At 47.5% G+C, this 130,252-nt stretch overlaps 1 protein-coding gene across 2 annotated transcripts; it reads right to left on the bottom strand.

Moving 5' to 3' along the window:
• Positions 1 to 20,350: 20,350 nt before the first annotated feature.
• Positions 20,351 to 61,937, bottom strand: DAG1 (dystroglycan 1). Of its 2 annotated transcripts, none has more exons than XM_066596830.1 (3): positions 61,915 to 61,937; positions 29,676 to 30,003; positions 20,351 to 24,711 (listed from the first exon to the last, which is right to left on the bottom strand). In XM_066596830.1, exons 2-3 carry the CDS (start codon positions 29,940 to 29,942, stop codon positions 22,318 to 22,320), a joined length of 2,661 nt encoding a protein of 886 aa, XP_066452927.1. In that variant the 5' UTR covers positions 29,943 to 30,003; positions 61,915 to 61,937; the 3' UTR covers positions 20,351 to 22,317. The 2 variants fall into 2 exon arrangements, with proteins under 2 accessions (XP_066452927.1, XP_066452926.1); XM_066596829.1 differs by lacking the exon at positions 61,915 to 61,937 and adding an exon at positions 39,742 to 39,879.
• Positions 61,938 to 130,252: the final 68,315 nt, after the last annotated feature.

The raw sequence follows: 130,252 nt of genomic DNA, 5'->3' as shown, positions 1-130,252 counted from the left end.
AGGTGGCAGCAGAGCAGTAGTCCTTCCTGTAGTCACTGAATGTCTCAGTCTGACCTTGAGCAGAAGGTCTGGAAATCCTGCAGCGATAACAATGGCGACAAGTGATTCTGCAGACGGTTTTCATTGGTAATAATGGCACAATTGTTACACGAACCAATGTGGCATTCTAATAACCCCGCCCTTTAACAAACGCGTCTACTCAGGAGAACCGTGGCAGACTGACCAACAAGGTGCAGAAGTGGTCACACACACTATCTGGTACCGTTTCAGATGACAGTCGCGCACATTTACTAATAGTGGTGACCGTGAAAAGAGTACTTCTGCCATTATAGTGCCTCCTGCAACGTATTCTGCAAGATGGTGCCCGTCGCTTGAGGATTCTGGCACAGCTGCCAAATTAATGTTCGTGAAAGTGGTGAATACATTTTTTTGAATGTCGTACAGAAAATAGCTGACAAATATGACTTATACTTTAGTCACACCTAGAGCTGCGTTCACTATTCTTCTGTTCTCCTGTTTGCTCTCAGCAACTTTTCCTACTGGATCAGTATTTGTACAGAGTATTAGATAAAAAATGGCGCTGCAGCTTTGGATGTAACTAGAGTATAAATTATGATGTAGTACATGAACTATGACTGCAGCTCTGGATGTAAGAAATGATTTCATAGTAGGATTGTGAATTCTACTAGTAGAAGCATTATATAGGGTAAGCTGCTGGAAGGAGCCAAAAAATGGCCGACAGAGCAGAACAGCTCCGAAGTTGAGACAACAGTGAGTGCAGCTCTAGATGTGACTGGAGTATAAGTAGTGGCGGATTATCCTGTGGCAGCCCACCCAAAATGCCTATATGATAATACAATAAGGCTACATTCACACGGTCGAGTATCCCCAGCCTAATATCACCCTTGTCCACGTGCGGTTTACCCACAGATGTGGGGTGTTTTCCATGCAAAAACACCTAGCATCACTGCAGTGAAATCGCGATCCTCCGGTGCTTGTTTCACGCGCGTCAGAGGATCGGCAAGTGTTTCCCATTGATTTCAATGGGAAACCTCACATTTCACTCGCCTGCTCCTCGCATGGCTTGCAGTGTGTTTGACTGTTCCATTTAAAACAATGGGCGATGCGTTCCGATGGACGCGAAAAAATGGGCCAAGCAGCGATATTTTACTTCACGCCATTGCAGTGAATGGAGTTCCTATTCGCACGAGTTTTGTGCATCTCACAACGCATAATATTTGCGCTAGGTTCACGCTCATCTGAATGTACCAAAGGCTGACGACCATCAAGGCAGTGCAGACATCGCCGTTGCCAGAACCCACAGCACCTGCCCGCTCTTCTCCTTCAGCGTGATGTACACCGCACTGTCTGTGGCGATCCAGAAGACAGACCCCCAGAATCGGTAAGAAGGTGCGGTCAGAGTCTGGAGTGTGCCTTCTCTGTGGGTGGGAGGTCAAAGAGCTCCTGAAGCTGCTGCCTGCAATGTAATCTGTACAGGAAACAGCTTCAGTGGGAGGTTTTATTATGGCTTTCATGATCTCTGTCCCTGTTACAGATTTTGCATTGGGGCCCCAAATCATCAAGTTACACCTCTGCCTGCATCTAATCTATCTGTATCACCCCACAGACCCCCTGCACCTATATACTGTATCCCCCCTAGACCCCCTGACCTATCTACTGTATCACCCCATAGACCCCCTGCACATATATACTGTATTACCCCCTAGACACCCTGCACCTATATACTGTATCCCCCCTAGACCCCCTGCACCTATCTACTGTATCACCCCATAGACCCCCTGCACATATATACTGTATTACCCCCTAGACACCCTGCACCTATATACTGTATCCCCCCTAGACCCCCTGCACCTATCTACTGTATCACCCCATAGACCCCTGCACATATATACTGTATTACCCCCTAGACACCCTGCACCTATATACTGTATCACCCCCTAGACCCCCCGCACCTATCTACTGTGTCACCCCATAGACCCCCTGCACATATATACTGTATTACCCCCTAGACCCCCTGCACCTATATACTGTATTACCCCCTAGACCCCCTGCACCTATCTACTGTGTCACCCAATAGACCCCCCCATCCCCTGGCCCCCTGCCACTTTGTTCACCCCTCCACCCCTCTTTCCTGTAAAGCTCCGGTCAGCTATCTCCTCTGCCCACTCTCACCATATAGGGCTCCTTCCATGTTGTGACCCCTGCCCACTCTTCTCCCACAGTGCCCCTAAGACCTCCTGTCAACCTCTGCCTCCTCCTGCCACTTTGTGCCCACCTCTCTGGTAACTGACTGTATGGACCCAGAAGTCCCTGATCCTTAATCTGCGCCTTTTATTTTTTATTGGTCAGTTGGGAATTGGGTAATTAAACAGCAGCATAAGACCTGCTGGCTGTCCCTCATGCTGCAGCTCTGGAAGTGATTAGAGTATAAAACTTGACGTCTCTCCCTCATGCTGTGGCTCTTGATGTGACCGGAGTATTGTACCTTATGTCTCTCCTTCATGTTGCAGCTCTAGAAGTGATTAGTGCATAAAACAACACCTGTTCTTTATGCTGCAGCTCTGGATGTGACACGACGTCTGTCTCTCTCATACAGCAGCTCTGGATGTGACAAGAGTAGAAGTCCTTCAGCACAAGCATCTGTTATTATTTCCTGATATTTCGGTATATTGATGTCACTTTTCTGTCAGTCACGGATAATTTGACCACAGCAGCTGCAAAAACGCAACGTGACCCAGTGATAAGCGAAACACAGTCAGATCTGCAGCCAATGGCGTCTCTCCAGGAATATCGTCTCTTCCCACAGAGCGGCTCCAAACAGCTGCAGCGTGATGGATTATAGGGGGTCATGAGCGCTCCCTGGGGCAGCACATACAGTTATGGCCACCAGTACTGCTCCGCTACTATGTGACCATGGTGGGCTTTTTCATGTATAGTCACATGACTCTAGCTCCTAATAATTGTGACCCCACCCCCGAGGTGCGGGGTGCAGATGGCGCAGATAATCCCGGGGTGATCCTGAGGTTGGGGTGTGAGGTTTGCCTCTTCCCAGGTCACACAGTGGTAGAGCACACTGTACTGTATGGGGTGTAAATATTTGCCTTTGCTGGAATGTGCGCGTCCCGGCGTGGCGACATTACGAGGAGCCGTCCGTGTTCAGCCCCAGTACTATTCCAAGTATTCTGGAGAATTTGCTCAGCAGAAATTAACACTTTCCCGTCGTCTCCATCACTGTTTGGTGTCAGATGGAGAACGCTGGTGTGAAAACCACACAGCGCCAGAGAAATGTATAGCCCCCAACCCTATATAACCCTATATACACCCCAAACCTATCAGATGAGATGTGTATACAGTCCTATCATGTGTGATACTGTCTGTTCATCTGCTGTATCTAAGCCTTCAATATGTGATACTGTCTGCTGAACTATGTATCTAATCCTATGATTTGAGATACTGCATGCTGAGCCACTGTATCCAATCCAGTGTGATACGGTCTGCAGTATGTAATAATGGGCTCTCGGGCAGTTTTCCATATCGCCTCTGATAGCAGAGTTTGTTTTCCAGGTCTCTGCGCCCTTCTTCATGCTTCGTGTCCTTGGTTGTGTGGTGATTGGAGGGCGGGGGTGGGTTGTAGGGCGATGGAGCCTCCATTATACATTAGGAGTATCCGGCAGTCCTGGAGTAGCGACTATATAATAGCTGGTCTTTCCTAGTTTCGTATGGCCAATAGCAGGGAACAGTAGAGCTCCTCCCATTTGTCGCTGCTTTTCTTTCTTTGCTTCAGTAATGAATACTTTACATGAACATGTTTCCGGTCTCATTACATGTCAGGCCGGTCCCTGGCACCACTCTGAGGTCACTGTTCTTGTATTCAGGGTTAGGCCGCGCTCGCACGAGCGTAATTTATTTGCGTATTACGTATGCATAAGATGTGGTGAATGGAGTCAATGGAAGTACATTAATTGTCATTGATCCATTCACACTTGCGTGTATTCATTGTGTACAATACACGCCTGAAAAAAGAACGCAGCATGTTCTGTTTTATTGCGTATTACACGCAATACAGCCCTATTATTCTCTCTGGGTGCGTACGAAAATGCAGTACATACACAATTACATTGTATATGGGCACCGTTTTTACGCAATGTAGCTAAGAGACAATAGAAGAAAAGTAAAGTTAAAAAAAAACAAGCCAGTACATTATTGCATGCGTGATATGCGCAATCACAATTGTGGTGATATGCAGCTCCACACACCGGTGAAATGCTGAGATTTATATGCAGCGTTTTACTATACGGTCGTGTGAGCCTGGCCTCAGGCTGACCATACACAGTAATTATCCATGGTGCCAGGAGGGGGTCAGAGGTGCCTGGAGGGGGTCAGAGGTGCCTGGAGGGGAACAGAAGTGCCTGGAGGGGGACAGAGGTGCCTGATGGGAGAGACAGAGGGGTCTGAAGGGGATCAAAGTTGCATGGGGGGGGGGGGCAGAGGTGTCTGGAGAGGAACAAAGGTGCATGGGGGGGGGGGGGGGCTGAAGGGGGACCGGGGAGTCTGGAATGGAGCAGAGTTGTATGGAGGTGGACAGAGGTGCCTAGAGGGGAGAGAGTTGTCGGGTGGGGGACAGAGGTGTCTGGAGGGGAAGAGAGGAGTCTAGATAGGGACAAACAATATTCTGGAGAGTGCTGAGGTGTCTGGAGGAGGTCAGAGATGTCTGGAAAGGACAGAGGATTCTGTACAGGCATAGATGGAGGCTATGTCTGGAGGGAGACTGAGACACAAGTGCCTGGAGGAGGACAGAGGTGCCTGGAGGGGGACAGAGGTGTCTGGTGGGGGACAGAGGTGCCTGGTGGGGGACAGAGTTGTCTGGAGGGGAACCAAGGTGCATGGGGGGGGGGGGGGGTGCCTGGAGGGGGACAGAGGTGTTTGGAGGGGGACAGAGGTGTCTGGAGGGGAAGAGAGGAGTCTAGATAGGGACAAACAATATTCTGGAGGGGGCTGAGGTGTCTGGAGGAGGTCAGAGATGTCTGGAAGGTACAGAGGATTCTGTACAGGCATAGAGGGGTTTAGAGAAGGACAAAGGAGTCTGGAGGGGTCTAAGGTGTCTGCAGGGGGACAAGGCTGTCTGGAGGGAAGGGGTTCTAGAGTGAGACAGTGTCTAAAGGGGACAGAGAAGGCAGGAGGGAAGAGGTTCTGAAGGGGAACAGAGGTGTCTGGAGTAGGACAAAACAGCCTGGAGGGGACAGAAGAGTTCAGAGTGGACAGAGGTGTCTGGAGGAGGTCAAAAGAAACTGGAGGAGGGAACAGGTCTTGTGGAAACAAGAGAGTCTGGAAGCCTGTGTACAAGTCCTTTGTATCAGGGAGACCCCCTCAGAAGTAGAGCCTGCTCAGTGCGGCCTTGAAGGGGAAGTTAAGATGAAATACCTGCAACCATGAACTGCACCCCCCCCCCCACCCCCAGTGCAAGCGGTGTGACCTCAGCTGTGTTATCATCTATGTTGTGGACCACCATTGTCCTGGTGATTATAACTAGGACTTTGTTACTTCCATCATATTGTGTTGTTTTCCCATTTTACACATTAACCGCTGTTCTCTCGCAAGCTGCGCAGCCCTTTCAAACAGCTGAGATCCCCACTGATCAGAAAGACGACAGGCCACCAATTATTACAACGCCGATAACCCATTTAAATGTCCTGCTTTACCTTGTAGTGAATTATGTGCCATGTGGCGCTCATACATGATCACAATGCCTGTTGGTGTCACTGTCAGGCAGTATATGAGGGCACACAGTAGGACGCAGTGTGTGCAGCTGAGGTCAGAGAATGACATCCTGCTGCAGGTGCAGCCCCGCCAGCGACTGCTGACAGACGCCCGACAGCTCGCCCCAGCGCTAAACGTTCCTGTGCTTTTACACAGGACTGAGCATCGCTGACTGAATGGAGGTGCAGATCGTTGCGGCTGCCCGCCTCCATTCACAGTAAGCAGGCAGTCGCTCCTATTTACATGGAATGATACATAGTGCAGAAACTGAACGATGAACCAGAAGTGAGGTACTTGTTGTTCGTCGTTCAGTCGGGGTACGCATTTATATGGAACGATTATACTTTAAATTTTTGCTGGATTGCGGGAATCCGAACAATAATCGTGTAAAAGCACCTTAAGCTGAGTGCCGTGATAAGAGACTGTAGCCGCTAAAGGTGCTTTTACACGGAATGATTACCATTTGGATTCCTGCGATCCAGCAAGAATCTCAGTCAGTGTAAATGCCCTGACTGAGCGACGAATGAGAATTTGTTCGCTTCTCGTTCATCTTTCAGTTTCGGCACGCAGAAAACCGAATGACGTATTGTTCCGTGTAAACGGGCAGTCGTTCACCTATTGCTTACTGTGAATGGGGGCAGGAAGACCAGAACAATCCCCGACCCCTCTCCGCCTCCATTCAGTCTGGAACGATTATTGCTGGGACGACCTGGTGGGCAACTATCGCCCGACCAATTGTCCCATGTAAAAGCACCCTAAACTGGGTGCCCTGGCAGGAGACTGTTGGGTGCCATGGCTGTAACTGCTGAGCGTGTACCCATTGTGACTGTAACCACTGTGCTTTGCCCAAGTCACTGTGCCATCCTGCAGTAGGGCACTCAGTAGGAGCCATGATGACCTCACACCTAACAATCCACAGCTCTGGGTGACATTACTCCATGCCGCCGTAGGGCCTGTTTAGTAACGGTGACATATAGCGCCCTTGTCTGGCATGGGTCCTGGCGATAACTGCATAGTAAAGCTACAGTGTGCTGCACACCGCCTTTACCTCCACCTGCCTTACTGTTGCGCCATTTATCATCCACTTGCACATACCACGCGGGCTCCAACATGGCGGAGTCAGTAATCGTACTCATCATGGTGACTACTTGTGCGCTATGTGCGGACAGATGGTGGCTTCCATCCACCCCTCCTCCTACTGTCTGCTCTCAGCTGCTTCACAGGGTGCGGCCATGTGAGCGGAGAACAGAGGCCATATTGTCCCAGGAACAGATTCCTCATAATTTCCACGCCCGTGATCGCCAAATCTGAAATGTTACCGGAGAAGTGGAAAATAAGCCGGAGGAGTGGCATGTGCCGCCAGAAATAATCAGGACTTTAATCCATGCGTAGTTGTGAGGCTGCGACTATAACTCTCATCATCCTACAGAAACGCTGCCCGTCTTCATGTTAGTGTCTGACACGAAGGACTCTAGGAGAACCAGGTGACAACCAATATGGCCGCCTTTATGGTAATGGGACATAGGGGTGATATTTCAATAAATCTCCATATAATATGACATTTTTCCACACGGAAATTGCGCATTCACACTTGTAAATCTACGTCGTCAATTTCTGCTGTTTATTTTCAACAGAGATGGCAGCACATTGTAGTTTCAGGGGAAATCTGTGTATTTTCCACCACACACCAAAATATACAAGTGAGCGTGCAGCAAGGGGGGATTTAGTACCCAGAGGAGTTGTCAGCCAGAAGTTGTCAGTGGAGGACAACTGTCCGGGTAGGTGAGTGGGGGGACAGTAAGTTGTCCTAAGTCGGGAGGTGGTGGGGAAGGGGACGGGTCTGGATATACAGAGGAGACCTCCTGCTTAGGTGGATACAGTCAGGATATAAGAAGACCCCCAGCTGGGGGTGGGTACAGGTCTGGGTATAAGTAGGAGACCACCTGCTGGGGGTAAAATGTAGAATAAAGTGTAAAAACACGGGAGAGAAACTGCTAGGATGATGATGATGATGATGATGATGATGATGATGATGACCTCTGGAGAAGTAAATGATGTCTAATGGCGCATTTACACGGGCCGATTATCGTTCAGAGTTGCTCCTGTGGGAATTTGAATGATAGTCGTCCCGTGTAAATGCATGCAGCGACTGAGCGAGAGTTGTTCAGTGTAAACAGCAGTTGTTCACATGTAAATGACTGCTTACAGTAAATGGGGGGGAAAGAAGGTGGGGGAACGCTCCGGGGCCGCCCTGCCTCCATGCCAGCCGCGCTCTGAGTGATGCCAGCAATACTCGCTTCTGTGTAACAGTACAGGAGAGAGCTTCACTGGGACGCGCCGCCGAGCATCGTTTGCCCGACAGCTCATTCCATGTAAATGTGCCTTAAGACGTGGTGCGTTCTGTAAGTTAGGACGCTGATATGGGGCATTTTAGGTCGAGTCCTACAGCCGCAATGGTGATTATGTGTGTAGCTGGTAAGTCACAATCAATGAGATGTAAAATTACATTTATGAAATATGAGGAACGCCATGTGCCTTACTGCTGCCAGGAGGAACTAAAGAGGGTTGAAAACAATGGGCGTTGCGTTCCGAGGGAAAACAAAAAAATTGGACATGCAGCAAATTTTTACCTCGCAGCATCCCTGTGAAGGTAAACATCGCTCATGTGTCTGAGTTCATATGCGCACGCGTTTTGTGCTCGTGTGAATGTAGTCTAAGACTACTATTGCTTTATGTGAGAGAGTTTTGCTTCCAATTTGTCAAGTATTCCCCCCTCCATGGAGCGTAATAATATTTATTATTCATCTGTTCAGTAAAGTCATATTTGTCATTGCCGCGCCATTCTTAACCTGTGTCGCATCACCACCTGCAACCGCTTACATGTGCACCGGTCTCTCCCTACAAGTGTATGGCCCTTCAGTCCGGGGGTGGACGGTCATTGTCCAGATATAGCTGATTTCTTGAGGTCCATGGGGGGGGGGGGGGGGGGGGGGCCTGTACAGCGACATGGAGAGTCCTCCCCTCCCCCACTCATCGCCCACATTAAAAGGAGACAAAACAATAGGACAGAGAACAATAGGGCTGTGATAATCAGAGACCCCTTATTGTCAGCCTGTGAATGGCGCCATAGACCACCAGCAGCCCCACACATCCCGCCTCTCACCACTTATACACTAGCATAGTGGAAAGTCCAGCAGGTCAGAGGTCACAGGACAGGAAAAAAAAGAACAAAAGGAAGGAAACTCAGCAGATGCAGAATTTGGACTCGGACAGCGAAAAATGCAACTATTTAAAAGTGGGTGGGGTGTAGCCAGGGGTGCCCCAAGCTTTGAATTTGAGTTAAAGTGTGAAATAGCGTCGTCCCCCGATCTCCTCTCCCGCAAAAAACCCCCCTGATTTTACAGGTATGGAGTTTTAATATGGAGATTTTACTGAAGTGATGGAGTAATAGTACCCCGAATAGTGACCCCAATAGTAAGTGTCCCCCTTTAGTGGTCCCAATAGTAACCCCCTTAATGGCTCCTGTAGTAACAGTGATCCCAATAGTGAGTGTTCCTCAGTAGTAACAGTGTCCCTCATAGTGGCCCCAGTAGTAATAGTGACCCCCCACCCCCCTAGTAGCCCCAGTAGTAATAGTGACTCCCCCCATAGTAGCCCCAGTAGTAACAGTAACCCCCAGCTGGGTAGCGATCCGACAAGAATTTAACTAACTTGCTCTGTTGCTCCAATCCAGGGGCCAATGCTGTAATTAGAGTGAGACCCTCGATTTCTCCACCCAGCATTTGTGCTGCGTACAAGCCAGCGTCTGTGTACAGGGATGCAGACTCCGGGTGGAGTGGGGGGGGGGGGGGGGGGGGGAGGTCAGGGGCCACAGTCTGATTATAGCAGCAGCCGCCAATTTGAAACTACAGAGCAAGTGAGTCAAATGTTTGTTGATTGGTTGCTGGCTGGCGATCACTATTACTACTGGGAGTACTATGGGGGCTTATTACATTTGGTGCATCACGCTCTAGCACACATTGGTTTAAGTGTGGCACGTAAAACGCCAGTCCTTATAAATCTTCCCTAATGTCTTCTGGGCACGGGTTTCTTGGACTCCAGTGATACCCTCCGTATTCCGATGTGCTCACCTCTCTGGCGCTGCTGTTTTTGGTGAGATCTGCAGTCAATGACTGGATCGCTGATAGGGTAGATGTCCTCGGTGTGTTGGGGGTCACAGAGCAGCGCTGCTGCCATGATGTGTGATCCTCTACAATAGCTTGTCACTATTACCTGAGGTGTGAAGGACCTGGTGTCCCCTACCCTACAGAACAAAGCTCAGCATTATCAGACTGAGCAAATATCACCCCTCATCTCATCAGGTCAATAGCCTGAGCTCTACAGATCCTTATCTCAAGGGCCAACTCCTCACACAATGGCGCAACATACTTTGTCACCATGTGCAACAGCAGATATTAAATCGCCTGTAGTCTGGATTGTTAGGTTTCTGTCCCTTTAAGATAAGAGGCGCCAATAACTGATCTTGTATATTTCCAGTAGGACGTCTGTTTCGCAGCTGCTCCGATCCATCCAGACAGCGACATCTCTCACATCATTCCAGCCCCGGGATTCCTGGAGATGCTGGATCAGGAAAGTGAGCAGAGGGGACAGATGTGAGACACCTGGGGGGCCGGAGTCACTACAAGTATCCCCCTCCACCAACAATGGTCAGCTCCAAAATTTACAGCGGACTTTTTTAGATCTCTGCTTACTGACAGTGAATGAGGAGTGAATGAGATTATTGCTTCCACATGACCTAATACTATATACAGCCAGTGTAGACAATCCTCTATGAGGTGTACACAGCAGCACAAATCTCTCCCCCGTCCTGATTTTTTGCCACAATGTATCAGTTCAACAATTAAATGTAACAAGAGCTAGAATCCCCCCAGTCTATTCTAACTCATTATCGGGGCTGATCTCGGGATGCGTGCGGCCTCCTCGCCCATCCTCATCACAGAGCGCCTCATAGTAACCGACAGACCTGGGAAATTCGCCGGGGTATTGTGACCAGATATGATGGGTGTTATCCCTCCGCAGGTTCACAGTTCTTTCAGCTGGGTGTTATCCCTCCGCAGGTTCACAGTTCTTTCAGCCCCCCCAGCTGCAGCTCTTGAAATTTCTTATCAGCGGGTGACAAGGACACAGGCAGACATTGAGGCTGCGGTGTGTCCCTATGGAAACTGGAATTCCAGGGCTCCCCTCACTGCGAGGTAATGGGGGAGGCGCGGCCATACACTGCGCTCCTTCATAAGGCGCACATAGCATTCATGCCTCAGCACAACCGCACAGCGGATGAATGTTAATGAGAGGCTCTTATACCTGGAGCAGGGGCCCCGCCTGCCGCTGCAGGGGCCCCCGCTAACTGCTGATGCTGCGTTCTGTCACTGACTGCGATGATCTGAGCACTTGGATTTTCCAGCGTCTGCAGTGCAAAAGGCTCATTCCCAGGTGTTAGGGCTCATTCCCAGCTGTTAGGGCTCATTCACATCTGCACTGGGCATTTCCGTTTTCCTGCTCCATTCACGTAGAAGGGAAGCAGTAAGCCCTGGCCTAAAGGATGACGGATCGGTGCTGAATGGACCCCATTGACTAGAATAGGGTCCGTTGAGTTTCTGGCCGGCCGACTGGCATTTTGCCCGATTTCAGAGGACAAGATAGTCCTTCATGCAGCGCTATTTTGTCTGTTTTTTTTTTTTTTTTTTTAGCGCAAAACAGCACTGGAGGTTCTGAATGGAACCTCTAATCCTAATGTGAACAAGCCCTAAGACTGTATCTCTACTCCTCACTATTTTCTAGATCTCTGCTTACTGTCAGCAAATGGAAGCATTCATTGTTTACATCCAGAGGCTGATTAGCGATCCTGGCCTTCTCCTGCTCGCACATCTGGTAAGAGTCATGTGTTCAACTCAGGAGGGATTGCCCAGGATACTGTTCACAACTGAGTGTTTGTTACAATGTGTCAGTGCAGGTAATGGCTATCATTCTGGACAGAAGAGAATTTTGTGCTGCTGGTGTGATTAGTCTGTCTACACTGATACATTGTGATAAATCCAGCTGGGGGATTTATACAAGAATGTCCCCATTCACTGACAGCCAGCAGAGATCTTGCAAACAGCGAGCACACAAAACAGAAAGGAGGGGTATTTAAAGGAGCTGTAACAGAATTTCAAATCGGTCCCTGTCCACAGGACAGGAGAAAACTTGCTGAGCAGTAAGGGTCTCATTGCCGAGACCCCCACAAATGCTGAGAATGGGTGTCCGAGTCCCCTTGTAGTCAAGTGTTTACTTTTTCCCCTACAATTAGATCAGAAACGAATAGAGTGCTGGCCGAGCATGTGCAGTCGGCACTTCATTCATTTCAGTGGGGCTCATGGAACTACCCGAGTGCTTGCTGCTTGGCCATCTCCGCCGTCCCATTGAAAATGAATGGAGCAGCAGTGCGCCCGCAGATCTAGAGCTCCAATCAGTCTCTTCCTCACTGCGGAGGGTGCAATAAGCCTGTAGTGACGAGAAGAGGGGAATACAGGGACCCTATTCTCTGGATCAGTGCAAGTCTCAGCGAGGAGACCCTCACTGATCACCAAGTTGTCCCCTACCCTGTAGATTTGACTTTCTGGCCCAGGGAGGTCAGAGATGCATCACATTTACTGAGAGGGGGCAACGTTTTAATAAAGTTCTCACAACTTGCTCCAGTCAGCAACGCACTACCATGGTTTCCCAAAAATAAGACAGTGTCTTATAATAATTTTTGTTCAAAAAGGTTTAACTTTTTTACACGTATAGCTGCCTGGACACTATTTAAATTGACTTTTTTAATTAACTGTTAGCATGGCTTAATTTTGGAGTAGAGCTTATATTTCAAGCATCCTCAAAAAGCCTAAAATATCATTTTGCATCCTCAAAAATTCTGGAAAATCATGCTATGTCTTATTTTCAGGGTATGTCTTATTTTCAGGGAAACAGGGTAAAACCATCGTATAGAATACAAGTCAGGGAACATCTGCAGCACGTCTCCTTTAGGCCGCCTTCTCAGGTGGCGCAATCACTACAGGCATTCTGCACTGGAATACACTCAGCACTTCCATAAGAATCTCCTAAGTGGTGCAGATTTGGCCATATTTTTACTGTCAAGGGCTGAATTCGGCAGTGCGATACCGCAGCATAAACTTGTTTCAGAATCCACAGTGTTTTATAAATAAATACACTGCAGATTCATTGCGGAAATTCTCTGAACCGTGTTTGTTATGCCCGCTGCATCCATATTCACTGGGTTTTTCAAATATGCAAAAAAAATAAAACACTGCAAGGACCAATTGATGTCACTAATTTTTCTACCCACCGTCTCCTGCCAACATACCTAAAAACACAGTGAACATGCATACAACTGCGTGTTTGCTGCATTTTTAAGTGATCTCATAGACTTGAATGGGCAATTTTGGTTAGTAATACGGACCAACATAGGAGATGCTGCAATTATTATTTTGCTCACGTAGAGAATGCAGGCCAATGGGAATCAATTGTATTTTTCATGGGCGGAATACGGACATAAAATACGCTCGTGTGAATGAGGCCTAAGACCTCATTCACCCACAATGGATTCGGATCAGGACTTATAGCCCAAACCTCGTGTAACCCTTGTAGGGATGAACAGAACAGACACAGCTGTTGACAGACAGCAGAACTACATTTCCCAGCTCTCCCTGGGGCAGGTCAGGTAATGGCCGCTCTAAGGTTTTGTTCACACGTAGCGAATTCAACGCGTATTTTCTGCAGGCAAAAATCCGAACCAAAATCTATATCAAATTCAGCACAATTGATGCGGATTTTGACTTGGAACCGTAGCAGGCATCACCCTTTCAATTGAAATTTGCTGCGAGTTCGTCTCAAAATCTGCTCCAGTGATGCCGGGTTTGATACAGATTCTCCACTGCAGTAAATCTGCCAGATTTGGAGTGCATCAGCAACCAGGAGAGATGCCATCTCCAGCTGGATGGGGAAACCATTCAAACAGGGTAGCTGGGAGTGAGAAAAGCGGAGGGCTGAGCCAAAATAGCCTTCACCAACTTCAGAGAGCCCTTCGACAGAAGTCTCATCAGGATCCCATCACTCTTCTTCTCTGAACCAACTTCTAAGTGGTGCTGCTGCACCTTGTTGGCAGCCTGAACCAGGCCAAGCAAGGAACCTGTAATACCCACTGCTTCTGGCCAGCCATAAAGAAACACACGGCTTCTCAAGCAAGAGCTGCTACTTTAACTCAGTGCACAGTGTAAGTCCTTTCCTCGTTATTAGAGGGAATGTCACCTCCTGGGAGAACCATAATCTAAGTTATGGTTCTCCTGCAGCAGGTCCCAAGGAGTCCGGGGTTGCTGTTTTTACACTTACCCGCCTCTACATTCTCGCACGGGCAGCGGTTGTCGGACAGGGCAATGGACTCACCTCTGCCAGCTGAGCACATGCATTCGGAACAATGTATGTGTGTGTGCCCACACTACAGAGATGTAAGCGCTGCTCTGTCCGGGTGGCAACTACCAAGGGAGGCTATGTGGGATTGGAGAGCCGAGTAAGTATAAAAAGCTTTAAGTGTGGCGACATACATATAGATGATATATTGCAGAGTGTGGAGAAGATGGCTGTGTATGTGAGAAAGAATAGTCGTTCAAAACATTAGTGTGATCACAACGTATGTATGATAGATAATACATGGTGCTAAAGGCCCATTGACTTCTATTGGGCCACTCAGACCTGCTTTTTTTTGGGGGGGGGGGGGGGGGGGAAGACGCGCGAGAAAAAAAACAAAGCATGTTCTATTTAGGTGCGTAATACACACCAATATAGGCTCAATATAGGCTATGGAGATTTAAGTTTTGTGTTAGCTGTGTACTGCATATTGTACCCATGTAACAAGCATGACACATACGCCCATGTTAGTGAGACATTAGTGTTTGTACTTTCTAACTTCTTTACTTCTTTACAACAAAAGTTGCCACCTACCCTGATCTGATGCAACAGATATTACATTGTCTCATAGTTCCACGTTACGCTTCTACGTATCGCTTCACAGCGTACCAAGCTGGAGAGGGTTTCCTCAGTCCTTCTGCATACCTCACAAGCTGCTGCTATCAAGGTGGAGGCGCTGTGCAGAATTAGAGGAGATACATAAAACCTCCATCTTCTCTTAGAGACTTAATTACGGGGTGTTACACAAAAACGGAACCTACAGAGAGACTGTGTGTAATGGAGAAATCTGCTCCTCTTCCAAGCTTTGGCTCACAGATAAACCACAGCACATGGATGAGGCCCAAGGGTTGGCTATACAGGAAGGGAGCGCTCTGTCTCTGCAGGACCACCGCAACAGGGAATGGAAAGAAGGCAGGCAGTGACCTACTGAAGGGCCAAACTCACACTGACCTTGTCCAATGGCTTTAAGATGGTCATACTGTGATCCAGTGCACACAGGAAGGGGTTACTGGTCCAGATGAATGTGCCCTGTAATGGGGGGAGGCACTGGGCAGTGTTACTGGTCCAGATGAATGTGGCCTCTAATGGGAGGGGGCACTGGGCGGCGTTACTGGTCCAGATGAATGTGCCCTGTAATGGGGGGAGGCACTGGGCAGTGTTACTGGTCCAGATGAATGTGGCCTCTAATAGGAGGGGGCACTAGGCTGTGTTACTGGTCCAAATAAATGTGCCCTGTAATGGGGAGTAGGCACTAGGCGGTGTTACTGGTCCAGATGAATGTGCCCTGTAATGGGGAGTAGGCACTGGGCAGTGTTACTGGTCCAGATGAATGTGGCCTGTAATGGGGGGAAGGCACTGGGCAGGGTTACTGGTCCAGATGAATGTGCCCTGTAATGGGGGGAGGCACTGGGCAGTGATACTAGTCCAGATGAATGTGCCCTGTAATGGGGGAAGGCACTGGGCAGGGTTACTGGTCCAGATGAATGTGCCCTGTAAGGGGGGGGGAGGCACTGGGCAGTGATACTAGTCCAGATGAATGTGCCCTGTAATGGGGGGGAGGCACTGGGCAGGATAAGTGGTCCAGATGAATATGCCCTGTAATGGGGGGGAGGCACTGGGCAGGATAAGTGGTCCAGATGAATATGCCCTGTAATGGGGGGAGGCACTGGGCAGGATAAGTGGTCCAGATGAATGTGCCCTGTAATGGGGGGAGGCACTGGGCAGGGTTACTGGTCCAGATGAATGTGTCCTGTAATGGGGGAGGGGGGGGGGGGAGCACTAGGCGGTGTTATTGGTCTAGATGAATGTGCCCTGTAATAAAAAGGCACTGGGCAGGGTTACTACTCCAGATGAATGTGGCCTCTAATAGGAGGGGGCACTAGGCGGTGTTACTGGTCCAGATGAATGTGCCCTGTAATGGGGAGTAGGCACTGGGCAGTGTTACTGGTCCAGATGAATGTGGCCTGTAATGGGAGAGGGCACTGGGCAGGGTTACTGGTCCAGATGAATGTGGCCTGTAATGGGAGAGGGCACTGGGCAGGGTTACTGGTCCAGATGAATGTGGCCTGTAATGGGGGGAGGCACTGGGCAGTGTTACTGGTCCAGATGAATGTGTCCTGTAATGGGGGGAGGCACTGGGCAGTGTTACTGGTCCAGATGAATGTGGCCTGTAATGGGAGAGGGCACTGGGCAGGGTTACTGGTCCAGATGAATGTGGCCTGTAATGGGAGAGGGCACTGGGCAGGGTTACTGGTCCAGATGAATGTGGCCTGTAATGGGGGGAGGCACTGGGCAGTGTTACTGGTCCAGATGAATGTGGCCTCTAATAGGAGGGGGCACTAGGCGGTGTTACTGGTCCAGATGAATGTGCCCTGTAATGGGAGAGGGCACTGGGCGGTGTAACAGGTCCAGATGAATGTGTCCTGTTATGGGGGGAGGCACTGGGCAGGGTTACTGGTCCAGATGAATGGGCCCTGTAATGGGGGGAGGCACTGGGCAGTGTTACTGGTCCAGATGAATGTGCCCTGTAATGAAAAGAGGCACTGGGCAGTTACTGGTCCAGGTAAATGTGCCCTGTAATCGATGGAAGGCACTGGGCAGGGTTACTGGTCCAGATGAATGTGCCCTGTAATGGGGGGAAGCACTAGGCGGTGTTACTGGTCCAGATGAATGTGCCCTGTAATGGGGGGAAGGCACTGGGCCAGGTTACTGGTCCAGATGAATGTGCCCTGTAATGGGGGAAGGCACTGGGCAGGGTTACTGGTCCAGATGAATGTGCCCTGTAATGGGGGGAGGCACTGGGCGGTATTACTGGTCCAGATGAATGTGTCCTGTAAGGGGGGGAGGCACTGGGCAATGATACTAGTCCAGATGAATGTGCCCTGTAATGGGGGGGGAGGCACTGGGCAGGATAAGTGGTCCAGATGAATGTGCCCTGTAATGGGGGGAGGCACTGGGCAGGATAAGTGGTCCAGATGAATGTGCCCTGTAATGGGGGGAGGCACTGGGCAGGGTTACTGGTCCAAATGAATGTGCCCTGTAATAAAAAGGCACTGGGCAGGGTTACTACTCCAGATGAATGTGCCCTGTATTGGGGGGAGGCATTGGGCAGGGTTACTGGTACAGATGAATGTGCCCTGTAATGGGGGGGGGGGGGGGGGGGGAAGCACTAGGCGGCGTTAGTGGTCCAGATGAATGTGCCCTGTAATGGGGGAAGGCACTGGGCAGGGTTACTGGTCCAGATGAATGTGCCCTGTAATGAGGGGACGCACTGGGCGGGATAAGTGGTCCAGATGAGTGTGCCCTGTAATGGGGGAAGGCACTGGGCAGGGTTACTGGTCCAGATGAATGTGCCTTGTAATGGGGGGGAGGTACTGGGCAGGGTTACTGGTCCAAATGAATGTGCCCTGTAATAAAAAGGCACTGGGCAGCGTTACTACTCCAGATGAATGTGCCCTGTATTGGGGGAAGGCACTAAGCGGCGTTACTGGTCCAGATGAATGTGCCCTGTAATGGGGGAAGGCACTGGGCAGGGTTACTGGTCCAGATGAATGTGCCCTGTAATGGGGGAAGGCACTGGGCAGGGTTACTGGTCCAGATGAATGTGCCCTGTAATGGGGGAAGGCACTGGGCAGGGTTACTGGTCCAGATGAATGTGCCCTGTAATGGGGGGAGGCACTGGGCAGGATAAGTGGTCCAGAGGAATGTCTCACACACAGGCCAGTTCTCACACACCTGACACACCCATTGCTTAGATTAAATGACTATTTAGCCTAATGAGATTCAGATGTTTTTGTTTTTTTTGGGTTTCCCCAGTGTTTCACGCTTTTCCTTTAATATTTGCCCCCCCCCCCCTTTCCCACGGTAGACTGCGCAAAACAATATAGCAGGTCCTACTTTTTTTCACAGTGGAACATGGACTGCATATCCTGATCCTTATGTTATTTGGCTTGAAAAAGACCTAGTTATAGGTCGAACCGTTGCCTATCTTAACTTGGACGCAATAAACATGTTCCTTTGTATGACATAATTTTCTGCATCATTTTATGCTGCCACCTCCTCCACTCGTCTACTCTACTTTTTTCCACACACATAAAATGCACTCATGAGAACAAACCCATTGAAATCACCTGGTTCTATTCTCTGTGTTTAGCATCTGTATATTTGACATGCACAAATTCGGTCGTGTGAAGAAGCCCATAGGAAGCATTGTAACTAGGTATCTCTGTACATATGGTGGGATACAGGGGCTATTGCCATGTACGAGGGCTGATGAGGAGCAGCTGCCACTAGTCAGATGTGATGATAGATACACAGAAAGACAAGACTGATAGCAGGTGGAGAGTACATGGCCCACCTCATCTGACATCTATATAGAAACATGGAAGATGACAGCAGGAGGGAAGTACATGGTCCATCTTTAGGCCACCTGCACACGAGCGGAAAACCCGCCGCTGAAAGTTTGCATAGGAGTGCATTAAAATACGCACTCCTATGCAGACGGACGCGGTTTGGCCGCGCGAAATGTCGCGCGGCAAACAAACCGCGGCATGTCCTAATTTTCTGCGGGGCACGCACTCACGCGGCCGCCGGCTCCGGTCTGCGCATGCGCCGGCTGCGCGGCAGCCGGCACATGAAAGAGCCGGGGCCGCCAGGTGCGGGTGAGTACGCGCTCGTCCCTGCAGGCGCTCGGGTCGGCTCGCGCGGCGAGAATTCTCGCTGCCGGATCCGACCCGCTCGTCTGCAGGCGGCCTAAGAGAGACATAGAAGGACTGCAGGAGAACACCTTGTCCACTATACTATTCTCCCTGCCATAAGTGCAGGAAACTAATGGGGCTGACATGCAGACCAGGTCTCTAGCCATAACCTTATTGGTCTCCCTTTGAGCGGTGGAAGCAGATAGTTCATTCCAGCCTCTGGCTTCCATTTTCAGGATTGAGATAAAACCTCAGGATGGAGACAAAATCATTTTCTATTAACACAAAACATTATATATAATGTCCTCCGCTTTCCTCTAGTCTAGATAAATTAAAGCAAGCCGCTGCTTTTGGGACAGTGGGGTATATATTATACCTACAATCACCCTCTGCAGACCACCACTCCGCTGCTTTTTCGTCTGTCCAAGATAGCCGACGCAGTCTTCAGACTACTTAATCACCACTGCTAGACTACCAATGTAATATACCTGTTCTCGAATTGGCCAGCACTTCTCCCATGATCAGGGCTGGTGAATCAGATAGCAGTGAGCATTAGCCAAATAGAAAAAAACGTGGTGGCCAACTTCTTCAACGTCTAAAAACCAGGATTAGAATTGACGGACAGCAATGAACAAGTGCAGGTAATTTACCCATCTGCCCAGTCCAGAGATAGGATTTTGTACTGAAACCAGGGGGGGTTCTTTAAACTGTACCAAAACTTACCAGCAACTTCAACATAAGCTGCCGCGTGTGTACACGAGGAATAATACTACAGCTGACCACTATATGTCTCATAGCCAGAAGTTAATCACCAAATTTCCCTCTGCAGGCTCCATCTCCAATTCTCAGTCTTCTCTGAGCTGGTGGGTGTAGACTGCTGCCGTGACGCTCAGGGCATGTGATCACTGCAGCAGCGTGTGGTGGCTGCACAAGACCCTGTGGCAATTTTTTAGTCTATTAGGTACCCAAAGTTGTTTTATTTTTGCACTTTCAGAATGCCTCTTTAAAACCGAAGGGCTCCACCTGAGTCAGATATCGATGTTTTGTTTCCTATGCATTATGGCGAAGGACAGAGATGAAATTCTTAAAATTCTTCTGACCCCAACTACATACGTATATAATACATATACCTCAGAGATGTCCTAGCCACACCCACAGTGACTGACCGACCCCTGATAAGACCGATACTGGGTTAAACAACAGAAATCTACATAAGCGAAGCCTCCAGAGACAAGTGTGAGCAGAAGCAGTAGAGGGATCAGTCACGCAGGACGGGGCAGTAAGCAGACGCGGCAGTCGTCACACATAGGACGTAGGATCCATTAGACACAAGACACAGCTGGGACCCAGGATCCGTCAGACACAGGACGCGGCAATAAAGTCACGGTGGTTTTATTGTCTCTATACAATAACAAGGATCTGGAAGATACATACACACTATATGCTCCACACTGACCAAGCGGCCGCAGCAAACATCATCATCATCATCATCAATGGTGCACAGAAAAGGATTGTGGGTAGAATCATGGACGACAAGTAATAAGGCAAATCGTTTAATGATGAAAGCGCAGCACAAGTGGTGAGGAGCCGCAGAGCCCAGGCTGTGCCCTCCGCCACCCCTCACCCGCTCATCGTAACTCCTTATGTGCTTTAAAGTGTATCCATCGCCTGTACTGCGGCGGCAGCCATTATGTGGGCGGAGCCTACAGCTAATGCCTTAACCTCTTCGGATCACGATATGGTCCAGCAAAGCCTATTCTCCGTACCAAAATGGCCACTTCCGCTGTGCGCTGGCAACAGGTACATTTTAAGGGGACCCGGCCTCATGTGTTGAGTTGCAAATCTTGAACCTGGAGGCCGAGCAGCGGGGACAGTTCTCCTCAACGACAATGACTGATTAATGATGTTCTGCTACCAGAGAACGCACCTGTGTGGTAGAACGCCATCGCCCACAGGTCCCGCCCCCCAACACTTTTGGCTTTTTATATACAAAACCGCTGACCAATGGGGAGGGTAGAAGCGATCTGCCTAATCCTGACGCATCCAGATGACCACCCTCCCCTTTGAATCCAGTGTCATTGCTACACACAGCAGGACATTCAATATGGCTTTAGTGTGTCTTGTATTGTACTCAGCCGCCGCCGCAACCACAAAGGCTCGAAATGTTATTGCAAATCACTTTCCTTCCTTCATGATGGAATTAAAAAGGAACAGAAAACCCAAGCGGAACCACTTAGTCTGAAAAGCAAAACTGCAGAAAACCCAACAGAACCGTGATAAATAAGGTTAAAGCAAAAAAGAAAAACGTGGGGGAGGGGACATTAACGTCTAAGATGAAGAGAAGGCGTGGCAGGATGAGCGGTCGCGTGTAACGCCCCCCATGAGCAAGAACCCTACAAACCGCCAGCGTTACAGTATCGACAGATTTCATAATAAAACACTTTGAGGCTGTATCAAAACTGTTTGTTAAAAAAATGAGCGATAAGTGGACAACCGGGACAGCACCATACGGATCAGCGGCGCCCGGGCCGTCATAGACTTTACTGATGGGCAGAGAAGCCGAGATTATTAAGCTGTAACCAGTCAGGAGGAAATCAACTACAGAAAAATATTGCATCTTTACATAAAACGCCCCACGGGGTTCAACGAGAGGAGCCGGCGCCGCATTCCATCCGCGGCTGAGGGGCGATTCACAGAAGCCCCCCTCCGCCAATCTGTGGTAGAAATGCAAGTCTCAGGCTGTCCAGGCAGGGCATGCTGGAGCCCTTCAGTCCCACCACAGCTGAGGGGTCTGGGCGGGCGATACGTAGATGGCGACGGCTCCACTCTTTGACGCCGGTGGGAGGTTGTTCTGAAGTTAATCGTCCCTATTACAAATAAAAGAAACTGGATTAAAATGTAAAAACATAAAAAACTCAGCGAGTTCTCCGGACTGCGTCTCCGTTATATCCGCTTCTGTTATGTCGCTAGACACACGTGGATAAAGAAAAAAAAAAAAAAAGTAATAACAGTTAGTGTTAAAGGCAAAAACAGCAGAGAACCGAAGGCCACCCCGGGAGCGGGCTCAGGGACGTCCGGTCGCTTCCTGCGCTCGTTAGTGTCTTTGCCTGCAATCTAGACGTGGGCACATTTGTATCAACACATATGAGAATGGTGGATGTCCTATGTCGGCGGCTGTGAGGGAGCGGGGCCGGTCATCCCTCGGCTCTACAAAGTGTTCCAGGTCTTTGATTCTTTGCTTAGAACAGCAGAGTTTTCTGTCATGGTGACAGTAGATTGCAGGCTACTAAGCTCTGTATGGAACCGACAGCCCTGATCCGCCCCTCATGGAGGACATCGTTCATTAAGGGGGTACATAAGGGGGTGGTGATCGGTAAGGGGTCATGTTTTTGGGGCGAGACCCTTTCCCCTCCATGGGTGCTGTGAAAGGTGGAGGAGGTTGGTAAGGGGGTGCATTAGGGTCCTCATCCCTAAGAGGTGTGTATTCCCCTAAGGTGTCGTGGTTTAGGGGGATGGTCTCTGGCACATTCTGGTTAGGGTACTCAGGAGGAGGAAGGGGGGCTTTCTCCTCCTTGAGGATCAATGGCATACTGGAGGAAGGAGGCGGCTTAGAGTCGTCCAATTCATCTGCAAATATGATAGGAACTCCTTTCTTGATGAAGGTGGCCTGATCCTCGATGGTCAGCTTGCCTTTCCTTTTCTTGCGATAACAAATCATTGCTATTATACCTGCAATTAACAAGATGGCAGCCACCACTACGGCAGGGATTACCGTGTGGAGGTAGACATCGTCCTCGCTGCTCTTTTCGGGATTTCTGTCAGCAGCTAAGGTTGGGGCAATGGCCGTGACGACCTGTTCTTCTGGGGTTAGAGCTATCCCAAAAAACCTGTTCATATTCCGGCAGCTCCCAGTGAGGGATATCGATGCGTTCTCAAGTTTAAACTCAGGCTCCACGGCAGCCATGAAGTGGCGTCGCATCTTCCCTTGCTCATCGAAGATCTTCCTTCCGATCGCCTCGATTTGCTCTTTAGGACAGTGATCTACAGGCAGGGAGTTATTGGTCCACTCTACGACGATGGAGCCCTTGGTGATGTTCTGCAGAGTGATGGAGCTGCTGTTCCGATCGCCAAAGGCAAAACCAAGTTTCTTAACCAGCTGGATCTTCTTGTTGATGTCATTGAGGACAGAGTTGTGGTCACCCTGAAACTTGGCAGTAAATTTAACAGGCGACGGCTCCTTGAGGAACAAGTTACGAACTTGGATTTCGAGGGCGTCTACAGCAGTGAGGCCACCCTTATCCGTGGCTTTCAAGTAGTACTCATGATCCCCTGTCTGATTAGAATCTGGCATGCCGTACATGACTTGGCTCGTGCTATTGAGGATCACCCACATTTTTTCTCGAGGACTTGCACTTTTCCTGGGCTCCAGTGTCAGTCTAAGATTATCTGTGGTGCCATCTTCTTTGTCGTAGAACGTATCTGGTGGGATTTTCACTTCAAAGTAAGTGCCCACCCATGCGACCACTTTATCCACATGGTTCTTGAGCTCGGGTTCTGTGTTATATGGACGTGGAAGGCCGCTGGTAGAGGCACGTGTGCGGCTTGGAGTAGTCGTTTCCAGTTTGGTTGGTGGCGTCTTTGTATCTGGAGGTCTAGTCTTGGGGGGTTTGGTTCTCCTGGTTGGTTTTCTGGTTGAGGTTGTGGATGAATCTGTACTTGGAGTGGTTGCTGGTTTCAGGGTAGACTTTGGCCTCTTCGTAGTAGCAGGAGGCGTTACAGTTGCTGTTGGCTCTATATATGAGGGTCTGGTCACAGTTGGAGTAATATGACCAGGAAACACACTTGTAGGTTCCACCTTTGTAGGATGGACAACAATAAGAGTCGGAGTGTGCATAACCTGTCCTCTGGTCCTAATAGTAATAGTAGGCTTGCCAGGAAGAGGGATAGGCTCACGGACCGGAGGAGCAGTTGTATCAGTGGGACCTGCTATAGCTGGTGAAGTTGGAGTTGGGACAATCCTTACTGGCGGCTCATGGGCGGCAGTGGTGGGAGGCCCAACTGCCGTCACTGGGGTTGGAGTGGTATAAATCTGCCTCCGAATCCTTTTCGGCATATGAGGCTTCTTGTTGGCAATATGCCAACCTACAACGGGGTAACCGAGCCGGGCAGATAATGTTCCTTCTTTTGCAGGAGTCTCAACAGAGCTGATATTTGGAACACTATTCTGATCCATGGAGCAACCAACTTTCCACGACAGCAGTGCCCCATTCTCAACAACCTTCTTAGCATTTCCGGGCCCAGCCATGAAGGCAGACATATCGAACAGCCTGTTATTGACCACAGGAACAAGCTTCATTTGATACAGCTCCACCTCCGAGAAGTCCCTCATGCTCCTCAGAAGGTCCACTCTCTGCTTCGGGCTCATTTTTGTCAAATCAGCATCTAAGATGACAGTAAGAATTGTAATGGGCTCATCCGTGCCACACAGAAAAGGAGATATGTCATTGGACTCGGGTCCAGCCAATCGAATGGACTGCGGTTCACTGTGGTCCTCAGGATGAACTTCTATGGAGAAAACATCTGAGGCTTGTGGGACAGCGGAGCCATTAGGGGCCAGCAGATAGGTGGTGACAGAAATGTCGTACACTCCTTTATCACTCTCCAGTGGAAGCCCCTCCAGTACATTGTTCTCCCAATGCAGCCATGACGGGGGCGTCTCCTTCCCGACCTCAACGATCTAGAGAGTAAAGAAACAAAAATGGGTTCAGTGAATTGTCAGGGAATCATCACACATCATCTTACTATGGAACAAGAAAAATGACAGATGCAGGAATGGGACAGAAGATGCACAGTGCAGCTCAGAGACCGGCGACTTCCCGCTGCATAGCCTAGTCACAGCATGTGGACCACCCTGTACTATATACACCAACTGTATATAGTACAGGGTGGTCCACATGCTCCCTCTGTGCTAGAAGTACTGTATTGCACTGCCCGCCATCGCACACCTGTACTACCTGTACGGCCGCCCCTATTCCCTCCTCCACCTGTGCCACATGTACAGTACCGCCCACTAACCCCTACCTGTACAATCCCCCTGTGCTTGTGCTACAAGCACTGTACTCCTCCTCCAAACTACATGCGTTGCAGAGCCTGCTCCCCTATGCTACAAGCACTGTACTGCCTTGCCCACTTCTCTTGCACATTACTGCCAGCTCCCTTCACATCATGCTACATGCACCATCTTGCCCACTCATGCACTGTAATGTACTGCCCTACATCTACCATGCCACTTGCTGGCCCCCGACTACGCCAAGTGTGCTGCAATTTAAAGCTAAGAATCAAAAACACATCTATCAGACGTTTGCATTATCAATAACAAAAAAGTATTAGCGGCATCATCACATTTTGCTCAGCCGCGCTGTGGGCATGCATCACCCTCCTGGGTACAAGAAAATGAGAGCACAAATCCAACTCTGAGAGGCGAGGATCACCTCCATAAACTGATCAACCGAGAAACGTTTTGGTATTTCCTTGACCACAGACTAATATTACAGCACTCAGCTCTATGTATGTTACGTGTCAAGTGTATCGTATGTCCCTCTACTAGGCATTTTGCGAAAGTGGGGCACATGACGTATCGCATGCCTGTTCACCTGCGGTGTGCCATGTGACCCCCCCCTCCTCTTAATGTTGATGGGTTGTGTACAATTCTAGAAGAGATTTTATATTCACACACTTTTGTTCTATGACTGAAGACCACAAACAACTTCTCTTGCTGTTCCGGATCTTGTTCTATGCCTTAGGCTACATTCACACAGGTGAGTGCGATATCAGGCCAAAAAACGTCTGCACTCTGATAGGAGACGTTTTTCATTTAAAAACGCCTGGCTTCTGTGAAATAGTGATTCTCAGGCGCGTTACACGGGCATCAGAGGATTGCAAGGGTTTGTCCAATGATTTCAATGGGAAGCATCACATTGCATGGCGTGCAAGTGCCAAGCAACGGCTTTTAAGGTCCAATAGAAAACAAAAGGCAAGGTGTTCCAAAGGAACGCCAAAATATAGAATCTGCAACGATTTTTATTGCACACCTGGAATGGCTGCATAGAGTCCCCACCTGAACATCTCTGGGACAAACTGGAATGTCGGGTCAGGAAGTATGAACAGCGTCCATCATCTTTGTGAGAACCTGCCAGACGTTTGTGGGAAGGATGGAGGGAAATACCAGCTGAAGTGTATCAGACCTTAGAAGAAAGTAAGTATGCCATGGAGAGTACCCAACGCCAAAGGAGCCCCAACTAACCATCAACATATGGAGATAAGTACTACTTTTGATTCTTGCTGAGATGTACAATTACTAATGCTAGGATAGTGCACCATACCCCCAGTCCGTACTACACGCCCCGACCTCCCCCCCCCCCCCCCCGCATCCACACTACACGCCCTGAACCCCCCCTCTCCATCCACACTACACACCCCAACCCCCCCTCCCCATCCACACTACACGCCCCGACCCCCCCTCCCCACCCACACTACACGCCCATACCACCCCTCTCCTACGTCCTGCACCTCCAGCTCTCCTACCTGCACTACATTTACTATATAATATCTGGGAGTTACAAGGGGCGTCCCGAAACAAATGATCATGACATCCTGAGGCGCTGCGTACATTTTTGTGTTGCAGTTTCTTATGATGCACCGGTTCGGCGTAGGAGATTTTCAGGTGCCAAAAACTGGATACATTACAATGTAAACAACAATGTTAACATTTACTGACAGCGAGCAGAAGACTTGAAATAGTGAAGAACTGGCAGTCTATTAGAAAGTTGCAGAAGTGCTGAGAATGCAGGTTCACATGGACGAGCCTATACGTCAGGAAGCGTAGGGAGCCGTGTGCGGGATCAGCGGAGCCTCTTCCTCCGGCTACTGCAAGAACTTGGAGATGGGATTCTGGAAACTCTGACTCGTGCGCTATAATAAGCATCTGAGGAGACGAGCGCGCCAATCCTTACAGTGCAGCCGCCGCCCGTATGCCACACATTACATCTGAGAATGGCAGGGAGGGGCAGTCATCCAGGGAAGCTCAAAACTACAGGCAATATGGCAGCAGCACACACAACACTCATCATCCAGCATTCTAATGGTAACAGGACACATCTGCCATGCAGGAGTCTGGGAAAGCTGGATGTCCAGTGCTCAGGAACTGCGACCGTAGTAGTTGTCACCCAGCTTTCCTATAAACAGGATGAGGAGTGCAACGAGCAGCAGCCGCCGGCTGACAGGTGGAAGTGATGCGGTCGCCTCCTCTGTACTGCAGCCAGAGGCTCCCTATATTTATAGCGCTGTAATAGAAGGAGAGTATATATATATTTATATACACTGTGCACATACAGTGCTGACCTTTCAGCTGAGGTTTCATCCATCTACACTTACAGTACGGAGATCCTCGCTGCACGCCACCCGTCGCCCTTGGCTTAACCCCTTCTGCACCCAGGCTGCCAGTCACAATCCTAATGTCAGTGAGGCAGCTAGCTTTGGATGTGACTGGAGTACAGGGCATAGATGTAAAGGGAAAACAGTGAGTGCAGCTCTAGCTGTGCTACCACATGATGTAACTGAAGCTCTGGATGTGACTGGAGTATAAATTATGATGTCCCAGAAGATCAATTATCTGGATCTGATCTAGCAACATAATAGGGTACAATTGATTGAAGTATGACAGCGACTGCAGCTCTGGCTGCGACTGGAGTATAATTTGGGATCAGTGAAGCATTATGGTGGTTATAGAGAAACTCCCACCATACTCTGCACCCTGGGTCCTTGCACACTGTCTGGCAGGCAGTGCTCTCTGGAGTCAGCCTTTCACATAAGAGAAACCTTTGTTTTGATGTGTAGAATATCAAGCAGCCATTCATCCCTAACGAGGTGACCTCAAAGTCACTGCACTGCCCCTGCCTGGAGGCTCTCGCTCTTAACCCCCGACATGCCAGCTCTGGGGAGGGGGAAGAAGAAAAAAAAAAAGGACCAAGAATGGGAGAGTCTGCACAAGTGAGCAACCCCCCCCCCCAGCACTCGGAGTGTTGGCTATCACTTGGTGCAGGACTGTCCCGTGCCCAGGCGTGCACATGTGCTCTGCGTGTTACACGTGTTCAGGCCTCTGATACAGATTTTTAATTTTTTTTAGTTGAATGAGCAGCAGAAAAACATCTCCTGGTCAGATGAGTCCAGACTGCTGTTGCGCCGTGCTGCTGGGAGGTCAGACTTTGGCATAAGTAGCATGAACTGATAACCCCTTCCTGTCAGGCTGGTGGAATGGTGCGTGGAAAGTTTTCTTGGCCCTGGGTCCTCACATATCCGTGGATTGACCCTATGACCAATTGCTGCAGTTCTGAAGGCGAAAAGGAGGCTCAAAGGAGATTGGGGGTTCTAATAAAGGGCCCATTTATATCCCCTTGCCGGGTATCGGTGTTGGCAGGGAATGTCTGGCTCAGGTCAATAATTCTTCACTAGTGCAGAGAAGGGAAGAGCTGAACTCTGGTCGGTAAGGTTCTGTCGCTTGGACCTTAGTGCCCTTTTACACGGGACAGTTGGGTGCAGAAGCCGCCTCAGCGATAATTCCTGTGCTTTTACACCGTATCGATGACCGCTCAGTGAATGTAGATCACTCCAGCCGGCCGCCTCCACTCACAATAAACAGGTCGTTGTTCATTAGCACCTGCCTGTTTACAAGGGCCAATCATAGTTTTATTTTTATGCCGACACGATCGGAACTTATCATTCGTCGTTCTGATCGAGCAGGCATTTACATGGAACGATTATCGTTCAGATTCCCGCGATAATCATTTGGTGTAAAAGGGCCCCAAGTCTCTTGCGTGGCGCGGGTCTGTAGGGTTCAGTCAGGGGATGCCCCGGGTTAGGAGGAACACTGCCGGTTCTCAGTACTACAAGAAGTAACAGGAGAGACAACATGGTGAAATCTTACCACCTCCACTCAGCAGCAGGAACCCAACTGTGAGTACGCAGCTCCCTCCCCACAAAAGCTTGTGACCTTTATGAGAGGAGGGGGAGCTGCCACTATAATCCGCTGTGGTGACGGCCACATTCCAGGACATCACAATACTGGTAATTACTGACCTGCTAACAGCTGCACAACACTGGTCCCTGCGGCTTATACGGTGCACAGCTTAGTCAGCACCATAGCCGATCGCTCCCCTGCTGGTTACATTCGGTATGTGCCAGGCAGAGGATTTGGCCGGCTAATACTGTGGCAACAATTCTCCCGCCCTCTGATATTAGAGACCCCCCAAGTCGCTGGTTAGGGGCTTAGGGATACTTGACATGGGGCACCTGTCGCTCCTCTGCTTTCACACAGGAACGATAGCCGTACAGCAAACGGAGGTGGAGCACACCAAGATCTATCCCGGCCGCTCGCCTCCATTCACTGTGAACAGGCAGTCGTTCAAAGATGAAAGTCTGCCCGTTTATGTGAAGCGAGAAATCAAACACCAGTCCCTTTGTTTTAAGTGAGCTGAAATGATGCGACTAGCGAGTGATTTCTCGCTCAGTACTCTGTCAAGTCCCGAATTTAAATGTGACACCTATAGTCGAAAATAGTTTTGAGTGATTATTCGGCCAATAGGGTGGCTTTATATAGGACGACTAATATGAACTTTTCCCACCACGGCCCCACAGAACCCTCACCTTGATGGACTCTCCCTCAGAGGGCAGCAGATGGGCCGGGATGGTTATCCTGAACGCTCGGCCCACCATGACGGAGCTGTCTGGGATTCCGGTCATAGGCGCCACAGTTTCCTTAACATCGGGGAAAAGGGAATGCATGGAGGCTTCGAGCTGATGGTCCCAGTCTCGGGTCAGCTCCGCAGGGTCACTCGGCCAGACCGCCCAGGCTGAGGAGGCCAGGAGAAGCACCACGACGCTGCGTACATTCATCGCCAACGTCTTCCTCATGGCAGTGTTTTACAGTATACGGGACGTCTTACTGGACTCTACGGCCCCTCATTACCGACATCTGGAGGAGAAAAATGAGAAGTTGTGATTAGTGACATCATAGACACCCTTCCCCAATCATAGACTGGATGAAAACCACCATTCTTTACATTGCAGGACGTCCGTATAGGCGGAGGTTGAGAGCGAGAGATACACAGCCAGTACACACAATGTCAGCAAGAAGACGTCCACAGTGACCTGCCCAGAGACGGACGAGACGGTCATCCCCTCCCCCAGAGACTGGAAGTGCTGAGACATCCAAACTGCCCCCACCCAGAGAGCGCACATAAGTAGCAGCAGCAGGTGCCGCACTCTACAGGTGCAGCAGCATTGTGTGCAGCGTGAAGGTGCTGCTAAGTACAGTAAGGCACAGACTGGTTGGAGAAGGGGGCGACACTTGGCACCATTGGCATGTTACTTACATAGTGAGAAGCCAAAAATCAGGAGTGGCGAGGGAGAGCTGAGGGGACCCCGAGAGTATATATAGACCCAGCAGACGGAAAGGATATAGCTGTCGCCTTGCTGGAGTCACATACAGCATGCCGAGGCTGTGCCAATCCCCCTCCCCCGTCCTGACAAGGTTCACTGCCTGCATGAAGCGGTGCATTGTGGGAGTGTAGCTAAGCTATATCAGTCAGCTAAAAAAGGAAAAGTAAACAATGGAGACTGCAGCTCTGGAAGTGACTGGAGCAGAAGACATGTGGCATGTTCAGGTTATCCGGTTACATACCACACGCCAAAAATCATATGGAGAGGATAGCTGGCCTCCTATAAAGTGGGTTCGGTGGGTGCTGGAAGATGAGCACCCAGATCACAGCCACTGCCTCACCCCCCACAACCCCCCAAGTCACAGCCACTGACCCCCCCTGCACAACTGTCTATATAGTATGAATCTCGGAGCAGCGCTTTGCGTCCCTGGAGAAAGCCACCTCCTGTGCCTGCGGCGGAGGCTCAACGGGAATCCCAGGGTCGATATTAAAGGAGCAGCGCTGTCCACTGTGTAAGTATGACAGCGGCCACAGACTGAACGGTATAGGAGATCTGGACAGCGGCTTCAGGAATCCTCTGCCCAGGTGAGGGCGCTCTCTAGTAAAATATACATACTGTTGGAAGCGATCAGCGTGCACGACCCGCCAGACTCTGCTGGACAACCACAGGGAGCGCACAGAGGCAGAAGCGTCTCCGTCACAGCCAAGAGCAAGAAATACCCTCATCGTCAGGACCAATCCCTCCCCTAGAAGTTATGGGAGGGGATGAAGGACTCTGCGTGATAGTAACGTTAATATAAGTGATTACAATATCACAGCCAAAACATGTTTATTGTGGAAACCTGACCCCATGATGGGAGGCTCTAGTACCCTGTTGTACCGCCTCTAGCTTGGATACAAGATGTGATACAGATGGGCATGGAGGCTCTAGTACCCTGTGATACACCTTTAGCTTGGATACAAGATGTGATACGGGGAGGCATGAAGGCTCTAGTACCCTGTTGTACCGCCTCTAGCTTGGATACAAGATGTGATACGGGGAGGCATGAAGGCTCTAGTACCCTGTTGTACCGCCTCCAGCTTGGATACAAGATGTGATACAGGTGGGCATGGAGGCTCTAGTACCCTGTTGTACCGCCTCTAGCTTGGATACAAGATGTGATACGGGGAGGCATGAAGGCTCTAGTACCCTGTTGTACCGCCTCCAGCTTGGATACAAGATGTGATACAGGTGGGCATGGAGGCTCTAGTACCCTGTTGTACCGCCTTTAGTTTGGATGCAAGATGTGATATGGGTGGGTATGGAGGCTCTAGTACCCTGTTGGGCTGCGAGACCAAAAGTTGTTCAGACTAGTGCCTGGAAAGGTTTCCGACAGACACAGGGGTGTAAAAATGGCACCACTTGTCTCTGGATGGTGGACAACAAAATAGTTGGAGCTGCTGGTGCTTGTCGGATGATCAGACACTCTTCTCTACTGGTGGTCTGTTGGGTGGTCCTGAGCCTGGTGGCCTTGTGTGCCCTCACACATCCACTGGTCCCAATACCTCCTAACAGTCTGGTCAGAACGGCCCAGGTGGCGACAATTCATCGATTCGACCATCCAGCTTCTTACATCCCAATAATGCGCCCCTCTCAGACTCTGGTAACGTGGTGACATCTCTTCTCTCCGTCGTAGAGGTGTCTAGTGGTCAACAAGCTCTGCACTAGCGGAAGAAGAGGTCACTACACACAAGGAGCCTCCGAGAGCCTTTTATAGGCCAAGGGGGGAACCACTTGTAGGGCCTCAGGTGACAAGACTGTTCATCTAATCACCACAACTCTAATCATTTGTATATCAGCCCGAGATGGAACTTCGGGTTTAGGGAACTCTGAATGTGACTACTATACTGTGAGGGCGCTCTATATGTGTATATTGGGGTGCAGCTCTGTGTAGACTCTATGGGGGCCTCACACTGTATGTGCAGAGGATTACTGGGAGGACAGTAATGGAGGATCTATGCAGGTTACACTAGAGGGCGCTCTCTGGGTGTGAACATGGCATTTACACTGATTATATTTGGCTACTACATTTTTCAGTTTAGGGGCCAACAGCTCCTGGCTAATTGTAATTTTGGAGCATATCATGACATTTTAAACCACACCCACTTGTCAAGTACAGGACAAAAAGCATCTAAAATATAACAAATCTTAGCGCAGCTTGTGCCCTTTTTTTTAGCCCATTTATCTTTGTAAATCCCCCTCGAAGTCTATAGAGAATCTTACAGCACTTCCATATACAGTGATAACATTCATGCAACTGGATGCCGGCCCTTTAAGAATGTGGTGAAGGATCTTCTTACAGGAGTGGGGCCCCCACCAAGATGCAGCGGACTCCGGAGAGCTATTTATATACCACGTGGTATGTGGCCGCTCCCACCTATTTATAGGAACATTAATATCCAGTCACATGACCTCCAAATGGGTGCGCTAACAGAGTCGGAGAACTACAAGTCATAGACTTCACTACTGCAGTCATGGATCCCGCCACAACATGCCATTAACCCCTGCAGATCTGCTCATTTTTAGCATTAAACACACTGGAGGAAATGTACTGTGTAGTTATGGAGTGCCCTAGGGTGCAGATTGCCGAGTTTATTAAGATGTGCCACCTCAATAAAATTTGGCGCATATATGGCCAGTCCATGCGCAAACACTGTAGACTTTCACCAGACATTCCATAAAATTATAGCAGAAGCTATATCAGATCCAGTGGGCTGCAGCCAGCCATAGGAAGGTGGCATGTGGGGGCGCGAAAAATAACACTGGAATTCTGGAAACAACCGGTGTCATTTTCCTATATGTCCATTTACACGGTGACATCACAATGGTCACACACTATTCAGTGAGAAGATTGTGCAGCTCCTCGGTGACCATACACAAGATAACGACAGCCTGAAAAAGCAAATTTTGGGCATTTCAGGCAACCGATCACTTGAAAACAGGAATAAACCAGAGGCTGCCAAATACCTGATTCTGCCCAGCTGTGACCACAATTGCAAGAGTGTGGTGTGATCTGTCCAAACCTCGGGGACCCTGTGCCATGCTAGTCAAGTCAACAATATGAAGGCAGTAATAATACTCACCTGCTGCAGCCCCCCTGATGGTCTTCTCTTCTGGATGCACAGCCTGACAGTCATGTGACCACTGCAGCCAATCACCAGTTGTGCTGCAGTGGTCACATGGCTCTGCGTTGGTACATGTGGCTGGAAGCGAAGACCAAAGGGAGATCAGCCACTGGAGAAAAAAGGGGCAGCAGCAGGCGAGTACTAATTTTGTATTGCACCCCTCTGGGCCCGTTTCTCTACTGTCGCGGTAGATAGCGGCTGATCGTGGTCTTAAATGTGCGGCCAGCTTAACATGATGAAGACCAGCAAGAGGTTTTTTTTTTTTAAATAAATGAATAATAACTACCTTCAACTTGTTCCCCTCCCCCACACCGCAGTTTAGGCCGAGCTCACGAAATATGCCGTACAAATCTCCCATAGGCAGCCATGTTACCGCTCACACAAATTGCGTGTACAAGTAAAATCGCAGCATGTTCTAGCTTGACACATATTACGCGCGTATACACGCCAAGATAGTACATGGCGCTGGGCGGCACGCAGCCAGTACGTAATATCACAGCGAGATACCTTCGTGTGAGCCCAGCCTTATCCAGCACAACTTTTAATGGAAGCAGTCACGTTAAATATGGCGTCTGATGTGTGGGCAGAGCGGGTTAATGTACAATTGTGTGAAAAGAGATCCAGTAGATCTGGTATAGTTACATCTCTGCTCGCTGTTAGGAGTCCAGGGGGCGGGCCCACACAGATTTGTGGTCATTTACTGAGTGGCCCGCCCCCTGGACTCCTAATAGCGAGCAGAGATGTCAGGGAATAGAAAGTGAGATCTACTGGATCTCTTCCTTCACAAGTATACACCAACCTGCTCAGCTCTTCCTGCAGGTCAGACAATATGTACAATGCAACAGGTTCCCTTTAAAAATGGTCAGATATTAAATGGTTAGTCTCTGCCCTATAACTAACCCAGCAAACCGGACACCCGCCACATGGGACCACCATCTTCAGAGAAGTCAGCAAAGCGTTATATCCCCCCAACCCTCCGCTACAAACATTGTGCCTAGTATGGCAAAGGCGCAGAAGCGCAGCCATAACCGCACACTGCAGATGAGAGCGGCACTAATGCAACTCCATAGGTTGCCTACACTGTACAGGAGGCGCTGTGCATGGACACAGGACCGTATGAAATACATACAGTGCCTTGCTAAAGTAGTCACTCTACTTTGCATTTTTTCTGTTTTAATGCGTTACGAGCTGGAATTACGTATAATATATATTCGGGGTTGTACCATCTGATTACACAACATGCGGACCATTCTGAAGGTGCTTATAGTGTCCTATATACAGCTCCTTCCACCTCCTCTGTATAGTGTACGGCTTATAGTGTCCTATATACAGCTCCTTCCATCTCCTCTGTATAGAGTCCTATATACAGCTCCTTCCATCTCCTCTATATAGTGTATGGCTTATAGCCTCCTATATACAGCTCCTTCCATCTCCTCTGTATAGTGTACAGCTTATAGTATCCTATATACAGCTCCTTCCATCTCCTCTGTATAGTGTACGGCTTATAGCGTCCTATATACAGCTCCTTCCATCTCCTCTGTATAGTGTACGGCTTATAGCGTCCTATATACAGCTCCTTCCATCTCCTCTGTATAGTGTACGGCTTATGGCGTCCTATATACAGCTCCTTCCATCTCCTCTGTATAGTGTACGGCTTATGGTGTCCTATATACAGCTCCTTCCATCTCCTCTCTATAGTGTACGGCTTATAGCGTCCTATATACAGATCCTTCCATCTCCTTTGTATAGTGTACAGCTTATAGTGTCCTATATACAGCTCCTTCCATCTCCTCTCTATAGTGTACGGCTTATAGTGTCCTATATACAGCTCCTTCCATCTCCTCTCTATAGTGTACGGCTTATAGCCTCCTATATACAGGTCCTTCCATCTCCTCTGTATAGTGTAGCGCTTATAGCGTCCTATATACAGCTCCTTCCATCTTCTCTGTATAGTGTACAGCTTATAGTATCCTATATACAGCTCCTTCCATCTCCTCTCTCTAGTGTACGGCTTATAGCGTCCTATATACAGATCCTTCCATCTCCTCTGTATAGTGTACGGCTTATAGCATCCTATATACAGCTCCTTCCATCTCCTCTGTATAGTGTACGGCTTATGGTGTCCTATATACAGCTCCTTCCATCTCCTCTCTATAGTGTACGGCTTATAGTGTCCTATATACAGCTCCTTCCATCTCCTCTCTATAGTGTACGGCTTATAGTGTCCTGTATACAGCTCCTTCCATCTCCTCTGTATACTGTACAGCTTATAGCGTCCTATATACAGATCCTTCCATCTCCTCTGTATAGTGTACGGCTTATAGTGTCCTATATACAGCTCCTCTGTATAGTGTACAGCTTATAGTTTCCTATATACAGCTCCTTCCATCTCCCCTGTATAGTGTACGGCTTATAACATCCTATATACAGATCCTCCCATCTCCTCTCTATAGTGTACGGCTTATAGTGTCCTGTATACAGCTCCTTCCATCTCCGTCAGTCGTTATTGGTGTCCTTGTCGTTTCTTCTCTAGTCGGTGAGTTTTGGCGGCCCCTTCTCTCTCCATGTCGGTATACTGGATGTAATGGTCCACAGGAGGGTCCTGGCCTCTCACCTGTTTGCGCTTCACGTTACAGAACAGGCGTGTTATACTGACATGTAACAGGCTGATTGTCTCTGTATCAGCCATGACAGTAGGCTATGTTGCACAAAGTCCATTAACACATCTAGTGCCAATCCGCTCCTTCAGTTCTAATATGGCAGAAACCGGGGCCGACTTAATTAAGATGAGCGGGACAACTCACCCTCCAGTGAGCCGGTGTCGGAATCGGGCGAAGTGGAGGCTGCAGGTCCGACTAAGGATACTGCTGTCCTGGGTAACCCCTTTAATTGGCTGGACTGAGAATTATTTCGGAGTTTCATAGCGCAGGTGTTGAGTACAGACGCCCGCACTCGTCCTTCCTCTGCTCCCACTTTGGAAGGTTCTCTCAGTTCCATTACAGAAAGTCTTAATTATAATCCTATATAATTCATTCTAACAGATAAACTACTGCGGGCATGAATACTATGGCCAGGCACTGAAAGGCCCGATAATGGAGGGACGGACACTGGACTAATATACACTCTGTCAAAAACAAATCAAGCACCTCAGAGTTGTAACCGTGTGCCAATTTTTGCAGCAAAACAACATCTCAGGCAGATATACAAATGATTAGAGTTCTGGTGATTAGATGAACAGTCTTGTCACCGGAGGCCCTAAAAGTGGTCACCCCCCCCCCCCTTGGCCTATAAGAGGCTCTTGGAGGCTCCTTGTGTGTAGTGACCTCTTCTTCCACTTGTGTAAAGCTTGTTGACCACTAGACGCCTCTACGACGCAGAGAAGAGAGGTCACCCCATTACCAGAGGGGGGCGCATTATTGGGATGTGAGAAGCTGGATGGTCGTATCGATGAATTGTCCCCCACCAGGCCATTCTGTCCAGACTGTTAGGAGGGGTTGGGACCAGTGGATGTGTGAGGGCACACAAGGCAAGCGGGCTCATGATGCCCTCAATAGACCACTTGTAGAGAGGATCGTCTGATCGTCAGACAACAACGAGCAGCTCCAACTGTTTCGCTGTTCACCATGCAGAGACAGGGGGCGCCATTGTTACACCCCTGTGTCTGTCGGAACCATTTCCAGGTGCTTGGCTGAAGGACATTTGGTCTCATAGCACCCATTACGTTGGGCGGGTGTCAGTACTACCTTTGACCCCCCACCATCACTCGGTTTGCAGTGGTGTCATGAACGATGAAACTGGACGCTATGGAGGGGAACCGGATTGTCTTCAGTGATGAATCCAGGTTTAGTTTGGGCGCTGACGATGGCCGGGTTCGTGTCTGGAGACCTCGGGGTAAGCGCCTCAATCCTGCTATACTGTGGAGCGGCACACTGCCTCCTGCTGGTGTGATGGTCTGGGGGCATCGCATACAACAGTTGGTCACCCCTAGTAGTGGTACGAGGGACAATGACAGCTCAGCGATATGTTCAGGACATCCTGCAGCCACATGTGTTCCTCTCATGGCGGCTTCCAAAAGGCAGCAGGATAATGCTCGGCCGCACACACAAGGGGGTCACAGGAATGTCCCCAAAATATTGTCACACTTCTGGGCTGCCCAGTCGCCAGATTTACAACAAGGTACAAGAGCCTCCATGCATGCCTGTATCACATGCTGTATCCAAGCTAGAGGCGGTACAACAGGGTGCTAGAGCCTCCATGCCCGCCCATATCACACCTTGTATCCAAGCTAGAGGCGGTACAGCAGGACACTAGAGCCTCCATGCCCGCCGTATCACATCTTGTATCCAAGCTAGAGGCGGTACAACAGGGTACTTACTAGAGCCTCCATGCCCGCCCATATCACACCTTGTATCCAAGCTAGAGGCGGTACAACAGGGTACTAGAACCTCCATGCCCGCCTGTATCACATCTTGTATCCAAGCTACAGGCGGTACAACAGGGTACTAGAGCCTCCATGCCTGTTCAGTTCTCCACAAATGATCCTTTCGCTCTGATATAGAATTACTTATATAAGGTTCCCCCCTCCGATATCTTCTAGGGGAGGGATGGGTTTCAGTGTAATTACAGCCACTCCTCACAGAGGAACAAGCAGATATATCAACTCAGCAGGATTTGGTTGATTTTTGACAATGAGTGTGTATTACAGACTGTACACAAGTGCGCCCCCTGCTGAGTGAAGCTGCAATTACCCAATGCAATGCTATAGAATAAAGCCATAGGTGACCAGACAGCATGGAGCTAACGGTGTCGCCCATGGCGGGTACCATGAGGATAGGCAGCGCCAGGGTGGAGGACGGGTTACACAGGCAACTACATTTAGCATAGAATTACAAGAAGAACGCCTGGAGGCGCGAGGTACGTAGCGGGCCCGCATAATACAGAGAAGACCAGCAAGAAGGGAGGTCTCATACCTCTAGACCAGCAGGGACTATACAGAGCCGACACACAAGCCCTGCAAATAGAAGGAAACCAGCAACAAGACAAGAAGTGGCCGCAAAATAAGCCCCTCCACCAGGGCAATAATAATACCACCCCCCCCCCCCCCCGGGTGTCCACACCCCCTGTCTTCACCCTCCGGGTGTCACACACCGTTCCACTGCCCCCATCCCCCCCGGGTGTCGCACATGGTACTATAGCCCCTGTCCCCCTGGTGCCACAGACCATACCACTGCCCCCCTTTCCCCCCCATTGTAACACACCGTACCACTGTCCCCGCCCCCCCAGTGTCACCCACAGTACCCCCCCCCCCCCCCCAGGTGTCGCACACGGTACTATTACTCCCGTCCCCCCGGTGTCACAGACCATACCCGTACTATTGCCCCCGTCCCCCCTGATGTCACACACGGTACCACTGTCCCCGTCCCCCCCCCCCCCCCGCAGTACCACCGCCCCCGGGTGTCACACTTCGTACTATTGCCCCCGTCCCCCCCCAGTACGACTCCAACCGTTCCCCCCCAGTGTCACACACCGTAGTATTGCCCCCGTCCCCCCTGATGTCACACACATGGTAGCACTGCCCCCGTCTTCCCCGATGTATACCGTACTGCTGCCACCCCCACCCTGGGTGTCACACGCCGTACCAATGCCCCCCCCCCCCGGTGTCGCACACGGTACTATTGCCCCCGTCCCCCTGGTGTCACAGACCATACCACTGTCCCCCCCCCCCCCCCCCCACTCATGCACCGTACTATTGCCCCCGTCCCCACTGATGTCACACACAATACTACTGCCCCCCCCCCCAGTGTCACAGACCATACCACTGCCCCCGTCCCCTCACCCAGTGTCACACACCGTACTATTGCCCCCGTACCCCCGATGCCACACACAGTACCACTGCCCCCGTCTCCCCCGGTGTATACCGTACTGCTGCCCCCCCTCGGTGCCACACACCGTACCAATGCCCCCGTACCGGCCTCTCTGCGCTGTCCCCGGCCTCACCGTGTTCCTTCCCCGAAGCTCCTTTCCCGGCCTCTCTCTCTCCGCCTCTTTCCCCCTCACTCCACAGCCTTTCTGTTCTCCGTCCCCGGTTGCCCCTTCTCGTCACTCACCGGCTGCTCCGTCTCCCGGTGGGGCCTCTCAGGCCGCCGCTGTCACACAGGCCTCCACCACCGCCGAACTCACCACTTACTCCCCCTACTCTGAATCCGCTCGTCCAGTCTTCCCCTCTCGCCTTGGTTCGCTCCGCCCCGTACCTCCCTGACCACGCCCGGCTACATAACCCACCAATCAGTGTATCTATGAGAACCGTGGAGGGGCGTGGTCAGACACAGGGTCCTAGAGCCTGCCGAACAACACTGCGTCGTAGAGCCGGGGGCTGATGGCTGCCTGTAAGCACCGGCACCGAGTCATATACAGTACACTGGAGTGATACACGGGGTGGAGAGTGCGCTCTCGGTGTATCGTATATAACAACCAGCGACCTCAGTATAGACCGCTATATATGACCATCAGCAGTATAACACTCATCATCCTGTATGTAATACTATATATAGCACTCATTATGCTGTATAGAACAATATCATACTGTATATAACACTGTATATAACAATATAGTGTCTATTACACCAGCCATACTATATATAATCTGTATATAACCCTGTAATACTATATATAACACTCATCGTCCTTGGTATAACACCATTACATTGCATATACACACACCCTCATCCAGTACAGCTCCATTATATACACCCTGTAGGCTCTGTTATATGCAGCTAGAATAATAGACTGGCAGAGTTGGGAGGGACCTCCAGGGTCATCGGGTCCAACCCCCTGCTCAGTGCAGGATCACTAAATCATCCCAGACAGATATTTGTCCAGCTTTTGTCTGAACAGTTCCATTGCAGGAGAACTCGCCACCTCCCGTGGTAGCCTGTTCCACTCATTGATCACCATCAGGCTTATTCCCATGAGCGCATATATGGCGCGTTTTCACGCCCGGGCGCATATACGGTACCCATTTGAAGCATTGATTTCCAATGCAGCCGTTCACACGGACGAATATACGGCACATAAATACGCCGGCAGCGCGAAAAAAAAAAAAGAACATATACACGGCCGGCGCATATACGCTCAGCTAAAACATAGTTCTGGAACTATGTGTTGGCCAATATACGCCGGATCTATAGACTCCTATGGGAGCAGGGAAAGAGAAGGGAGGGGGAGGCATTTTTTGCAGCATCCAATGCTGTGAAAAGCTTACAGGTGCCTCTATATAGGCACTGGAAGGATTTTGGTAGAGCGAGGGTTTTCCGGGGTGCGGCATATTTTTTTCACTAAAAACGTTGCTTGCGTTCATGTGAATGGATGAGAAAACGCAGGCCGTAATAACGGAAAAAAGTGTGAAAACATAAAACCGCTGTTGCCGTATATCCGCTCGTGGGAAAGAGCCCTCACTGTCTGTTTCTCCTCCCTTTCAGTTTCATCCCATTGCTTCTGGTCTTTTCTTGTGCAGATAAGAATAGGGTTCTATACACACCGTGTACGATGCTGTTATATACACCCCCTATACAATGCCGTTATACACACCGTGTGCGATGCTGTTCTATACCCACCGTGTGCGATGCCGTTCTATACCCACCATGTACGATGCTGTTATATACACCCCCTATACAATGCCGTTATACCCACCGTGTGCGATGCTGTTATATACACCCCCTATACAATGCCGTTATACCCACCGTGTGTGATGCCGTTCTATACCCACCATGTACAATGCTGTTATATACACCCCCTATACAATGCCGTTATACCCACCGTGTGCGATGCTGTTCTATACCCACCGTGTGCGATGCCGTTCTATACCCACCATGTACGATGCTGTTATATACACCGTGTGCGATGCTGTTATATACACCCCCTATACAATGCCGTTATACCCACCGTGTGCGATGCTGTTATATACACCCCCTATACAATGCCGTTATACCCACCGTGTGCGATGCCGTTCTATACCCACCGTGTGCGATGCCGTTCTATACCCACCGTGTGCGATGCCGTTCTATACCCACCGTGTGCGATGCCGTTCTATACCCACCGTGTGCGATGCCGTTCTATACCCACCGTGTGCGATGCTGTTATATACACCCCCTATACAATGCCGTTATACCCACCGTGTGCGATGCTGTTATATACACCCCCTATACAATGCCGTTATACCCACCGTGTGTGATGCCGTTCTATACCCACCGTGTGCGATGCCGTTCTATACCCACCGTGTGCGATGCCGTTCTATACCCACCGTGTGCGATGCCGTTCTATACCCACCGTGTGCGATGCTGTTATATACACCCCCTATACAATGCCGTTCTATACATACCGTGTAAGATGCTGTTATATACACCCCCTATACAATGCCGTTATACACACCGTGTGCGATGCCGTTCTATACACACCGTGTGCGATGCCGTTCTATACACACCGTGTGCGATGCCGTTCTATACACACCGTGTGCGATGCCGTTCTATACACACCGTGTGCGATGCCGTTATATACACACCGTGTGCGATGCCGTTATATACACACCGTGTGCGATGCCGTTATATACACACCGTGTGCGATGCCGTTATATACACACCGTGTGCGATGCCGTTATATACACACCGTGTGCGATGCCGTTATATACACACCGTGTGCGATGCCGTTATATACACACCGTGTGCGATGCCATTATATACACACCCTGTACAATACTGTTATGCACACCCTATACAATGCCATTATATCTACACAGGCTATAGATAATGGCATTGTATAGGATGTGTTTAACGGCATTGTGCACGGTGTGTATATAATGGCATCGTACACGGTGTGTATAAGGGCATCGTATAGGGGGTGTGTATAAGGGCATTGTATAGGGGGGGTGTATAAGGGCATCGTATAGGGGGTGTGTATAAGGGCATTGTATAGGGGGTGCGTAGAACGGCATCGCACGCGGTGCGTATAGAACGGCATCGTGCGCGGTGCGCATAGAACGGCATCGCGCGCGGTGCGCATAGAACGGCATCGCGCGCGGTGCGTATAGAACGGCATCGCGCGCGGTGCGTATAGAACGGCATCGCGCGCGGTGCGTATAGAACGGCATCGCGCGCGGTGCGTATAGAACGGCATCGTACGTGGTGTATACGTTATGCACGCGGGGGCTATACTTATGAAGCTTCATTCATGTTATATTACGGTGAGTCTGGCGCCGGTTACATTCGGGGATTTTCCGCCCGGCGCAGCCTCAGCAGAAGACAATGAACTCCGGAGCGTTTGATTAGTCGGATTTGGAAGCCGTTCAAAGAGGAAGGAAGTTCCAGGAGATTTTCTGCTTAGAAATCTTTTAACCTGCATTGGGCTTAAAGGGCCGCCGCTCTCTTCTCTGATTAGATCAGGAGAGGGGGAGGGAAACCAAGTCAGCACAGTGGAGGATTCCCCGCTCTATACACACCCCACAGTGGGGTCCCCCTATTCACAGGCTGTGGTCAAGACGAGCAGACATGGCGGCCCACACTAGAACGGTGGATTTTAACCTCTCTGATCCTTTCCTTCTCACTGGCGCCACAAAGAAATCACATGGGCTCGACCCTGCAAAAAAATGGGAGTCAATGTACCCCATGCGTCAGTCCGGGGTGCGTCCCCTCTGACCTCCATCCTTATGCGCAGAGTGTTACGTTGTCTCACAAGATTCCTGTTCCCATGGTAACCTGACAGAAGCATTCTTCATGGTGCTGGAATCTGCAGAGCGCTGTCTGCCGCACTGAGACCCCTCAGCCACATCCCCCCCTCCGTACAGAGTCACCCCAAGACATGCGGGTCCAATACCCACCCCAAATGCTACTGGGATTTCCTTCCAGTAGAACTACAAGCACCAGCGGAACCTAGAATTCTCAACATTGTCCTATCGGCCATTGCTGAGTTTCCTTGTAAATGAGGGGAACACGCCATTACAGTGAGGATGGCGGTTCTAACCAGAACCGTGCCCACCTGATGTGAATCACAAAGTGGCGTAAGCAGTCATAGAGGCACAAATCCCTAAATCGCACCAGCTTGACCCTTCTGTTCCAATTTCTGAACCTTTACAAGACCTCTGTTTGCTGTCAGTGAATGGGAACATTCATTGTTTATGTCCATAGAAGGAAAATTCCTCCTGACCTTGTACTGAGCACACAGCTGAGGATTTGTTACATTGTATCCAGTCTAGACTGTAATATAAACATCCTGCACTCCAGACTGATACATGTTAGGTCCTTTTAGACAAGCCAATTCCCATGCGAATGAGCAAGTGATGTCACCGCTAGCTCGTTCGCTCTCGAGCAGTCTTTTAGACAGGTGGAGGCATTGTTGGCTCATTCAAACGAGAATCGTTCAGTCTCTCACATTCACTGTATAAGTGAATGAGAGGGACTGAATGAGCGCTGTTTAAACCGAACGATTATTAGTGAATGAGCCAATGATGATTTTTATGTGAATGAAAAGTGAACGATTTTCATTCCTCGTTCAGTCGTTGGCTGCGTTTAGACCAAACAATTATCATTCACATTCGCTTAGGACAGGAGATGATTTCTACTGCTGCTATACCCACCGCAATCATAAACACGGAGAAGCGCTCATATTTCCTCAGGAGCTGAAATCACACACATCGGAGCAGCTGCCAATGAATAGACTCAGGACGTGTAAGGGTACATTCACACGGGCGAGTGCGATTGCTGTCGGAGAAATTCGGACCGATATCGCATTCATAAAACTGAAATGTTTGCAAGCGATTGGCAAGCATTTCGCGAAAGAATACACACCGCACCACTGCGCGTGAAAATGGCATGTTCCCATAGTAAAATAATAGCAAATCGCACTCACGTGAAACTCGCATCTAAATGCGATCACGATGCAATTTATTTTGCTACCATAGGAAATAATGAATGCGTGATATTTAAACAGAATCACCCAATAAGAAGATAGTACGAGATAGAAAGATCGCGGCATATCAGTACAAACGAAAAATCGCTCTAGTGAATTAACCTATTGAAATCAATGTGTTATTTGCTTGTGCGCGTTCCGCCCATATCGCCATCAGAGAGAATTTGCGCAGGAAAATAGTTCTTGTAAATACAGCCTAATACTAAACGACATGCTGGGATTTGTGGTTCTACGTGACATCGAGGAATTTTTATGTGGTACTAAACTTTGTAAAGGGATATATTGGGCTACAAGGCATGCTGGGATATATGGTACTATCTGAAGTGCTGGGACATGTGGTACTAGGCGACCCAACATGCTGAGATATGTGGTATGCTGGGATTTGTGGTACTACACAGCATGTTACGGATTGTCGCACTGCACAGCATGTAGTACTGCGATACTGCAGCGAGTATGATGAGAATAGTAGCTGCAGGGCTGTGATTGGACACCCAGGGGTGCACAGTTGAACAGTCACACTATACAGTGATGTCATCGTTTTCCTGGTGACATCACAGGTGGCTGGTTAGGGCAGGGCAGGCCGCCACAAGCCTGTGGAATGAATATGTCTTATCTCTCGGTGGGGACCTGGGCGGCGCTGTCAGGACGCGGCCGGATTATCACTCTCCTACATGTGAGATTCTTGGCCTGCAAGGACTTGTAGCTTCCAGGGGTTCAGTCTGCGGCTGCTCACATGTCCTCCCCCTCCCCGTGTCTCCTCTATCATGGCCAATAAAGGCATATGTGACCCCCAGAGACATCTGCAGCATTATTGGGGGTGTGATGCCCCCAGATGTTGCCCGTCCATTTCCTCTGACCCCCGCAGCATTATATGGCGGTGAGACGCCTTTTTATAGTGTCCAGCAATATTCTATGACCCTACATCACTATGCAGGGTTAATACGTCCGCTAGATGCTGTATGATGTTGTCCTGTGACCCCTGCAGCATTATTGGGGGTGCGACTCATCTATTACTCCTGTAGGACAGGTGAACAGAATCTATTGCTCCCTGTGACAGATTAACCCCTTAGAGTTTTCACACTCAATAGGGGGGATCTGAACTTCATCTTGTAATCCCCCTTGTGCAGAGACGTCCTGTGAACTGTAAGCTTCTGTGCCTTGTCCTGCCAGGAGCAGGCAGGGGTGGTCTGCACAGAGTGATGCTCTGCAGGGCCAATTTCAGCAGGAGACCTCCATCACTCTTGTGTTATCTAGCGCCTGCTGCCCTCACATTTCTATGGCTGAGCTCTTCAGACCATAATAAGGAAGCCATGACAGTGTGGTCCCTACTTCAATCAATTCAACTTGATGGGCCACATTATGGAAGATTCTCACCATTAACCCTTACAAAGCTGTCCTGGAGCAATCTGAAAATAATGATAGCCCATGGCACCACAGGACACCTGCAGATCACTGCCCTGACCCAGCACCTCAGGGCAGAAGACAGAAGCCGCACTCCCTGCTTGTTCAGCGTGCTCTGGTGACCTATATTAAGGGAGGCATCGTCTCTGCTCACAACAGAATATGGGTCCTCTCCAGGATCCTGCTAGGTATATGTATAGGACTGTCTGTTCACCCTCCCCCAGAAACAAGGACTGAGGCCCCTGTCACACAGGCGTGTATATGCAGTGTTTTTAAACACGTTTGACACAGTTTATAATGCATTGCAATGGGTGATGTGGTGTGTTGAAAAGGGTTGCAACGCTGAAAAATAGCACATACAGCATTTGATGTGGCGCAGCGTTTCTTCGAGAAAGCCTGAGAAGCCCCATTGAAATCAATGGAGGCTCAATACAGCGTTTTTAGCGGGCATTTCAAACCTCTGCTAAACGCTGTAAAAAACGTCTGTGTGAGAGTGGCCTGAGTGCCAATTACGAGCTCTCCGATAACAGCGCAGACGCCGGCCACGAGCGCCCCGATAACAGCGCAGACGCCGGCCACGAGCGCCCCGATAACAGCGCCGGCCACGAGCGCCCCGATAACAGCGCCGGCCACGAGCGCCCCGATAACAGCGCCGGCCACGAGCGCCCCGATAGCAGCGCAGACGCCGGCCACGAGCGCCCCGATAACAGCGCAGACGCCGACCACGAGCGCCCCGATAACAGCGCAGACGCCGACCACGAGCGCCCCGATAACAGCGCAGACGCCGACCACGAGCGCCCCGATAACAGCGCAGACGCCGACCACGAGCGCTCCGATAACAGCGCAGACGCCGACCACGAGCGCCCCGATAACAGCGCAGACGCCGACCATGAGCGCCCCGATAACAGCGCAGACGCCGACCACGAGCGCCCCGATAACAGCGCAGACGCCGACCACGAGCGCCCCGATAACAGCGCAGACGCCGACCACGAGCGCCCCGATAACAGCGCAGACGCCGACCACGAGCGCTCCGATAACAGCGCAGACGCCGACCACGAGCGCTCCGATAACAGCGCAGACGCCGACCACGAGCGCTCCGATAACAGCGCAGCTGCTCTGATACATGAGACATGGTGTTGTACGCTGACAGTGTACAGCCGTGGGTTATGGGGGGTTTGGTGGTCCCTAATTCCTGGCAAGGATAAGGACTGCCCAGAGTGACCCCCGGTAAGGACACGTCAGACTTAACAGGGATTAGACGGTAATGTCATCTGTAACTAACGACACGTGTGACCTCCGCCACCTGCTGCCATACGACAGCTCCAGCCGCATATCAGCCCACACTGAAAGAATCTGCAGCACGTCGTCCTGCCGGGAAGTCACTTCTGAGATCAGAATCCCGCTTCAGAGATCAACATGGCTTCCAGAATGTTCTTGCGACATAGAAAGTCACTCTAAGCTCCACCCCCTCGGTGTACCTCATTATACACAGCTGATTATCAACATCCAATCAGCAGTGAAACGAGAAGGAAATTACTACATAAGTGGCCCCCTATGGCATTTTTGACATCCATGTTAATTACATATCAAAAACTCTGTTGAAAACCACAAAACATGGCGGTTTTGCGATGCAGTTTTCAAATTCTAAGTAAATTTGAAGTAAATTGATATATGAATTTTATGCAGATTCTGTGAAGTGTAATAGGATAAACGCCGCGGAGATGGAGAGTTATGGCGCAGTTGCGAACAGTACAATGGTATATTGTAACTGTGTGTTGTACAACTCATGGTTAAAGAGGTGTTCCTATCTCGACTGTTCATGGCCAAGATGGGAAAACCCGGCACTCCATCCCGACCACCTGTCGGAAACAGCCGTGTCCTCTATCTGCAGCTCTGATGTGAAGGCTGGTGTGGTTGGGCCTCGCGCCTACATGAACACTGGAAATCTGTGGGAGATGTTCGGAAAAGCCAAATTGTGTGAGAGAATTCCCTGGAGCCTCCTATCCGGAAGACGGAATGCCAGAACAGTCGGACCCCCGAAGCTGTGGTAGCTCCGGTCATTCTCCGCTAGAGTTGACAGAGAGACCACCCCAAGAACTGTGAGTGTTACACAGTAAACGCGTGGAGCGACCACGAAGCCACAGTGCGCATGTAAGACGCTTGATCATATGCAACGGGGGTGCTAGAGACTGAGACTTGTTCCCATAAGGGTAGTGAACCAAAACCTTGTTGCTGGAGTGTTCAAGTCACCCCATTCTAAAACCGTGTGCAAAGTTCAAATGAACGTACGGCTGATTCAACTGCCAAATAAAGCTTATTGTTATTTACTGAATTCTGTGCTCCGTCTCCTAATCAAGGGGCCTTTCACCAACGCAATATTCCATCATGTAGAAAAATCTGTACAGGAATCCACATTAAGGGTGCATTCAGACGACCGTATATCGGCTGGGTTTTCACGCCCAGCCGATATACGGTGTCTCTCTCTGCAGGGGGAGGAGGCTGGAAGAGCCGGGAGCAGTGCTCCGAGCTCCCGCCCCCTTCCCGCCCCTCTGCACTATTTGCAATGAACCGAGGCGGAACATGGGTGGGGCTAAGTTGGGGGTAGCCCCGCCCCTGCCCCACCTCTCCTCATTGAAAATAGTGCGGGGGGGGGGGAAGAGGAGGCAGAGAGGGGGCGGGAGCTCTGAGCTCTGAGCTCTGCTCCTGACTCTTCCAGCCTTCTCCCCCTGCAGAGAGAGACGCCGTATATTGGCTGGGCGTGAAAACCCAGCCGATATACGGTCGTCTGAATGCACCCTTAACATGTAGATTTTGGCATATTCAAAAATGGCTTTTAGATATGTGGATTTTGACAGAGGAATATTCCGGTATGTATGAAAGTACCCAAAGAGTATGTTCAAATTCCACACAATTTTGGCTCCTCTCACCTCGCAATCAGTAGCCCCTCACACAGCAACCACTACTTGTGCTGCGGCTGCCGGTCAGGTGATGTGCCCACTTTTGCATCACCTGAAGGGCGGTCGCTGCGCCTAGTAGCAGTTGCTCAGTGAGGACTGCTCATTGTAGTGAGGGGAGAGAAGCAGCAGGTCAAAATCAGATGCAGATCAGCAGCTGATGGCGAGTTAAAATCTGCAACAAGGGTGTGGATTTTGACTGTTTTTGATTCAGAAATGCTGCGCAAAATCCACAGCATTTCCTCTACATGTAAAAATAGCCTAAAGGTGGCTGCAGACACAGCGTTTTTTGGAAACCACACTTGCAGTTTTTGATACGATTTTTTGAGTCAATGCTGGAAGTGCGTTAAAAAAGCATGGGAACTGTAAAGGAAGGACTTGTACTTCTTCCTTTTGAACCCACTTCTGGCTTTGACTCACAGAACTACAAGTGCATTTTCGTAAAGATGCTGTGCATAAGCCACTTTAAGAGACCTTTGAGAATAGTTCTAAAACATCAAGACAAAGCCTAATCTGCTGCTGTGGATTTCTGCTGCATGCAGATTGTGGTGCAGAATTTCCTGCGTCTTTAGGGCTTATTCAGATGACCGTATATTGGCTGGGTTTTCACGCCTGGCCGATATACGGTGTCCCCTTCTGCAGGTGGAGGTGGCTGGAAGAGTCGGGAGCAGTGCACTGAGCTTCCGCCCCCCCGCCACTATTTGCAATAAGAGGGGGTGGGACAGGGGCGGAGCTAAATCGTGAAACTTAGCTCCGCCCTGTCTAAAGCCACCCTTAGGGCTTATTTAGAATGCAGTGGGAGGGGTGGGACAGGGGCGGAGCTAAGCAGTGGGACATAGCTCCGCCCCTGTCTCGCCCCTCCTATTGCAAATAGTGGCAAGGGGCAGGAGCTCAGTTCCTGCTCCTGGCTTTTCCATCCTCCCCCCCCGCAGACAAGGACACCGTATATCGGCTCGGCGTGAAAACCGTTTTTCTTTCAGCATCAAAATCTATACAGATCTTTGTACAGAATTTACTGTGATTTATAATACATAATGTGAAAGATTCCGCCTGTGTGAAAGTTCCCTTACTGAGGAGAGGCCGCTCTGCCATTAAGCCCAAATTGGTGGAGTGCTGCAGTGATGGTTGACCTTCGGGAAGTTTCTCTGATCTACACACAATCTTTGGAGCTCAGCTAGAGTGACCATTGGGTTCTTGGCCAGCTCACTTACCAAGGCTCTTATCGCTAGATTACTTAGTTTGGTGGGTCGGCAGCTCTAGAAAGGGTCATGTTTGTTTCAAGCTTCTTCCATCTAAAAATTATGGAGGCCGCTGGGCTCTTGGGAACTTTCAATGCAGTAGAAATAATTTTGTAGCCTTCTTCAGATTTGTGCCTCCACACAATCCTGTCTCTGAGCTCTACAGGCAGTTCTTTCCTCCTCATAGCTTCCTTTTGCTGCTGATATGGATTGTGAGCTGTAAAACCTTATATAGACAGGGGGTTGTCTTATAAAATGATGTCCAATCATCTGAAACTCCAAACAAGGTGTAGAACATCTCAAAGAAGATTAGGAGAAAAAAAGGCCCCTTGAGCAACATTTCAAGTGTTAGGGCGCGGTCACACGAGCGTAGGCGTATTTACGTTCGCACGTGCGCAGCGTTTAATCGCCGGAAAGAACGTTTTTCGGCGATCATGACCAGAGCTAGAAAGCGTATTATCGTTTGTTCCTACTTTGCAAACTATCTTTTTGGCCATCGAATATGCGTTGGCGCGTATTTCGGTCGCATATGTTCCGTTTTTTTTCGGGTTGCCGTTTTTACGCGCCGTAAAATCGCCCGTGCGAATGAATACATTGGAAACCAATGCCTCAGATGGTCACGTTTATACGATTGGGCGCAAAAACGCGCCGTTTATGCGCTCGTGTGAACGCACCCTTATACCAAAAGGTGTGAATACTTATGTCAATAGGAAATATAAAGTCCACAACATAAGAACATGTAAAAAAAAAAAGTGAAAGGGTCTGAAGACTTTTTGGACCCACTATAAGCAGCAGAAACATCCACACACACACACCTATATCTGCTGAAACATTTCTCTGTTCCTGCACATGGCACAGTCCCACTTACACAGCTGAGCACTTGTTACAATGTATCAGTCTCTAAGCCTCTGTCCTGGACTCCAGGCTCACAGCCATTACCTGCACTGCTACACTGTAATGCACCTCAAGACTAAGGCCTCATGTCCACAAGCCCACACCGTTTGCCTGTGCAGAGCCCCCCAGTGGACTCCACCCGGCCCGCATACATGAGGCCAGAAAATACATTATACTCACCTGTCCGGACGCTGCGGGGCTCACCTTCGTGCAGGCCGGATCTTTTTTCTTCTGCACGGCGGATGCGCTTGGGACGCCAGCCACCTACTGCGCGCTTGTGCTGTGCCTTCTTTTTTCTAAATGTGATTGTTCTCAGCAAGAGAAACGACGTAATCTTGTAGATATGATACCTTTTAATGGCTAACAAAAACACATGATGTAATAATAGCGAGCTTTTGTACCAACGCAGGGGTACTTCTTCCGGCTTAAATGGATTGGATCTGAAGAGGCATGCATATTTATACACACTTATAACATACATACTTATGACAAGGCGCTGTTCTTTTTTCTAAACTCATGTTTTCCTGCGGTCTGCGGCACAGACGCAGTGACACCTGTGGACCTGCCGCGGAAATGGACAGCTTCCATTGGCCTCAATGGAAGCCGTGGGAGCCATCCATGTGGAAAAACCGCTTAAGAATGGAGCGTGCTGTGGGTGGTTTCCCACACATGCGATCCGCACGCCGGGGGAAAACGACATCCGCAAGTATTTAATTACCTGCAGGTGCCCAATGATTCCCTATGGGTGCAGATCGCATGCGCGGGAGACCTGCACGGATTTTAAAAAGCAATTTATGCCGTGGACATGAGGCCTAAGGGTGCATTCACACGAACGTATATCGGCTCGGTTTTCACGCCGAGCCGATATACGTCCTCCTCGTGTGCAGGGGGGGGAGGATGGAAGAGCCCAGGAGCAGGAACTGAGCTCCCGCCCCCTCTCTGCCTCCTCTCCGCCCCTCTGCACTATTTGCAATGGGGAGAGGCGGGGCGGGGGCGGGGCTAATTCGCGGACCTTAGCCCTGCCCCCGTCCCGCCTCCTCTTATTGCAAATAGTGCAGAGGGGCGGAGAGGAGGCAGAGAGGGGGCGGAGAGGAGGCAGAGAGGGGGCGGGAGCTCAGTTCCTGCTCCTGGGCTCTTCCATCCTCCCCCCCCCTGCACACGAGCAGGACGTATATCGGCTCGGCGTGAAAACCGAGCCGATATACGTTCGTGTGAATGCACCCTAAGAATGTTTCCATTCACTCACAGCAATCAGAGAAAATTGTGGGGAGTTGAAACACATTTGTATCAGTTTTCTGGCATTTGACTTAGGCCAGGCTCACATGAGCATACTTGAATTTAGATACATTGATTTTCGCTGTTAAGCCTCTTTCACACGGGCGTGCCAATTTGTGGCCAGTCGTGTCATGGCCACAGCGCGGCTGAAACTCACGTTTTAACGCCCATTCAGACGGCCAAGTTTGGAGATTATACGCTGCACCCGGAATACCATTGGGCAAGGGGAGACAGTTTAGCTCTATTCAACTGCCTTCCCCTCTCCGATTTTCTGCAATAGGAGGGGGCGGGAGCTAGTATGCTAAACTCCCTCCCCTTCTCAGCCCGTTGTCGGCTGCCAGCAATGGGAGGGGGCGGGATGGGGCAGGAGCTTAGCACACTAGCTCTCGCCCCCTCCCATTGCAGGCAACCAGCAAGGGGGGGAGGGACAGAGGAGGGAGTTTGGCAGTCACTCTGCTAAACTCGCTCCCACCTCCCTTCTCTGGCAGCTGTCGTAGGCTCCCATAGAAGTCTATGGCAGAGGCCGTATTCCGGCCGGAATAGATAGTTCCAGAACATCTTTTCCGGCCAGTGTAAAAGCGCGTCTGGGCGCTTTTACGCAGCGAAAAATCGCCCATCTGAACACATGCATTAGAAACCAATGCATCAGATGGACAGCGTCTATTGGCCAGCCATGAAAACATGGCCGATATACGCTCGTGTGAAAGAGCCCTTACACTCACACTAATGTTTTTTCATTGCGTATAATACGCGAGAAAAAAAAATGACAGCATGTTCTATTTTACTGCGTATTACGCGGGATAGAGCTCCATTGTTCTCTATGGGTGCGTGCTAAGCGCTGTACATACACAATTACATTGTGTATGTGTAGCATTTATACACAAAGTCGCTTAGCGACAGAACGGAGAATACAAAAAATGAATCCAGGAAGACTACACATGTGAAATACGCTGTCATGTACAGTCAAAAACCGCTGCCATACGCACCAATACGCCGGCCTACACAGCGGTAAAACAAAGCATTTTACCAGTCCGGCCAAAATGATGCACACTTTCTTGTGCAAATAATGTAATTTTCTAGGTTTTCACAAGTTGCTCTTCACTTTTCCTATAAGAGGGTGTGCTTAAATCAGAAGGGGCAGAGTGTCCTAAAACATGACATTCACCCTAATTTACGCCAGAAACAAGCATAAATTATGGCGCAAATGTAAACCAGCTCATAGTTCTTGCATGAACTGCTGTAAGTGCGTCAAGGTTAATAGGAGGCATTCACCTCATACAAAATATGGCGCATCTTACCCCAGCGCAGTTTATATTGTGATAGGCGTAGGAAGCACTCTTCTTCTAAATCAGCGCCAAAGCTCTGCTGTGTAATCAGTGTAATCTGTAATAAATGAATTAATCGCGGCGACAGTAGATTCTCAAGATTTGTATCCATGCAGAAAAAATCTGTTATAACGCAAAATAAAACCAACAATAAGAGACGCGGAGTCATGTGATCAGCCGCTCGCCATTATTGTAGCCTTAATGCTTTCCTGCAGGAACAATGATACTCCACATGGCCCCCAAATCAGTAGCTGATCCCAATGACAAGAAGTGGCTGCTCATCCTGTACCGGGTCATGTGATACAGAAGCCACATTTTTTGCCAGTACAACCCAGCAATTATTCTCAGGGAATAGCCGCTCCATCTGATGTCACATTGGCGTGGAGGGGGTCACCAGCTATCCCATCGGCAGATAAACGGAGTGGCGGCTAAATACGAGGACTGATAGTAAGTGCCGGGTTCCATGATCTGCTGCTCTGGTGTGTAACATGTACCCCTTGTCTGGGGTTCTGATACAGCACAGGGAATGCTGGGAGAAGAAGTCACGTGATACCAGCGCACTAACGAGGCTGTACATGCTGGATTCCCTAATTAGTGCGATCCTGGTGCTCTGAACATCTGCGGACCTGCGGCTACCAGGGATGATGAGATGGCGGCCGAGTGCACATTATCTGCCTGTCACTTCCCATCAGTATTAGATAATTACCACACGAGGAAGAAGAATGAGAGAGCGGAGCGATGAGATGGCACATGTACCGCGCCAAAGATCACATTGTTGTATTATACAACCGTAACATCACCACCCCCCCTCAATCCTGAGAGGCTTCTATTACTCTATCTATTGCTGCTGACAACCAGCCTGTATATCATGTCTGAGAGGTAGTCACAGACCTGCTACAACATGCAGCCCACAATGCCATTCTATGTGGCCTCAATCATCTGGACACAAATGTCTATGTGTGGCTGCTCACATGTAGTGTCCATATCAGGATGAAGAGGACTGGCACATAGCAGAACTACAGGTGCCCTGTGTAGCCATGTCTGGGTCCCCTATATATTAGGACAAGTAGTAAGGATGCCCTGTGTAGCCATGTCTGGGTCCCTATATATTAAGACAAGTACTAAGGGTGCACCGTGTAGTCATGTCTTGGTCCCCTATATAGTATAACAAGTACCAAGGGTGCACTGTGTAGTCATGTCTGAACCCCCTATATAGTAGAACAAGTACTAAGGGTGCCCCGTGTAGCCATGTCTGGTTCCCCTATATAATAAAACAAGTACTAAGGGTGCACTGTGTAGTCATGTCTGGGTCCCTATATATCAGAACAAGTACTAAGGGTGCACTGTGTAGTCATGTCTGGGTCCCTATATATCAGAACAAGTACTAAGGGTGCACTGTGTAGTCATGTCTGAACCCTCTATATAGTATAACAAGTACTAAGGGTGCCCTGTGTAGTCATATCTGAACCCCCTATATAGTATAACAAGTACTAAGGGTGCATTGTGTAGCCATGTCTGGTTCCCCTATATAGTAAAACAAGTACTAAGTGTGCCTGTGTAGCCATGTCTGGTTCCCCTATATAGTAAAACAAGTACTAAGGGTGCACTGTGTAGTCATGTCTGGGTCCCTATATATCAGAACAAGTACTAAGGGTGCACTGTGTAGTCATGTCTGGACCCCCTATATATTAGGACAAGTACTAAGGCTGCCTGTGTAGCCATGTCTGGTTCCCCTATATAGTAAAACAAGTACTAAGTGTGCCTGTGTAGCCATGTCTGGTTCCCCTATATAGTAAAACAAGTACTAAGGGTGCACTGTGTAGTCATGTCTGGGTCCCTATATATCAGAACAAGTACTAAGGGTGCACTGTGTAGTCATATCTGGGTCCCTATATATTAGGACAAGTACTAAGGGTGCACTGTGTAGTCATGTCTGGACCCCCTATATAGTACAACAAGTACTAAGGGTGCCCTGTGTAGCCATGTCTGGGTCCCCTATATAGTATAACAAGTACTAAGGGTGCTCTGTGTAGCCATGTCTGGGTCCCCTATATCAGTGTTCCCCAACTCCGGTCCTCAGGGACCACCAACAGGCCATATTTTCAGGATTTCCTCAGTGCTGCACAGGTGATGTAATTATCGTCAGTGCCTCAGACATTGCTACAGCTGTTCTTACCATAGGATATCCTGAAAACATGACCCGTTGGTGGTCCCTGAGGACAGGAGTTGGGGACCCCTGCCCTATATAGTAGAACAAGTACTACGTGTGCACTGTGTAGTCATGTCTGGATCCCTATATATTAGGACAAGTACTAAGGGTGCACTGTGTAGTCATGTCTGGGTCCCTATATATTAGGACCAGTACTAAGGGTGCACTGGGTAGCCATGTCTAGGCCCCCTATATAGTAGAACAAGTACTGAGGGTGCCCTGTGTAGTCATGTCTAGACCCCCTATATATTAGGACAAGTACTAAGGGTGCACTGTGTAGCCATGTCTGGGCACACATTTTTAGGGCGCTCCGGTGTATTTTTGTGTGTGCACATCTACCGCGTGTTTGTGGATATAAGAAAATGTCCATAAAAGTAATGTGATTTTGTGCGTATACACACAGCAAATACTTAGGTTTTCTGCACATTTTCACATGTCCATTGATTTCAATGGGCTCTTGCGGTACACAAATGTACTTCAAAATGGGACACAAAATATAAGTTTATAGGACTTGTGAAATGCCGGGCTGTTACCTCAGCATCCATTCTCTACAATGGAGTGAGCCACATGCATCATCTCCTCCTCTCTGGAGTGCTGATTGGTGGGAGGTGCCCCCCATTGTCCCAATAAGTTGGAGTTCTAGAAGCGGAACTTATTTCGACTTATTATGGCATATGCTTGGGATATACCATAAATGTCTCAGATAAGAATACCCTTGTGGCCCTTGGAAGTTTTTCAATATAGCAACGTGGCCCTCAGACTAGAAAAAACTGTGCACCCCTGTACTAGAGTTTGTTTCACAATTTCTGCTTGCTGGCAGTGAATGAGAACATTCATCGTTAACATCCAGAAGCTAAATGGAAAAAAACACTCAGACCGTACCCTGTTCACCAAGTTGATGGCTTTGCTATAGTGTATCAGTGGAGACAATCCTCAAGATAAGAGGACTCAGCACTGGGACCTGCCTTCTACCATTGTGGTAAAACATGTAATACGCTCCACACCAGCAATATGGCGGTCGCTAATGGTGGAGGTATAAGGATACCCCTATCGTTGTGTAAGGATCCCACCTACAGTAAGGACACTCCACAAAGTAAGGATCCTCTTCCCATAGCAATAATGCCCCCCTTACAGTGAAGATACCCCTCCCCTACTGTAAAGATCCACCCTACAGTAAGGATCTCCCTCCCACAGTAAGACTGCGCCACCCCAACAGTAAAGATATCCCCCATAGTAAGGACATCCCTCCTATAGTAAAAATGCAGCTCCCCCACTGTAAGGATGGCCTCCATAGCAAGAATGCCCCTCCTCGACAGTAAGACACTGTTCCCTACTGTAAGGATTTCCCCAACATGGGCGGATTTGCATTACGGAATCCAGAGGTGGTATCCACCTCTGGATTCCACAGCAAATGCCGCCCATAGCATGCTATTGCAAGACGCGATTTTCTCTACATAAGCAGAAATCGATTGTGATCTTCCGCTCACGAAGAAAAATTGCAGCATGCTGCGATTCTGTGTGGCTTACGTGTGGACGGCTTCCACTGAAGTCAATGGAAGCCGTCCACCCCACGACCCTTCCGCAATCATCATTGCAGAAAGGTCGCAGGATCCACATCATTGCCTAGGGACCGTGCAGCATAATCTGCAGTACAGATTAAAAGACCTTCAGACAGGTATGCTGGGGTCGCCGGCCAGACACAGGGTCGGATTCCGTTGCAGGATCCCGCATGCGGAATCCAACCCGGCCATGTGCAGGCAGCCTAAAGATACCCTTCCCTACTGTAAGGATGCCCACCTGAACAGTCAGGATATATCCCATAGTAAAGACAGCCCTCCCCTACAGTAAGGACCACCTTTCTATAGTAAGAATGCCCCTCCCCCACTCTAGGGATGGCCTCTATAGTAAGGATGCCCCATCTCCAAACTAAGGACACCATTCCCCACTGTAACGATGCCCCTCTTCTAGACTATTCCAAGATTTCGTGAACTAGAGGCCACCAGTGAATGATTAATTCTGTAGCAGTGCATTATTGTAGGGGGTGCCACCATTTGTATCATGAACACATGGCCTAAGCATATCACGTGAGCATATTGCATGAGTAATAAGCTCTACCAATCTGTCACAGGCTCTTATGTTGCCACTCACATATATTGCGCAAAATATGCACGCAGTAAATACTGTCGAATGTTCAATCTTGCCGTGTAATTGCTGCGGGCTGTGCGACTGTCTCATGACGGCGGCACGCAGCGAATTATGCTCGTGTGAAGTTGCGCTTACTGAGATGGCAGTGACAGACGATGAATCTGTTGTGAAGGCCTCGCATGGCGCTCGTCCAGGAGCTTCACAATGCCGGACACCCCCTGCAGCTGAGTACACAGGTCCCCATCCCCGGTCATTGAAGGTGCAGACACGGATCTATAATGGCCTGGGTAAATATTTGCACTTTCCAAGACGATCTCGCAGATCCCTTCCCGCACGGCATTACTATCTCATCATCTCGCCCTTCTGTGCTCAGATCTGAAGTTCCAGGCCCAAAGCACGAGGTTGCACTACTGAGAGGCCATACTGACTACATGTGACGCCATCCACCTCTCCGTCCGCACAGAACTAGCACCGCCTGGAGGATACCAGGCCGTTATCAGAAGAGTTATTCCTCAAGGGTGCACAGTATTACGGGACCGCGGTTATCATGGTAGTGCGGTCGTCGCAAAAGCGCGATCGTCATAGGAGAGCGGTCATCGCGGGAACCAGTTTCCCTTCAATGTGGATTCTTTTATGCAAAACAAGTTACAAGAAGCGAATAGTCAAACAGTAGAGTGAGTGCAATATGGAGGCTCCAGGGTGACAGAAGAACCTATAGCACATACGTCTAACGCAGCCATAGGCCCCCAGTTACCTGACAGAGGCCCATAGCATGCCGTTTTGGACCCCGTCGAACCAGTATACTGCGATATATGTTTTTATTCCCTCTGTGTAGAATAGCGCATAATATCTGATATATAAAACACAAAATCTGTTTGTGTCGTATACAAATCCACAGTTCGGGTCGATTTTGAGTGAAATTTTGCATGAGCGTTCTTCAGCACCAGGCGACGAATACTGGTGTAAGTAAGAATCAAAAACTCACCCACATACCCAGTAATTTTTGTTGCCAAAAGCAACCAATCACAGCTCAGCTTTCATTTTACCTCAGTAGTGAAAGCTGAGCTCTAGCAACCAATCACAGCTCAGCTTTCATTTGTTATACTGCTGAGGTAAAATGAAAGCTGCACTGTGATTGGTTGTTGGAGAACGGCTTTCACTTCTGAGGTAAAATGAAAGCTGTGCTGTGATTGGTTGCTATTTCTTATACTGTTGAGGTAAAATGAAAGCTGCTCTGTGATTGGTTGCTATGGGAAACACAGATTTTCTTGTGGACAGCTTTTATAAGAGTGCGGCGCTGGGCTCATTTTTGTGGCCCCCTTTGTATATTCCAGGACTGCTATTCATAAAATCGTTGAGCCATGCACTGGGTATATCTCCTAGTTCCACATATAGAGAAGCAACCAGCGAACAAACTTACAGAGTTCCGCAGGGGGCGACCATTGTATGCCTATAGTGGCATACGTCAGAGCGATCAGCATCAGGAAATGCGAGTGTGAATTGACCCTAAGGGCCCTTTTACACTGGACAACCTGTCAGCCGCAGATGCCCGACAGCTCGTCCCAGCAATAATGGTGGCTGTGCTTTTACACAGGAACGACCATCGCTAGTGCATGTAGGCGGAGTGGGCCGGGGGTGAGTGCCTGCAGAAGCTGAGCGACGAACAAGAAGTGAATGAATTCTCGCACGTTGTCCAGTTGGGGCATGCGTTTATAGTGAGCAGTAATCAAACAGATTCCCGCTGGCCTGTGTAAAAGGGCCCTCAGGGCTCCTTCACACGGGCATGTGTGTTTTTGTGACGCCTCAGCACAACATATATGCGCTATGAACGAGCCTTTTTTGCACGTGTATCGCAACATTTTACTGTATTTTTTTGCGCATGAAGGGCATGTTTATTTACGCACGGCGGATGAACACGCCCTGATTTAAATGGCTTTTTAGTCTAAGTTCAAGATGTGTACTTTCTTTCATGGAATTGCGCAACGTATTGCGCATCTGTGCACATATTGCATGTGCATTTGTGCACCTCCCATAGACTTCTATGGGGACCTTTGGTGGACAAATGCGCAAGAAATAGGACAAGTTCTATTTTTTTGTCCACGCGGGAAATGCACGTGAAAAAACGGAAAGTGTGTACCAACGCATTCATATCAATAGGTTCTATTCTCTGCATATTCTGCACGTAGGTTTTGCATGCGCAAATACGCCCATGTTAAGGAGCCCTTAGTAAGAAGTTACAAGCAACAGGTACAGGATGAGCAGCGCCAAACTTTCATTCAACATCTCATGACATCAAAAGTCACTGTCCAGGACTTGAGAGTCAGCGATGTGGGGCAACCCATGACCCCCTCAGGGTGACCTCAGCCCCGATCCTGTATACTCTACATCATCCAGACTCGGGCCTTGTGTCCCAATAAATATTTCATCCCTCTACAGACGTTCTACACACACCGCAGTCAGTCCCCATGATGCCAACATACACAAGTGTCCATAAACGTCTGCAGACCATTATGAGGTGTAAGCTTTTGACACAAGTATGACTGGGCGTGATTGTCATTATAAGGTGTCCAGTCATGCACTCCTCATTTGCATATTCATGAACTTTCCCAGCCAATAGACAGCAGAGGGAGGAGACCGTCTACAGTACAGTGGCCCATGAATATTGGGGTCCCACCTATCAGTGCTGGGATTCGGAGGTTCTCTTGATGTGTCACATTATAGTTGAGAAGTTCGGGGTACACATGCTGTTACCCCAGGAGACAACGTCACCTATCTCACCCTGAGCCATTAACGACCGTCACTAATATACTTGACTGTCGCTGATGATGTCATCGCCTCTAGACTATGCTGAAGCTCAGTTATGGCGGGTGATGCGGAGGTAAATTGTGGTTGGTCAGAACCTGAAGTGGGCGGATCATTCTCCTCTGTATTATAATTAACCAGTCAGGGCCACACGGGCCCCTCCCTATCCATAATCATCTACACTGCAGAGACTATACCTGGATACTCCCCATTGTGTGCAGCACAGCCTAATCTCCACCACCATCCTGACCACAACCATCACTGAGCCACCCTGAACCTAGCTCCTTGTGAGCCTGGAGTTATGGCGCTAATGGTATTACAGCTGTTGGTTCTCCTCTAGTTGCTGATATGGCTTTTATGTGATGGTCGTCACCTGCCGACACCTGAGAATCCACCTCCCTGTACAATTTAGAGTGCGACTTCTCAAGAAGACCACCTCTCTGAGAAGACCATTTCCCTATGCAGGAGACCACCTCTCTGGGAAGACACCTGTTTGAAAATACCACCTCTCTTAGAAGACCATGCCCTTATCCCGAAGTCTACCTCTCTATGAAAACCACCCCCTTATCCAGAAGACCACCTCTTTGAGAAAACCACTTCTCTGCGAAGACCACTCCCTTATCTAGAAGACCACCTCTCTAAGACCACTCCCTATTCAGAAGACCACTTCTCTGAGAAGCCGATCCCTTGTCAAGAAGAACTCCTCTTTGAGAAGACCACCGCTTGTTCAGAACACCACCTCTCTGAGAAGACCATCCCTGACCCAGAAGTTCTCCTTCTTTGAGAAAAGGCACCTCTCTGAGAAGATCACCTCTTATCCAGAAGGCCACCACTCTGAGAAGACCCCTATATCCTGATCAGGTTTCCTGTGACACATTTTCACTTCCACAACGCATTATACACGCTGGCCGCCTTGCTTGAGAAGACCATCCCTTAATAGACCATTTTCAATGCAATTTTGGGTGTTCATCTCTACGAGATTTCACTGTATGGTATGGTGCTGATGCCGCCGGGGGCGATGTCTTTGTGGTCAGTGGTTGCTATGAATGGAGGTGGCACAGTGATGGAGGCTGCACGATACCTTTCATGTCTCTGAGCTTCATTCCCAGGGACGAGGCGTCAGGTCCGACTAGAATCCATGGAGAAGGATGCAAAGACGCAATCAAAGATCCGTGTTGTTCTGTGAACTGCAGATCGGAGCCTCCAATCCTGGGGAGGAAAGGTGCTATTCCTGCAAGAAGCCAAACAGCCGAGGCAGCCGACCATCCCCCACCGCTGCAGCCGCCTCTCAGCCCTCCAATAGAGTGACGGCGAGTGAGACTGTCACATGGTGAACTTCAATGGATCCCAAATATCAGCCCTGGCTGCACTGTCGCCCGGTGACCTGCCGAGAAATAAGACGGCACAATGAATAAAGAGGAGGAGGGGCGGATGGAAGACTGGCAAGAGTTAATTCAGATTTCCCAGCTCAATTCTGGGAGACGATTCCTTGTGAAGAGCCAGGAAAAACTGTGTGGACGTGATCGTCGCCGCTGCCGGAGGCTGAACTGCGCAAATTACAGGCAAGAATGAGTTGTCAGAGAGTAAATGCTGTGAACAATTCATCCACCGTACAGCGGAAACCGTGCAGAAGGCCGTTTTACTGTCAGCAGAAGACCGTACTGAGGGGCTTCCTCTACTGTACAGTGGGGACCAAGCACAAAGCCGTGTTACTCCCACCACAAAATGGTACTGCAGATGATTCATCCACCCAACATTGAGGATGCCGTGCTACTTGCATTAGAAGACCCTACTGAGGACGATTTTTCTACCATATAGCGGGAACTGCGCACAAGGTTGTGGTACTCCCATCGCAAGACTGTACTGTAGATGATTCATCCACCTTATCGTGGGGACTAAGCATAAGGCCGTGTTACTCCCATCACTAGATCGCACTGTGGATGGATGATTCATCTACCGTACAGTGATAACTGCGCACACGGCTGCATTACTTCCAATACAAGACCGTACTGTAGATGATTCATCCACCATACGGTGGGGACTATACATAAAGCCGCAATACTCCCAACAAAAGACTGCACCGCAAACGATTCATACAACGTACAGGGGGGACTGTACACAAAGTTGTACTGCTCCAAACAAAAGACCGCACCGCAGATGATTCATCTACCGAACAGCGGAGACTGTGCACAAGGCCACGTTACTCCCATCACAAGACTGTACTACGGACGATTCAGCCACTGTACAACGGGATACAGTACACTGCACAACAAAAGTAGTAGAATGCATATGTATGGAAGTGATCGGACAATTGCAGCTTCATATCCTTTTTAGGACTAATACATTAAAAAAAAAATTTTAAATTAGAAAAATTGGGATTTTCACAAGAAAACATGTATTATGGAAAAAAAACAACAACAAAAAAACCCACAAAATCTGTATCACCGTGTTTGTAACCACCAAGATGACAGAATTGTGTATTGTTTTCCATTTCCCCCAAAAACCAATTCAGCCCTCACGTACTTCCCCACATTATAAAGTGACATACCAGTAAAACTGCAAAGAAAAAAGAAACCTCTACAAAAAAAATCGCGAACATCTGAAGCATTGGTTTCCAATGTATTCATTTAGAAGATACATAGTACATAAGCGCGTGATTTCAGCGACCGAAATTCTGCAGAAAAATAGAGTCCTTGCCCTATCTTTGGACCAAACAAAGCTGAAGACTCCATAGACTCCTATGGGAGCCGTCAGAAAAGGGAGGGGGAAGGAGTTTAGCAGCGGCTAGCACTGCTAAACACTGACAAGTGCCTCTATTGAGGCATTTAAAAGTGATTACTACCGTGTTTCCCCGATAGTAAGACACCCCCGATTGTAAGACGTATCGGGGGTTTCAGGGGGGTCGGCTAATATAAGCCGTACCCCAAAAGTAAGACATATGTCTTACTTTCGGGGAAACACGGGGGTATTGCCGCCTCCCTCTCATCTAGCTGCGCGCCGCCTCCTGCCCACGTCCGCACCGTCCCCCTCTCCATACGTCGCCGCGTCTGCCACCTCCCTCTGATCTTAGGCCTCATGTCCACGGGGAAAATCAGGCCCGCTACGGATTCTACATGTAGAATCCGTAGCGGGTCCCTCCTGCCCCGCGGACATGAGCGCTGAAAATAAGAATTTAAAAGAATTTACCTATCCGTAGCGGGCGGGGAAGGTCTGCTCTTCCTCACGGCCGGATCTTCTTTTTCGGCCGGCGGATGAATTCGTCACGCCGGCGGCACGTCGCCGGCACGTCGCCGACGTGCTGCGCGCATGCGCCGGGCACATCCGCCGAGCCGAAGCAAGAAAGATCCGGCCGTGAGGAAGAGAAGACCTTCCCGGTCCGCTCCGGATGGGTAAATTCTTTTAAATTCCTATTTTAGGTCTCCCGCGGATCCGGACGGCTTCCATAGGCTTCAATAGAAGCCCGCGGGAGCCGTCCCCGCGGGAGACCCGCACGAAAATGGAGCATGGTCCAGATTTTTTCATGCTCCATTTTAAAAAAAATCCCTTTTATTGACCATCCGCGGGTATTTATCTACCCACGGGTGGTCAATGCATCCCTATGGGATTTTTTTCCAATATAAGACATACCCCGAAAGTAAGACATAGTGGGGCTTTTGGGGATAAAAAGAAAGTAAGACACTGTCTTACTTTCGGGGAAACACGGTAGTAGTTCTGCCAACCGAGGGATTTTGGTGTAGTGCAGGGACATTAGCTGCGACTTGGTTGTGGCTATTTTTCGTTCATACAATTTTATAGTGTGAGCTACAGAGCATAAAACCGCAACGCATCCCCAGATATTGGAAGCCTCCATATATACCTACTACCCTTGAATGGATCCAGGAATTAAATGAGATCATGACAATGGAAGGGTCAATGTCTGAGGATTCAGACTCCCCGGAGAAATTTATTGCAATATGGAGCCCTTTGAATAGTGTTTCAAAACACTGCTGATTTTTAGGTCTTGTTAAACTAACAAGGCAGTGTTAGGATAGGCAGTGGGGATACCTCACGGTACCTCCAAATTCCATCCTCTGACATGTGTCTGTTATTTTTTTTATTTAAAAAATTAATTTTTCTTTCACTTATCCGACAACCTGGAGCTGTCATGGGGGGCGCAGACAGCCTCCCACGGTCACGCGATCGCAGAAGCAGGGGAGGGCCCGGGAAATTTAGAATTTCCTTGCTCCTGGCTACTAAAGGTAGCTAGTTACGTGATCGCCATTATCCAATGTATAACAGCGATCACGTAAAAGTTAAGACAGTTGAAGTTTGATGCTCTGTTCGGTTTGGGCCTCGTTGAGCATACAGACAGAAGATTGGGGCCACAATGGGTATATTTCTGAACATGGGACAAACAGGGGAATCAATTTTGGGGTAAAAGTCTTCATTCATGTATGTGCTGTTAAAAAAAACTGTTTATAAAATGACACAATTGCCAAAAGAATTAAAATCATATTTTTTTCCTTCTGCTTTGCTTAGATTCAGTCAAAAACTGTGGGGTCAGAATACACAGTACACACCTAGATGAATTAAGGGGTCTTGTGTTCAAAATTGGGTCATTTGTAGGGGTTCCCTGTCATTTTGACCTCTCAAGGGCTCTACAAGTGTGCTATGGCAGGGGTCCCCAACTCCAGTCCTCAGGGACCACCAACAGGTCATGTTTTCAGGATATCCTATGGTAAGAACACCTGTGGCAATGTCTGAGGCACTGACAATTACATCACCTGTGTAATACTGAGGAAATCCTGAAAACATGACCTGTTGGCGGTCCCTGAGGACTCGAGTTGGGGAACACTGTGCAATGGGGCCTAAATCACCTTCAAGCAAAATGTCTGTTCTGAAAGCCACTGGCTGTTCCTTTCGGTTTGGGCCCCATTGTGCATACAGACATAAGATTAGGGCCACAATGGCTATGCTTCTGAACACTGGCCAAACAGAGGTATCCATTTTGGGGTGCAAATCCTCACTTTTATGTGCATTATAGAAAAAAAACTGTCTTTAAAATTATATATTTGCAAAAATATGAAATTTTATTTTTTCTCCTCTAAATTATATTAACTCCTGAAAAGAAACTGTGGGGTCAAAATACTCACGACCCCCCTGAGTGAATACATTAAGATATGTATTTTTTTAAATGGGGTCATTTGTGGCGGTATCTATCATTCTGACACCTATGAGCCTTTGCCATCTTGGCTTGGTGTAGGAAAACAAAGTGTTCTTTAGGGCTCTTTCACATGAGCGTATTTTTCCTCAGTATTTTGTGAGCCAAAACCAGGAGTGGAACGTACAGAGAGAAAGTATATTTCTTCCGCATTTTGGACCCGCTCCTGGTTTTGGCTCACAAAATACTGAGGAAAAATACGCCCGTGTGAATAAGCCCTTAAAAAGTTGATAACTTAATGTTAAATTTGTACGTCTCCTAAATGGTTAAAAAAAAGCTTACATTTTTCAAATGTGCGTCCAGAATAAAATAAACATTATATGTGTTTATATAATATTTATTTAATATATATGCCTCAACAAAAATTTGTACAGTATGTTTGCACATGTTTGAGATTTTGCAGTTCAAAATGTGAAAAATTAACTTTTTTTTTAACATTTTCCCAATTTTGGCATTTTTAATAAATGTACACAAATTCTATTAGTCTATTTGTACCACCTAAATGAAGTACAATATATGGGGAAAAACAATGTCAGAATTACTTGGATATGCAAAACCTTTATGGAGTTATTCTATGTTAAATTGCACATGTCAGATTTCCAAAATTTGGCCTGGTCATTAGGCCGCAAACAGACTTGGTCATTAAGGGGTTAGCACAAATGCTAAGTTATCTCTCTAATTATAACTACAGTAAAACCGATCCGTTTTTTTTTCCAAAAATAGTAGAACATAGAAATCTGTATAAATTGCTGTAATAATACAGAACGGCAGAATAAAGGGAGCATGTCATTTTTGTCACATTACGAACACTGTAAAGGAATATAGTGCACCGTGTCACAAGAAAATAATTTCAGATGCACTTGGATAAGTAATAGGATTCCAAAGTTATGACCATGGTAAGTGACACGTGTCAGATACAAATAATGGGGCTGCATCAGGAAGGGGTTAAAGTGTATTTATTGAGCAAAAGTAGTAAAAAAGGTGCCCGATCCAGCACAGTCCTTACGGGGTTAAGACGGAAGAATGTAGTGAAAAGCTAAGATCTAGACATGTGGATTACATTATATGTATACAGTATGCGTCCGCCTCCAGCACATAATGTATGTATGTAGATCCCGCCAGACTAGTGGAGATATGTAGGGGCTCAGCGATGCTCCTCACCTCCTCCTGGCAAGCATCTTTATTATTTCACTAGTGATGCTTCATTATCATAAGACAGTGTGCACCTGCCGAACAAGACCAGAGAACGAAGAGAAATAGCATGAAGGGGAGGGAAATCTGAGCCCTCGATATAAAAAGCATGAGCCACTACAAAGTGGAGACCTCCAAACTGTAGCAGGAAGGAGGGGACATGGCTGACAGGAGTAACATGCAGAGGGACAAGGGCATACGTGGCAGCTGCTGCATTAATGTAGTCTTGGAAGTGCACCCTCTGGCTGTTATATATTGGGGAGGAAGGAATACGGATGGCAGGAGTATTGAACATAGGGATAAGTGCAGAGGTGGTAGCTGCTGCAGTAATGTAGTCCTCGCACTGGAGCGAGGTGAAGGGGACATGGATGACAGGAGTAGTAATGTAGTCCTGGCACTTGAGTCTCTAGCTGTAGATATCAGGATAGTCTCTTCCATGGGAGCAGGAAGGTTTCTGGCTCCATCTGTGCATCTTCTGAGCAGCATCTGATTCCTCACAAATACCCATACACTGCACAGCTGTCACCTCACCCCAGAGAGGAGGGAGGCGCGAGGCTGGAGGTGCAGCCGCCTCATCTGACCAAGAATTGCAGCCAAAGCTTCACCCCAGGAGGATGATCCCTGGAGCACAGTGCTGACCCAACCGCCAGAGTAGTCCAATCACAATCACCTGTATGACACATCAACCAGAAGTGGCACTCTTCAGAATATATATAAATATATAAACAGTGTATATATATATATATATATATATATATATATATATATATATGCACTGAGCAATTACTACATTAGGAACACCTACTCAATAACAGGCTGGTTCACCTTTCTGGGCGATCACAGCTCTCAGATTTCAGGGAACAGATTCCACAAGGCGGTGCACACCCTCCATCCTCTACTCGCCCCATGCCCGCAGCAGCAGCTCCGTCAGTTGGCACACATTTTGTGGATAAATGGGAGCAGATCTCACAGGCCTTTGCAGCAGATCTCAAACTTGTTCAATAGGGTTACAGTCCGGTGAGGTTGAGGGCCAGGGTAGTGTGGAGAGTCCATTGTTGTGTTCCTCCAACCATTCCCTAGGGATCCGAGATCAATGACACGGAGCGTTGTTCTGTTAAAAGATGGCACTGTGGTCGGGGAAGACTTCCTGAAGATATGGATGCAGACGGTCAGCTAACAGGTCCCTGTAGTGTTCATCATTCAAGGATTGTGTTCTGATGACCAACGGTCCTACACCAGGAAACTGCTCCCCAGACCATGACACCGCCACCACCGGCCTGCTGAACCGCAGTGGTGCACCTGTGGGATACGGCTTCATGTTGTTTATATCAGATGTGGCCCCGGACATCCATATTATTCACCAGGAAACGGGACTCGCCACTCCAGACGACCTTCTGCCATGTGTCCAAGGTCCATTAACGTCTTTCCTCGGCCCATGTGAGGTGTTGTTGACAATGACGTGGGTTTATCAGCGACACCCTTGTCGGTCATCGGCTATTGAACCCCAGCCGATGCGAGGTATGCCGTGTGGTCATTGGGGAACTTAGTCTAACCTCCCCGCTTCAATACTAGCTGTGCCACATGACATTGGTATCTAGAATTAAGCACACATGTCTGCCACGATGTGATCTTCTGTCGCATGTCTGTCCATGCTTCAACCAAGTTTGCAATTCAGTAAGTTAACAAGTGTGACTGTTTCAGAAATTCTGGCAGCACAACTCTGGCCACCAACAATCTGCCTGCAGTCAAAGTCATTCAAGTCACTGTGTTTACCCATGACTGACAAACGTTACCTTCTACTGCGCAGAGCTCAGCATATCATCAGTGATTAGATTGTGACGCGGCTTTCATGTGGTACAACGTTACTGATCATATTATGTCCCGCGCCACGGTTCCTAATGCAGTGTGTGTATAATATATATATATATATCAATAGCTATATGGACATGGCACATCACCACTTCAATATATATATACATATAAATATATAACAGGAGGAGTGGTACTGTGCCATGTCCATATAGTTACTGATAGTTCTCCGAAAGTCTGTATATGTGTATCCTGCAGGTTGTAGGCAACTATATCACTTCATTAGTCACCATTTGCATCTCATTATGGTGGGCTGTGCTATTAATAACCTGATATAATGTGGTTTCTCTGATTGTTGCGGTATTGCTGTAATATGACTCTCCATCGCGCGCTGGCATTTACTGTGGCGCTGTTCATGTCCCAGAGCTGAGTGTTGATGTACAGCGTCCTGTCCTTCCTCCATGCCTATCTCTGCTCCAGATCTTTTCTGTTCAATAATAACTGCACTACAACTCCCAGGTTTCTCTGTCTGGTTGGGAAGAGCAATGTGTGAGGTTGCGATGTGAGAATGGTGATAATTGCGCTGCACGATACTTTGTCTTCCTGCCTCTGTCACCGCATTCAGCAGCTTGTGACGGCGCCACAGTGTGCAGAGTGAGCCCTTCCCACGGCTGTGGAGGCAAGGGATAATCTGCAGTTAATGATGCGTCACTTTAATTACAAGCTAATTAATCATTAACAATTCTTCACTTTCCCCACAGCCATCACATGAGCCAAGGTGAAGGAGCTGAATGTTAGAAGAGACAGGTCACATAAACGGGCGGAAAAAGAAGTTGAAGAGACAGGCCATTAGAAGAGATGCGTCATGTGGACGGGTGGAAAAAGAAGGTGAAGGAGCTGGATGTTAGAAAAGATGGGTCACATAAACAGGCGGGAAAAGAAAGTGAAGGAGCTAACGTTAGAAGAGATGGTGAAGGAGCTGGAAGGTAAAAGAGACAGGTCATATAAACAAGCGGGAAAAGAAGGTCATGGAACCTTTAAAAAACATGGGTCATAATGATAGGTGGGAAAAGAAGGTGAAGGATTTGGATGTTGGAGGAGATGGATCACATAAGCAGGCGGGAAAAGGAGGTGAATAATCAAGACCTTAAAAGAAACGGTAATCCATAGAATAAAGATAGAAAAAACTTTCTGCGCTTCTTGGGACCGGTAAAAGACCCGCAACAACCAATAATAAGGTGAATATAACTTCATTTATTCCAAAAGACAAAACCAAAAAGTCTATATATGCAACACGTTTTGACTCATTCCTGTGTCTTTTTCAAGCATAAAGGTACAGTATATCATCACATATATTTATATCATTTCAAAACACCTACATTGGTAGTTGCTGCCGGCTGTTCAGCTGGAGCGCTGATGTCACCTTCCGAGTTGCCAAGTCGGATTAAAAGAGATGAGTCACTTAAAAAGAATGGAAAGGAAGGTGAAGAAGCCAGACTGTCAGGGCTCAAACCCATGACCTCGTGTGTTCTAGTTGGCAGCTCTCTCTGCTAGGCTATCCAGGACTTGGACAGTTCCCTTGCTGAAACCTAGCCTTGATCTGTATTTCCAAGTTACTTAGTTCTTGCCTCCTGGTCCTGCCCCTGCCCCTGTTCCTGAATGTACTTCCTATATAAACCCAGCCCTGCCACTCCCTCAGTGCGTGATTATTGAGCTCCCAGGCTATAATCAAGCTCTACTGCTGCCTGCTCCTCTGTTACTGAACTAGAGACCTCCTGCTACCGACCCGCTTGCACTTGACTACGCTTCCTGCCTCATCCTCTGTACTGCAACCATGACCATCTACTAATGACCCAGCTTCCACTTGACTATGCTTCCTGCCTCATCCTCTGTACTGCAAGGCTGCCTCCTGACTACTCTTCAGTCCGGCTCGGCTACTACACCTGGGCTCCAATCCAGCGCTGTTAAGACTTTACAAAATAATCACGCCCCAAAAATGGAGTCCATAGTGGCCACGCTCAGAAATAAGTCACAGAACTTCAGGAATGTGTGCCTTCTACCTAGACAAGATTGTTGGTATGCAACAGGAGATCGAGGGGCTACAGAAGCAGCATTTGGAGATGCGCAACTTTGCACCAGACGTCCGCATGCCACTGCCAGCGAAATTTGTTTCTTAACCTGTTTAGGACCAGGCACTGTAAATATACGGCAAAAAAAAAATTAATGTCCCCCAGAGGCCTTACATGACGTCATGGGGAACATAGATAGTAAAAAACATAATTACATACACAAGTAAAACAAAATTACAGAATAAAACAACAATATATACGTAAGAAAGAAAATAACCCAAAGCCGGCGCCAACCAAAACCATTGCTATAAGCGCCATGTAATCCAATACCATACATATAATATACATATCCAAACGTCCAAAACAAAATGATGAACCCGTTCCCATACTTTATTTTAGCGTAACTATACTTATTAAAAAAAATAACTAGAAATGTTAAAAAAATCTTCTTTTTAGCTTTTTACCCCCAATAAAACTAAATAACGGAAAAAAAAGTCAGTGAAAAAGATATTTAAAAAGTAGCCCTATATGTCACGAACAAGAAAAACACAGCAAAAATAATTTTGATAGTTAAAGAAAAAAATAGGGTAGTAAAACTGCCATATGGATAAAATCCCTAAAACGTGTCTGGTCCTTAAGGTACAAAACAGCATGGTCCTTAAGGGGTTAAATCCATGACGGATTTATTTCTAAATGCAGCCTACCCTGTTTACCAGTGACTGGAAAAAGGTATTCTTGATTATTATTCTCCTCACTGACGAGGTGCTTGCCTGGGTTTTGCCATACGTAGAGACCAGCAGCAATCTCCTCAACAGCCTCGGCGCCTTCATGACTGTTATGGGTCAAATCTTCGATGATCTGAATCGCTGTGCCACGGCTGAAGGGAGGTTGCATAACCTACGACAAGGGGTACGTTCTGTTGCAGAATATACAGCAGAATTTCGTCGCGGGGCAGCTGGGCAAATGACACAACATGGAATTCTGCTGCAAAAGAGCCAATTTTGCCTGGTATTATCTGAGTGGGTAAAATATGAACTTGTCAGAGTGGAGACTCCTGATAATCTGGAAGACTTCATCGAGTTATGCATCCAGATTGACCAGAAACTTTTCAAGTGACGAAGGGAGAGATTGCGGGGTTCGGGCACCAGCACCCCGTACTCTTTCAGTCAACTCATGTTTAGTCCCCACACAAGTACTAAATCTGCCCCCAAACCCATGTAGGTGGACGTCATCCACAGATCTCTCTATCACAGAAAAAGAAAGGTGCCGCGCTGATAATCTGTGCCTCTATTGTGGGAGCCCGGGACATTATTCCCTAAATTGTCCAAGCAAGCCCCAAAGGGCTCTTGCCTTGGCCCAAGCTCATGGGCAATCCAGCCATCATGAAACAAGGAAATGCCATCCAACACACCTTTGTACCAATAATTCAGAATGGTGTGGAAACCCTTCCCACGCGCCACCATTTTGTTCTACCAATTGAGATTATAAACAGGCAATCAGAAGACTCAGTGCTCAGAAATGTTAGATTCAGAAGTGGAGGGGAACTTCATGGACTTAACATTCGCTCATGTCAAGGACATTGCAACCCAATTCAAGTTCATACCAATTGATATGGATACTGTGGATGAGTCACCCTTGTCTTCAGGCCCCGTCGCACAGGAGACAATTGAACTGGAGCTCTATATGAACCCTGACCACCACGAGACAATCAGCTTGCATATGAAGATGCATTTCAGGGATAACCCTTTCATAAGTTCAGCTGGTGTTACAAGCAATTTGTAGGTCCCCAAAAGGTTAATAATGACATGCTCTTTCCCTATGTGGTGAGGGTCAGCCAGGACAGGAGAAGTCTTGGCTGACCCTCACCACACAGGCAAAGAGGATGTTTTAAACACCAGCTGAACTGATGAAGGGGTTATCATCGAAACGTGTCTTTATATGCTGATCACGTATTTTATTAAATAAAAGAGAAGTTTCCCACACCTTTGGTCACTTCCTAAATGCTTTAACCTGGAGTGTTGTGACTCCTCCAGTGCCAGCCTTTAGTCCTATTCTTTTGTTCAACGAGTGGAGACACCTTTTGGAAGGAGCCCATCATCCAGTAACGGTTCTTACTGACCATAAAAATTTAGAGTTTCTCCGCACTGCCAAGAGCTTATCTGTGAGATAAGCACGATAGGCCTTGTTTTTCTCCAGATTTAATTTCATTGTGTCCTATCGCCCTGGTTCCCAAAATGGCAAGGCAGATGCATTGTCCAGGATATGTGCAGAGTCTGAAGAGAGGGCAAATACAGACTACACAATTCTGTCACCCCCAAAATTTTTGGGCATCTTACACTCCTAACAAAGTTTAAGGGAGGATACGAAAAATACCCATTCTTGAGTTGTCCTTCTAAGGATGTGAAGCTTTTCTTTACAGAAGGGCTTTGGAGACGAGAATACCAACTGTATATTCCCTAGGCTGGTCAACTCGAAGTTCTTAAATTAGTCCGCGATTCTAAGCTGGCCGGTCACCTGGAGGTCACAAGGACTTCCGAACTTCTACTCCTTTCCTTTTGGTGGTCTGACTGCAGGAGGTATGTGAAGAAGTATGTAATCTCTTGCGAGGTATGTGCTTGGAACAAGCTCGCCTGCTGGGTTTTCTACAGCCCCTTCCAGTGCCAACCAGGCCATGGGGATCTATATCCATGGACTTTATAGTGGATCTTCCCCTTTCAAAAGGGATGATTATTGTCCTTGTGGTAATGGACCGACTTACAAAGATGGCTCACTTCATCCCCATAGAAAAAATTCCCACTGCTGAGCACACCGCGAAGTTGATGATCCGACTACACGAAATTCCGGATGATGTGGCCTTTCATTTGCAGTCTAACAGCCAGACGGAAAGAACAAATCAGACTTTGGAGCAGTATCTTCGCTGCTTTATCTCCCATCTACAGAATGACTGGCTGGATTATTTGTCAACTACAGAGTTCACTTACAATGCTCAACACAGTTCAACCGCCCAGAGCCCTTTCTATTCCAACTGCGGTACACATCCCATCCTCATTCCTGGCCTCCCTATCAACACTTCAGTCCCAACGGTTAACCATAGACTGACGGCGTTGGCACAAACGCAGAGGCAACTAAAAGAAACCTTACAGGAAGTCCAGAATACCTATAAGAAGGCATCCAACCGTCATCACCAAGCAGCTCCTACCTTCCAGGTTGGAGAAAAAGTGTGGTTAGCCTCCAAAAATCTGAAGGCGAACATACCCTCTCCCAAACTTGGGACATTTTCCAATTGCTGCAGGCAGCCTGAGGATTCACCTGTCTTTCACGTTTCCCTACTACATACATTTCATGAGAATACTTCTGTAGGAAGATGTCAACCGGCTCCCCCAGGGCCAGTTTGTGGTAGAGAAGATTCCGAGAGCTAAGAGCCCGAGAAAAATGTGCATGCTCCAAGGCTCAGAAAGGAGTTTTACAGGAGATACCCAGGGAAACTGGCACCAGAAGCTATCCTCAAAGAGGGAAGCTACTGTTAGGGCTCGAACCCACAACCTCTTGCGTTCCAGTCGGCAGCTCTCTTCGCTAGGCTATCCAGGACTTGGACAGTTTCCTTTCTGAAACCTAGCCTTGATCTGTATTTCCCAGTTACCTAGTTCCTGCCTCTTGATCCTGTCCCTGTTCCCGATTGCACTTCCTATATAAGCCTAACCTTGCCACTCCCTCAGTGCGTGATTTTTGAGCTCCCAGCCTGTAATCAAGCTCCACTGCTGCCTGCTCCTCTGTTACTGAACTAGAGACCTCCTGCTACCGACCTGGCTTCCACTTGACTATGCTTCCTGCCTCATCCTCTGTACTGCAACCATGACCATCTACTAACGACCTGGCTCCCTCCTGACTACTCTCCAGTCCAGCTTGGCTACTGCACCTGGGCTTCGATCCAGCGCCGGTAAGACTTTATACAGACATTAGTAGAAATGGGTTATATTTACGGGTGAAAAATTCAAATGTTAGATGAGACGGGTCACATAAATGGGCGGGAAAAGAAGGTGAAGGAGCCAGACATTAAAAGAGATGGATATTTTTGACAGGTGGCAAAAGAAGGTGAAGGAGTTGGACATTAAAAAAGATGGGTCACAGAACCAGGCAAGAAAAGAAGATGAAGAAGCCGGAAGTTAGAAGCAGAGGGACCTATTGATAAGTGGCAAAAGAAAGTGAAAGATCCAGATGTTAGAAAAATCAGGTCACAGAAATGAGCAGGAAAAGAACGTGAAGGAGGCGGATTATAAGAGTGTCGGGTGTTAGAAAAACCCCACCTTACCCCATACTCCACAGCCTATCACTGCCGAGCTCACCGTTCATTTGTAGCTTGAATAACTGCTGCTGATAATAGTTGTAGTACATGGGGAATGTGACTACTAAACCTCTCTCCAGAAAAACAAGGCATCATCTAAATGTAGGGTTCTCCATAAGGATGAGTCTGTGCAATTGAGGGTTCACCTTCCTCTAACGGCGGCCATACACATGGGATAGAAATATTCGAATGTTTCAACAATTGTTTAGTGAACGATCGTTTAGTGAACGGCACAGATACAAACATTTTGTTCCATATTGGCCATTAAATTAATAGAAATGGCTGTATACGATCAGTAATGTGGACGAAGAATGAGTGATCTTTCCAAGAAGTTTCATTCACAGGAAGAACTTTACTGGACTAGCGACTATTCTCTGAAAATTTAAGATACTGACGACTTCTTTCCACATCATGTCGGTCGGTCACAGTTCGGCTGAAATGACCGTTCTCCATAAAATATCAATAGACGAACATTCATAAGGTGGAAATTGTCCTTTCTCATCTATCACGAGTGATAACTATTACCCCTATCAACCCGTTTATTGGCATTTCCTATACTAGGGGTGTCGAAGGCAGACTGCAATCCTGCTCTGGCCTTGGCTACGTGTCATCCCTCTGGGACCAGAGCCTGGTATGTGCCACCATGACAAGCCGACATTTAGCCCTCCCAGCTCTACACGTTAGTCAAGTGTCCAGGGTACCCTAGACTTTAGTCTAATGTGGAGTATGAGATGGAAAGTCTTCAGGACATCAGAAGAGTGTTCCATCTGTGCATTCATATACAGGAGGTTGAACCTAGCAGTATATACTGCCACTGTGCTCTTATATATAGGAAACTAAGCCTCAGCTTTATATAACCCCTCCTGTACTCTCATATATAGAGCTTTATATACCCCCATACTATAATATATAGGAGGTTATCCCCCAGTGTTTCATACACCCCTGTGCTCTCATATATAGGAGTCCACCCCCTAGCATTATATATTCCTCCACGCTATAATATATATTAAGTCACTCCCAATATTATACATCTCCTTCGTGCTCTGACATATAGCAGGCTTCCCCCCAGCATTATATACTCCCTGTGCTCTCATGTATTTGAGGCTGCACTCAGCATTATATACCTTTTGTGCCGTCATATGTAGGATGACCCCCCAGTGTTATACAACCCCCTCCTGTGCTCCAAATATAGGTCACCAATGCTTTGACATCACTACATTTTCCAAATAGCAGGCAGGCCTCGGAGGACTCCATGACCGTGTAATGATGCTGAGCCCAGAGAGCCAGAACATCCCCTGCTGAGGATGGTGAGGGGACAGACACCAGCTTATACAATAAAGTGTGACACTGACATGACTTAGGCGGTACCCCAGATACAAAGGGTACCATTTCAAGTAAACTCTGACTGTTGTAAAAAATACAACACCCAGCTGGAGAGTCACAGCATAGACAGGTCTGCAATAACATGGCTTTCTAGGATAAGAGCAGAACAACATGGCGGACATATCCCATGTGTAAAAATTGCTGAACATTTCCCAAAAGTCACTGGTGTTCTGTCTATTACAGGATGAAGATGCTGAGGAGATGTGTGACCGCCCCCGAGGAGAGTGACCAAACCACAAAGGGCTCCAGGTGATGTGGAGAGAGTGGAGAGTCCTGCTGATGTGGAGAGTATAAGGGCTCCTGGTGACATGGAAAGTATAGGGACTCCATGTCATGTAGAGAGTATGGGGGCTCCAGGTGATTTGGAGAGTATTTGGGGTCCAGGTAATGTGGAGTGCTTGGGGGCTTCTGGTGATGTGGAGAGTAAAGGGGGTCCAGGTGATGTGAAGAGTATGGGAATTCCAGATGATGTGGAGAGTATGGGGGTGCAGTTGACCTGGAGATTATGGGGGTGCAGTTGACTTGGAGATTATGGGGGTGTAGTTGATATGGAGAGTATGGGGGGTCCAGGTGATGTGGAGAGTGTGGAGGGTCAAGGTAATGTGGAGAGTATGATGTCTTGTATGCATCTGCATTCAGGGGGGTATATTGTATGAGATCGCAATTGATTGGGACAGTCGTTACTAATCGTTGGATCGTTCCCAGTGGCCGTTGTGTGTGATCAGGATATGGTAGATGACACTCGTACAAAGCCTGTTACTCATTTCTTCATGTCCCATAATCCTTTGCTCCTCACGTGCAGACTGTAGCGGATTGATCTCATGACACCATAGGATTGTGACCTCTATTACCTTCGCGCCTCCCACCCTGGGTCGTTGTCTCGGCAGCTTCGTACAGCGGCCGGCAGGTGATGCGAATGATAAGGGCCGGAGCTCTGAACAAACAGCGACTGTTGACTCAGCTGCTGATTGAAATGTTCATTGTGTGTTCCCGGGACATTGAGAAATGGGGAGATAAGCATTCTACCAGTGTCAGGCGCTCCCGGGACACCCAGAAATCACAAACAGATTTTATTTTGGGGACTGGGGCAGATAACAGTCCCGCCGCTATCCGAAACTCTCAAATATGCTGGCAGTCACCTTGGAATTCCTGTCTGCAAACCCCTCCACATCTGCTCTGACTTCTCATCCACCTTCAGATCACATTAATTTGTCGTCAACCTGTAACTTTCCCTCAGCACCGTTCCCTTCCTGGGGGTTTTGGTTGTCACTTTATATACTCCAAGCACTCTGTTTCTTGCCCCATAGGCTGATATATCAGAATTAAGAGACATAGAGCCGTTACCTGTAAGAAGCTAAGAGATTTATTTCTCAAAGGCTATTTCATATGATACTAAAAATGAAGCAACTTTAAATAGGTATGATGAAAAATGTCCTCCCGTATTGTGTCTACAGCTCCTAGGCAGATCTATGTGTCGCCATGGTTACTAACCGATTAAGACGAGAAGGAAGAGACTATGACGGCAGATCAGACCGCGCTGTAGTCTGTAATTGTGGAGACACACAGGTCTGCAGTAGACATAAAACGGGACAAGGTATTGAAAGGGGTGTTCCAATCTTGGCTTTTCTTAGCCGGGAAGGCAAACCGCTGCCAAGGTAACAAGAGACCTGGCCGAAGACTACAGAGAGAAGATGAGCGCTTAGCCCAGCGCTGTTTCTGTAGCGCTCATTAAAGTGAATAGGAACAAAGGAAACACAGTAGCAGAACGCGCTACACTGTTTCCATAACTTCCTAAGTCTACACTGTTTCCGTAACTTCCTTAGTCTACGCTGTTTCTGTATCTCCCATTCACTTCAATATGAGCTACAGAAACAGCGCTAGGCTGTAGCGTTTGACTATTTCTGATAGGTGGTCGGCACAGAGTGCTGGATTTTCCCACATCGGCCATGAAGAGCCGAGATGGAAGTACCTCTTTAATCAAGGCTATATGTACAGACTGCACTTTATGGGTGCACATCAGTGGGGGTACATGGGCTGTACTCTAGGGGTGCTCATCAGTGGGCAATACACAGGCTGTACTATAGGTGTACTCATCAGTAGGGTATATATAATAATAATAAACTTTATTTATATAGCGCCAACATATTCTGCAGCGCTACAAAACAGGGGGGGGGAACACATACAAAAAACATAGATACAAAAAACACTGTTACATGTAGTAATCGATTGATGGAAACAGTAGGGGTGAGGGTCCTGCTCCAAAAGAGCTTACATACTACAAGTAATGGGGTGATACAGAAGGTAAAGGGGCTGGAGATGTGCCCAGTATGGCGAGGTGGAGAGTGTGGGATGCTATACTCATAGAAAATGGTCAGACTTAAGCCGTGTGATGGCTGAATCGGTATGACTGCAGGGGGCGGTTGATTGCAGCTAGCAGGGATTGCAGTCAGTATGACAGGGAGCATGTTATCAGGTGGCGTACAGAGGGGTTTAGTTTAGGGAATATGGTATGCCTCTCTCAAGAGGTGCAATTTTAGGGCACACCTGAAGTTTTGTGAGCATGGATTGCCCCGATATTTTGGGGTAGCGCGTTCCAGAGGATTGGTGCTGCTTTGGAGAAGTCTTGGAGGTGGGAATGAGTGGTTCGAATTAAAGGGGCATTTAATCTGATTTCATTAGCAGAGCGGAGGGCGCGAGCCGGGTGGTGGATTGAGATGAGGGAGGCGATGTAAGGCAGCGCGGTGATGTGAAGAGTTTTTTGGATGAATGTAGTAAGTTGATTTGAATTCTGTATTTGACAGGCAGCCATTGCAGTGACTGGCACAGGACAAAAGCATTTGAGTAGCAGCTGGACAGGAAGATGAGCCTAGCTGCCACATTCAGGATGAATTGGAGGGGGTAGAGTCTGGCGCGGGTGAGGCCGATCAGCAATGTGTTACAATAATCGAGCCGAGAGTGGATGAGGGCAACAGTGAGCGTTTTTAGTGTGTCTATGGTGAGATAAAGGCGGATTCTTGTGATGTTCTTGAGGTGCCGCTGACATGTTCGAGCGAGAGATTGGATATAGTGGGTAAAGGAGAGATCGGAGTGCTGTGCTGGGGCGTGCTGGGAATTATGGTAGTGCCATACACTGAGATGGAGATGTCAGGATGAGGTCGGTTAGTAGAGGGCGGAAACAGGAGAAGGTCAGTTTTTGAGAGGTTCAGTTTTAGGAAGAGAGAGGGCCCAGTGTTAGAGACAGCGGACAGACAGTCGGTGGCGTTCTGGAGGAATGTTGCTGTGATATCACGGGAGGAGGTGTATAGCTGGGTGTCATCCACATAGAGATGGTATTATATAGTCTGTAATATTGTGGTGCTCATCAGTGGGAGGTACAGAGGATGTGCTGTAGAGGCGTTCATCAGTAGGGGTACACAGTTTATAGGGGTGCTCATCAGTGGGAACTACAGAGGCTCTGCAGTAGGGGTGCTTATCATTGGGGGTCCATAGTTTGTACTATAGGTGTGCTCATCAGTGGGGTATACACAGGCTGTTCTATAGAGGTGCTTAGCAGTGGGAGGTACAGAGGCTGTGCTGTAAGGGTGCTCATCAGTGGGGGTACAAAGGCTGTACTATAGGGGTGCTCATCAGTCGGGAGTACACTGGCTGTGCTGTAGGAGTGCTCATCAGTGGGAGGTACAGAGGCTGTAGTGTAGGGGTGCTGATCAGTTGGGGGCTACATTGGCTGTCCTGTAGGGATGCTCATTGTCGGGCACATTTTGGCAGACACAATGAAGTGCCTATTTTCTTTGTGTTCGGGGTCAGCAGAGTGTATAATGAGCAGGAGGAGTTGTGGTACCACTGAGCAGATGTCATGGTCTTGGCTCTGACTCGTCTTCGTCTTCGCTATGTTGTAGATGTTGTGTCATTGCTGTCACTAGAGACTAAATTGTTCTAAAGTTTATTTTGTTCCAGAACAGGATGTGAGGCGCGACAGCCGCTATAATCATCACCTGGTAATTATAGAGACGGGAAGTGGAGATATTTCCAGATAACACTGAGTAGGCCCTGTCCATTCTGAGCTGCCGTCACCTGGTTACCATATTTACCACCTCCTCTGAGGGAGCTGTTAAATATGTAGCTTATTATTTATATACCCAAGATATATCTGCAGCACTGAGCACATAGTGAATTCAGTCTTCTGACCTCACTCTATATATATCATATATCCTGCTACTCCCTGGAAGCTCACTAGCTGATCTCCCTTTCTTACACACAATATATCACTCCTATCTTCCATGATCCCTGGAACTAACAATCTAATCCTGCACACTATGTATCACTCCCATAGTCCCTGACCCCAGGAGCTCACAATCTAATCTCTATATCACACACAATGTATTACTTCCATCCTGACTGAGTTCAGGAGCTCACAATCTAATCTCCCTCTTATGTATCACTCCTATCATCTTTGACCCCAGAAGCTCGAAATCTTATGTTCCTATCTCACATACAATGTTTCACTCCCATCATTCCATTGTCCGGGACCGGATTATCCAGCCTGTAGATGTCGCACAGTATAACAGTGTACACGGTCTCTGTGGATGTGTCCCAGGAGAGATCAAGTCCAGGAGCCTAGTGTTATGTTTGATTGCGGGGGTCATGGATGTGATGCTACGGTATTCACGTCACCCCCGAGCTCTCGCCTGCCAACAACAGAAGAGTAGACGTTATTTTTCCGGCGAACTATGAGCTCATCTCCATGAATGGCGTCTTTCTGCTGAGGAATGTGAGGAATGATCTGCGGCTCTGGACCTGTCACTGCAAGCCTCTCCAGGTGAGACGCCGCATCCACCTGAGGTGCCAGGAAGCAATTATCAGTGTAATCGAAGCCTGCGACGTTACCAGGAATTGACTTCAGAAACATGATGCCGCCAGATGCAGGAAACCGGAAAAGAAGAGGTTAAACCATATCTGGAACATGAACTGTGGGGCGACTGTAGCTCTGTGTTACGTCGAGGTGCACAGCAGTTCAGTGATGTCACCTCACGGCACCTAGTACATTTCAGATTTCCCGATTCGTCTTGCTCTAGAACACAGAACTCTACCTTAGGTTACCCATAAGGGCTCACTCACACGGGCGACAGCAGTGTATTTTTAACGCTCCTGTAGACTCGCAGGAGCGACTTTGGGCTGTAAAACAGGCCAAATAGGAAATGCCACTAATTTTTTCACAAGTGCAAAATACATACATGAAGCACTCATGTTTGAGTAATCCAATGCAAGTCTAAGTGGTTTAACGCTGTCCGTATTATGTGCGTATAAAATAGGAGCGTAATAAGGAAGCTTAATATGCCTGTATGAGGCCTAAGTGTAATATGCCAAAATCTGTGCAAGTCACCCCAGAATCATCTGTCATCTGAGGCTTGGGCCATGACTGATGTCATACATGGCAGGTACCTGCACTGCACCACGAGAAGCTGAACTGGAACCAGTCCCCCCCTTCACTGTTCACAGACTAATCTTCCAGAACACGGCTGATAAACTGGACTTCAGACATCAAGGTCATGGGAAAAGACGACAGCGTCTCCTCATCTGATGCCAAGACAGCCCCCGCCTCATGGGAAACAATCTCATATTTACGACGTCCACAGACATGTGGGGTGATGTTATCCTATACAGCCTCCATATATACAGGGACCAGTGATGTCACACTTTTCAACACTTTGTAGTACATACCGTATAACTCAGGAATAGCCCTATATCAGCCCCACTGCATTGTGGGTTTTGCTAATTATGATGTCACTTCTAAGAACATATCATGTCAGTGGCTCCTGGCTTCAGTAGTGGCCCCTCAGCTTTCACATGGCTGTGGGCTTATTAACAGGCTCCTACTTTCGGTACTTTTCAGTTCCCTCTTCTTACTGAGAATGCTTGCCTCAAGCAAACCCTCTTATTCAAGCCCCTCCCATTTTTCCAGACTCCTCCACTTATTGAGCCTCCTCTCTGTGATTAAGGTTACTCCCCCTTTGTATTGCATGAGGAATAAATGAGACAGTTAATGGATATTGGATTCCAGGAGTCACTGTCCCTAAGGAGGTCAGGTCAAACATGCTGGTCAGGCATCCTCCCTCTGATAAAGTGCTGGTTATAATGTCCCTGGCCTCACCTGCTGCGTACAGTGATGGGTATGATGGTTGTAAAGGCTTAAAGGGGTTGTCCAGTTGTACACTATTGATGACCAGTCCTTATTATAGGCCATCAATAGCAGATTGGTGGGGGTGCACTGCCCGAAACCCTGCTGATCAGCAGCTCACCAGTTCGAAGTACTTCTTACACTAAAGCAGGAAGCAGACAGCTCCATTCTCACTGCGGTGACCAGGCTTGGTATTGCAGGCCATGCACATTAATGGAAACTTTGCCTGAAAATTTGCTTTCTGCAGAAATCAGCTTAGTGTATTGAGTTCACCAGGCCAGCAAACTGCTGATCGGCGGAGGTTCCATGTGGCAAACTTCCACCAATCTACTATTGATGGCACATCCTGTAGATAGGCCATCAATAGTTTATAACTGGACAGCCCCTTTAACCCAAGTGATATGCTATCTTTTACATGGCTAAATGCCCATTTACACCAGCCGATGATCGCTAAAAAAATCGCAAATTGGCGATCGTTTTAGCAATAATCGGTGCGTGTAAATGTGCGCCCATCGTGTGCTTTTCAGGCACTGCTAGCTGATCGTTAAATTCAAGCTAACCTAAAAATCGTCCTTCACACTTATCAGCAGTTCTCCGCAGGTAGTGCTGATAGCATTGTTTTCCCCGTGGAGAACAAAGGATCTGAGTGCAGATAAGAGCCCTCGGGCTATTAACTGCATTCAGCGAAGGCTTCATTTGCACACCTAATTGCTATTAAGTAGCTGAGTAGCTGCTTAATAGTTTATGCAAAATGATCCCTCAAAGCTGTCACTCAAACTGTCGTTTGAGCGATCATCCACTGGTGTAAATGGCCCTTAAAATTGATGTATGTGTTAAGACCTTCAGAGAGAGGGCGCATGACTTTGTTGCTGTGGACTTACAGGACCTTTAGCTCTTCCAGATGATATCAATGGTGGTAAGCAGAGTAGAGAGAGTGAGGAGCTAGCTGAGCCACACCCCTTCATGTGACTGGATAGTGGTGATCATCTTGGAAAAGGGCACATGTGCCCAAACAGTAAAAAGGAGAGCAAGGTCTCATGTCCACGTGCCCGCATGGTTTCCCCGTGCAGATTCCTGCAGCGGATTCAATCCGGCCTGCAGATATGAGACCAAAAATACAGTATATTCACCTGTCCAGACGCTGCGGGGCTCTTCTCCATCGTGGCCGGATCTTCTTTCTTCTGCCGCAAACGTGCCGGACGCATGCTCTGTGCTGTCTTTTTTTTTTTTTAATGTTAACTTCTGCTGTCCCGTGGTCCCACGGCATGGACGCAGTGACAGCTGCATCCGTGCCACGGATCCAGACAGCTCCCAATGGCTTCAATAGAAGCCATGGAAGCTGTCCGTGCAGGAAAACCACACAAGATGGAGAATGCTGCAGGTGTTTTTTACTGCGCGTGCCATCCGTGTGCCGGGGAAAAACTGACATCCGCAGGTATTTAATTACCTGTGAGTGCCCAAATATTCCCTATGGGCGTGGATCGCACGCACGGTTTTGTTAATTCTATTTTCCCCATGGACGTGGCTTAGGGCCTCATGTCCACGGGCACGCACGGTGGAATCTCACAGCGGTTTTCACCTGTGCCTGCAGCCATGAGGACAAAAATATCCTTATACTCACCTGTCCAGACGCTGCGGATCTCCCCTCCATCGTGGCTGTATCTTCTTTCTTCTGCCCGGTGAATTTGCTCAGAATGCGCCTTGCACACTTTAAAAAAAAATAAATCTCCTGCTCTCCCGCGGATCCACGGCACAGCACAATGACAGCTGCAGGTGTGCCGCAGATCCGGATTGCTTCCATTGACTTCAATGGAAGCTGCGGGAGCCGTCCGTGCAGGAGATCCGCAGGAAAATGGAGCATGCTGCGATTTCTTCCCGCACGTGCGGTCCGCACGCCAGGGAAAAAAATCATATCCGCATGCATTTATTTGCCCTGCGAATGCTAATGCATCCCTATGGGTTTCTGGAGCTGCGTATCCAGAGTAAAATCTGCACGTGGACGTTGGGCCTAAGGGCTCCCATAGACTTGCGTTTTTTTACGCAAATGTCAATGGGACTTTCTAATGTTAAAAACACATTTCGCCAAAATTGCAAAGCACAAACTTGCGATGCGTTTTTAAGATTAGAAAGCCCAATTGACATTCGTAGTGTGTGAGAGCCCTAACGCAGTTTTGTGAGACACTGTAATGCAGCAGGGGCAGCAGAGCAGAGTTGAGTCCAGACAGTTAAGGTGGTAGAGGCCCCCAGCAAAGAGAGCAGCTAAAGTGGTCAGATCACCATGTTGAGGAATAGCCAAGAGGCCCAGAGAGACTTAAAGGGCCCGTGGAAAGGTCTGCACAGCAGCCGTTGCACAGACGAAGAAAAAACCTGCTGAGTTTCTGCTATGGCAGGTGAAGGAGTGACCGGACCACCAGGATCAAGGACCCCGCAGCGTGTGGGGGTAAAGGAGTCTCTCTCCCTGCTATTTCTTGATTCCGAGGTGTTGTTGTTGCAAATATCTGTCACTGTGCGACACAAGTATGCCCAAGGACTGTCGGAAGGGCAGTTATTCCTCTGGGTCTAAAATACTTGGCCAGGGTGAGGGTCTTAGACCTGATGGGACTACTGAAAGGGGTTAACGCTAGAGAGCAGTGTTATCTTTGGCGCCATAGTTACAGGAAGGCCTTGCATAGGAATTAAAACAAGTTATGTAGAGTAAATTGCTTGCATAGTTATGTGACAGGATGATATAATGTTTACATGTTATTATGATTGTTTTGGCACAGCGAGCACCTGGTATATGGCTAAAGATATGACAGATAGTGAGTGGTATTGCATGTTTGGAATCGCAAGTAATACGCGGAAAAAAAACACATGTGAAGGAACCCATTTAATTCAGTGGGTTCTATTTGCTGCGCATTCGGCACGCAGATTTTACATAAATGCACACGAAAATGTGTTCATGTGAGGACGCCCTAAGTCGGGTGAACATATATATTTTAGCAAAGGCTTCTGTGCAGGTGTTCTGAGTGAAATTTTGGCAGGGATGTGTAAAGCCCCCATATGTTGTATGTATGGAGCTATTCAGATGGAAGTTGCCAAATATAGTTTGCGCATATATGGAGAAGGCATGCATCTACATGTGATTGTACTGAAACCTCTAATGGAGTTATTTCATGTAAACAATATTTATGGTTTTGTTTATTTTTCTGCATAACACATGCCTCTGTCTCCAAGTGTCACCACCATGCCATCATCATAACATCAACCTGTTACACGGCCCTGGCCTCGCCCACTGTGTACTGTTTAGATATGACGGCCCTGGCCTCGTCTGCTTTGAGATAGCGGGATAGATTGCGGCCTTGTCACTGGGCTCTACGATCTCCTCCCCTAGGGGTAGCACAGGACCCATTCAAGTTACCGCTGGGGAAGTTTCACGGGGTAACCCAATACGTGGTTTACCTTAAAGTGCTGTCACTCATGACGCCACCGTTCTGTCCTCTGCGGTGAATCCAGACGATTGAAATAAGTGGTCCACACACACACAGGAAAACATTTCAAAGCAAAGGCGGGAATGGTCGGCAATGCTTGTTTACTTGAAATAGCAATAAACAGTCAAAACAAATTACATAGGCCATCAGGACACTGGTGCAAGTACAATTAGTGGTGCGACAGGGAGCAATCACAGGATGACAGACGAGTTCACAGTCCAAGTTATCTGTGGGGTTCTGCTCCTGGCCACTCTCCCTCTCTCACTCTCCAGCTCTCTATCGATCAACACTCACATTTGAGAAGTAGCACTCAGCATTGCATGGCGGCTCCTCTCACTCTCTTAGTCCTCCAGGTCAACAGCGGAAAGGCCTGGGTGAATTGGACCTAGGGCACACACAAGGCAATCACTTAGTCTCTTCCATCCTGGCGCTCCACACAAGAGAAAGCACAGTCTCTCCTACTCAAAAGAAGTCTCTCTTGCAGAACTCCTTGCTGAAGATTTTGCAGTACTCTGGCTCAGACTCAGTCTCTCTTGGATTCCTGCAGGAAAACTAACCAACTTTCACTCACCTTGCAATCACATATATATATAACATGGTCACATGACACACAACAAGATACACTTTCCAAACATAACTCAGACAGTAACCCATTCAGTGCTGCAGAGGTGCAATACACATCAAATTCATGCACATAGAAGACACTAACAATACATAGGCACAAGACAAATGCATTCATACTTATTAAGGGGCCCCTTTAACGCTGGGCCACTACACTGGGTGTGATGTTTTTGGCTTTGTCCTCTGTGTACAGTGCTGGGTATGATGGTCCTGGCCTCAAGCGCTGTACACAGTGTTTGGTATGATGGCTGGGGCCTTACCTGCTGTACACAATACTGGTTATGACATTTCCGGCTTTGCCCACTATAAACAGTACTGGGTATAATGGTTTTGGCATCACTTGCTCTGTACAATTCTGGGTATAACAATCCTGACTTCAACCACTGTATACAGTGCTAGCTTTAATGATGCTGGCCTTGCCCACTATGCACAGTGCTGGGTATGATAATTCTGGACTTGCTTGCTGTGTACAGTACTTGCTATGACGGTCCTGGCCTCGGCCAATATGTATGGTTCTGGGTATGACTGTCCTGGCCTCGCCCCCTGTGGACAGTGCTGGGTATGACTGCCCTGGCCTCGCCCGCTGTGGACAGTACTGGGTATGACTGTCCTGGCCTCAACCGCGGTGTACAGTGCTGGGTACGACGCTCCTGGCCTCACCCGCTGTCTAGTTATGGGTATGACACCCCTGGCCTCATCCACTGTGCTTTGCTATGAAGGCTGCTTCCTTATATTATTTTTAGCGAAGCCTCCACCATGATTTCGTAATTACCTTCAGCGCTGCGTTTGGCCACCATAATACTGCAGTTAATAGTACAACCATTTCATCATCATAAGTTGACATCTGGTATTGAATTGTCATCTGTTCTGTTTTGCAGATCAAGGTTGATGTGCTGGCGTGCCATGAGTTTTGTGTCCGGCCGCCACGATGTATCACCCTAATTCTGCTGCAGCGCGTACTGTTGTCATGGTAACCATGCATTGCAGGCTTCAGAGTTGTGCTGTCGGAAGAGGCTAAACCTAAGCCCCATGAAATCAATCATTACTGCTTCACAGAGCTGCTTGTCTGGGGTTGAGCTGTCGCAGGCGAAGGGTTAATTACCTTGAAATAGTCTCCTTTCTGTTTATGGGGCAGCGGCTGCAGGGTCGGGTTACCAGTGACAAAGGGTTAATGGAAAGTAAAAGCCATGATTTACTGACTCTGCTGTGGTGAACAGTTCTAGGCCTTAGTCTTGTGTGTAGAAAAATACAGGGCCACAGAAGAAGGTGCACTACATACCCCAGCGAACAGCGTGAGCGGTGTTCTAGCATCACGTGTCACCCTTGGGGGCAGGGAGGGTGAGGACCATGATTCCCACCACCATAGAGGTGCAAATATTGACTCTTTATCCCTTGGCAGGCTTTGATGTGGCTTTCTAAGAGTTGGTGACATCTGTGCTGTGGAGTGACATCATTGCTATGTGGTGACATCATCTTCATGGACTGACATGATTGTTCCAAGTGTGAATGTGCTTATAAGATACAGTCCTGTATTGTCACAGAGGGCATATTGTGATGTTATGTTGTTACAGATGGTACATTTTGATAGATGGTATGTTGTGATGTTGCTACAGAAGGTACGTTGTGATGTTACGTTGTTGCAGATGGTACATTGTGATGTTACGTTGTTACAGATGGTACGTGATGATATTTATATGTTCTCACAAATGGTGTGTTGTGTTAGATGGTATGTTGTGATGTTATTATGTTGTTACGGATGGTACATTGTGATATTATTATGTTGTTACAGAAGGTACGTTGTGATGTTACGTTGTTGCAGATGGTACATTATGATAGATGGTACATTGTGATGTTACGATGTTACAGATGGTACGTGGTGATATTTTTATGTTCTCACAAATGGTATGTTGTGTTAGATGGTGCATTGTGATATTATTATGTTGTTACAGATGGTACATTGTGATGTTACGTTGTTACACATTGTACACTGTGATGTTACGTTGTTGCAAGTGGTACGTTGTAATGTTGCGTTGTAACAGATGGTACGTTGTAATGTTACGTTGTTACAGATGGTAAGCTGTAATGTTGTTATACTGTTACAGATGGTACATTGTGATGTTGTTACTGATAATATGTTGTTGTGCTGCATTGTTACAGATGGTATGTTGTGGTGTTATTATGTTGTTACAGATGGCACGTTTGGATGTTGTTACAGCACAAAACAGTTCTTGACCACATCAAACCAAAGTTTTCATTGGAGGGCAAAATTACGAAACAGAGACTCTCATACTTAGGCCACATAATGCGAGCTAATTCATTAGAAACATCAATAATGCTTGGGTTGATAAGCAGCAAAAGAAGGCTGGCTGCCAAAGAACGTGCTGGTTTGATACTATCAAAGCCGACACCAAATGATCGAACTGATAGAAGCAAAAGAAAACAGAACCGCGAGGAGAGGGCTGATCCGTACAGTGTCCAAGAGTCCAACCTGACTAAACAGATAAAGATAGATGTTGTTATAGATAGTACATTGTTTTACATGGTAGTTGTGATGTTACATTACAGATAGTACGTTGTTATGTTCTTGTATATTGTGATGTTGTTACAGTTGGTACATCATGTTTGTATGTTGTGATGTTATATTGTTACAGATGGTACAGTGTTATCTTGCTATGCTGTTGCAGATGATATGTTGTAATGTTCCAGATACTACCCTGTTATGCTGTAGTGATAGTACAGCTCTTACATTGTGATGTTGTTGTTACATACGGTATGCTGTAATGTTGTTACATTGTTACAGATGGTACAGCGTTATGTTGCTATGCTGTTATAATGTTGTTCCAGATACTACCCTGTTATGCTGTAGTGATATTATAGCTCTTACATTGTGATGTTGTTGTTACATACGGTATGCTGTAATGTTGTTACATTGTTACAGATGCCACAGATTGTGATGTTGGGTCTCTCTGGTCTGCTCTCATTGATGAAATCTCGTCATCAGATTTCTTCATTTCTGTGCTGCACTTTAATCACTTGTAATGTCTCACATTCACACTGAAGCCTCATTGATGCAGAAAATGACTCCTGTAACCGGAGGCACCGCCTGACATGTCTGATAGAATTCCTATATTGCTACATTCAGTCTCCGTTCCTCCATTGGAGTATTGATCGTTTCTCCCAAGGCGGTCGCCCAGGTCCTGGACAGATATGACCTCCACGTCCATGGTGAATATTACATAAAGCAGTGAATTCTGATGATTTACCGTTCAGGAAACCGTGGTGGTCATCATCATCATTGTGAACTCCACAAATGACTATCAACAGATACAGCCGGCGTGCTTACATTGTCCTGGTAACAAAGTTCAGAAGAACTGTTCACACACGCAATGGCTGCTGGCGCCACCATTATCCTGTTACAGGGGGTTAAGCTCTCTACAGTCCCTGAATGTATTGCCCTGCCTTTGTAGATGTCAGTCTTTACTCAATTCATTCTGACATGTGTGACCATGAAGGAGTCGGTGATGTGATATATAGATATCCAGCAGACTATGGTGACTGTCGCCATATTGAAGGGTCACGCTGCAGTGTAGCTGGGAAAGTCGATAATAAATTAATCTGTACACTTATGTACATTGTGTACAACGTTCTGATGACTAGAATGTCCTTACCTGTCACCAGGGACGTAACTAAAGGCTCAGGAGCCCTGATGCAAAACGTGAGCTGGGGCCCCCCCTCTATCTGTACCCGTACCCATACCTAAACCATGCTGCACAGAGACATAACTTGAAGCTTCTGGGCCCCAATGCAAAACCTGTAACAGGGCCCCCAACTATAATGCTTTATTCATAGTACTGGGCTCCCTATATGGAGAAGAGAGGCCTTATGGGCCCCCTAAGGCTCCTGGGCCCAGGTGCAACCGCATCCCCTGCACCCTCTATAGTTACGTCATATGTCATATATATGGCCATTTGTATGGACCCTTCTGCGGGTGATGTGCTTACAGGTGGTAGCGCCCCCAGGTCTTGTGTAGGTAGTTGTATGTACACATGTAGATGGCGGTATCCACAATATGCCTGCTGGCACTGGATTTATATAATGGGCTGCTCTCCACCCTGCTCCATCACCTCCTCGGCACACGCATAGAGCTCATCACACCCCGGCCTGTCCCAACCAGCGCTGGGGAGATAATTACAGCTTCCCTTATAGTAATGCTTGTACTTCGTTATGGCATTTGGCTGTTCTTTCATGTGCAGGATATATAGTATGTTACTTATGCAGTATGTGTAAAGCATGTAGTGTGTGAGGGCTTATTCAGACGACCGTTTGCACAAAAATGCTTGCCACAGTGTAATGTATTTGCATATGAACGAGGCTGGATGAGGTACAATTGTACGCATGTCTACGCATACCACTGTACTTTTTGCGCACGCAAGTGCAATTGATATGCACGTGACACAGCCCTTCTGTGGATTAAAAGGCTAATTAGCCTAATAAGGTCCAGATTTGCTCTTTTCCCTGCATTTTGCGCAGTGTTTCACGCTTCCCCTTGCGTATTTGCACATCTCCCATAAACTTCTATGGGGCCTTTGCTGCGCAAAACATTGGAAAATAGAGCAAATCCTACTTTTTTTTCCGCATGTGCAAAACATGTGTTACGTGTGCTGCTGGGATCTGTAGCTCTAGGCTTCCTTGCAGCACAGCTCCACAGGAGGTGGAGGGTTAATTGATTGAGCTGGCTGGGTGCGGTACTTTCTGCTAGCCAATCTCTTGGGTCTGTGCTCATATAAACCCAGCTCTTGGTCAGTCTGTGTCTGGAGTTCAAGGTGAGCAGGAGTGAAAGTGGCATGAATGCTTGTCTGGTGAAGTTTGCAGTGTGATCTGGTTCATGTCGGTTTGTACGTTTAAATTCTGTCAGTTTTGTGTTAGCTTGCTGTGTGACCTGCAATCTGTGTCCTGTCCTGTTGCAGCGTGCGGTGTGAACGGTGTCTGCTTCTGCTGGACTCCTGGTTAGTATAGGGACTAGCAGTATAACCAGGAGCCGTGAAGTGGCCTGCTAGCTTCCACATATTGTACAACATGTCAACTAATACCTGGTATTTATATTCAGCTTATCATCTGTTAGAGGTTGCATTTTGTATGTGGTGTATCCTGTTGTACAGTCCCTGTTATGTGGCATGTGTATGTATCCTGTTCTGGTGCGTGGCTCCTAGGATCAGCTAGGGCCCAGATCCGAAGACTGCTGGGCTGCCCTTATTGGGGCAATGTCCCTGCTTAGGTAGGGCACTGTCATCCGCCTCTGTAGAGGTGTGTGCGTGTGTGCGTGCGTGTCTAGTCCCCTTTAGGTACGATCGTGTGGGCCCCGTGCTTTGTTTGCCCACACGATCGTAACACCATGCTGCTGAGGATGAACTCATTGACATCAATGGGTTCTATTCTCTGTGTTTTGCGTGCGCAAATACCCACGCAAACACTATCATATGAAAAAGCCCTCAGGGCAGCCCCACACATGCTTATGCGCACGCATCAGCGCAACGTATTTGTACTATGGGGTTTTCACGCCTAGCCGATATACGGCGTTTCTCTCTGCAGGGGAAGGAGGCTGGAAGAGCCAGGAGCAGTGCTCTGAGCTACCACCCCCTCTCTGCCTCCTCTCCACCCCCCTGAACTATTTTTAATGAGAGGTGGGACGGGTGTGGGGCTAATTTCCAGAATTTAGCCCCGCCCCATCCCGCCTCCTCTCATTGCAAATAATGCAGATGGGCGGAGAGGGGTGGAGAGGAGGTAGAGAGGGGGCGGGAGCTCAGAGTACTGCTTCCGGCTCTTCCAGCCTCCTCCCCCTGCAGAGAGACGCCGTATATCGGCCGTTGTGAATACCCGGCCGATATACGGTTGTCTGAATGCTCCCTAAGGATGGATTCACACAGACATATTTGCATGCACATTGGTGCACAAAAAAATTGTAGAACCCATTGATTTCACATGTGTGGATTTTGAATGAGCATTTAGGTTGCACTAAAAATACGCAGTGTGCCTTATTTTCCTGCACAGGGAAACAGCACTTCTTGAACTCAGTAAACTAATAAGCCGTTGCAACAGGACCCACATTTCACAGAGATGACACTGTTCAGTAATGAAGTAAACGTCTGTGTGAACGGGGAGGTGAACAAACAAAACCTTGGCTACTAGTCCGACATAATCCCGCACTGGACAGATGGGTGGCGCACAGAAATTCTGGACAGAAGGGATGGCACATTCCCAGTGTTCTTCCAGCAGGATGGTGCCCCCCACATTATAGACGTGATGTCCAAAAGTTTTTGGATCAGCAGTTTCCGAGGAAGTGGATTGAGCATTGTGGCCTGGTGGAGTGGCCCCCATGCTTGGACCTCTACCTGTGGGGTGATGTCAAGTCCAGGGTTTACACAGTGAAAATCCAGAGTGTGGCGCACATGCAACAGCAGATCTTGGACACCTGTGCAAGCATTTCTGCTGAGATGTTGCGCTCAGTGCATCGTGAATGGCAGGAGAGGATGGCCTTGGTGATTTAAAACAGGGAGCATATCGAGCATCTCCTGCAGTGCATTGTCATTGTGTTCCATGTCACAGAAAATTTGTTAACTTTGGCAGGAATTTGGCCCCTCACTGATTTGCCCTCTTCCCATTAGCAACATTCAACACATAAGGTGCCATTCCCAACCACCATTTTCCATTAATTAAGGTATCTCCATACCTTTGGACCACCCTGTAGTACCGGTATGTGCACAAAATGCAATTTTTAAGAAGGATGCATAGTATGCATTATATGTACAGTAGTATACCAGTATGCACAGTAAGTATGTAGGATGTGTATTATTTGTAGTTAAAACTGCACAGAATGTAAGTAGTTTGTGAACACTATGCAGTATGTAAGAAATGAGCAAAGTATTACAGGTAGTATGTGTACAATATACATATAGTATGCGTATTATATATAGTATCTGCAAAGTATGTAGTAAGAAGTAAGAACAGTATGTGCACAACATGCACGTAGTATGTGTACAATATATACACAATGTTCTCTTTCCCTGCGCTAATGTGCAGGAAAATAGAACATGCTGTATATTCTTTTGCGTGACCAAAACGCATATGCAAAACACGTGCACGTGAACAAATCCATTGAAATCAATGAGTTCCATTTCCTGCATATTTCACATGCAAGTTTTGCGCACATAAATAAACTCGTGTGAATCTGGCCTTAGCCATGGCTGACTGTGGCCTCATTGGGCTCTGGCATCTGACATTGCCCTTGGGTTGGTGACTTATGGATTATTAACGACTAGGTGACTCTTTGGTGGAGGACATTGAGGGATGCCCCATAATCTGTGATGTGTGAGACCCCAGTGACTCCTGTAAAAAGTCATTTCATCCTCCTCCTCAAGGAGCAATGTGAAGACTGTGCTGAGCGAGACTGGAGGAGGCAGTATGATGAGTGTATCCCATAACCCACTGGGACTCGGTCAGCAGTAGGAAAATCTGGAGGATGAGAAACTAAAGAAAATAGAAAAGCTGGTTCTCCTATAAACCTGGTACTGAAAGTGTTGCGGCGTTGTGGGCTGATCCTTGGTGGCGTTACGCTTGTAGAATTCACGGCACCCTGGTGGGTGTAAATAAACTGAATGATGGCTTTATGAGAACTGCAACATGTTCCCCCAAGTGATTCCGATTCAGTCTTGTATCGATTCATGGCTCGCACCCAGACAGGACACGTGAGGTTACCCTGCACCCCACAATAATGAAGAGGGAGTCGCCCACAGTCACGTATCTGTGAAGAGGACAGACCTGCCGGACAGTCATCTCCCTACACAGAACAGAGCCATAACAAGTCGAAAGCAGATTTGTTAGTCACCCTACAGCCCTGCTTCCCAAGATGACACCGCTGTCAGCCTTTTTTGATTTTGACTTGTTACATGCTGCATTGATAAGAATTTGATGCACTCGTGCTATGATCTACAGGAAGAAGACGGAGCGTGGGCCCAGGCCACTGTCTGCAATCTGTCATCCAGCTGGAGTATGATCTGCTGTTTCTCGTCTGTATCCACGTATGAATGAGTTAAGTGCAGCGGCTTTTCCGGTGTCATGACTGGACCCTCTTCTTCCCAGATTTGATGCTTCCTGTTGCGCCTCTGACCAGTCTCAGACCTGTATTCACGCCTCTTCTGTTGTTTCTATTTTTTGCATTAACAAAAGTTAAAAATCCTTATCCTTTCCCGACAGAACCGCAAGGCGTCTGGTGACCACCAGCAAGATAAATATACTTTTCAGTGGTTTGTGGTTCTCAGTTCCTTCCTCTGCTTTTAGAACCCCAACTGCAGGTTGTGAGCTGTTCTGGTCAGGCCATTACTAGTGGACATGAGCTGATTAATTTTAGAGCCTGAACCCTGAAAAGTAAGAAGTTATGGAGCTGGTTGACAACCAAAACCAATATGGCCACTGCTACCGCTCCCTTGGGGGTTCTCACCTCACAACTGCCCATACCCCACGTATGCTCAGCCATGATGGTGCTGGTTTACACCTGCGTGCAGGTCCCAGTGTAAATCCTCCTTCATCCCCTGACACAAGCTCTCGCCCTGGATTAAGTCCTCCGCTTTGCTGGGTCCTGACCTCCCCACTTCAGGAATGCAACTGGAATTTTGGGACTTGTTAAGACGCCTCCAATGTGCGACAAAGGCACAGGCTGCAGTCCCATTAGTCAGGGGGCATCGGTGGAGGGCAATGACCACCACACAGGGGGCAGGTAAAGAAGAGGATTCAGGATGAAAGAGAAGGACTCAGAGTTGTGCTCCCCCAGAGGCAGCAGGAAGGTGGGGGCGGGGGGCATTGTGTGAGAACAATAGGATCTTTTCATCTTTCTGGAGGTTTTGTTGGCCTCAAACTCACAGTCAACAAAGATCAAGTGACTTGTGAATAAGGGGAAATCACCGCAAACAGCACCTGGTGCTGCAAACCTCATCCTAAAGCTTGTGCACTCCCATCACCCATAAGCACAGGAGCTCACAATCTATCCTCTACCGGGTTAGTTTGCCCTATTACATTTCCCTACAAAAATGATTACAAAAATCTTTCAGAGAATATGAGAAGAACCCTACAGAGAACATGGGGAGAGGGAGAACCCCACAGAGTCCATGCAAAGAACCCTACAGAGAACATAGGAGATAGATAAACCTGCAGAAAATATGACAAGAACCCTACAGAGCACACGGGGCAAGGGAGAAACCCACAGAGAACGTGCAAAGAGCCCTACGGAGAACACGAGGGCAGGGAGAACATGAGAAGAGTCCTACAAAGAACACAGGGAGAGGGAGAATTCTACAGAGAACAATGGAAGAGGGAGAACCCTGTGTGGAAATCGACAAGAACCCTGCAGAGAACACTGTAAGAAACCTAATAAGAAAATGGGGAGAGGGAGGACCCTTAAAGAACTTGAGAAGAACCCTAAGCAAGAATATAGCGAGAGGAAGAACCCTACAGAAAACATGATAAGAACTCTTCAGTGTCAGGTTGTGCTGCTGGGATCTGTTGTTCTATATGGGTTTCCAGCAGCACAGCTTCACAGGTGTGGGATCATTGAGCTAGCTGGGTGTGTAGTTCTCCAGCCAGCCAATCCCCCTGGTCTGCTGCTCATATACACCAGTCCCTCTTACTAGAGGAAGCTGGTTCCCCAACACCCTGCTGTTTGGTCCATGCATGGTGTCTTTGTGTGAACAGTGTCGTGTTCTGTGTGTCTGTGTAGGTGGCCGGAAATGAGGCGTGAACAGTCCTGTTGTGCCTGTGTTATGTGAATGATGATGTATCCTGTGTGTTTGTGCAGGTGGACAGACATGGGGTGTGAACAGTTCTGTTCTGCGTGTGAACAGTGATGTGTTCATTCGATCTGTGCAGGTGGCCAGACAAGGTGTATGCACAGTCCTGTTCTGTCTTGCATGCAAATCCCTGGCGTGTTGGTGTGAGCTGCGTCCTGTCCTGCTGTGGACCATTGGCCATCAAGGGCAAGATAGGTCCCTAGGTTCCAGTGCATCACCCCGCATGCATGCAGCTTTTATGTTGTAGTTCTCTTGTCTCATGGGTCCCTACACTCACAAGGAGGACCCTTGAAGTGGGCATGTGAGCTTAAGTGACTTGACCAATTCACAAACTAATACCTTGTACTTTTATAGCTATTCCATATGTTATGTATGCAGGTATGTATGGTGCATGTTTTGGTCGTCAGTTCAATAGAGGAGTGGTTGGTGCAGATTGGAACCTCTATCCTGGGTGAAAAACTGCCCATATTCAGCTAAGCACTGGTGATCCTTCCTGTTGTTTCTTTTAGTCTTTACTCTTTTGCTTTGCTGTGTTAGTGCATCTCTCCAGGTGTCTTGTCAGGGATAGTCAGGTCCTAGGTGAAGACAGTGGGGCCGTCCTTACCAGGACACCCACTCCGCTTTTAGACATGGGTTCCCCATTCCTCAGTTTTCCATCCTATAGTGATGTTATCTGTTCAGCCTTATATTGTGTGTTCTGTGTGAATGCCACCCTGCGTGTGTAGTTGGTGGTGAGTGATCAGATCAGGATTCGCAGCTCTCTACATGGAATCAGAGGCTATAGTAATAATCAAAAATACAGAGCATCAAGGCAGCTGCAACCTATAACACTGCACGTCTGACAACTGTAGGGTTATCTCAGACAACTCAGCAATTGTATCTGTGACATCAAATATAGCTTTTGCTCCTCTAGCTTAGTGCTCTGTTGGGATGGTTTTCCTCCCCAGGATCTCTCTTGTATTCTTCAGTGCCTCTCACTATGGCTGCTCTTCCAGCTGCCACAGATAGGGTCACTCAGCTCTCCTAGTGATGCAGCAATATACAAGGGGGGGAGGAGGGGGGGGACGGGACCCAGAGGGATAGAATAGGATGGCTCTCAAAGAAATACAGACTGGGATGACCACAGCTGCTACAGGACCTCTTTACAACCTCAGTTACTAGAGCTGCTATAGAACGTCTTTGCAGACAGTGACCACATCTACTGCAGAACCTCTTTACAGATCTATCTCAATGATTATACGGACCAAATAACAAGCAGTGCAGTCACTTACACACCAAACCTAATTTTACCAGTTAGCAATACCGCTACCTGGTGCTGTTTATTCCCCCTCTACTCAAACTGAATAGCACTCTGCCTTTTAAACTGGAGGTCTGAGCGTTGCGGGAATCAGTATTTGTGTGGTTCAGGAGGCACAATAACTTTTGGATGAGGACAATGACACCAAGGTCTAGTCAGCCTGAGGTAGAAGGAGGGGGTGGTTTCAATATTTTTGATGAGGTTATAATAATGACTCTGATCTTTCTTTCCTCCCATGTCTCCAACATATTCCCCATGGATAACCGCACCTTACATGTCTTCAGAAGCAGAACATCCCAGGAATTCCCCACACCTGGATGTGTTTAGTTTTCCCCTCACTCCCATCCAGGCCGTGTCTGCCGGAGAGAGACCCTCAGGGCAATGCGGTCCCTGCAGGTATGTAAACAGGGAGGAGCAGGAATTCCAGCTATTCCACCCAGGAGATGTCTCCTCCAGATGGTCATTTCAGAAGCCAGAGAAGGAACTCCAGGGGACCAGCAGATACCTGAGCCCACACCCCAGGAGTCATAAACTATAGGCCCTATTACATGGGTCAATAAATCTTTCCGATTCTCGCCTCCAGCGGGAATCTGAGCAATTATCGTTCAGTGTAAATGCATGCCCGACAATGAAGAACGAGAATTTGTTCTGCATGCAGAAAACTGTACAACCGATTGACCCATGTAAAAAGGTAGTCATTCACTTATGAACAACTGCCTGACTGCTGTGAATGGAGGGGGATTACTGGAATGATCCTCGGTCCTCTCTGCCTGTCGGTCCTCACTAGCGATGATCGTTCTTGTGTAAAAGCACAGGAACGATTATCGCTGGGACAATGTGTCAATCTACGCCCAATAGATCGTCCCACGTAAAAGGGTCCTAAAGCAGACTACAAGTACATAGTACCACTACTTCTACTGTCCTGTATGATGGGTGTAATATTATATCTGCTCTTATGCTGCATACATGCACATGCTGTGCAATACATATTTTTATTGTACTCCTTTATATAGCATATACATATTTCACAGCACTGTACATAGATTGCTCTCACTTACATTGTCTCCATAGGGGCTCAACATCTATATTCACCTATTAGTATGTGTTTGCACTACTGGACCCTAGAAGACTGGCAGTATGAGGTGTTGTCCGATGAGTTACAGTATCAATTATTTCGGGCTGCTGGTAGGGATCGTGTGTGGCGCAGACCCCTTGAAGCCACGGACCCCAGTGGTCAACAAGGCACTGTGCAGGTTGATGGTGACTCCATACTAGTGTGAGGTGTGTCCTCATGGCATGGGTTGAGCCCACTGGTCTGCCTAAATACGTCACTGACCAGTGCCCTCTACATTTCACTGCCTGGTGACTTTTTGCAGCCCTTCATGTACTCCCACAATGATGGCATATTGCAGCAGAATGATGCACTGTGCCATCGGGCCCAAGTTGTTCAGAACTGGTTTGGAGAGTTCCTATGAATGGAATGTGGTGGAGAGGTCCATCCGCCCCTGAGATCCTGCACTTACAAATACCCCGGAGCTGTGGGCAACTATCCAGAAGCCTCAATATCCCTCCAGATGCCTTACGTTCCGTTATGGAATTGATGCCATATAAAGTTGGTGCACTTCACTGGGCTAGAGGCATCCTATATGAGATATATATATATATATATATATATATACACACATACTGCACAGTACCACATTTCTTCTGCATGTTTGGTGTAACCTGTGAAGCTTCCAATCACCCTCCTCTGGTAGTGCCCGCCGTGTTTTCTGGGAGTGACGTCTGTTCACCATCATCCTTGTGCTGCTCTGCAGACAGTCGCACATTGTGCCGCCTTCACCCTGTGGGTGGACATTGCTGGAGCTCGGCCACAACCCTTGTGGGACACAACAACCTAAATGTCAAATTCCTGAACAGTTTTACATACAAAACAATATTGTGTTCTGAGACTTGTTCAGCTGTTAACCCCATGTCTTCCGGGAAAAGCCATCCTGAAATATTAGGAGAATCCCTCACTGATCCTTATGAGATGTCAGCTCCTTTAACACAGAAAAGGCTGGAATGGAAATGGTGCAGGAGAGGATGAGGAGGCAGAAGTGATGGAAGAACAGGCAGAGGAGGCAGTAGAGACAGAAGAGGAGGCAAGAAAGATGGAGGAGGCAGGTTAGATGGAAGAGGAGGCAGGATAGGCGATGCAGAAGAGGATGGCACAGGAGGAAAGACAAATGGCAGGAGACACAGTGCAAGAGAGCTGGAGGAGGCAGAAGAGACAGGAGGCAAGAAGTAGGAAAGACAATACAGGAGAAGATGTTCAGGCAAAAGAGATGGCACAGGAGGAACAGATGTGTTGGCAGGAGAGACAGTGCATGAGGAAGAGGAGGCAGGAGAAGTGAACAAGGAGGTGAGAGACAGAGCAGGAGAAGATGGGAAAGACTGAGGAGGAGGTAGGAAGAGGAGACACGGTGCTACATTTTCTGTTCCAGAGATGTGGATTCTCTAAGCCGTAATTGGTTTGGCAGTGGCTAGACCAGGATGTGGAGTCTAAGATATTTCCTTTTTTCACCCTGAAGCTGTGCAAGGAGGTATATACTTTACTGTAGGAGGATCTCCAGGCCGCTATCTCCTGAATAGTTTCAGATGGATGGCAGAATTGCAGAGCCATAGCAATGTCACGAATGGAGCTAAGTGTGATTACCAGGAAGGAGGTAAGGGAACGACAAGCCAGGGCATGAAACAGGAAGGTAGTCAGGAGGAAGCCATGGTTCAGAACCAGGATTAGAACAACTGCTACTAGATGAACCATCTAGAGGAGGAGGCAGTAGTACAATCCAGGAAAAAGGCTAGGTTTTGGAGTCAATGGTTTATGTAATGCACAGAGGAAAAGGAGCTAGAAAAGGGAAGAACCTTAATCAGCAGATGATGTGGTAAAGCTGGAGTCTTCTTTAAATAAACTGCTGAGTTTCATGTCGTCTTTGAGTGCCATTTGCCTTGGCACCCAATGCCAGTGTGCAGACATAGGAGTAGAGCTGCAGCTATATTCAGTAGGGCCATGGCAGGACAGAAGCCATTGCTCAAGTGGAGGAGGTTTAATAATTCGATATTACTGTCAGCACTAACTGCTAACTCCCTCGGTGACTCCTCACAGGATCCAGAAAGGTAACAGTTCCACCCTTCCATCTTCAAGAGACTCCAAAAGACCTGAAAGGATATTTAATGACAAACCTCCATTGACGTCCTGCAGACTCCAAGTCTGTTGTTCAGGCCAGCATCCCTCACAGTTTACTAGATAATGTTTTCTATGTACTCTTACAGTCCAAAATTTCCTAGACTTTGAAATCTGCAGAAGACTGATGAGTGGAAACAGAAGAAGCCTTGTCTGCTGTACAAAATCTGTTGTTGGCCAAGGTTTGGAGGAGAGAGACATGAAAACTGTTTGGAATATGGAATGAAGGAGGCAACTTTAGATGAAAGCTCATTTGGTTGATTCGCTTGAGCTCATTTGGTTGATTTGCTCAGAAGCATCTGATGAAGCATAGTGCAAACTTATAGGAAGGAACAGTCTTTGTAGAAAGCCAGACTCTCTCCAGGAAATTATATGGGCATTAGTGTTTGTTAGAAGATCTCTTAGATGACTGTATATGGGGTTCAATAAAATACAAACTTCTTGTCATCTTGTTTCCATCCTGGCCACCAATAGAAGTGGGAGAGGAGTTCACAGTTGCTCTTGACCTGACAGCAGAGACAAGTGAATCCAAGATAACACTTTGATGTGGAGGTTGGGATAGAAAAGATTGTCCTCTCTGTGGCTTTCAGCAGAGTTTGCTTGAGGTAGGAATGCAAATTGGGTTGATGACATAGACTCCGTCCTCACCAAAAAGAATTGCAGATATCAAAGGACCTGGAAAGAGCAACTGCCCTATGATCCTTCTTTGCTGGGTGATAGGTAAGTATGAAGTCAAATCAAGAGAAAAAGAGAGCCCAATGTGCTTGTCTTGGATTAGATCTGTAGGCATATTTTATATACTCCAGATTCTTATGATTGGTATAGATGGTCACGGGAAACTGATCACCCTTCAGGAGATGTTACTTTTCTTTTCAATAATTTTTTTTTTCCATTGCAAGTTCCATAGCAAGTTCCACCAGTAACTCAAGATCGCCAATAGAGTAATTCTCGTCAGGGGATAATTTTTTTAGTCTTGCGTTTCCTCGCCTGAGGAAAAAACAGCACCAACTCAAATTGAGGTATCGACTTACAGGAAAAATGGCTTTATGGGATCTAATGATGGTGCACCAGAGCAGAAGAAAATCAGTATGGAAGGTGGGAAAGTGCCTGAAATGCTGAAGTTGACCAATCTCTTTGCTCCTTTCTGGGTTACAGCTGTGGGAAACAACTGGAGAGAAGTTCTAGATAAACTGATGGTACTATTTTGTGAAGCGAAGAAACCTTCGGAGAGCCATCAAGCTCACAAATTGCAGCTGGTTCAGAACTACTGAGACTATCTAGATCTATGCAATGATCTAGCACAGGAAAGGAAGAGAAGTTTCTCTAACATGGCACAGAGGCAACCTCAGCAAGATAGAACAGATTTGTAGGGGATAGGTCTTCAGATCCTTGAAAATTAGAACATCATATATTAGGACATGATAGAGAATGTTCTAAAAGATGTGTATAAATTGTTAAAAAACACGAGGAGGATTGCAGAGAGCAAAGGATTTCACCAGCTATCATAGTGCACATTCTGGGTATAGTAGTCCGTTTTCAATTCATCTACTTCTTTCATCCAAATTAGGTTGTAGGCCCTAAATAGATCCAACCTAGTGAAGAAGCGGGTCCCTGTAATGTGATCAAACAACACAAAGAGGAACGTGAGCAGAAGCTTGTTTTTCACAATAATCTTATTCAGTCCACAGTAATCAGTACAGTGGCTCAATGATCTATCATTTTTGACTGAAAACAATATAACCCTGACAGGCCAGGGAGGATTCCCAAATATGGCCTGTCTCTGGATCTTCTTTGATGTAGGTTGACATTGCCTCAGTCTTAAGTAGAGAACCTGGATATACACTCATTGTCAACAAAATCCCTCTCTTAGAAGAAGTTATCGGAATGGAATGAAACTTTCTCTGTGTGATTGCAACATTTAATATATGTTAGTGATTACAATATAAGAGCAAAAGGATCATTTATTGCAGAAAACTGACCCCTTGAAGGGAGAATCTAGTACCCTGTTGTACTGCCTCTAGCTTAGATACAAGATGTTATACAGGCGGGCATGGAGGCTCTAGTACCCAGTTGGGCTGCCTCTAGCTTAGATACAAGATGTGATATGGGCAGGTATGGAGGCTCTAGTAGCTTGTTGTACCACCTCTAGCTTAGATACAAGATGTGCTACGGATGGCCATGGAGGCATACAGGTTTTTTAATGCATCCTGCGGCATATTTCCCCACATTTGCTGTAACGGAGCCTCTAGATTGTGCAAAATCGTGGGCTATTGAAGTTGGTGTCCCAGACAGTCCCATACATGTTCTATTGGTGTTAAATCTGATGACCAGGCAGCCACAGAAGTGTGACAATGTTATGGAGGCATTCCTGTTACCCCTTTGTGTGTGTGTCCGACCATTATCCTGCTGGAAAATGTCTTTTAGAAGCCGCCATGAGAGGAACACATGTGGCTGCAGGATGTCCTGAACATATCGCTGAGCTGTCATTGTCCCTCGTACCACAACTAGGGGTGACCGACTGTTGTATGCAATGGCCCCCCAGACCATCACATCAGCAGAGGGCAGTGTGCCGCTCCACAGCAAAGGCAGGATTGGGGCACTCAAGCCCTAGGTCTACAGACATGAGCACGGTTGTCATCTGTGCCCAAACTAAACCTGGATCACAGAAGATAACCCAGTTCCACTCTGTAACAGTCTAGTTTCATCGTTCAGGACACCACTGCAAATGGAGGTGACAGTAGGTTTCAAAGGCAATACACATAATTGGCGCTCTGAAACCAAATGCCCATCAGCCAATCACCTGACATTGGTTTTGAAAGACTCCGCTGCCTATAACAATGGTGGCACCTGTCTCTAAATAGTTTGAGCTGCTCTTGCTTGCCAGACGATCAGACAATCCTCTCTACTGGTGGTCTGTCAAGGACATCCTGAGCCTGGTCACCTTGTGTACGTGCCCTCACACATCCACTGGTCTCAACACCCCCTAACAGTCTGGTCAGAACGGCCCAGGTGGTGGGCAATTAGTTGATACAACCATCCAGCTTCTCACATCCCAATAATGCGCCCCTCTCTGGTAACTGGGTGAAATCTCTTCTCTGTGTCGTAGAGGCGCCTAATGGTCAACAAGCTCTACACAAGCAGAAAAGGAGGTCCCATACACACAAGGAGCCTCAGAGAGCCTTTTCAAAATCCAAGGATGGAACCACTTTTAGGACCTCGGGTGACAAGACCTTCATCTGATCACTCCATAACCAGAATCATTTGCATATCTGCCTGAGATGTAACTGCATGCTGAGCTTTGCACCAGAAAAAACTCCTTCTAAGGGCTTGATTTTGAACTTCAGGAACTGTAGTGACTGACATGACTCTAAGGAATAGGTGATCTGTCGACTGAAGTAAGATAGTAAGATGTAGAGGTTCTTGGACGGGCAGCAAAGGAATCTGGATTTTCTTGATGACAGAATGTTATGTGAAATTCTCTGCGGGTCCAGAGCCAATGAAAGTAAGATAAGATTCTTGGAAAGTTTTAAAGTAACAAGAGGTAACAGTCTACCATCTGGGAAAGGAAGCATCAGGCCTAAGGTTAGCTCCCAACACTCACACCTAAGCCTTGGAGTTTTCCGGCCTCATGGGATACACTGAATAATCGAAGCACAGGCATCCTTTTTACCTACAATAAAAACATAGCTCTCTGGTTAAACAATGATTTCTTCCGGAGGGAAAAATGTGCAACAAATTACATCATCTCCTCTTCCAAGTGAGGACAACAGTGAGCACATTACCTTTCATGAGACCTTTTCTGGAACTGGAAATCCACTTTGGTCACTACTAAGATTAGATTGATAAGAGCTAAAGGAATGTCATGACCTGACAATTCATCGTTGTTGTGGCCAGACAGTCCATCATAAAAAGTCATCACCAAAAACTCCTTCCATGCCAACCCTGAATCACGAGTGTGGAACTTGATAGCATATTGTCCAAGCACAGACACCTTGGATCGGTCAGAGCAAAATTGCTTGGCACAGTTCAGAGTGTACAGAATAGTACATTGATAAACTCCTGACAAGTCTTATATTCCTGGTTCTTCCATGAAGGTGCTGGAAGCGAAGGAACCAAAGTGGAAGGTGAAGGCTGGGTGGTCAAAAGGAGCTCTGCTGGATCACGGGAGGAGCAGATGCAAGTGACTGGAGATTCTGTGGAAAGCCTTTATAATTTCTTGCTCACAAGAGCCTTGCTGAGCCATTTGTTTAGCAGGTTCATACTATATGTGGCTGTAGATAAGGCTACGCTGATAGAATCCATGGTCGGATAATACTGTGAGCTTTTCTTACCAGAGTTGTGGATTTTTGAAGCTGTAGACGGTTTGGCACTGGTTAGACTGTAGTATAGCATCCTGCACTTGCACAGGAGCCAGGTGAGGGAAAGACCTCAATCGGCAGGTAACGTGGTAGAGCTGAAGCCTTCTTTAAATAGACAGCAGAGTCTGATGTCATCTTCAAGTGCTGATTGACTTAACAACTTGATGCCAGCAGTATGTAGACCGTGGAGGAGACTGCAGCTAGACTTGTAAGGGCAGCAGCAGGGAATAGAATCCTAGACTTGTCAGGGCAGCAGCAGGGAATAGAATCCATTGCTGGAGTGGAGGAGGCATCGGGTTGCTTAACAACTGAACACAACCGGATCTGGGGATGCAACAATATGCCCACTCAAAGGGGCCACATTTATTACCCAGATATCAATCGCAGTGAACGTAAGGGTGATGATGAAAGGGCCCACAAGCACAATCCCATGACCTTACAGTCAGATGAGAGAGGTTGAAGTGTCAATCACATAAAGGACATGCCTCCCAACCATCCTGGCTCCTTCGGGACGGTCCTGAATTTTTAGGCTGTTCCACCATCTTGGGAAGTAGGAGACATGTCCCCCACCCACTGTCATGTATTCTGTCCACAATAAAAACTCAACTCACATACAGGACAGCCACCCCTTCCTCCAGGTCTGGCTCTCATAGTGCAACATATCCCGAGCCAGGGAGAGGAGTCATGTTATCCTCCAATATAGAGTGCAGTGAGTGGTAATTCTGTCTGTAAGTAGCCTTGATTCTACTGCTAGATGGAATACTGGAGTAGGGACCAGCGTAGGTGGGTTGGGGAACTATAAGGGTGCTTCCACACATCCCAGATTTGCTTTGGATTCTGTTGTGAATCTATAGCAGATTTCACCCTTTGAATTAAATTCAAATTGAAGGGGTGAATTATGCTGCAGATCTTTACCAAAATCCGCAACAAATTACTGAAGTATAAGCACACTCTTAGACAGTGGGGCCACAGAATGGAGCATTATAAGCAAGCGCTGGCACGGATGGTGCATTATTACTTTGAGGGCACTAGTACTATGCAGCACTGAGAGGTCCACTAGGGGTAGTGGCAGGATGGGTAGAATGTGCACAATTTATGGCTGGAACAAGTTTTTATGCTGATTTAGGGGAATAAAAGGGAAAATGGTCTTCAGCAATCATAGAAGCTACCCCTTGTGACCACTGGCTATAGCAGCACTGTAATCACTATCACTGCAGGTAACTGCACTGTAATTACTATCTATCATTGGAGGTCACTATTACTGCGTAGAGCTGGTATCTGACTATTATAAGGTGACTGCATTATTTAGAGGTATACTAGCGCTCAATTGCTGTATCTAAGCCCGCTGTAATTTAAAAGTCTCTAATGAAACTGAGTGCCCGTTTAATTCGAACCTCTCATTCCCGCCTCCAAGACTTCTCAAGAGCAGCACCTGTCCTCTGGAACGCGCTACCAAAAAATATCCGGGCAATCACTGACACACTAAACTTTGGCGTGCTCTAAAAACGCACCTATTCAGGAGGCATACCATATCCCCTAAACCAAACCCCTCTGTACTCCACCTGATAACATGCTCCCTGTCCCACAGACTGCAATCCCTGCTAGCTGTAATCAACCGGCACCTGCAGTCATCACGATTTTGCCACTATTCGGCCTGACCATTGTCTGTGTGTATAGCACCCCTCACTCTCCACCTCGCCATACCGTGCACATCTCCAGCCACTTTACCTTCTGTATCACCCCATTATCTGTAGTATGTAAGCTCGTTGGAGCAGGACCCTCACCCCTACTGTTTCCATTAATTGTCTTGTGTTATTTCCCCTGTATTGTAAGCGCTGCGGAATATGTTGGCGCTATATAAATAAAGATTATTATTATTAGTATTATTAAAAGTTGTGGGAATAGGATCAGTACTATGATGGAGTCCTAAATGGGTACTACTACTGTGAGGGCACACGAAGGGTATGACTTAATATAGAATGGGCATAGCCTATCAAAAAATTATTGTGGTGTGCTGTGGAAATTGTTCCTCTTCTCTTTTTGTTCATAAACGGGGAGGTTTGCACGTAGCTCTGGAATGGGGAAGTGGCCACAAAGTATTGTAAGATGTATCATTCATTTGTATGTATCAATAACGGCTCTGGAGTGGGAATGTAGCCACGAGGTATTGTAACGTATGTATCATTCATCCAGTGTGTTAGAGCGTATTGCTGCATTTAGGAAACGATTGGGGGAAAATGTCAGGCACGTCAAGAATCCCTGGATGCTGTTCATGAGCAATTATCCTTACAAACACTTCACTGGCCTGCAAAAAAATACAGGGATGTGTTAAAGGAGAACTCTACCTCACATCATCTCTTCACATTCTCAATCTCCAAAATCCAGAGCTGGGATCACAGTTCAATTCTTCCATCATGTCTTATACTCCAGCCACATCCAGAACTGGAATCACAGTTCAGTTCTTCCATCAAACTACTATTGACCACTTGTCTGTATGTTTGTGTGTGAGTGCTTCATCGCTCCGCCTCCTGGTGACGCCATCAAAGGTCCTACAACATATATAAAACACAGACTCTGACCGACAGAAGAACAACACAGTTAGGGCTCTTGGAAGGGGAGGACAAAAATAACACACTGAGAATACAACTAAACTGCTAATATCTCAGAAGTCCTGACAGAAGACAACAACCTACCACCACCACAGAGATCCAATGGGCTAAAGGACCTGTGGTGATGTCACTGCTGTGGAAGGAGCCAAGCTGTGTGTGTGATGTGTGGGGTGTAGTAGAGCTGTGTGTGTGCATGTACCATGTAGCAGAGCTGTGTGTGATGTGTGGCGTGTAGTAGAGCAGTGTGTGTGCATGTACCATGTAGCAGAGCTGTGTGTGATGTGTGGCGTGTAGTAGAGCAGTGTGTGTGCATGTACCATGTAGCAGAGCTGTGTGTGATGTGTGGCGTGTAGTAGAGCAGTGTGTGTGCATGTACCATGTAGCAGAGCTGTGTGGCGCATTGCGCCACCAGAAACACTGGTACTATAATTTCCTACATAACTCAGCAGTCCTGACAGAACACACTGACCTACTTCCACCACAGAGATCCAGTGGGCTGAAGGACATGTTGTGACGTTACTGCTGTGGGAGGAGCCAAGCTGTGTTTGTCTTTTGTGGTAATCAAGTTGCTGTGAGTGTGATGTGCCACCAGAAACACTGGGACTAGAATGTCCTAATAATTACTAGTCATGTCTTATACTCCATCTACATCCAGAGCTGCAACTACCATTCTTCTCTTATGCCGTATACTCCAGTCACATCCAACACTTGGTCCCACTTCTGCTTTTATATTGTTTCATGCTCCAGTTACGCCCAGAGCTGCTGTCACAAGCTTGCAGGTGAATGTTTTATGGAAGCACAGCTTTATACCTGCACTGTAACATAAAACGTTATGCCACATTCTAATAGATGTTGTGCTTTCATGCCTTACCAGTTCAAGATCTCAGCTTGCTGTCAGTGAATGGAAACTTTGTGGGGTTTTTTTTTACACCCAGAGGCTGAAAATGTGTCCTACTCACACAACTGAGAGTTTGTTACCGTACAGCAGTGCAGGTAAGAGCTATCATCCTGGGTTCCAGAACAGGAGAGATTTGTGCCTCACAAATTATCTGAACTGATGCATTGTAACGAAACCTCAGCTGTGTGAACAGGATTGGGTCAGAGGATGTTTTGACTTCTGGATACAAATGAGTGATAGAATAATGCTCCATAGCGCCACCTATTGGAAGGTAGCTACCTTATGAGTCAGTATCTGACCTTTTAACAAGCCTTGTAAGCCAAATCAGAGTACCCGGGTACAGACAGCTGGTGCCCCTCATCAGTGCACTGCAGAGTCCTGGATGGCAGGGGAGAACACATCATCCCCTAGATGTATAGAAGACATGATCCCAACCCACTGACTGACCCAGGGCTCTCGGCTTCAGCTACTGTTGGGGATCTCTGTATCAGGGAATATGGAGGTGCAGATAGTCAGACCCCTCCTGTCTATGATATGAGGCTCGGCTGCCACCGACAACTGCATCATGGAACATTACACGCATTCCTGGCTCCGAGCCCGGGTGTCACGGGAAATGACAATGGAAAAGGCCTGGTGCATGGGGGGCTCATTAATATGGGGGCCTGGTGTACAGGAGGTTCATTACTAGGAGGGCTGGTGTATGGGGAGGGGGGACGACGACACATTATTAGGGGGCCTAGTGTATGGGGGACACATTACTAGGGGGCGTGGTGTATGGGGGGCACATTACTGGGGGTGGCCTGATGTATGGGGAAGTCACAATAGGAGGCCTGGTGTATGATGGAGCACATTACTAGAGGGCCTAGTGTACAGGGGGCATATTCCTTGGGGGCTTGGTGTATGGGAAGCATATTACTTGGGGGGCCTGGTGTGTGAGAGGGCATATTTTTAGGGGACTGGTGTACAGGGGCATATTACTTGGGGGCTTGGTGTGTGGAAAGCACATTACTTGGGGGCACTTCACTGGGGGGCCTGGTGTATGGGAAGCATATTACTATTGGCGTGGTCTATGGCAGGGAACATTACAAGGGGCCTTCTTTAGGGAGGGAGTAAGTGGCAGACACCAGAGAACTCTTCCTTGGACCTTTGTTTTTTTTAAATAAGTAATCAGAGTTCACAGTCAGGAAGAGGTTAAACATTTAACAAGACACAGATTATCCGTGTTATGTGGTTTCCACAGAGATGGTTCTGGCGCACATAATAACGCCACGCAGTAAACTACATGTATGGAAATCAACAACGGCCTATATATTTATACGTGAAAGACTGCAGAATTCATGAGTACGCACACTGCCGCAGTGTTCTGTATAGTCTATTGCTCCCTGATATCAACTATGCATGTCTTGTTGCTTATATAGCACCACTGTATTCTGCAGCGCAGTACAGATCGTCACCCGTGGGGTTCACCATCTCAATCCCCTCTCAGACCCATGAGGGTCAATTAATTTTTTAAGTACAACGCACGAGAACAAACTAGATTCATGACAACTGTGCTATCCACGAGCCCTTCGGCTGTCCTGACTGTAGAACTGATAATACAAGCTATTGTTCCCTGTCATCTGCTGGCTGTATGGCAGGTAAATACAATCTATTGCTCTCTGTTATCAGCCATTTCAGCTGGGTACAGAAGGACACTTCAGGAGAGATTAGCGTTATCCTGCTCCCTTCAGAGCCTTCGGGGAAAGATGTCGCCGGAGTCAGCAGTGGAGGACGAGGTCTGTAGTGATCACCTGCGACCCTCACCTGAGACATGAGCTCATCCATGGCCCGAGGAGCTAAATGATGAGTCAATGGAAGGTTCATCTCCAGACACTAATGCCAGGGGCCAATACTGGCATACTAACGCTGCCAGGGCAGAGGGCGAGGAGCTAGAGACCAGAGAGACTCCGACACTACAAGAGACTGCAGAAGAGACAAGAGGCAGCAAGATACATCACAGGCAGAAAAAGAGACCGTAACAGACAGCAGGCATAGCAGAGACATGACATACATGAGACGTGGTACTAGTAGGGTACCACAGGGGGCAGTATCGGGTGGGTTAATAATGGGGAACCACAGGTGGTAGTATTGGAGGGATCACCATTACTAGTGGGGTATCACAGCGATCAATATTGGAGGAATCAGCGTTACTAGTGGGGTACCACAGGGGGCAGTATTGGAGTAGTGACTAAGGGAGTACCACTAGGGGAGGGGTCACTGTTACTAATGGTGTACAAATGAGGGCAGTATTGAAGGTGTCATCTTTACTAGTGGGGAACCCCAGTGAGCAGTATTGGAGAGTTAGTAGTGGCATATCGCAGGGGGCAGTATTGGAAGGGGATTACTTTTACTAGTAGGGTACAACAGGGGGCAGTATTAGATGGGTTTCTGGTGGGGTATCAAACGGGACAATATTAAAGGGGTGTCTAGTGGGTTATCACAGGGGGCAGTATAGGAAGCAGTCACAGTTACTAGTTGTGTACCATAGGATAGAGTTTTTCAATGGGTCACCATTACTGGTGGGGGTCCCGGTGATCAGAACCCCTGTGGCTCCTGCTGTGAGGGATACCCTTCTATCTTTGCACATCTCCTATAATGGATGAGGTCTAGAATTTTGGTCTTATCTGACTCCATATAATTTGAACTGGTGCAACAGTGACACCAAGAGTATGAAAGTGGAATTGCACTCTAAGTCAGAACGAACCGCCTGGATGAAACGTCTCCTCACTCCTCACTGTGTAATGTGGGATAGTTATGGTCTGACCACACCAAAGGATAGGGTCTTGGTAATATTTCCATCCACTGACAGCTTGCAGAGATCTTAACAACAGTGCAATGCAGTTGATTAGAAATAGGGCCAAATTCTGGTTGGGAAAAGCCTTATTGAATTGGAAACTTGGTGGTGACTTTTTGGGACCCCTTATCACAGCCTCAGAGAGTACAGGTGGCTGCGCAGGTGTGTGCCTCTCTCTGCTGAAGTATATAGGACCCCCAAAATGTCCATTACTGTACTTACAAATGATCCCTTGTGAGTGCGCTATGACATCACTTCAATGCTCCAAACTGAACTCAGTGTCAATAAGAGACAGAACCTGCGAGCGGTGAGGTTCGCACACCGCCTAGTCCTATTACTCTCGAGTGAATTGAAACTGTGTTTCTTTTGATGACTGCTGCGTTTGCGGTCTGTCGCGGTTCTGCATTTTTTCCCATTGCTATTTTACCGGAAGTTATAGTCTCTAGATTTCATCCACATGTGGAAATGCAGTATAAGTAACTCTTCCACCCCGGCGCTTGGAGTTGCCCCTACATGATGCAGCTCCAGTGGTTTCGCCTTTCATTAACGCCACCTGCTGCCTGATCAGTGTAAGTGCAAGATGTCAGCCAGGAAACTACTGAAATAAGGATACCTTCACATGGAGTGGAAATACTACAGATTTTCCACAGCAGAAAATTCTGCTGCAAAATCCGCAGCAGTTCCGCATATTGGTGTGGATTTTAACTCAAAATCAGCTGGGGATCCGCAGTTGATTTGAGACTGCCGCTTCTCACCTCACATGCAGCAGCCCGCACTCAGTCTCATTTACTAAGCATAGTGGCTGTTGGTCAGGTGATGCATCCACTTCCACAGTACCCGACTGGTGGCTGCGAAGCTTAGCAGTGGCTGTCAGGTGCAGGATGTGAGGACTGCTCTGTGCGCTACAGTGAGGGGCTGTTGATTGCGGGGTGAGAGGAGCGTCAGGGTGAAAACAACTGCAGTATTGCAGCTAATTTCGAGTCAAAATCTGCACCAATGTTGCAGAATTTGACTCTGTTTATGATGGGGAAATGCTGTGGATTTTGCCGCAGAATTTTTTACTGCCAAAAATCTGCAGCATTTCCACTACATTTGAACGTACCCAAAAAGAGCACTTATCCTCCTCATGTCATAAGTGCAAAAGATGCAGATGGGATGTTGTGTGACAGCCGACACCTGCCCACAACAGCCAGGATTGGAGATAACATCCATCTTCACAGTTGTCCTTTTAATGCTGCTGTCAATTCTGATATCGCCATTGAAATGCCCTGACCAACATTCGAGGGGCATGTGCGGATTTCCCCGTGATGAGCTCACGATGAGCCATCCGGGTGTCATGGCAGCTGGGGGCCTTCTGAAGCTGTGCAGACCTTTACAATGCCCAGTCTGCCTCTGGGTCCAGCCAATAGTGAGGAGGGAAATGCTCTCTCCAACTACACCCTGCAGGGTCTTGCATGCCTGACTCTTGCCTGGACCCGAAGCATGAGGATATAGCTGCATGGGTAGCTTGCACTATTTCAAGAATGTCTTTCATGGCCACTTTCTTGTAAAATGACCACTGCCACTTTAAGAATGTCTGCTGCATCCACTCTCCTCAAATTGCTCTGACAGTCTGAAAACAAAATGGTGCCATCTGGTGCTCATAACATCCTCTCTTTGTTGCACTAGCGTGATGCGTGGAGGGTCAGGGCTTATCCCCCCTTTACTTCTCCTAATGGGGTACCACCGGCATCATAAAGGGAGCTAGGCATCCTGCCCCTGATGCCTGCAGTGTCATTGTAAGGAAAAATTGCTGTAGGTACTCTCCTTAAGGAGTGATGATACCCTTACCAACCCATGTCATAGGTGTCTCACTAGCCAAGCCAGAAACCTACTGCACACTGCTGAGGGGCAAAAACCCTGAAACAGCTGTCTGTGTATGGATTCTGGCTTTTGGTTTTCAATTCCCAATCATTCTTATAAAGACCTGTATAAAGGGTCTGACATTGATTTGGAATGCTGCCATCCAATATGTGACGCTGCAGAGGTATTGTTTCATCTTCTTTATCAACACAACCCAGAAATGCCGGCGTCTTCTGTGGGCCAAAGCTCATTTAAAATGGACTGAGACAAAATGAAAAAATGTTCTGTTATCAGATGAATCAAAATTTGAAATTCTTTTTGTAAACCGTGGATGATGTTACTTGAGGAGAGGGACCATCCAGTTTATTATTAGCGCACAAGTCACAAGCCTGCATCTCTGATAGCATGAAGTTGCATTACTGCCTATAGTATTTGCAGCTTACACATCTTGAAAGGTTCTTTCAGTGATGAGCAGTATATAGAGGTCTTAAAACAACATATGCTCCCATCTAGACAGCATTTCTTTCAGGGAGGCCTTATATATTTCAGCAAGACAATGCTAAACCACATACTGCATCCATCACGCAGTATGGCTTTGTAGTAGAAGAGTTCGGGTGCTGAACCGGCCGCCTGCAGTCCAGACCTTTCATCAATAGGAAACATTTGGCGCATTATGAATGAAAAATCCGCCAGAGACAACCCGGGACCGCTGAGCAGCTGGAATCCTACATCAGTCATGAATGGGACATCATTCCTCTCCCAGAACTCCAGCAGTTGGCCTCCTCACTACCCAGACATCTACAGACTGTTGTAAGAAGAGGGATGCCACACAATGGTAGACATGGCGCTGCCCAACTGTTGTGAGATGTGCTGCTGCCATCAATTTCTGAAGGAGTTAATTTGTTACATGAAATGTTACAATGTCTCCCTCTCACCTTCTGATGGGTTCTGTCCTCTATTGTGAATAATATATGGTTAGATGAAATTTCCAAATCATTACATTCTTTCTTTTGTAACACCCCACAGCAACCAAGGCACAAGGCTCACGCTGAGGAGCTGGTGGGGTAGAGATGGCACTTGTCATGGTGGCTCTATTAGACTTCTCCCCGGAGGGACGCATGCAACCTCGGCCAAGGCACCGCTAGGTCAGCAGTTACCTGAATAACTGTGTAGTGGACTGTAGAATTTGTCACTCGTGACGCCACCGTTCCTTCACACTGTTGATTATCAGGCGGTAGAAATAATAAAGTCCACACACTGTTATGCTTAAAAACTTCAATCACTGGGAACGGGCAGTGACTGGAACTTAAGGACTAATGCCTATGGCCGGATTTCCGCTGCGTGCAACGCGGCGGAAATCCGCGGCGTTACACCACAGCTATTAGGTTCTATTGAACCTAATAGCTCAATTAGGTTCGGCAGCATAAAATCGCAGCATGTCCTATTTCCTGCGGGAATATGCGCGGCCAGCTTTCATTGTAGTCAATGGAAGCCGACCATCACGCTATACTTTCCCTGTCAGAACAGCGGAAGTATCGTGTGAATATGTGACCCCGCCCACTACGTCATGCGCTGTACTGTGTATGCACGTCGACGCATCAGGCGGGACGCACAGTGGATCCGAGAGGTGAGTATGGGGTCCTTTGGAGGCGCTGTGACGGACTCTGCTGCGATATTCCGCTGGTGGAGTCCGCCACGGCCGTGGACATGAGCCTTTACTTTTTCAAGATACAAGCTTCACACACAAGTGCAGGAATGACAGTTAGACAAGGTCAGAGAGGAGAACACAGGATGACATCGGACCTTCAGGCTAAGTTGTCTGTAAGGTCCGCTCCTAGAAAGGGAACACTCCGGAGGAAGATGAGGGAAGGGAACACTCCAATGACACTCACTTGTACTCTGTAACACGAACACTGCACGGCAGACTCCTTGCTTCTCTCACGTTTTACAGGCAGTTCCTGGAATTGGAGACCACAGGATACCTTTCTTCTGCTTTCATCCCTTCACCACTTGAGAGTTGAAGGTACCCCATGTGGCTGGCACTCTCTCTATGAAGAACTCCCTCACTGACTCACCTTGCAAGCACATATATCATGCAACATCACGTGACTAGACAAACTTGTTACATTTTCCAGACATATCCCAGCCACTTGCAGACATTAACCTCTTTCATGCTGCAGCTGTGCAATACACATAACTTGAGACAGGACAATTTGCACAGTGTATCCACACTGAAGACATGACATGTATGACATTTATTGAGGGGCCAGATACCGTATATATGTTTCAGGCCAGTACACTTTCTTTACACTTATTTACATTTTACACCGTGGCCCAACTTTGGAATTGACATTGTTCTGTCTGCGTATTCTACAGACAACACATGGTTCCATAATAACTAATAAGGCCATCCATATGGCTGTTTTTCATTGATAGTCTATGTGAAAAAAAAAATCATTGCTTGTCCTAATTTCATCCATTTTCATCAATGAAAGTAGGGCATTCAGTGATTGGGGCTCTGTAAAAGTCGGACAACGTTGGTGGGCTGTCCAATGATTTTTGCATTCTAAGTCCTCAGACAGCTACTGCTATGTGACTACAACCTTACTGAAATTGTAGTCAGCGAGAGACGCAGCTATTACCACCCTGGCCACAAGAGTGCACTAAACCACTAATACTATAGACAACAACTTGGTGACACCAGCACTGCAATAGCACACAGGTTTACACATATGAAGTATTGTAGATGAAGGCAGGTCTAGGCTTGTGCTGGTAGCAGCAGACAGGGCCGCTGGGAAGAATAGTGATGTCTCTGTGGAGAAGGTTCCTGCCTCCGCATGTCAAGGAATCTGTCAGCAAACACCTCAGTACTAAAGTCAGTGCCAGGTGGAGTACACAGTAGGCGATGCGCGCCGCATTACAGATCTGTACACCATGCACCCATGATATAGCTGTGTACATGAAACAGCTGAGGGTGGAGGGGAGAACATGACAAGATGGCGGCCGGCACCACCTCCACTCCTGTGGTGCAGAACAATAGAGCGAAATGTGCAGAAGTGAAGCAGCAGCACATTGTGGGTGCGAAGATATATGCGAAATCTGAATATGTCCCTAATGAAGACCATGCCTTCAACAAATTACAAACCAGTATATTCAGACGGGCGTATATTCGATTTGTGTCCTGTCCGTGTATTCCAAGGACAGCACACAGACCTGTAATAACCTGTAATATAGTCCCATGCTCATTTATTCACACAAATTGATGGCTTGCGTGAAAATCGCTATGTCCTACTGCATTAACAAAAATGACGCATGCAATGTGTGTGGTCCATGAACATCGAACAGCAAATGGACGGGGGTCCGCGTGCTTAGCAATGTATTATGCACCTGATTTTATGGGCGCGTCTCACATGTGGCCTTCTGAAAGCTCTGATTTACTTGAGTATATGCAATTTTGGTCCATGGAAATCGCACAAATTTTCCCTGCGTGTATATATGCACATTGCATGCGTTTTGATCCGTGTGCGTGGCTTTTACATCCGTATTGCCTTGGTATTCACTGCAAAGTACCCTTGCTCACTGTTGCGCAGGAGAGAGCGTATTTTGCAGTACACCTGTGTAAAGCCACCCTTACATTCATAAAAATGCAATATAGACAGAAAATACGCCCAATACTGACAAAAAGGGCCCATTAAATCAACGGGATGATATAAAAATGCAACTAATGCACATTTGCATGCGTATTCACTATGCTCTTTTATGCGTTTTGTGTCATCATTCGGGGCTTCTTGCGTTTTTTTTTTGCTCACATGAAAAACTATGTGAATATGGATGCAACATGGATGTAAAAAATGCGCACATGGATCAAAACGTATGCAACACGCACATACACATGTGGTGAAAACAGTGGGTTAGTGCACATGCAATATGCAGAGAATTCATCCCATTGATTTTAATGGGTTCGTTCACATTTCTGTATTTTGTGCGCGCATTTAAGTCACGCAAATGAAAATAGCACATGCTCTATTTTTCTGCGTATTTGTGCACCAAATGTTCCCATAGAAATCAATGGGGGTGCGCAAATGTGCGTACAATATGCAAGGAGAGGCGTGAAACACTGCGTAATTCTGCTGCAAAAAGAACACATCTGGAACTAATTAGCCATTTCAATCAGTGCAACTTTGTTTGCTGCGCGCACATGAACATGCCTTGTTGGGACAAAAAGTACAGTAAAATATGCTGATGCCATGCAAAATAGGATGTGAGGATATATGTCATATACAACTGTGATATATGTGTATTGTGGATGAGGAATGTGTGCAGATCTACTGCCTGTGTTGCTGAGTGATCGCTCAAACATTCTTCTGCTGTACTGTTTGCGCAATATATATATTGCTATGGACATCCTTTGGTTGAAAGATGAGTTCGTTGTCGTATTTTGGATCATATACACATCTCTTGGTTTTGGAAAACAAATGAGTCTTGTTTCATAATGGACATAAAGAACACCAAAGTTACTTCCTCCCCAAATGTTTGACCCCACTCCAGCATCAGCTACACTTGTATGATGGATGTTGGGTAGCAGAGGCGGGTGCTGGCTCCACAATGCAGCTGATACCTGCCTGCAGAGGGTGGGATCGGATATCATTTTGATCCTGGCTCTTTAAGGGCTTACGCAGCGTATTACGCATGTATTTTTTAAGGGCAGAATAAGCACAGCAGATCCTATTTTGGTGCATATTACGCATCAATTAGCTCATATTAAACTTTAATGTACAATGAAAACAATTAGAGCATGCTTGTGTGGTATTTTGTGTGCGCAAATACTCAAGCCATATTACTCTCAGGACTCCTACCCAGTTGCGTTTTTTTAATGCACATTTCAATGGGACTTTCTAATGTTAAAAACGCTTTGCACAAAAATCACAATGCACAAACTTGCCATGCGTTTTTAACATTAGAAAGTCCCATTGACATTCGCAATAAAAAAGAAAACGCAAGTGTGGGGGAGCCTTTGAAGGGGGATCCACAAAGTAACTACCATTAGTTTTAGGGGGCACACTGGGGGTTCACTCTTACTTTATTGGGGCCAGAGACAGTCCACTATTACGTGGTGGGGCCAAAGACGGTAGACTATTACTTGATGGGGGAACATAGGGACCACTATTAGTTTGTGGGGACACAGAGGGACCACTATTACACACTGGGGACACAACGGAGGGACCACTATTACACAGTGGGGACACAACAGAGGGACCACTATTACACTATGGGGACACAACAGAGGGACCACTATTACTTTTGGGGGTCACAAGGAAGGTAAATTATTACTTTGTGGAGCCAGAGAGAGTCAAGTATTACTTTGTGGGGGAGCATAAGGACCACTATTAGTTTGTGGGGACACAGAGGGACCACTATTACACTATGGGGACACAACAGAGGGACCACTATTACTTTTGGGGGTCACAAGGAAGGTAAATTATTACTTTGTGGAGCCAGAGAGAGTCAAGTATTACTTTGTGGGGGAGCATAAGGACCACTATTAGTTTGTGGGGGCAAACAGGAACCACTTTTACTTTGTGTGAACACAACGCAGGCTTATTACTTAGGCGCACTATTACTGCGAGCAACAAAGGACGCATTATTTTGTGGTTGGAATAATGGAGGAATTATAGGGTATCTAAGCCTGTCATGTTATAATGCAGACATGTCAACTTTGATGTATATATTTTTCTTTTCGGGCAGGTGGGGAACAAAACTTATGTCTTCAGGTCTGTGTCCTTGATCTTTTAAGACCCTAAAGATGCAGCTAAAGGATACTGAGGGCATGCCTATGAACTGTAAAGTGAAGTTGTGTGTGTGTGACTGGGGATGCCAAACTTTTGCAGCAGGACAAAGGTTTTTAGTTACACTATGCTGCTGCCATCCTTTAAACCCTTAAGAACCAAGAGCGGTAAATATTCGGCACTTGGTCCTGGGCTATAATCTCGTCCGTCAGGAAAAGTGTAGCACAGGATTAAAGCCTGCAATCAAGCAGGAGCAGGTCAGGTCCTCAGCTGTCAGACACAGCCGAAGACCTTGATGAAAAGAGAGAAGCATTTTTTAACCGCTTCTGCCTTCTTCTTTCTATGCCACATAGCTCTCAATCATCGCTATGTACTAAAGAGTGAAAGCGGAATACCTGATCAGCTCTGCCAGTGACTGATGTCACTACAGGAGATGTTTTTCCCTGTAACTGGGGCTCCTATGGATGCTGCTGGAGCATCCCTTAGGGTAACCCCAGAAACATGGCATACGATGAGGACCTGGGAGGGCAAGATGCTGGCTTGTGATGGCGGCACTTACCAGGCTCCCTCCCGGAGGGGCACATGTAGCCAACGCCAGGGCAGCACAGGACCTCTTCCAGACACCCCCAGCATGGGGATGCCCAATAAACAGGATAACAGGTGTAGAGGGATTTATCACGGGTGACGCCACCATTCCGATACCCCCAGTCATGACCAACGGCGGTGAAAAAATAAACTAATCTCAGACAGTTTAAGTACCTCAACTTCCCGGTCGGAGCTTGGAAATCACTAAACTGGAAAACTTCAACACTACAAGGCATACTAGCACACTGCAAGCAAATTCAATAAACTGGACAATAGTACCTCTACACAGTAACCCAGACTTTAGATCAACCCATGTGTGACCAAATAAAGACGCATACCTCTACTCAGCTGGATTCAGACTTCTAGACACTTGAGTGTGAACAATGACTGAAGAGTACCTCCACCAGACCGTCCCAGACTTCATGACACGCGGTTGTGTAAAACAAACAATTGAGTACCTCTGCACTGGGCCTTGAAGCACACTTGCTCACAACTGCTCTTGCTCTCACTCTCTCTCTCTGGGGCTCACTTAGAATTCATGTAGACTCTCACACACGGGAAACCTCTCCTCTTCTTCCATCTTCAACACATGAGGGCTAAAGTTGCCCCCATGTGCCCCTGCGGTGTGCCTCCAGATGGGACTGAAGATGGCACTCAAGATGGAACTTCTTTCCCGCTCTGAAGCACTCACATTTATAGCCTCTCTCACCTAGACATTAAACCATTCAATGCTGCAGCAGTGCAATGCACATAATCCAAATGCATACTACACATAAGACACTGACAAGACAATGGCACGAGACAGACATTTAACATTATGGAGTTAGAAATGAGGAGAGAGGTCAGTGATTTGGGTGTAAATGGGATAGAAGTGAGGAGAGGGGTCCGTGACTTGGGTGTAATCGGGATAGAAATGAGGATAGAGGTCGGTGATTTGGATGTAATTCTGTTTGAAGTGAGGAAAGTGGTTGGTGATTTGGGATGTAATCTATCTATTCATCTGTCTCATATCTATCAATCTATCTCATATCTACCTGTCTATCAATCTATCTATCTTATATCTATCTATTCTATAAAAAAGGCAAGTAAACAGAAAGACTCCGGTTTGCTTCCATTCCTTCTGATTTCCGTTCGTTTGGAAAGTAAAATAGCGTCGTCTGCAGCAAATTGTGGAGATGACCGGCCTTAGATTGTGCCAGCCAATGTTTTTATTTAACTATCTATCTTTCTTTCTTTCGTTCTTTCTTTCTCATAGTGATCAAAGTAGCTATCTATCTATCTACCGTGTTTCCCCGAAAATAAGACAGTGTCTTATATTGATTTTTGTTCAGAAAGGTTTAACTTTTTCTTACATGTATAGCTGCCTGGACACTATTTAAATTGACTTTTTAAATTAACTGTAAGCAGGGCTTAATTTTGGAGTAGGGCTTTTATTTCAAGCATCCTTGAAAAGCCTGAAAAATCATTTTGCATGCTCAAAAATTCTGGAAAATCATGCTATGTCTTATTTTCAAGGAAACAGGGTATCTATGTATCTAGTTGTTTCCTATTTATCTCTCTATCTAGCTATGGTATCTAGCTATCTTTCTTCAATCTATCTATCTTTCTCAAATCTATCTATCTTATATCAAACTATCTATCTATCTATCTCCTATCTATCTATCTATCTATCTATCTATCTATCTATCTATCTATCTATCTATCTATCTATCTATCTATCTATCTATCTATCTATCTATCTATCTATCTATCCATCCATCCATCCATCCATCCATCCATCTATCTATCTATCTATCTGTCTGTCTTATTTCTATTCATCTATCTATTCTAAAAAATGGTCAGTAAACAGAATGGCTCCCGTTTGCTTCCAGTCCTTCTTGTTTCTGTTCTTTTGGACAGTAAAATAGCGCAGTCTGCAGCAAATCGTGGAGATGACCAGACTTAGATTGTGCCAGCCAATGTTTTTATTGAAAACCAGTCTGCTTAGTAAATCCTTGCAGCCCCAAAAGGAACAATTCTATTCTACTCTTAGAACTCTTCTGGCTGCAAGTTGTAAAATTGTAGCAATAATCAGCTGCAGTCACAACCCAGAGCTGCTATGGGGCTGAGAACTGCAAGCCTGAGAATCGCAGACCTCCTTCACCTGCATTAGGGCTCTCTCACACCAGCACTTTCCATGTACGTGCAGAAGCATGCAGTAAGTACGCAGTGAATCACATACTTGCTGCATGCCAACAACCCCCATACACTATCTTGGTTTGCATGCTGCATTACTTTTTGCATGCGCAATTCGTACACCGTGTGTGAGAGGCAAAATTGCACATCAGAGCTCCTTCGCACAGGTGAAAGCGTAATCACGCTCGCCAGTGGAGGACTTCATTCCGTTCTGAATGGAGCCCGATCCCGTCTTCTTGAGAGCTGATCCACGCTTTTTGCAGTATTTTTTTTCCGCTGCTGGCCTTGTTCACATTGGCACGGGACACATCTGCACCATGTTTGAATAAGCGAGGCATTCTAATAAATTGGCGGGCCAGCATAATTAGTTGCCGATGTTATCGATTAATATGGCAAATCTGTGCTGTTAATAGCACAATTATGCTCAGAACAAGTACGCATTTGTGCACCTCACAGATGCCTATGGAGTCTTGGGTGCGCAAATACGGGCAAAAATAGAGCATGTTGTGTATTTTCATGTCTGGTATATATGCACCACAGAAAGCAAGCCAATATCAGTAAACCCACTGAAACCTATGAGTTTTAATAGTTGCGGTTCCTGCAACCTATTTTCTGCACGCAAAAACATGCGTAAAATCGCCCATATGAGGGAGCCCTTAATGTCACATTGGTGCTGCGTATTACGCCAGGCTGAGACGGACGGATTCCAATTGCGCAGGCATTGAAAGGCATGTACTTTAGCTTTTTTTCGTATACTCTCGTGGATATGAATTGCGTATTCCGCGAGAGGAAAAAAATCAGAGCATGCTCTATTCTGCATTGGACGGTTACCCCCATATGGAATCCGGTTCACCCATGTAAGCCCAGCCTTATGCGGTAAAACACGCTCATGTGTGAAAGGTCATAGAGCTTAACCATGATGAGCGTGATAATGCGGGGAATAGAATTGACTTTAATGGGTTCATTTTCACTTTTTTTGGGGGTAGGGGGGGGCAAAAAAATAGGACCTGCCCTATCTTGTGCATGTTTGCGCACCAAAGAGCCCCATAGAAGTCTATGGGAGGCGTGCACACAGGCATATCTGCCCTTTCGGGTATGCGCTAAACGCTGCACATAAGGGCGCCCACCCACTTGCGTTTTTTTACCTGCGTTTGCGTTTTGCGTTTTTCCTGCACAGGCATAGAGATAACATGTGTTCCTGTCCACTGGCGTTTTGCGTTGCGTTTTTTAACATAGGAACTGTCAGTTGCATATGTGTCCTTATTTTTCTCCTAATGCACCCATGAAAGTCAATGGAAAAGCCGCGAAAACGCGGCAAAAAACGCAGCGAAAAACGCGGGGAAAACGCTGCGTTTTTCACGCACGAAGATCGCAAACGCCAGTGGGTGGGCGCCCTAACTGTGATCACTGGCACCATATGAAGCTAATTAGCTTTTTAAATCAGGGCAGGGTGATTTCCGTGTAAACAAGTATTGCCTGCGCAAATACGCTCTGCATTTTTCGCACAGGCATGAACCCTAAATATACTCGTTCAGTGCAAAAAAAAATGCGTAGGAGCGAGCGTATTGCATAACATGCTTGTCTGTAAAAGCCGTGTCAAAATCTGGCTACAAAATCATGGCTACAAAATGCATCCATGCGAAGCCCATCGTTTCCAATGGGTTCTTAAACATGGGAGATGTTTTGTAGCCTGGGAGAACTCATTGGAACTATGGGCTTCACATACATGCATTTTCTAGCCATGATTTTGTAGCCCGTATGAAAGAACTCTTAGGCTTGGTTCACACAGGACAGAATTGCCACGGAATTTCTTTTTTTTTTTTAAAGGGATTTTATTTAGCCAGAAATTAACAAGCATATAAACACTGATAACGGGCACCGCAGGTGTCAGGTTCAGCAGAGAGTACATTGCGTGAAAAACAGGGTGGCGACAATCTTTGCCTGCGTACATACATATATTTCTTCTTAGCATGTTATACTTGGCTAGTACTTTTTTTTATTTCTTTCGTCCCCCCCCCTGCCCTTTAAACTCTAACTTTATCGGTTATTACTAAACAGCAGTTTAACCTTTGAATAGATCAACTATGGTCAATCAGGAGAGAAAGCAAAAACTTAAACTTAGACCCCACCCCCAACCCCTTGGCGCGACTCTCTTAAGAAGAACTGTGGGAATAGAAGAGAAAAAAAAAAAAGGGGAATAGTTTTCTGAGCATAGGGTTTTAACATAGAGAGCAGATTGAACAGATATCTCACTCTTTTTATCCTTCTCTCTCCCTCACTCCCCCCCACCACCTGGCTTGGCTCCCCCGACGCCGTCGCGGGGCAACTCACCCAGCTACCCCAGATCTTGTCGAATTTTTCGGGGCACCCCCTGGCCATGTACGTCAGTTTGTACATTGGGGTTTTCGGTGTTAACGACCCGGACCCATGCGCTCCTAGTCGACCTCCCGGGGTGTTTCCAATTAAGTAGAATCACTTTTTTTGCATAAAAGAGTAGCAACTTGTACAGTATACGTGTTGTTGCGGCTACCGGAAGGTCTCCCACGAGCCCAAAGAGGCACGTTCCAGGATGCATGATCCTCGGTGCCCCTAGATGCGTTTCCATGAAGACAAGCACATCTCTCCAGTAGTCCTGTAGGACCGCGCACTCCCAAAACACATGCATGACCGTCCCATCCGCCACCAAACATTGCGGGCACGTTGCAGTAGGGAGCAGGCCCATCGTGCACAACCTGGAGGGGATATAATATATGCGGTGCAGAAACTTAACCTGGATGAGCTTATCTCTAGCGCTAACCAGGGGGGGACCAGATTCACCCAATATATCCTCATCCTCCCCTGAGGTCAGGTCAGGGATGTCCCCCTCCCATCTCTGTACGGCCCTTTCGCCCAGCGGGGCCAGGTGTTGCGCTGTATGGGCATAAAAACTTGACAGCGGTTTGACAAGATTGCACATCTGCGCCAGGCTCTCCAGCCGTGTCATGGATAGCGGGATAGATAAACCTCCACACTGAGCCCTGGTTACATCTCGCAATTGGTAGTACCTAAAGTAGGAGTTTTCGGGCAGGCCGTGGGCTATACGTAGCTGCATAAAAGTGCAGAACTTGCCCTCGCTGACTATGTCAGAGAGGACATTGACGCCCCGGCATCTCCAGAAGGCGGACTCCGGGAAGCGCTGGAAGTGTGGCAGTTTGAGGTTATTCCAGAGGGGAGTGTGTGGGGATCACGCAGTCTCCTCTGCAGTGGACAGTCTCGTGACCTGTTGCCAGACCTCCAGTGTCACCAGCATAGGAGTGGGTAGAGGGCCGACCGAGGATGAGGGGCCGCTCAGTAGCAGCCCCTGTAGGTTCTGTGCAGGGTCCACCATTCTACGTTCCAGACCCACTGCCGGGTTATAATTTGACGAGCATAGCCACCATCCCGCGTATACCAGTTGGCTGGCCAGGTAGTAGTAATAGAAGTGTGGTAGGGCCAGTCCCCCTCCATTCGACGGGAGGCACAGAGTCTCCAATTTAATCCTGGGTGTAGTGCCCCTCCACAGTATGCGCAGCACGATCCCGCGGAGCTTGGTAAAGAATTTTTTTGGGACCAACATAGGGGAATTATGCAGTATGTACAGGAATTTTGGTAGTAGTTTCATTTTTAGCAAGTTTATTCTGCCCACCAGCGTGAGTGTGTCGCCGCCTCTCCAGCCGAGCCCAGGAGAGGGACCAGGTTGGAGTTGTAAAAGGCGGATAGTTCCGCTGAGACTTTTACGCCCAAGTAGGTGGTCTGGGTTGTCCAACTCAGCGGGGCAGGCAGAGGGAGCTCGGCGGCCGCAGGGTCCACCGCCAGTAAATGGGTCTTGTCCCAGTTGACCTTAATGCCAGAGTGTGTGCCGAATGCACCGAATATAGCCAGGGCGCCGCGGAATTTCTACGTGCAATTTCTGTGCGGCAATTCCGCCCACGGCTGCTGATCCCAGGATTAGCCAGCCATGTGGATGAGATTTTGCAGAAATTTTGTCACACAGGGCAGCCAATTAGTTGCAGAAATATCGTGCAGAAACGGACATGCGGTGCGGAATTCAATTCCTCGGCATGTCAATTCTTTTTTTTTCCCCGCTGCGGCCTCACTCCTCTTTATGGGGAGAGAAAGCCACAGCAGTATGCCGGCAGCCAAACCGCTCTAAAACCTGTGGCAAAATACCGCAGGTGTTGAATCTGCGGCTCTCCCGTGGAATTCTTGTGGAATTTCGGTGTGGTCATTCCGTGAGAATTCTGACGGGAATCTGTCCCGTGTGAACCCAGCCTTATAGTGTCAAACTGTGAAAGTGGGCTCAGCCTATTGTAGCTAAACAGTTACATGGCTGCACAAAAACCCAACATGCACTGAACAAGGTCAATGACAAAAGACAAAGCAAATAAATAACATAAGGTGAACCATCACACCAAGGAGCGAAGTAGAAGGGAGGAGGTCAGAAAACCCCATGCATATCACTAGCGGTGTCCCAGCTTCTCCTTATGTGCTTACTTCTGTATATAAGATTATGTATCTGTAGGAACTTGTATTTTCGATATCCCATCAAACATGCATATATAATCAGCGGTGTTATCTCCACCTTTGTACTACGGGATGATTGCTTTAGTATTTGGAGTCCTTCTACATTGTAGGATTGGGTTGCAGCAGGCAGCCCTCATCATGGGGGTTACCTGTGAATATGGGATGGAATTCTTTATCATCCTTTGTGGGTAATATTATTGTGCTTTGTACATGCGTTGAAATAAGATTTGACTAAAGTTTTAACTGACTTAGGGCGCCCACCCACTGGCGTTTTTTTTTCCTTTGCGTTTTGCGTTTTTTCTCAAGAGCAATTAGTTTTGAATGTGTTCCTGTCCACTGGCGTTTTTTTTTCCGGTCCGTTGCGTTTTTTAACATAGGAACTGTCAGTTGCATATGTGTCCTTATTTTTCTCGTAATGCACCCATGAATGTCAATGGAAATGGCGCGAAAAAGCCGCGAAAATGCCGCGAAAACGCCGCAAAAAACGCGCGGAAAATGCTGCGTTTTTCACGTACGGAAATCGCAAACGCCAGTGGGTGGGCGCCCTTATTGAAGTAGTGTGCCTATTTGCTATATATAATGAAAAAGACATAGAGAGGGCGGCAGCATAAACTGATGCAAAACGTTTGTTTAAAGGAACATTTTTATTGTTTCAGAGTTTTAAAAGTAGGTTATTTGCTATACATACACATCTTGCATTGTCTTTTTCATTTATTGTACTGTGATGCGCTAAAAATTCATGAGTTTGCCATATCTGAATGTGGCAATGAGCGCTGATCAACAAGACTGAAGTTTGTTTACCCGGTCTTTTGTGTGATTGTTCTCAGTAAGAGAGACCAAGTAATCTTGTAGGTATGATACCTTTTAATTTGTATCAAAAATACATGATGTTATTGTGAGCTTTTAAACCTAAGGTTCTTCTTCAGACCTGGTCTTTTCACACAGACCAATTCATACAGTCTGGAGGATGAACGTTTGTTAGTCCCACATCCTGGTCATCACTATCAGCAGCACATCTCCTGTTTATATGGGGAAATGTGCTGCAGACAATGATGATTTTTTTATGCCACATGAAAGGTGTAATCACCTGACAAACAAGCATTCACTTATTCATCACGTTATTGGCGGCACCTACACACAGCCTGATGATCAGGCAAATAAAAGTTCTGATCATCTGACCATGTAAAAAGCCTTTTATGGTGCTCATTTCTGCCACCTCCTCCTAGCTAGTGTGAAAGTATATTTATTTAGGCCCCTCCTCTCAGGGGGCGCCGGTTATTCATCTTCATGGTAGAGTTCTGGTCCTGGCGTCAGCACACTTTCACATAAGTCCCCGGAGCCTTTACTTATTTAACTGGTTTAGTGACATCTACTTCCTAGGGCTGTTTTGTCAATTATTATTTACATCTGTCAATTGTCACCTTACCTATCACCACCTACCACTATCTATCTATCTATCTATCTATCTATCTATCTATCTATCTATCTATCTATCTATCTATCTATCTATCTATCTATCTATCTATCTATCTTTCCTATATTCATATAAGTAGTGAAACCTTTTAGAAATAACCACTTAAAATTGCATTGACAAAGGGTCTTCTAGAGGGGTGTCCTCCAGAGACCAAAGCCCACTACACATAGATTTTCAGTTACTATATAGCCTATCACCATTTTCAGTAACAAACCTATAATTAACCCTGCCATGACTGTAATTTTAATTAAGAAGGAATGGCTATAGACGTTGAACACTGGGATTTCGCAGCCCGACTTCCCTGTAATAGTTAATAGAATAGGATAGAGAATATTGGATCATATGACCAAGAATGAAATCCCTAACATAGTCATATCATTTTAATTTTATGTGGTATTTCTGAGTTTTATAATATCTCTCATTGGTATTTATATAAAATGTCCGGTGATAGTTTCTGCTAAAACTTTTAGCATCTGTATTTCTCAAAGACACAACATAATATATAACAGATTAGACATAAAAAGATATTGCCTGTCTTTTTCTGTCTGTATATCTATCTATCCATCCTGATCAATTAGTTTTTACTATTAGTAAGTGAGGACTTCTCTCCACATGATGCTGGAATGACACCTTACTAACTCCTGTAACTCCTGCAGATAAAAGTTGTATTATTCCCAATAAATGGACAATTCCTTGCATCATGGTATCTTCTAGATAAATGAGGATTCGGACACAGAACTCCATTCATATTTAAATCCAGGAAGATGGACATGCCTTTAGTCATGTGCAGGGATGAGCTGATCTATTCTGAAGAGTCAGTCCTGGAAGGAGAAGACATCTCAAGAGCATCAATCCTGGAATCAGTGCAGACTCGCCCCGCTCAGGTCCTGGATAGCAGGTGAACTACTTGTCTACCGAGGTGTGTGAGTCAGAGATGGGCTCAGCTCCTATCTGCTGCATGCTGATCCCCCCAAGTGTGCTGATCCCCCTGATCAGCAATGCTGTATAGCCCCCTACCCTACTCTTTCCCACTGCTACTACTGTGGTCCCCTATTACTAGACAGCATCAGGCTGTTACTACCTGTATCCAGTATGGAAAATAAAGAAAGCTGTAAAATTGTAACAGTTGTTTCATTTATTTGGAAAAGCAAACAAACAAACAAACAAACAAATCCAGAGTTAAAAGATGATGTATAGAGTGTGTGCGCCACCTTGTGGTTAGAAAGTGGTGATTTCCAATGACTATTTCTGAAATAGAGAATTCCTGCAGAATGTGAATCATTGTTAGTCCATGTTGTGGGAATGTCTATACCTATATGTTTAATGATGGTAAGTCTTGTCATAAAGACAAAGATCAAAATGGGCCTGTTATTAAAGTGCTGGATTTTGACATCTAGGACAGAAAGGTCTTGCATCTGTTTTCCCCTCCACTTTCTTTTGATGAACCTTAAAGGGAAGCTGTCATTGACTATGACTACCATAAACTAGTTATGGTGCTTACAATTTAGGTGACGTGGAGTCCGAGCGCCCTCTTTTCCTACTCACCTGGTCCCCCATTCCTTCGGTGTCCTCTGGGGAAGTCACTGTGCACACAGCCACTTTGACTATTTTAGAAGGCTTTACATGTATGTGCATTCCCATTCATCTCTACAAGAGTTTGAGGTCATCGCTGCATTCAATCTGATGTGACTGCAGGTG

The sequence above is a fragment of the Eleutherodactylus coqui genome, chromosome 3, assembly GCF_035609145.1.
Source record: "Eleutherodactylus coqui strain aEleCoq1 chromosome 3, aEleCoq1.hap1, whole genome shotgun sequence".
Lineage (NCBI taxonomy): Eukaryota > Metazoa > Chordata > Amphibia > Anura > Eleutherodactylidae > Eleutherodactylus > Eleutherodactylus coqui.
This window is presented reverse-complemented; position numbering and strand designations above follow the sequence as displayed.

Excerpts from the sequence above, each read along its gene's own strand:
- DAG1 (XM_066596830.1), bottom strand. The coding sequence starts at position 29,942 with ATGAGGAAGACGTTGGCGATGAATGTACGCAGCGTCGTGGTGCTTCTC. Across the intron at positions 24,712-29,675 it reads CTGAGGGAGAGTCCATCAAG|ATCGTTGAGGTCGGGAAGGA; the intron begins GTGAGGGTTCTG and ends TTTACTCTCTAG.